This window comes from Sus scrofa, chromosome 17, assembly GCF_000003025.6.
Source record: "Sus scrofa isolate TJ Tabasco breed Duroc chromosome 17, Sscrofa11.1, whole genome shotgun sequence".
NCBI classification, from domain to species: domain Eukaryota; kingdom Metazoa; phylum Chordata; class Mammalia; order Artiodactyla; family Suidae; genus Sus; species Sus scrofa.
Genome location: NC_010459.5, coordinates 36,212,558 through 36,344,051, shown reverse-complemented (window position 1 = coordinate 36,344,051; position 131,494 = coordinate 36,212,558). Strand labels below are relative to the sequence as shown.

Sequence of the window (131,494 nt, the reverse complement as noted above, 5' to 3'; positions counted from 1 at the left end):
AGGATGTCTGTGTGCTATCAGGAATGCCAGGGAGGTGTAGTTAGGATGCCAAGACGCGGGTTTGGGGAGACAAAACAGACATTTCTGGGGACAGCAGACCACCCAGCTCCATGAAGAAAATATTTATGGTTTGAAAAAGCCAGTGGTCCATGTCCTGTCATTTGGAAAAGAGGGTGAAAACCAGAAGAGGTGAAAGGAAATTGGCATGTGTCCCTATGGTGCAGAACTTTAAAGTTTGCAAATTCCATAGGTCATATTCACCACCTCACTTGAGTCTCACAGCCACTCTATGAGGAGTCAGGGCAAGAAGAATTGGGGGCCCTATTTCAGATGAGGGGTGAGAGGCCCAGAGAAGAACAGACGCAAAGTAAGACAGCCACGGAGCTTGCCCTTCTCTGAACACCAGCTATGTCACAGCTACGGGCCTAGGATTTCAGACAGGAAGGTCCAGAGCTTACACACTGGTTGGGGAGTGTCAGGTAAGAAACATAAATAAACCTAAGAATGTCAGGTGTGGATAAATCTGGGAAGGAGATAAAATGGAGACTGGGAAGATATGGCCAGGGGAAGACCCGGATCAGGATCCAGCTTGGCACGTGGGAGGGATAGCCAGTGTGGCCAGAGCACAGGGCATGAAAAACAGAGAAATAACAGGAAGGCCAAGTTTTGTGAGCCCTGGTCAGCCATGATCTGACTCAAATGTTAAAAACAGACCCAAGTAGAGTTCGGAGGTGGGCAGAGATCTGGTGCCAGATCTGGAAGACTGAGGATGGTGGCCTGGACCACCACAGTCAGGGGGAGCAGAGGAGGTGGGGAAAAGTGACTGGATTGGAAATAGACTGTGGAGGCTGAGTCAAGGGGTACTGAGGGCTCCATGGGGTAAAAAGCGTGGCATCAAGGATGACCCGTGGGATTTTATTTTACTTTTTTTTTTTTCAGGCACACCTGTGGCATCTGGAAGTTCCAAGGCCAGGGATCAAATGGAGCCATGTGTGAGCTACACCACAACTGCAGCAATGCTTCATTCCTAACCCACCACCCCAGGATGGGGATCCATGGAACCAGTGCTCCACAGAGACAAGCCAGATCATAACCCACTGCGCCACAGCAGGAACTCTGACCCCTGGGATTCAAACCTGAGCACCTGGGTTTACCTAAAGAGGCAGGATTGCAGAATGTGGATTTGGAGGGAAATACAGAGGGTCTGCCTCAGGGACATGCAAATGTGGGGTCACAGCATGGGCTGTACTGGCACCCGGGTCCCCTCACTCTGTCCAGTGTTCTTCCCCCTGTCTGGGCTTTAAGGTGTGCCCTATATATCTCCCACACCACACCCACTGCCATTCTCAGATGGGTTGGCCCCATGTCCAAGAGGGGACTATTTTTTTTTTAATTTAAGTTTTTTTGCTTTTTAGGCCAGCACCTTCAGCATATGAAAGTTCCCAATCTAGGGGTCAAATCAGAGCTGTAGCTCCCCGCCTAAACCAGAGCCACAGTAATGCCAGATCCTGAGTCTATGATCTATACCACAGCTCATGGCAACTCCAGATCCTTAACCCACCGAGTAAGGCCAGGGATCAAATCTGCATCCTCATGGATAATAGTCGAGTTCATAACCCACTGAGCCACAACAGGAACTCCCCAGGAGGGAGACTTTTTTATCAGATAGATCCTAAGAATGGTAAGCTACTTGTTCTCTCTGATTCTCAGTTTCCTTAACCACAGAGAGAAGATTTCATGGGACTGCTGCTGGAACCATTGAATGAATTTAAATGGACAAATTGAAGCTGATTACCCAGTTAGGCAGTTAAGGTTCTGGCCCCCAAAGAAATATTTTTCAGGAAGATTTTTCTTTTTAATAGTTTGAAAAAACATGTGGGAGTTCCCCAGTGGTGCAGCAGGTTAAATATCTGGCATTGTTGTCGCTGCTGTGGCTAATTCAATCCTTGGCCCCAGAGCTTCTGCATGCTGGGGGTGCAGCCAAAAAGGGAAAAAATATATATATATAGATGTTACTGTAGGCACATAAATTTTGTTTCTAGGTTGATTTCAAATTTTCCTCTGGTTGTATACATGTGCAACAATGTTTACTTGATAATTATTGTAACATCACAATCCTTATGATGGCAATCAATATTAAGGAATCAACAAAAATTTTGTGATTAAAGGACATTTGTTTTGTCATTAAAAAAAAACAAAACACAGATAAGATAATGTTCTTGCTCTTAGGAAATAAACACTAAAGTATTGAGGCTTAAAGGGGCACAGTATCACCAATTTGCCCTTAATGGTTCAGAAACAATAATACGCATATGTATGGGAGGGGGAGACTGTAAAGCCAAAGAGGCAAAAATGTAAACAAATGGAGAATCTGATTTAAAAGACATCATAAGTTCCCTTTGCTAGTCTTACAACTCTTTTATCAACCATAGATCATCTTCAATAAAAAGGTGCCTCCCTCTAAAAAATTAGCATTAAAAAGAAAAAACCAACATATATACATCCTTGATGCCTTCATGCTAATCCGTCCTTATTCAAAAAATTAATTCTCGGAGTTCCCATCCAGTGTTCTTCCCCCTGTCTGGGCTTTAAGGTGTGCCCTATTCATCTCCCACACCACACCCACTCCCACAGCATCCATTCTCAGAGGGGTTGGCCCCATGTCCAAGAGGGGAACTCTTTTTTATTTTTATTTTTTATTTTTTTTGCTTCTTAGGCCCACAGCTTCAGCATATGGAAGTTTCCCATCTAGGGGTGGACTTTCACCTATGTTGTGACGAACTGTGACATCTGTGTTGTATTATACCATCATCTTTTCAGCGCTTAGAGCAGCTACAAGTTTTAAGCACACACGCAAACAGGGCCTGACCTGCAAAAGCGTCTCCATATAGGGTCAGTAATTTTATGAACAAGTGACTTCATCTCTCTGTGCCTCAATTTCTTGAGCTGCAAAATGCAAGTGATAATTGTACCCACAGTAGGGATGGGGGTGAGAATTATCTGAGTTAATTCATGTTGGGCATTTTGAACAGGGCCTGGCACATGGAAACTGCCCCAAAGGGGCTTGTTAAAGAACTACATTGTCATTAATACTGAGTACAGGCTGCACTGAGCTCCTGGCTGTCCTAGCTCGTGGCAGGTGCAGAGACTAGCATGCTTCCTTCCTCCGCAGGGTCACATAACCCCGTCCCTTGGGCTCCTGGCTGCGGAGGCCAGCCCGGTTCATCTCTAGGTCCACATGCCTTGTCTCTTATGATGAATTCCATTTTACAGTTGCAGAGACCGAGGCACTGCAAGGCGAAGAGGTTTGCTGGAGCCCCAGCTGGGTGGTGGCAGCTTGGGACTAGATTCCCAGCTCAGCCCCCCACTCCTCCAGTGCTATGCTAAGGAGTTTGAGCCTCAGTCTTCTTCCCCTTCTAATTGGAATAATAATAATAATAGTAATGCCTACTTCCCGGAGTGACTGCGGGGATTCGAGGAGCCCATGTATGTGAAAGAACTCCATTGTAAAGTATTCAGTCTTAATTGCAGTGTCATTAGAGGCCACGTTCATTTGCAAAGTGGGTTCCTCACCTTTCATTTTCAACAGGAACACCCAGACTCCTTTCTGCCCTAGTGGACCATGGAAAGAATTCTTTTCTGCTTTTTTAAACCTCCAAATGGGCCGTCGAAATAGTTATTTTTAAATACACCTGCCTGGACAAGTACACAGCCTCCAGCCAGGTATTATTCTGTAGTTTTCATTAAATAAGTGTGTTAGGGGAGTTCCCTTTGTGGCTCAGTGGTAACAAATCCAACTTGTAACCTTGAGATTGTGGGTTCCACCCTGGCCTCGCTCAGTGGGTTAAGTTGTCTTGAGCTGTGGTATTGGCCAGACTGGGTGTTGCTGTGGCTGTGGTGTAGCCAGGCACCTGCAGCTCTGATTCAACCCCTAGCCTGGGTCCTTCCATATGCTGCAGGATCGACCCTAAAAAAGCAGAAAAAAAATTTTTTTTAAATGTTACATGTTGTTAGTGTTCTTATCATTGATATGAGGCCCTGTACATAGGAAACTAAGGCCCAGAAGGGAGCAGTAGCTTGCCTAAGGTCACTTAGCAAGTCACTGGCCTGGAGGGCAGGAGGATGGATCTCTTTAGGTCCTGGAACCTTTTGCTCACTGCACAGCCCCACGATTTTCCTTTGCCAGGGGAGGTGAATCTCCTCTAGCTTCTAAGCCAGGGAAACTCTATCGTGATGCTTTGCTCTTGGCGTTTCCCATCTTCTCCTCCTTGCCCTCCTCCAAGAAAGGGAAGTGCCCTGGAGTGGGGATGGGGGTTGGGATGGGAAGTGGGATATACCTTGCCTCCTCCACATCCTGACAGCCCACTCCCTCCATCCCCTGCAAAGCCTGCCTGGAAGTTCTTTCTGCTGCCCTCCCTGAAGAGGACTGGGGCTGGGTTGGGGGGGGATATTTATGGAGTTGATCACAGTAAGGCAGGGGATAAAGCAGAGAACAAAAAAACACTTCTGGGCTTCTCCTCTTGGAGTTTACAATCGAGTGAGTAAGAGAAACAGACATTAATTCAATTTATCTCATGAACAGTTATGAGGTTACAGTTATGTGCTGAGAAGACAAGAGCAGGTTATAATAGGAGGAAGGGTTTTCAGTGACAGGCCCAGAGAAAGTGATGGCCAAGCAGAGATCTGAGGGGACAGGGAGGCGGCCTGTGAGGAGGCTCAGGCGGGAGGGAACTGTGTTTGGGGGAGTTCCCGTCCTAGCGCAGTGGAAACAAATCCAACTAGGAACCATGAGGTTGCAGGTTCGATCCCTGGCCTCGCTCAGTGGGTTAAGGTCTGGCATTGCCATGAGCTGTAGTGTAGGTCGCAGGCACGGCTCGGATCTGGTGTTGCCGTGGCTCTGGTGTAGGTCCGCGGCTACAGCTCCAATTAGACCCCTAGCCTGGGAACCCCTGTATGCCACGAGTGCGGCCCTCAAAAGCGAAAAAAAGAAATGTGTTTGGGACAGAGGTACCATCCCTCACTAAGGTCCTAGGGCACCAGGAGCAGGGTCCACACAAGGAACTGAAAGGAGGCCCACGAGGCTGGAGACTCGGTGGAGAGGAGGCCAGAATCTAGTGAAGAAGGGAGGGGCCGAGTTATGGGGAACTTCAGACTCAGACACTGGAGGATTTTCATCAGGTGAGTTAGTAATGTGCTCACTTAGGAAAGAAGCGTTTTGCATAGTGTCTGGCACAGAAAACAAGAAGGCCTTCTTTTCATTCTGTAACAGTCTCTGGATCTAGACATTTTATCCCCATTTTGCCAGACATCAAATGAACGAATGCTCAAGTTATTTATTGTTATTAGTAGTAGTAACTTGCCTCCCTTGAATTGCCCAAGACCATCAATTCTAAAGATATAAGACGTGATTAAGGAAACACAGCCCTACGGCCCACTGCCCTAAAACACATCCTTCAGAGTGGCCCTTGTGAGAAGAGGCTTCACCCAGAATTGTTTGCAATTTGTTTTTGTGGCATTTGACTTGGGGCCTAGGCCTGAATCACTGACGGCTTTTTTTTTTTCTTCTTAGGTCCACACCTGAGGCATATGGAAGATCCCAGGCTAGGAGTTGAATCAGAGCCACATCTGCGACCTACACAACTCACAGCAACACCAGATCCTTAACCCAGCAGGTGAGGGCAGGGATAGAGCCCACATCCTCATGGATACTAGTCAGGGTCATTAGGGCTGAGCCACAATGGGAACTCCACTGATGGCTTTCTCCTGAGCCTTAAAAACAGATCATCATTGTATGCCTTACACTTTAGAAAGTGCCCCAAGGCCTTCCAAATTTTGCAATGACCATGAAATGAGGTTACATAAACTTTGATTCATTCACACCTGATAGGTTTCTACTGTAAAGAAGCGCTTTGAAAAAGTATCATTTCCGGAAGTTCCCGTCGTGCCTCAGCAGTGACAAATCCGACTGGTATCCATAAGGATGTGTGTTCGATCCCTGGCCTCGCTCAGTAGGTTAAAGATCCAGCGTTGCCATGAGCTATGGTATCGGTCACAGACAAGGCTCGGATCTGGTACTGCTGTGGCTGTGGCGTAGGCCTGGTAGCTGCAGCTCCGATCAACCCCTAGCCTGGGACCCTCCATATGCTGTGGGTACATCCCTAAAAAGGCAAACAAAGAGAAAAAGTCTCACTTCTGCCAGTTGTCATCTGACCTTGGGAGCTCACCTGTCTGAGTTCACTTCCCCCATCTGGGCAGCAGGGGCTGGTGAGGACTGAAAGGGATGATGGCCATCCTTATGTCCATCCTCAGGCCCAGCAGCACAGACTTCAGCCTTGAGTTCTCCCTGAAGAAACATCAGTTGAGCCAGTGGAGGTAATGGGGACAGCACACTGGGGATGCCCAGGAACCATACCTTGTTCACCTTTTGCAAGTTCCAGGCCCTAGTACCCACTCCAGCTCCATTCTGGGGTCTCAGGAGACCTCCGTCCACCTCCACCCACCATCCAGGTCCCAGGGTTGCCACCTGTAGGTCCTGTCTGCTCTTCCCAGGCAGGTGCCTAGGGATCCTCTTGAATTATAATGCATTAGTCCCCCTACCTCACTAACCCTCATGCCTCTGCTTAGAACTCTTACACAGGTTGCTCTCAGAACAAAACACAAAGTCCCAGAGTAGGGTGAAGGCCCTGGTGTGTTCTGTGTGTGTAAAGTTTCCCCCTTTCCTTGGTCAATCCAAGGAAAAACAGCCACACTAGCTCATATGACCCTTTGTCACCCTTTTGAAACTGCTTTATAGAATGCCACAGTATCAATGAACTGTCAATCATCAAGCAGTTTATCCTGTTCAAGGACAATGTGTTTGTTTACAACTTTTCCCCATCGCAATCCTGGCTGCCAGGAATATTCCCCTACCTGCTTCCTCCTAAGTATAGATATTTTCAGTTTTAAGAGTTACTATAAAAGTGTCCAAGATGACCACATAAGAATTCATTGGCGTTCCCACTGTGGCACAACAGGATCGGCATCTTCTTGGGAACACTGGGATTTAGGTTGGATCCCTGGCCCAGCACAGTGTGTTGGGGACCTGGTGTTGCTGCATCTAAGGCAGTGCGACTCAGATCTGACCCCTGGCCTGGGAATCCCGTGTGCCATGGCCAAAACAACAACAACAAAAAAAGAATTTATTAATTACTTTTATAATTTTCCAATATTTTATTATGAAAATGTTTAGGCATTCAGCAAAGTTGGAAGAATTTATGAAGAAAACTTTTTTGTTTGTTTTATTTTTTTGCTTTTTCTAGGGCTGCTCCCATGGCATGTGGAAGTTCCCAGGCTAGGGGTCCAATTGGAGCTACAGCTGCCAGCCTACACCACAGCCATAGCAACATGGGATCTGAGCCGCATCTGCGACCTACACCAAAACCCACAGCAATGCCGGATCCTTAACCCACTGAGTGAGGCCAGGGATCAAAACCACATTCTTATGGATACCAGTGGGATTCATTACCGATTCACCACAATGGGGAACTCCTTCCTTCACTGTTGAATGAGGCAGATGGCAGAGTATGGAATGGGCCCAAAACCTTAGTATTAGTCTTGACCTCTTTCTCTCAAGCTTCCAAACTGGATGGAGCAGCAAATCTGACAGTTCTTTCTTCTAGTCAGATCCAAAACCCGACCCTTGGAGTTCCCACTGTGGCTCAGCAGTTAACAAATCTGACTGGCATTCAAGAGGATGCATGTTCTATCCCTGGCCTTGCTCAGTGGGTTAAGGATCCTGTGTTGCTGTGGCTGTGGTATAGGCTGGCAGCTACAGCTCTGATTCGAGCCCTAGCCTGGGAACCTCCATATAATGTGGGATGTGGTCCTAAAAATCAAATCAAATCAAATCAAAAACAAAACCTGCCCCTTACCACGTTTATACAAGCCACCATCCTCCTCCCCCCAGAAGACCTCACCAGACTCTTTACCGGGCTCCTGGTTTCCAAACTTGCCCCATATTCTCTTCCAAAGTAGCCAGAAGGTTCTTTGCAACACTTGGGTCAGACCATCCCCCATCTCTGTTCAAACCCTCCCATGACTCCCCATCTTAGGCCAAAAGCCAAAATCCTTCCAATGGCCCCCAAGGGCCCCCAAGATCTTGACCCAATAGGACCTTGACTTCTCTTGCTACCATCCTCCCAGATCTCACCACACTGGCCTCTTAGCTTTTCCTTGAACAAACCAAACATACTGTGACTTCAGGGCCTTGGCAATTAACTTTCTCTTGCCTGGAATTCTCCCTTGAGACGGTTGTGTGGCTTATTTCTTCACTTCCTTTGGTCTTTGCTCAAAAGTCACTTTATTAAAGATGGCATCCCTCACCTCCCCATTGAAAGAGCAAACTTCGATCTTCCTCCCCGTCTCCCTTCCACCTCCCATCATCCAAACTGCTATGTATTCACCTCCTCATTATTGTCCGTCTACCTGACTGGAATGCAAGCTCCACGAGGGACTGCTTGTTTATTTTGACCACTGCTATCTTCTGTTCATGGTGTACATAGAACAGGCCCTGCCTCCTAGTAGGTGCTCAGGAAATCCTTGTTGGTGAGTCAGGAACATAGATTTGGGACTTACCTCCAACACAGCTTCTCTAAAGCTTGGATTCCTCCCTTAAATGGAGCTCCCAGTGTTTTCCTCATTGTGAAAAGTGAGATGGTGCATGGACAGGCAGGGTACGGAGTTACTATCTGGATGTTGAAGGTGAAGAGGTCCTGGGGCTTAGGGTCTGGTTTCTGATGCCTATGTGACCTCAGACAGGTCACTCAAGTTCCCTGGCCATGCTATTCTCTGCTTCAGAAGTTTACTGAGGGTTGAACCAGAAGCCTTGTGGAAAGTGCTTAACAGCCCGCCTGATGTACAGTAATCATAACAGCTGTCATTGTTGAGGGGCTGGAGAGGAAGGGTCCTACTTCCTGGGTTTGCTCTGGATCTGGACTCTGTCTCCTCTTTTGTTTTGAGATAAACATAGAGGGGATGGATCCCCCTGGTCCAGACCTGTCCTTATCTCTTCTGGGCAGGCCCTCTCTCCAAGCTTCAGGACATGCACATACCCAGCAGGCCCACAACCCTGCCTGCAGGCTGGGCTTTGGGAAAGGCTGCTGAGTGGTGCTGACCTGGGGTTTAGGAGGAGGAGGCTGGGTGAGGAGCCTAAGACCCAGGGCTTTCTTCCTTGATTGTTTTGTATAGGCAGTCAAGGACTGACAACTCTGCTTAATTTCCATTCAACTCTCAGGTCCACTCACAACTGGCTTCCCCTATCCTTTACCCCACACCACCCCGTCACTGAACCGGCTTGTAACCCCCACCCCCACTCCTTCCTAGCATAGTATCCCTTCCTAGTGTCTTTGAGCAACTCTTCAGTTCTGTGTGTCTTTCCCATCAGACTGGGCACTGCATGGGGCAGGGGGATGGGGGGGGAGTACCCTGTCTTGTTCACTGCTGTGTCCCCAGCACCTAGCACAGGCCCTGGCACATAATAGGTGCTCAATAAGTATCTGCTGCCTGAAGGAATCCATGGATACCTCCAGCTTTCAGATAATAAAAATTGTCTAGAAGAGAAAGTTCTCTGCGCAGACCCCTCCCAGTTAACACCCAGGTTGCGTTCACAACACCCTTAGCCATTTGCATTGCAGTCCTAAATCAGGGCCCAGGCCAGTCATTCACTTTATAATCATCCCGAGAAGAAAAACAAAGCAGACAATAGAGATCCAAGCTCTCATTTTCTCAGGCAAAGTGAATCCCATCTTGAATTTGAAATAAGGGGTAAGATTCCCAAAAGGTGGAGCATTAACACCCCCACCCTCAAAACTAGGAACTGCCAAAGGGCCCTTTAAAAAGCAAATTGCTGGAGGGGACAGTGTAAATGTCCAAGGGAGCTTAGGCCAGGGGTCTGAAACAGGCTTAAACTTTACCCCAGGAATTCCACTCTCAAACTTGGCTCAAGGCAAAATCTTGAGATTTGGAGAAACATTTTTAAACAGACAAGTATGTCACCAAATCCTATACAAAAATCAGGGAATTGGAACTGTCTGTAGATTGTTTACATTAATTTACATGTGTAAGGATAAAAATCTAAAAGAGGAATTGACTCCCCTCCATCAAGCTCACAGACAGTTTGAAAACTAATTAGTAATCTCTCCATTGCCCCCACGGGTTGATAAATTTGCTTCCTACCTGGTCCTGATTTACTATCATTTTTTATTTTTTAAAAATCTTCCTATTTTAAGCATCTCATTTCCTCTGCCCTTTAATAGCCTCAACAGGGGAGTTTTTGTCAGGTTCACTGCTCTGTCCCAGCCCCCAGCACGATGCTGAGTACATAGTAAATGTTCAATAAAGACATGTCACGTGAATGGACAAACATAGCCACAAAACTGACTTCAAATCTTGGGCATTTGGCAACGCTTTCCAAAAGAAGGGTACAGGCCCGGCAATTCCATTCTATGACCCAGCAACCCCATTAATGAGTGTCTCTTGATATTGTTTTGTTTGTTTGTTTATTTATTCATTTGTCTGTTTTTAGGGCCACACCTGAGGCATATATAGGTTCCCAGGCTAGGGGGCGAATTGGAGCTGTAGCTGCTGGCCTGCACCACAGCCACAACAAGGTGGGATCAGAGCCGCGTCTGCAAACTAGCCCACAGCTCATGGCAACACTGGGTCTTTAACCCACTGAAAAAGGCCAGGGATAGCACCTGCATCCTCACGGATGCTAACAGATTTGTTTCCGCTGAGCCACACCAGGAACTCCATGTGTGCAGATACTGTTTGTATATAGTGCAAACAATCAAAACCCTAAATGCCAACGGGGGCCTGGTTCGAAAACTCATCCAGACGATGAAACCCTATGCACCTGTGAAAAGGAAACAGTACGTCTGAAACTGCGGATGTACAGAGAGCTCCAAGATCTACCGCTTAGTAGAAAGGAAAGATGCTGGAGTTCCCACGGTGGCACAATGGGATTGATGGTATTTCTGCAGCTCCAGAACGCAGGTTCAATTCCAGGCCCAGCAGAGTGGGTTAAAGGATCAGGCGATGGTCGCAACAATGGCTGGGATCTGATCCCTCGCCTGTGAACTTCATACGCCAAGGAGCAACCAAAAAAACCAAGAAAAAAAAAAAAGAAAGAAAGAAAGAAAGAAAAAGGCAAGATGCTAAATAGTGTAAACAGTGTATATATGAGTCCAGGGTCAAAAAAGCAAATAAATACCATGGAGGAAGAAGTCTAATAGGTCATTCCAGAGAGATGTCCATCAGCACATTTGGCAGGTTCCAACCTCAGTCCAGCCCCTAACCACCAAGTGACCTCGAGTAGCTCCTTTCAGTCGAAGCCTCTTCTACAAAAAAACAAGGATAAGAGTTAGGACCTCCTGGTGGGGTTACTGAGAGGATTAAGGAAGAAAATGCCTAAAAATGCCAGGCACCTCTCCCAGAGTGAATACTCCGTGAAAAGCAAAGATGTATCAGTGAAAACAGAAAATCATTTCTCGTGTGACCACACGGGGATGAAGGTCTTTTCACTTTTTTTTAAGCTTTTAAAAAAAACCCTTTACATTTTATTCTGTAAATAAATGGAAATTTATGAGTTGCAAGAATAATCCAAAGAATCCCTGTATATCCCTTTTTCTTCTTTCTCTCTATATTCTTTACCCAGAATCAACAATTGTTAACTTTTGCCATATTTGCACCACCCTCTCCTCATTTTTTTCTTGAACCATTTCATCCCTTAAGTACATTCGGCTTGTCTTAAGAACAAAGACATTCTCTTACATAATGAAGTACAATGACCAATTCAGGAAATTAAACATTGATATGATATTATTATCCAAGCTAAAGTGTTTAAATTTCATCAGTTGTCCCAATAATGTCTTTTTTCTTTTAATTGTGGTTTTAAAAAAAACCCAACAGCACATTACATAAAATTTATCACCTTAGGCAATTCTAGGTGAATGGTTCAGTAGTGTTAAGTATTTTCACATTGTTGTGCCAATATCTTTTATAGCAATTGTTTACCTTCATCCAGGATCACACGTTGCACTTATTTTTTAATTTTTTATCTTTGGTCTTTTTTTTAGGGCCAAACCCGCTGTGGATGTTTCCAGTCTAGTGGTCAAATCTGAGCTACAGCTGCCAGCCTACAGGACAGCCACAGCAACACAGGATTGAAGCAGGGTCTGTGGCCTATACCACAGCTCATGGCAACACTGGATCCTTAACCCACTGAATGGGGCCAGGGATCAAACCCACATCTTCATGGGTTCATTACTGCTGAGCCACAGTGTAAACTCACGCATTGCATGTATGTAGTTACCTCTTCTTTTTCACCTTCTTTTAATCTGGAAAAATTCCCAGCCTTCCTTGTTCATGACTTTCATGACATAAGCATTTAGAAGAGTCTAAGTTAACTGTAATTCTGTGGCTTCTGTTATACACTTTTATAATAAAGGAGCTAATTTTGGAGATCCCATCATGGCGCAGTGGAAACCAATCTGACTAGGAACCATGAGGTTGCGGTTCGATCGCTGGCCTTGCTCAGTGGGTTAAGGATCCACTGTTGCCATGAGCTGTGGTGTAGGTCGCAGACGCAGCTTGGATCTGGTTTTGCTGTGGCTCTGGCATAGGCCGGCGGCTACAGCTCAAATTAGACCCCTCGCCTGGGAATCTCCATATGCCACGGGAGCGGTCCTAAAGACAAAAAAAAAACCAAAATAAATAAATAAATAAATAAGGGGGCTAATATTGAAAGTAGAATGAGGCTAATCACAAATAGAAACATGAAAAAAATATCCAGGTGTTCCCATTGTGGCTCAGCAGAAACAAATCTGACTAGTATTTATAAGGAGCAGGTTCGATCCATGGCCTCGCTCAGTGCGTTAAGGATCTAGCTTTTCAATGAGCTGTGGTGTAAGTCGAAGATGCGGCTTGGATCCTGCATTGCTGTAGCTGTGGCATAGGCCGGCAGCTACAGCTCCGATTACACCCCTAGCCTAGGAACTTCCATATGCCGCAGCCAGGGCCCTAAAAAGACCAAAAAAAAAAAAAAAAAAAAAAAAGGGAAAGAAATCCGTAGTATTTCCCCTATAGTTTTTGGTAGAAAGAGGATCTGGAATTTGTCCTTCCTGTTAAAATGCTGGGTCCCTGTGGTGTTGGAGATCTGTATTTCCACTGTATCAATGTCAATATCCTGATTGGGAGATGGCACAAGACAGGACACACAAGACAGGACCTGTGCACAGAGAGAAGCTGGGCAAAGGGGGCAGGGATCGCTCCGAAGGATTTTTTTTATTGTTCTAAGTGAATCTATAATGATCTCAAAATAAAAAGTTTAATTTTTTTTCAACACCCTTGGGCATTTCAGAACCTGATGTGTCAACCATTCTCCTAGGGTGAACCTAGCCCCTCGGAGAAATTCCCAGCGGGAATCCTCCTGCCTGAGAAAGGACTTCTTAATGAACTCCTTTCACTTGCAGGGAGGGGGAGGGGGGCCTCCTTGGCCCTCCACAGGGATATTTTAAAGTGAATGAAGGGAGCAAGGTCCCTCATTAAGGCTGAAATGGGAGCTGCTGGGGGCGGGGGTTCTCAAGAAGGCGGCCTGGCCCCCAGGTCTGCATTTCCTGCTGCAAAGTTATCTCATTAGCAGTAATCACCACACCTCCTTTCTATCGGGAGTGGATTGTGAAGAACTCAGAAAAGATAATTTTTATCTTTGTCTTTGTTCTTTGCCAAGTTCTTAATAAACTTGAAAAATTATAAAGATCTGAAGAGACAACCAATGGGAATTTGTTTTAGGTATTATAGTCTCAACCCATAGAATATTATGCAGCATTTCATGATGTTTTCCTCTAGCATTTATAATTGAAACCAAGAATGCTGTTGTCTGAGATTTTGAGATTTCCCTTAGAGCAGTTGAAATTCCTCTCGGAACTGAGGGACGTGGGTGAGGAGAGCTTGGTCCTCATCAGAGAAATGAACCCTCCACCATGTTCCTGTTCAGGCTCAAATGCTACCTGGCCGTTCTCAGGTTGATCATAGTCTAGTCTCACCCTACCTTGAAAGTTTGTCTTTGCTGTATAGCCAGTCACTTGTGATGGAGCATGACGGAGAATAATGTGAGAAAAAGAATGTATGTATGCATGACTGGGTCACTTTGATGTACAGTAGAAATTAACACTGTAAACCAACTATAATGGAAAAAATAAAAATCATAAAAAAGAAAAAAAAAACGTTTGTCCACCCAGTGCTATTGAACCCTGAAAGTCTGAATATAACCCTTAACCTTTCCAAGAATTTCTCCTAAAGAACAAACCCCATATGGAAAATGAACTGATGGAGTTCCCGTCGTGGCGCGGTGGTTAATGAATCCGACTAGGAACCATAAGGTTGAGGGTTCGATCCCTGGCCTCGCTCAGTGGGTTAAGGATCCGGCGTTGCCGTGAGCTGTGGAGTAGTTGCAGACGCGGCTCAAATCCCACGTTGCTGTGGTTCTGGTGTAGGCCGGCGGCTACGGCTCCAATTGGATCCCTAGCCTGGGAACCTCCATATGCTGCGAGGGCAGCCCAACAAATGGCAAAAAGACAAAAAAAAAAAAAAAAAAAGAAAGAAAGAAAAAGAAAATGAATTGAGTGCCAGAATGTTTACTACCGTGTTCGTTCTATAAGACTGAAAAATTGGAAACTATATATATATATATATTTTTTTTTTTTTAACGGCCACACCCACAGCACATGGAAGTTCCTGGGCCACGGATCGAAACCGAGCCGTAGTTGTGAACTACGCAACAGCTGCAGCAATGTAGGATCTATTAACCCACCGTGCCAAGCAGGGGATTGAACCCACAACTCTGTAGTGACCCCCTTCCTCCCCATTTTGGGAACTCCTGGAATACGATTAATAACAAGCATTTATTGAGCAGTCACCAGGGGCCTGTTGCTGTGCTAAGTGTTTTACAAGCAATTGTCTCATTTAATCTCTTCAAATAGGTTCTATTATTGTCTTCATTTTTACAAATGAAAAAAGAAATGGAAGCACAGCAAGGTGAGTAATTGGCCCAAGACAACAGAATTAGTAAGAGGAGGAGAAATACACATAGAGGACAGCAAAAACACAATGTGATACACACTGAAAGAGAAATAACACGAGTGATAATAGGTAGAAAAGGCAAAGTATTAACATTATACACAATGTATATTTGGATGCTTAAATAAATCACAGTAGCGGCAGGCATTTAAAAATGGCTGAAAGACTTAAATATACGACAGGACACCATCAAACTCCTAGAAGAAAACATAGGCAAAACACTCTCTGACATCAACATCATGAATATTTTCTCAGGTCAGTCTCCCAAAGCAATAGAAATTAGAGCAAAAATAAACCCATGGGACCTCATCAAACTGAAAAGCTTTTGCACAGCAAAGGAAACCAAAAAGAAAACAAAAAGACAACTTACAGAATGGGAGAAAATAGTTTCAAGTGATGCAACCGACAAGGGCTTAATCTCTAGAATATATAAGCAACTTATACAACTCAACAGCAAAAAAAACCAATCAATCAATGGAAAAATGGGCAAAAGACATGAATAGACATTTCTCCAAAGAAGATACACAGATGGCCAGCAAACACATGAAAAAATGCTCAACATCGCTGATTATAAGAGAAATGCAAATCAAAACTACCATGAGATACCACCTCACACCAGTCAGAATGGCCATCATTCATAAATCCACAAATAACAAGTGCTGGAGGGGCTGTGGAGAAAAGGGAACCCTCCTGCACTGCTGGTGGGAATGTAAACTGGTACAGCCACTATGGAGAACAGTTTGGAGATACATTAGAAATCTATACATAGAACTTCCATATGACCCTGCAATCCCACTCTTGGGCATCTATCCGGACAAAGCTCTACTTAAAAGAGACACATGCAGGAGTTCCCGTCGTGGCGCAGTGGTTAACGAATCCGACTAGGAACCATGAGGTTGCGGGTTCGGTCCCTGCCCTTGCTCAGTGGGTTAACGATCCGGCGTCGCCGTGAGCTGTGGTGTAGGTTGCAGACGCGGCTCGGATCCCGCGTTGCTGTGGCTCTGGCGTAGGCCGGTGGCTACAGCTCTGACTCAACCCATAGCCTGGGAACCTCCATGTGCCGCGGGAGCGGCCCAAGAAACAGCAACAACAACAACAAAAAAAAAGACAAAAAATAATAATAATAATAAAAAATAAAGCTTCCGACAAAAGTCTAAAAAAAAAAAAAAAAATTAAAAAAAAAAAAAAAAAAAAAGAGACACATGCACCCGCATGTTCATTGCAGCACTATTCACAATAGCCAGGACATGGAAACAACCCAAATGTCCATCGACAGAGGATTGGATTCGGAAGATGTGGTATATATACACAATGGAATACTACTCAGCCATAAAAAAGGATGACATCATGCCATTTGCAGCAACATGGATGGAACTAGAGAATCTCATCCTGAGTGAAATGAGCCAGAAAGACAAAGACAAATACCATATGATATCACTTATAACTGGAATCTAATATCCAGCACAAATGAACATCTCCTCAGAAGAGAAAATCATGGACTTGGAGAAGAGACTTGTGGTTGCCTGATGGGAGGGGGAGGGAGTGGGAGGGATCGGGAGCTTGGGCTTATCAGACACAACCTAGAATAGATTTACAAGGAGATCCCGCTGAATAGCATTGAGAACTATGTCTAGATACTCATGTTGCAACAGAAGAAATGGTGGGGGAAAAACTGTAATTGTAATGTATACATGTAAGGATAACCTGACCCCCTTGCTGTACAGTGGGAAAATAAAAGAAAAAATAAATAAATAAATAAATAAAAATGGTGATTATTTGTACCTCAAATTTGAATGTGATCCTGAATCACCCGAGGATCTTGTTTAAAGTGCTGAATTAGGTGGAATGTGGTAGGCCTGGGAGTCTGCATATCCAGCAAGCTCCTGGGTAATGTCCATGCTGTTGGTCTAAAGACCACATTTTGGGGTTGCTGGTGAGGCGCGGCGCAGCCAGTTAAGGATCTGGCATTGTCTCTGCAGTGACCGGGGTTCTATCCCAGGCCCAGGAACTTCCACATGGAAAAAAAAAAAAAAAAAGTCACATTTTGAGTACCAAAGATTTAACAGTTTGGCAAAGAGGGAGAGCCCTGAATATGTAAAAACCTAACAAATCATGGAAGCCCCAGTGACCTGGGAGGTGGATAAAGACTGGAAGACAATACAATTACTGCCTTACTGTGGTGGAGGGCTACAATTTGAAATTAATTTCTTTCTATTTTCTCTATTTTCTGTCAGATTCAATTCCACAAATATGTATTAAGTGCCTCAGCACCAGTCACTGTGGGAACAGAAATGATGGAAATCCAGTGGTTTCCTCAAAGTTATTTAAAAAAAAAGTTAAAAATAATTAAAGAATGGAGTTCTCGTCGTGGCGCAGTGGTTAACGAATCCAACCAGGAACCATTAGGTTGCAGGTTCCATCCCTGGCCTCTCTCAGTGGGTTAAGGATCCGGCGTTGCCCTGAGCTGTGCTGTAGGTCGCAGACACGGCTTGGATTCCGAGTTGCTGTGACTCTGGCGTAGGCTGGCAGCTGTAGCTCTGATTAGACCCCCTAGCCTGGGAGCCTCCATATGCCGCAGGTGCGGCCCTAAAAGGACAAAAAGACTAAAAAAAAAAAAAAAAAAAAAAAAAAAAAGTAAAGAAGCAGGCTTAAAATGAGTGCATTTCACTCTATATAAATTATACCTGAACAACTCTGGCTTAACACTTAAAGATATGAATAAATATAAGGACCTGGCAGTGATTTTTTTAATGGGTTAAAATTATTTTAAAATAAAAATTCCTGGACGGTGAGTCAGGGGGTCTGAGTTCAGTCTCTGTCAGAATCCCGAAAGTTTACTCTCTTCCAGGTATCTTGCACTTGGACAGGTGCCGTGTATATGGCCTCAAAGCACTTTGTACTTCTTGGCATCAGTTAAGAATTTCACACACGTGATTTTCGTAAGTATTGTGTCTACCTCCCTAACTAAACTCTGACTTCTCCCAAGTCAGCCACTGCATTTGGTTTTGTCACTGTAGGGTCCCAGCACATCAGGAGATCAGCCCCACAGGTGGCACTCAGTATTATCTGTAGAAGAGTGCACGAGTGAACTTTGCCCATACCTGTCCAGAAGGGATTTTGGGGGAAGACTAGAGAAAAAAGCCTGTGGGTGGGAGGGAAGCCAGCCAATCCTCCCTACACTCCCCCACCCCATGTTTCTAGGCAGCCTTCCTACTACCCTCAAGGCACCTTCCTACACCTCAGGGGGAGGTAAAGACGATCTGGGGCTTGAGGAGTCCAGGTCCTAGGTTCCAGGGAGCATGCCTCGTTTTCTCCAATGGGGAACACGATAGTACTTACCAGCAGGGGTCCTTGGGAAGAGAGCATGGGGGCTAAAGTATTTCAGAGGCTGCAGTGATTATCACTGTCCCAGTAATCTCCCCCACCAACTGACCACCTGCCTTCCCGGCACAATCAATCACAGTGCTTGCGCTTTTCTGCGTCAGAATTCCCTCCACCCCAGAGTTTCTCCAAGTGTGGCCTTTGGGAAGTTGGAAAATGTAGTTTCTCGGGTTCCATCCCCGGCCTTTCTAATCAGACTCGGGGCGGATCCCAGCGATTGGCATTCCAGCAAGCGTTCCGAATGCTGCTGGTGCAACCAAATTTGAGATTTGATTGCTCCGCTTTGACCTAAGCACTCCCAGACACTTGGCCTGGCCGTTTATTTTTCTGTCTCCAGAGCCTGGCACCTAGGAAGCATGCAATAAATATCTGCTGAATGCATAATAACGATGATAATGATAGCAGTTAGCCACAGATGAGCGCCTGCTGGGTGCCAGGTTATCTTCTAAACCTTTAAGAAGAGTTAGCTCATTTAAGGCGCCACCCCCGGGATCATTTTACGGATAGAGAAGCAGGCTGCGGAAGGCCAAGCTCTGTGCCCCTGGGTCTCCCAGCGGGTTTGACCGTTGTGCTGCTCAGGGCTCTCGACAGGGAACAGCGGTAGCGGGTATCTTGGGCGCCCCCACCCCACCTGGGGGTCCGCGCGCGTCCGCGGCTCGGAGAGGGCGCCCTGGGGACCCGCCCGAGCGGAGCGCGGCAGCGGCGGCAGCGGCAGCGGCGGCGGCTGGCGGCCCGTGGCGAAAGTGCGGCTGCGGAAGCGCGGCCAGGCCCGCGGCTCCAAGGAGGAAGTCGGGGGAGGCGTGGGAGCTGCGGAACTTGCGGGGCCCGGCGGACGCCATGGGTCGCCTGCACTGCACGCAGGACCCCGTGCCCGAGGCCGTGGGCGGCGACATGCAGCAGCTGAACCAGCTGGGCGCGCAGGTGGGCCGGCGGGGGCGAGCGGGTGCCGGGGGAGGGGGACGGCGGGTCGCGCCGCGGCCGCCCGCTGCGCCTTAAGGCCACAGGGGGGTGGGGGAGGGGCGAAGGCGAATTGGGATCGGAGGCGAGTCTGGGGGGCCGAGGGAAGCCTAAGGCCAAGCTGAGGCGTCTCGGGGGCATCTTGGGGACCCAGGGATGGGGCTGGGGGATTTCTGGGGGTCCAGGGAACGAGGAGAGTTTGCAGGGTCCCGGAAGAGTGACCGAGGGGAGTCTTGGTGAGGCCTAAGGGAGTTTGGAGAACTGAAGTTACAGACTGAGGGGGTTGGGAGGCGGAGGGAGTTTAGGGGAGCTCTGGTATTTATGGGTCAAGGGAAGGATTGAGATGTTTAGTAGGGAGGCTGGGATGACTTGGGGAGGATCTGCGCATCCTGGGGCGGGGCGCAGAAGGGAACCTGGAGTGGGGGCACTCATCCGGGCAATGGGATGTGGGTGTAGATAATGGCCAGGCCAGAGTGGGACTCTGTGGGCAGGCTCCTCCCCACCCCACCCCCAATTCAGAGAAAGAAACAATGCACGCTGCACAGTGGAGGGTGGGCCCTTGAAGGTAGGGGAGTAGGCTGCAGGTGCCAGCCAGTCAGCCTTGAAGGCTTCCTGCTCCTGTGCGGGTTGGGATTCCCCTTTCATACCACCAAGCAGCCCAGATGAGCAAGTTAAAAATGACACTTCTCACCATCAGTACAAAGGTGCATCTATTGTGCGCACTGGGTTGTAACTTCTCAGGAGGTGGGGCCCCTCTCTTTCATCTCAGCATCTCTACAACTTATTGTTTTCTCATGAAGTAACACTAATTGTGATGCTGGGCATGTTCTGAAGCTGTGGTGTCCCCTAGAAATAAACGGCAAGCCGCAGTTCTGCTTTTACATTTTCTAGTAGCCACATTTAAAAAACTAAAAAGGAACAGGAAATGAATGTAATGTTTTCTTTAATCCACGATGTCAGAATATTATCATTTCAAGATGTAACCCACATAAAAATATCAGTGAGATATTTCACTTTTTGGTACCAAAATTTCTGGTTCTAGTGTGTATTTTACATGTAAGGCGCATCTTAAATTAGAGTAGCCTTTTTGAAATGTTTAATAGCCACATGGGGTTAGCGGCCGCTGTAGTGCACAGCACAGTTTTAAGTGCTTTTATGTGTCTTAAGTCACCGAGTCCTTGCAGCCGCCCTAGGAGTCAGGTACTGTTACCATTAATAAGAAAAAGTGATTCAGGGACATAAACTTTTAATGGTGAGGGAGCCAGGAAGTGATGTAGCCAGAATTCAGGACTGGACACCTGACTTCAGATCCTGGGGTATTAAACACTAGAATAGAGGGATTTTGTTTTTTGTATTTTAATATACATTTTAAAAAAAAGTATAGTTGGTTTACAGTGTTGTGTACAATTTGGAGTAGAGCTTTGTAGATGATCTCCACAACCAGATAGTTTACCTTTTGTTTGTGTATTGGGGTTTTGGCGAAGAATTCCATTTGGAGAATAAAAAGAGATTCTACGGCTGGATTGTATAATCCCTAAATTTAGCTCCAATTTGGTATTCCTGGAAAACTTTAACCTACTTCCTTGACTTACTTTCTTTTTCTTTTTTCTTTCTTTTTTTTCTTTTTTCTTTTTCTTTTTTGGTCTTTTTAGGGCCACATCCAAGGCATATGGAGATTCCCAGGCTAGGGCTCCAATCGAGCTGCAGCTGCTGGCCTACACCACAGCCACAGCAACATGGGATCTGAGCCATGTCTGCAACCTACACCACAGCTCACAACGCCGGATCCTTAACCCACTGAGCGAGGCCAGGGATCAAACCTGCATCCTCATGGATCTTAGACTCATTTCCAGTGAGCCATGACAGGAAATCCCTTGACTTATTTTCTAACCTTGACACACACTCTAAACTTTATACCTTTGTTTTCAGTACAGAAAGCTTTTTCCTGTTGAGCAATTTACCAGAGTCCTTTGGTTCATTTCCTCCCCCCCCCCTTTTCTTAGGTGATCAGACTTCTCTGAATACCCACTCTATTAGCTGAACTTACTTTGAAGTCTGAGGCCTAGGCCGTAAGGAGAAAAAGAGTTGTGTTAATGTTGGCATCATCATTTGTTGCTTATTTGGGGGTATTTATCTGAATGCTTACTCTGCACCAAACAGCCACTAAATCCAGTGAGGTTCATAAAGGCTTGATGAAAGAGGCCTGTTGTACTGGGGAAGTTGCGATCTGCTAGAGTGGGTCAGAAAATGGAGACACTATTTAGTACTAAGTGGATCTACATGTGCTCTCTGATGCCCATAGTCAGTCCTAGGACCTGTAGAACCTTGAGAACAGGGAGAATTAAAAAATAATCATTGTTAGGAGTTCCCTGGTAGCTCTTCAGGTTAAGGATCCACCATCACAGCTGTGGCTCACGTCACTGCTGCGGCTTGGGTTTGATCCGTAGCCTGGTAACTTCCCCATGCCAGAGGCATGGCCACCCCCCTCAAAAAAAATCATTTTTAGAATGGTTGTGAGAGAAGAAACTCAGAAAAATATGAAAAGAAAACAAATGCTCTGTAGTCCTCTCACCCAGCTATAAATGAAAGCAATGCACATAGAAAATTCAGACAGGAGTTCTCATTGTAGTTCAGTGAGCTATGAACCCAGATAGTATCTGTGAGGATGTGGGTTCAATCCCTGGCCTTGCTAAGTGGGTTAAGGATCCTGTGTTGTCGTGAGCTGTGGTGTAGGTTGCAGACGCGGCTCGGATCCTGCGTTGCTGTAGCTCTGGTGTAGGCTGGTGGCTACAGCTCCGATTAGACCCCTAGCCTGGGAGACTCTATATGCCGAGGGAGCGGCCCAAGAAATGGGGGGAAAAAAAATATATATATATAATAAAATACTTATTTCTCTTATCTCCAGAAATCATCATTTTAATAGTTTCTTGTGTATTTTTATAGAAAAAAAAGTCTGCGTCTGCCATCATATATATGGGTATCTTTTATTTTTTATTTATTTTTTTTGTCTTTTTGCTATTTCTTTGGGCCGCTCCCACAGCATATGGAGGTTCCAAGGCTAGGGGTCAAATTGGAGCTGTAGCCTCTGGCCTACGCCAGAGCCACGTCTGCAACCTACACCACAGCTCACGGCAACGCCAGATCCTTAACCCACTGAGCAAGGGCAGGGACCGAACCCGCAACCTCATGGTTCCTAGTCGGATTCGTTAACCACTGCGCCACGACGGGAACTTCTCTTTTAAAAACATTTTTACCCAAAAAGGATTGTCTAATATTCCTTGAAACAGATCTAATTAATATAATCTAGCCAGTCCCTCTTCCTACACACTTAACTTGCCTTTGGTTTTTTGTTGTGTTTGGGTTTACTTTTTGGAACATCTCTGAAGGGTATACTTCTTGTAGTGGAATTAGTAGGTCAAAGGATATGATTATTTAAAGAATTAGTTAGGGGCTGCCAAATTGTGGTCCAGAAAGCTTGCCCCTGCTTATCCTGGCTTGTCTGTTTACTTCTACTTTCACCAACATTATCAGACTTTTTAGTTTTGTAGATAAGTGCAAAAATGGTATCTCCTTGTTTTGCCGACTTGCATTTCTCATCTGGATTGATCTTGAGCATCTTTTCGTATGTTTACATGTAGCTACGATTTTGGTTTCCTGGGCAGTCATGAGCAGGTGAGCATTCCAGGGAGAGACAGCTATGCAGGTAACAGAGGCATAGAGTGGGGAAAGTGTTTGGGGAAGATGTAGTCAACAAATTCTTACCGTGCACTTAGAGTAATTAAGTGCTGTGACCATAAAAAGCTGTAGGAGGAACCTTCTCTGTTAAGACAGGTTTGTGATCCTTATCAAGACTGAGAAGTCTAATCCCCACAGGTCAGGTTCCAAGAGGGATCAGAAGTTAAGAATCTGGGTAGGTCCCTTTCTTGTTGGGAGTGTCAGGATATCTTGGCAGGGCCTCGAAGGATAAGGAGGGATTGGAAAAGTGGAGATAGGGGTGGGGGTTGGCAGCAGCCTACAGACCAGGTGAGCTTGAGGCCCCTCTTGAAGGAGAACTGGAGAGGGAGAGTGCACCACCGAGGCCTGGAAATGGAACACTGTCCCGCCCCATTTTGTAAAAGGCCCTGGGAGGCATAGGAAACACAGCTGGCCGAAGATCTAACAGTTCCAAAAATTTGCAGCAAAAAAAATTTAAATAAATAGAGGAGAACACATTCTCAAACCAGCCTTGACTGTTCTTGTTTTTACTCTTACCAGCAGTTGTGCAAGGCTAATACCCAACATCACAGATTTGCAGAAGGACCCTGGTCAGCATTGGTTTAAGTGTTTCTGTGGAATATCCATGAAGTTTTGAGAAAGCTGATACCTCTATGCCATTGGCTGGTGGGAGTGTAAATCCTTGCAACTTCTTTGCAAGGTGATTTGGCAACATTTTCTCAGAGTTTAAGATGCATTTATCCTAGAGAACAAACTAGTGGTTACCAATAGGAAGAGGGGAAGGGGAGGGGCAAGACGGAGACAGGGGATTAAGAGGTACAAACTGCTGGAGTTCCTGTCATGGCTCTGTGGTAATGAACCCAGCTAGTATCCATGAAGATGCAGGTTCAATCCCTGGCCTTGCTCGGTGGGTTAAAGGATCTGGCATTGCTGTGAGCAGTGGTATAGGTCCCAGATGTGGCTTGGATCCTGCATTGCTGTGACTGTGGCATAGGCCAGCAACTGTAGCTCTGATTTGACCCCTAGCCTGGGGACTTCCATATGCTGTGGGTGCGGCCCTAAAAAGCAAAAAATTACAAAAAAAGATGCAAACTACTATGTGTAAAATAAATAAGCCACAAGAATATGTTCTATAATACAGGGAATATAGCCAATATTTTATAATATCTATAAATAGAATATAACCTTAAAAAATTGTGAATCACTGTTGTACACCTGAAATTTATATAGTATTGTATATCAACTATACCTCATTTTTAAAAATGCATGTATCTTTTGACCTAGGATATAGTTGAAGAATATATCTTATAGACTTACATGTCACAAAGAAATACATGGGAGGATTTTCATCATAGCATTGTTTGTAATAACAGTGCTGCAAAACATACACATATACTCTAATGTTCATTTCTAGGGAGCTAGAATGATGCTAAGTCTTTAACAGTTGAATGTCATGCAGTTGTTAAAAGAACTGGGTAGATTTATATGCTGGCATGATGGGTCTCTAAGACATAACTAAGTGAAAAAAAGGTGAGGTTCAGGGAGCGGGTTCAGTATGGTCTCATTTGTATTTAAAAGAAATTAAATCGGAGTTCCCGTCATGGCTTAGTGGAAATGAATGTGACTAGCATCCATGAGGACACAGGTTCGATCCCTGGCCTTTCTCAGTGAGTTAAGGATCTCGCACCCAAAATCACCCAAAATCTTGCCACACAGAAGTAACTGCTTTTGAAAGCAAGGAAGAGAAAAAGTTCCTATGTTACCATTTGTGAGGGGGAAAATGGGAGAAATTATATATTTGGATTGACTTTTTTTGTGTGTCTTTTTGCCTTTTAGGGCCGCACCTGCGGCATATGGAGGTCCCCAGGCTAGGGATCTAATCAGAATACAGCTGCCAACCTATGCCACAGCCACAGCAATGCCAGATCTGAGCCGCATCTGCTATCTACACCACAGCTCACAGCAACGCCGGATCCTTAACCCTCTGAGCAAGGCCAGGGACTGAACCCATGTCCTCAAGGATGCTAGTCGAATTTGTTAACCGATGAGCCAAAACGGGAACTCCTGAATCGACTTAGGTTTGAATGATAAATATGTCAAAGTATAAACAAAAAGAAAAGTTTGGGGGGCACAGTCTTTAGGGCATTAGCCTGCTGTGGCCCTCCTTTGCCTGGCAAAGCAATACCGCTTTTTTTTTTTTTCCCTTCAGCCCCCCCCCCAAAAAAAAGAAAAATTTAAAAGAAGAAGTAACTACTATGAATGTTCCAGAGATTTTTTTTTTCCTTTTAGGTCTTGTTGGGGAGGAGGTGGGGGGGGTGACCCTTGCAACGTACGTGTGAACATGTGTGCAAACACTCAGTCTCTCAATGTGTGTCTCCCAAGTATCCCAACAAAATATATGAGTTTTTCAGACAATGTAGTTGTACAAATATATCTTTCTTTTTTTGCTTTTTAGGGCTAGACTCGTGGCATATGGAATTTCCCAGGGTAGGTGTCAAATCAGAACTGTAGCTGCCAGCCTACACCACAGCCACATCAAAGCTGGATCTGAGCCATGTCTGTGACCTACACCACAGCTCATGGCAATGCCAGATCCTTAACCCACTGAGGGAGGCCAGGGATCGAACTCACATCCTCATGGATTCTAGTCAGATTCGTTACCGCTGAGCCACAGTGGCAACTCCTAGTTGTACAAATATCTTGACACCCGTAGTGGGTATTGTGACATTTTTTGCTTTTTTTAAAGTTGACTGTTTTGATATACAATTTTATGTTAGTTTCAAGTGTACTGCGTAGTGACTGATGTTTGCTTACCTTGTGAAATAATCTCAACCACCGGTCACCATACAAACTTAGTAACAGTATTATTGTCTGTATTCTCTTCATTGTCTTTTTCTTGGCTGCGCCCACAGCATGTGGAAGTTCCTGGGCCAGGGGTCAAACCGACACCATAGCAGTAGCCCAAGCCACAGCAGTGACAAGGAAGGGTCTTTAATCTGCTGAGTCACAGAGGAACTCCAGCCTTATTCTTCATGCTGTGTATTAGATCCCTGTGGCTAATTTATAACTGGAAGTGTGTACCTTTTAATCACCTTAGCCTTTTTCCTACCCTGACCCCTCTCCTCTCTGGCAGCCACCTGTTTGTTCTCTGTATCTATGAGTCTGTTTTTGGTTTGTTTATTTTGTTTTTCAGATTTCATATGTAAGTGAGATCATACAGTATCTGTCTTTCTCTGACTTACTTCACTTCACATAGATCCATCCATGTTGTTGCCAATGGCAAGGATCGTTCTTTCTAGGGCTGAGTGGTATTCCATTGTATGTTTACAGCACATCTTTTTTATCCATTCATCTATCAGTGGACACTTGGGTTGCTTCTGTATCTTGGCTATTGTAAATAATGTTCCCATGAACATTGGTGAGCTTCAATCTTTTCAAATTATGACTGTGTGTCACTTTGTTTTATTTTATTTTATTTATTTTTGTCTTTTTGCCTTTTCTAGGGCCGCTCCCACAGCATATGGAGGTTCCCAGACTAGGGGTCGAATCAGAGCTGTAGCTGCCAGCCTACACCACAGCCACGGCAACTCAGGATCTGAGCCACGTCTGTGACCCACACCACAGCGTACGGCAACGCCAGATCCTTAACCCACTGAGCAAGGCCAGGGATGGAACCCTCAACCCCATGGTTCCCAGTCAGATTCGTTAACCACTGAGCCACGATGGGAACTTGAATGACTGTGTGTCACTTTAACATGATCAAAACAGGTGTCAACACCTGTGTGTTTCTCTTCTTTCTCAAGGGGCTGTAGTTGGGACGTGGGAACACTGACCCAAGAGTTGAGTCTTACTGATGTTCCGTGTTGTTCTCTTCACAGCAGTTCTCAGCCCTGACAGAAGTGCTCTTCCACTTCCTAACTGAGCCCAAAGAGGTAAAGTATCTTGTGAAAGGGGAGTTCCCGAGTGTGTCTGTGGACCTGAGACATCTAGAAAGTGAAAACTTGGTCTGTGCTGTTCCCTCTCTGCAGGTGGAAAGGTTTCTGGCTCAGCTCTCTGAATTTGCCACCACAAATCAGATCAGTCTTGGCCCCCTCAGAAGCATCGTGAAGAGCTTCCTTCTGGTTCCAAATGGTGAGTAGCCTCTCCCAGCAGCTGAGGTCAGAGACATGACTTGAACACTCCCTCAATCCACCGAATTGGCAGGCGTGCTCTGGGCGCCGAGCCAGAGCGTTCGGTGGTGAACCAGACATGGGCGGGCCTCGCAGTCTAGGGCGGGGAGCCAGCTAGACGGAGGGCGAGCAGGTGAGCAGAATAGAGGTGCCCTCAGGGTGCAGTCGCATCCCTGCTTCCGGCCCCAGGCATCTCTGGTCCCCTACCTGGTAGGCGCAGAAACTGAGAGTAAGGATCTAGAACCTGTTATGGCAATTTGATAGTCTCTTGTACTAATTTTTAAAAAGGGGCTTGTGTTTTTGTTTAATGTGGTAAAATATACATAACATACAATTGATCATTTGAACCATGTGGATCTTATATTTTGTGTTTTTTCATTTCCTCTAAGAGTTAATTTTCATTGTATTTTACAAAAATCTCAGCCTATGATGGATAGAAAAATGTATAAGATAGGTCTTTGGCGGCTGATGGTTTGAGAAGCAGGTTTTGCCTTAGAGCCATCAGGCAACAGTTCCTGGCGGGAGGGAGGTGATCACAGAGGCTGCGCCGTGGGGCTCTCCGCTGGAGCTCTGTTCATAAGAAAGAAAAATTAGAAGCAATCAAATTACCCAGCAACTGGAAATGGGTGTCACAAGCCGTGGTCCATTTTTACAGGGGAGTATTAGGGTGGTCAAGAATTCAGTTTGAGGAGTTCCTATCGTGGCTCAGTGGTATCAAACCCGACTAGCACCCATGAGGACACGGGTTTGATCCCTGGCCTCGTTCAGCAGGTTAACAGGATCTGATGTTGCCATGAACTATGGTATAGGTCGCAGACGTGGCTTGGATCTTGCTTTGGTATGGCGTGGGTTGGCAGCTGCAGCTCTGATTTAACCCCTAACCTGGGAACCTCCATATGCCGCGGGTGTGGCCCTAAACACAGACATACACACAGACACACACCCACCCACCCACCCACACACACACACACACAGATGCTGTTGAGGAAAATGTAGTCATATGGAAAACCTTGCACAATGTTCTGTTTGATACTGTCTGCTACAGTCCTTATGTTAAAAAGTATAAAGAGTTAATTGTGGCTCTGTCTGAGTGGTAAGACTGCAGGTTGTTTTAATTGTTCATTTTTAGCTATGTCTTGTCTAAAAAGTTGGTGGAAATAATTTGGCAATTTAATTAAAAGTTAAATTTATTTAAAGAAGGAGGTGATGGAGTTCCCAGTATGGCTCTGCAGGTTAAGAGCCCTATTGCTATCTGTGAGGACTTGGGTTCGATCTGTGGCCTCGCTCAGTGGGTTAAGATCTGGCGTTTCTGTGAGCTTGGTGTCGACTGCAGATGCGGCTCAGATCCTGCATTGCTGTGGCTGTGGTGTAGGCTGGCAGCTGCAGCTCTGATTCGACCCCTAGCCTGGGAACCTCCGTATGCCCCAGGTGGGGGCCCTAAAACAGCATTCCCAGTTTGCACATTTTACAAATCAGTAATAAGATCTTCCCAAGATCTCAGCCCAGTGATTGCATGAAAAGTTCAAAGCTTGGTTTGTTTGTTCCTGCCGGGCCTCGGACCTCAGACCTTCTGATATATCTTAGTGCACATCCTTCACGTGCCCCGTCTCATGCTCCTAAGGTTCAGGGGTGTGAATCAGAACATCCCCCAGGTTTGCAGCTGTGAAATTTTAGGATCCTTGGTTAGTGTGATTCTTGCAATTTTTGCCCTCATGGCAGGATAAAGGCATGAGAACCACAAGGCTGGAAGGGAGCTTACGGTCTTTTCAACACAGGAATAAATGTGCATCGCAAAGTTAGAACTGCAGAGCTCTGGAGAGTCAAAGGGGAACATCTCTCTTTACTCTCATCCAATTCTTGCCTCTAGAAATAATCACACAGTATAATTTTGGCATATTTTTCTGTGCACTGACAGACATACACATATACATTCATGTAGTTTTGTTTTTCATAAATGGTAATAAACCCTAGAATTACCCTGAATCTTGCATTTTTTCATACCTAGTACATGGAGGATCTCTCCACGTCAGCTTCATTCTTCCGGTGACTGCAGTGTACCTTGGACTGAATGTACCTTCTTGTAGTTAGTCCATTTCCCGTTGCTGGACGTTTTAGTTCTGACTCTTCACTCTTAGAAACAATCCCGCTGTGAATGTCCGTAGCATGTCACGTTCCCGGCATACGTGAGCATGCCTGTGGGCTAGGTGCCCGGAGTGCAGAACCAGGAGTCCGCATTCTCGTTGTCTAGCCTGCACCTGTGGGAATGGGGAAACCCGTGAGCTGTTGTGAACACTGATTTTCAGGAGACCTCGATCTCCATCTGTTCCTGCCCTTCTCATCTCTGCTCCCGCCCCATTCCGTCCTGCCAGACTGTGTTAATCCCTCCCAGGCCTTGTGCTCCAGCCCCTATGCCGCCTCTTTCAGAACAGTCTTCTCAAACCAGTGCAATCCACAGTGACCTCCCCTTCCTCTCAGCAACCAGGATGGGTTCTTTTATCTGCAGCTCTCCTTCTGGATCATAATCATCTTGTTTTCTCTTGTTGGTGCTGTTTTATTTGTGTCTCTCTCATGAACCTAACAGAGAGCTAGTTCCTCGAAGTCAGGGACGGAGTCTGTACCACTTTCCTGAGCCGTGGTTACAAGTAAAGCGATGAAATAGAGCAGGATCTTTTAGTACATGCTGGGTGAGTTGAGCTGGATTTGGGAGCTCTTGTGATCCTCCCAGGGGATGTTGGGTGTGTATTCTTCAAGCAGGATTGATTACTACTGTTTGTAGCCCACTGTTTTCTGTAGATGCAGAGACCACCATCCAGAGAGACAGGCTTTGCAGGCTAACTTGGATTTGAGTGTTGGTCATATCACCTAATGTAGCTATTTGACCTTGGGCAAATCAGCCTTTTGGAGTTGCAGTTTCTCATCTGAAAAATGGAGTAATAAGAGTAAGTTTATGCTGTTGGTTTTGGGAATAAATGAGAACATAAAAGTACTTGATACCGTGCTTGCTAAACTTTAGCATTATTTATCGATAGTTCAGTTAGTTTCAGTCCTACACCTGGATATCAGATCTTCAGATTAAACATTCTTTCACCTAATGGAGAGGATCTGAATTCACCTCTTTTTTTAAAAAATGTTTAAAAATTATAGTTCAGGAGTTCCTGTTGTGGCGCAGGGGAAAACGAACCCAACTAGTATCCATGAGGACAAGGGTTCAATCCCTGTCCTTGCTCAGTGGGTCAGGGATCCAATGTTGCCATGAGCTGTGCTGTAGGTTGCAGACGTGGCTTGGATCTGTCGTTACTGTGGCTGTGGTCTAGGCTGGCAGCTGTAGCTCCAATTTGACCCCTAGCCTGGGAACTTCCATATGCCATGGGTATGGCCCTACAAAGCAAAAAAAGAGAAGAAAAAAAAGTCAGTATAGCAAAGTGACTCAGTTATACATATATAAACATTCTTTTTCTCATATCATCCCCAGCATGTTCTGTCCCAAGAGATTAGATACAATTCTCTGTGCTGTACATCAGGACTCCATTTTTTATCCATTCTAAATGTAATAGTTTGCATCTGCTAGGAGTTCCTGTCGAGTCTCAATGGTAATGAACCTGACTAGTATCCATGAGGACGCGGGTTTGATCCCTGGCCTCGCTCAGTGGCTTAAGGATCTGGTGTTGCTTTGAGCTGTGTTGTAGGTTTCAGACATGGCTCAGATCCAGGGTTGCTATTGCTGTGGTGTAGGCCTGCAGCTGTAGCTCTGATTAGACCCCTAGCCTGGGAACCTTCATATTCCACTGGTGCAGCCCTAAAAAGACCGAAAAAAAGTAGTTTGCATCTACTAACCCCAAACTCCCAGTCCACCCCACTCCCTCCCCCATCCCCCTTGGCAACTGTCTGTTCTGTATGTAAGTTCTCTATGTCTGAGTCTGTTTCTGTTTTGCGGACTGGTTCATTTGTGCCACATTTTAGATTCCACGTATAAGTGATATCATATGGTATTTGTCTTCTTCCTGATTTCCTTCACTTAGTATGAGAATCTCTAGTTGTATCCATGTTGCTGCAAATGGCATTGTTTCATTCTTTTTTATGGCTGAGTAGTATTCCAGCCATATGTGTTGTTTGTACCACATCTTCTTAATCCATTCATCTGTCGATGGACACTTAGGTTGTTTCCATGTCTTGGCTATTGTGAATAGTGCTGCAGTGAGCGTAGGGGTGCATGTATCTTTTTGAATGAAAGTTTTGTCTGGATATGTGCCCAGGAGTGAGATTGCTGGATCGTATGGTAGTTCTATGTTTAGTTTTCTGAGGTACCTTCGTACTGTTTTCCATAGTGGTTGTACCAATTTACATTCCCACCAACAGTGTAGGAGGGTTCCCTTTTCTCCATACCCCCTCCAGCTTTTGTTATTTGTAGAGTTATTGATGATGGCCATTCTGTGAAGTCACCTCTTGACTATTTAATGCCCCAAAGCTCTTTAGGCTTTTCAAGTTCTAGAGTCGGTCTCATGTTTGCTATACTTCTCAGAGGCATTCAACAATTTCTGTTTATTTTCCTCTTCTTTTTCTCATGCAGTCTGACTTTTCCCTTCCTGCAATTTCTCTGCTCAAATTCTCCATTTCTTCTAGAGCATCTCCTAAGCATCTGAGATGGTAGCCTGTAAGTCTCTTGGTCTCTTCCTCATGCCTCAGCCTAACGTGCCATCTTCTTTTCAGTCCCAAATGCTGCCATCCCAGAGAGAGTTCTTGGCCCTTCATGCCTTGTTATGGCAGCAGCATCTCCAGCTCTGTTTCCCACTGCAGATTCCAGTTTGTCCTGGCGTACAGCAAGTATAGCTTGGATCCTTGGATCCTGCTGCTCCTCTCAGCTGTTTACTGTGCATAATGGGTTCAGTAGTCCTGAACTTGGCATCCAGGGCCTTCCCCACTCTAGTCTGAAATGCCAGGCCCTCATTCTCTTATCCTTCCTCCCTCATCCTGGTCCTGCTTATACAGTAAGACCTCATTGTAGAAGTGCAGCTTGTGAGAGCTGAAGGGACCTTGAGAACCCTCCAGATTAGTCTTCCTCAAATAGGTGTTTTCATCCAGAAAAGATTTCAGTGACCATACAGGGTCATAAAATACTGTCGTTCCCCCCCCATCCCCCAGCCTTGGAATCTTGGAGATTCACACACATGTTAACACATCTCAGGCTCTGAAAAATCCTGCAATAAAGCAACCTGCTTAACCAGTATCTGTGAAACAGTTAACCATGGCACTCTTCTTTTTGAGGGGAGAGGGGGATGGGGGAGGGCCAGGTAAAAGCTTTGTAATGTAGTCTGATCTTTGTCTTAGAGATAAGGAAACAGCCCTAGAGAGGGGAAATGACTTGCTTAAGATGTTACACTGGAAAAGCTGGTGCTGGAACCTCCCTTGATTAGCCCAATGCCTGTGGGGTTTTTGATGTTTTTCTTTTACTCTTTCTCTTTTTTTGGCCACCCACAGCATATGGAGTTCCCAGGCCAGGGATCAGATCCAAGCTGCAGTTGCAACCTATACCACAGCTGTGGCAGTGCTGGATCCTTTAACTGTGCCGGGCCAAGGATTAAACCTGTGTCCTGGTGCTGCACAGATGCCGCCAATCCCTTTGTTCCACAATGGGAACTCCATTATGTAATTCTTTTTTTTTCTTTTTATGCTGCACCTGCAATATATGGAAGTTCCTGGGCTATGGGTCAAACTGGAGCTGCTGCTGGGGCCTACACCACAGCCACAACACCACCAGATCCAAGCTGCACATGTGACCTACTCTGCGACTTTCGGCAATGCCAGATCCTTAACCCATTGAGCCATGCCAGGGATCAGTCCTCAGGGAGACTATGCTGGGTCCTTAGACCACTGAGCCACAATGGGAACTCCCATTATTTTAATTCTTAAAAAGAACCTGACTTAGCAACCTTTTTTTGGGTAAGATTTTCATTTTTTTCTGTTACAGTTGATTTACCGTATTCTGTCAGTTTCTGTGATACAGCAAAGTGACCCAGTCATACATACATATATATATATATATCCTTTTTCTCACATTATCCTCCATCATGTTCCATCGCTGGTGACTAGATATAGCTCCCTCTGCTACACTGCAGGATCCCATTGCTTATCCACTCCAAATGCAATAGTTTGCATTTAGCCTTTATCAACCTGTGGCCAGATTGTTTCATCTGTGTCCCACCTACTTCTCATTGCTCGCCAAACTGGATTATTTTAAAACAAATCTCAGACATCATATCATTTCATTCCTAAATTCCTAGTTATGTATCCCTAAAAGATAAAGGACTTTTCCCTCCTTATCAAACCACCATGCAGTTATCATATCTAAAATTAAAATATGCAGTCAGTGTTCAAATGTCCCCATTGTCGCATACATTTTGTTTGTAAGCATTGTTCTCATCAGGATCCAGATAGGGCCCCCACCTTGTATTTGGTTACGAGGTGGCCTGTGTATGCCTGTCACTATGGCTCCCTCATGGCTATGAGACCTTGAGCCAAGTCACTTAACCACTCTGAGAATCCATTTCTTTGGGAATAAAACAGCCAGTACTAGTAGCTCATACATCGTTACGAAAATGGAGAAAGATAGTAAATGTAAAGCACTTGCCTGAATAAGAAGTGGTGGCCACACTGCTGCTATATGGTTATCATTGTCATTATGAATTGTCTCCTAGAAAAGATTACAGAGAACTTCACAGCAGGGCCATAGTTTAAGCCTGGTTTTACTTGAATACTTAACAAGGGATCTGGCCCTACTGGGTACTCAGTAACTGGTTGTTTTTTAAGGAAAAGTGGTAACTCCCCTTTGCTGCTCCTAAAAGAGTCTGGCTGGCTGGGCAGGAAAAGGAATAATGAGCCTTGGACAGTAGTCACAAATGGTATTTAATCAAGTGTTGAACCAAGTTCCCCAGGGTTCCTGACCTCACCTTGCTCTATTACTTTTTTCTAAGGTACTTTTCAATAATGCGCTATATATGGCTTCTCTATTTACTTTATCATTATGGTCTTTTTTTTCTCCCAAAAGAATATGAGCTTTAGGACAGAGACTGTTGTTTGTTTGGTTCATTGATGATTTCCAGCGCCCAGCTCAGTGCTGGCACCTAGTAGGTGCACAGTAAATCCAGGTACGGTGACCATGACCTCTCTTTCCCCGTGAAACGTGCAGAGGAAGATGCAGCTGGTCAGCCTTCAGGATCAGTAATCAATGACTGGGGCTCCGTGTGCTCTCCCTCTGCTTCCTCCTTCAGGGGTCTTCACCAGGGCTTATTTCTGTTCCTTGGGCTTCCCCTCTTACACTGAACAAGCTTACATAGATTCGGCTGCAAGAACAGTGTTTGGTAACTTTCCAACTGCTTCCTGAAACCCTTAGCCTCACATACACTTCAATCTTGCCACCCATGTTGTTTGATGGCAATGGGGTTTGCCTAAGGCAACTGTACCAGTGAAAATTGGAGCTCAGGGGCTTTATAAACCATCCAGATGGTTATCTGGGTTTAAAGGACATTTTCAAATTTCCTCTAGTGACATATTCTGGTGACGTCAGCCCTAGAGTTCACATTGTTTCCTCTCTGACACAGGGTCAAGGCTGCAGGCCTGTCTTCTGCTTAAGATGGAGGAATCACTGAAGGAAAAAGATGAAATATATATATATTTCTTTTTTTAAAAATGGTTTTATTTTAGAAATTTATTTATTTATTATTTTTTTGTCTTTTTGCCATTTCTTGGACCGCTCCTGCGGCATATGGAAGTTCCCAGGCTAGGGGTCTAATTGGAGCTGTAGCCACCGGCCTACGCCAGAGCCACAGCAACGCGGGATCCGAGCTGCGTCTGCAACCCACACCACAGCTCACAGTAATGCCGGATCCTTAACCCACTGAGCAAGGCCAGGGATCGAACCCACAACCTCATGGTTCCTAGTTGGATTCGTTAACCATTGAGCCACAACGGGAACTCCTGAAATATATATATATTTCTAAAGTGTGTTCCTACCTGCCCTAGGTATTGAGGTAACATCAGGATGGAGAGCTTGCCGTCTGGCCTCTGCAGCTTGGTAGCCTTTGCTCTCAGTCACTGTGGAGGCATTGCCTGGTACTGCCTCACCAACACCATCTCAGAATGACCTGGAGTAGAAAGAGCCTGGCCTTTGGGACTCTCTGGCCTGTAAGCCACTTTCTCTGCCATTTGCTGCCTGTTGTGGCCCTGGACAACTCATTTAACCTTTTTTTTTTTTCCTTAAAGGGGGATTTTTTTTTTTTTTTTCCAGACCACAGCATGCAGAAGTTCCCGGGCCAGGGATCGAATCCACACCATAGCAGCCACCCAAGCCACAGCAGTGGCTGTGCCAGATCCTTAACCTGCTGAGTCACAAGAGGATTCCAGCATTTTTTAAATTAAGTTACAGAAAATTACAAGAAAGGAAACAAAAATGCCTTAATTTTACAGCCTTCACATTTAAAAAAAAAAAAAAAACCCTTGGAGTTCCTGTCGTGACTCTGTGGTTAACAAATCCGTCTAGGAACCATGAGGTTGCGAATTCCATCCCTGGCCTAGCTCAGTGGGTTAAGGATCTGGCATTGCCACGAGCTTGGTGTCGGTTGCAGATGCGGCTCGGATCTGGCGTTGCTGTGGTGTAGGCCGACAGCTATAACTCTGATTAGACTCCTAGCCTGGGAACCTCCATATGCCAAGGGCGTGGCACTAAAAAGACCAAAAAAACAAAACCAAACCTACATGAAGCTAGAAATTTTTTTTTTTTTTTTTTTTTTTTTTTGCTTTTTAGGGCGGCACCTGCAGCATATGAAGTTCCCAGGCTGGGGGCTGAATCGCAGCTGTAGCTGCTGGCTTACACGACAGGCACAGCAACTTGGGATCCAAGCCTCCTGTGCAACCTACACCACAGCTTACGGCAACAGCGGATCCTTAACCCACTGAGCAAGGCCAGGGATCGAACCCGCAACCTCATGGTTCCTAGTCGGATTCATTTCTGCTGCACCACAACAGTAACTCCAAGTTGGAAAACTTTTAAATGACACAAAGAAAAAAAAGCCCTACTTGCCCCCCACCCCCCCACACCGCCAAAAGGCCCTACCTTTTCCCCAAAGGTATCCATTGTGAAGTTTTTTTGGTTTTTGTTTTTTTGCTGCAGCATGCAGTGGCTTGATATGGGATCTCAGTTCCCAGACCAAGAATCGAACCCAAGCCTCAGTGGTGAAAGCCTGAATGAATACTAGCCACTAGACCATCAGGGAACTCCCTACTCTAAAGTTTTTTGTGATTGTGTTCAGAAAAACTTTCCTTACATCAGAGTTCCTGCTGTGGCGCAGCAGGCTCGGCGGCATCTTGGGAATGCTGGGATGCAGATTTGATCCCAGGCCAGGCACAATGGATTAAGGATCTGGCATTGCTGCAGCTGTGGTTTAGGTCGTAACTACTGCTCAGATCTGATCCCTGGCCTGGGAACTCCATATGCTGCAGGGTGGCCAAAAGGAAAAAATAAATAAAAATAAAACAACAACAACAAAATCTGTCTACTTAGCTATAAGATAAGGATATAATTAAAGCTATGAAGAAGGATCAGCAGTATACCCTTCTTTATGCAAAAGGGATTACACTGTGCAGACTGTTCTTACCTTTCCTTTACTTCTTTTAATTACGTTTTGCAAATTGGGACATTGAGAGCTACCTTATTCTTTTTAAAGGTTGCACATTCCACTGTATGGATTCTTTCATTCAGCATGTGTTTATTGAGTGTCAACCAATAACAGTTGGGCCAGGCACTTTTTTAGGAGCTTGGCGCACAGCAGTGGGCAAAACAGACCAAATCCTTGTTCTCATCAAACATTCTAGTGGGGAAATTGACAATAAATATGTAACATAAAGTTGGGTAGTTAAAAATGCAATGCAGAAAATACGACAGTACAGGGTACAAGTGAAGCGTGGACGGGGATCCTTTCAGAGGAGGTTAGAGTCAAGCAGATTCCTGAATGAAGTGAGGGAGTGAGCAGCCAAGGATTTGAGGACCCGTGTTCCCAGCAGAGGGACCTGCAAAGGCAAATGCCTGGAGGTAGGAACCTGCCTGGCAGAGATAGAGAGGGAGCGCACATTGGGTTCCAAGAGAGAGAAAGAGCATTGGATTCTAAGAAGGCCAGATTCTGCAGGGCATTCTGAGAGCTCTGGATTTTACCGTGAATGACACAGGAGCCTTTAGAGGGTTTTGAGCAGAGGAGAGCCATGGTCTGACTTAAGTTTTAACAAAATCACCTTGGCGCCCAAGCTGCTGTGTGAATGCATCCATACCAGCACACTGTTCCTGACTTTTCATCTCTCCTGCCCACATTGTTGAAGAGCTTAGTACGTAGACCTCAGTGTGTTTGGGAGGCCTGACTGTAGGGTGACTTCTTAGCAGTGCAGTTGTTGACTATGAATTTGCCATATCCTCTCCCCCCAAAGCTGGGTGGAGAAGTGGTTGCCTGCCTACCTATTTCTTTTTTCTTTTGTCTTTTTAGGGCCGCACCCACAACATACGCAAGTTCCTAGGCTAGGGGGTTGAATTGGAGCAACACCAGATACTTAACCCACTAAGCAAGGCCAGGGATTGAATCCGTATTCTCATGGATAGTAGTTGGGTTCATTACTGCTGAGCCGCAATGGGAACTCCTCTCCCCCAGAGCTGAATCTTTCTGATCTTTAGTTTCCTAGTAAGTTAAAAGTTACATTATGGGAGTTCCTGTTGTGCCTTAGCAGGTTAAGAACCAGACTTTGTGTACATGAGGATCCCTGCCCTCACTCAGTGATTTAAGGATCAGCATAACTGCAAGCTGTGGCATAGGTTGCTGATGCTGCTCATATCAGGCATTGCTGTGGCTGTAGTGTAGGCCTCAGCTGCAGCTCCATTTTGACCCCTAGCCTGGGAACTTACATATGCCGCAAGTACGGCTGTAAAAAAAAAAAAAAAAAAGATTACCATATGGCATAACATTGTAAATAAACTATACTCTAATAAAAAAATTTAAAAATAAGTTATAATGATAATTGCTGCTTCAGAGATTTGGGGATCATCCGACAGAATATTGGAAGTGAACTTCATATAAACTGAGAAGCAGCATGTGGTAGCCAGGAGTTTACTTAATTGGCTGGGAAGTAGCCCCTTCTTTGGAAGGCTTTTATAGCCAAGGTTTCCTGGGGTCTTGCCTTTTTTATTTCCCTGTGGCTTCCTCGCTCAGTCTGATTTTGGAGATAAAAGATTTCCTCCCTTTGTTGACCTGGTTTATTTTTCAGGAGACAGCAGCCTTTAGGCTTGTTTTTCTGGACGGCCCTGGGGGTGGGGGCTCGGGTTTTAGGGCATTACTTCAGGGCTCTCCCTGGATGGTGGTGGATGTCCTCTTATTCTTTGATTAGTCATCTTCTGGAAGACTAAGAAGTTGAAAATTTTAAAGCGTTTCCCAAATTGTTACCCGGTTAAACTTTGAGAAGCCCAGATTGCTGGCAGCACTTTGTTTTCAGGAATCAAGGAGCCTCAAGGAGAACAAAGCGGCCCCCATGGGGCGGGGGATGAGGGGTGGGGGTGTGCCTAGGGCTTCCGAGAGGAGGAGAGGAGGGCTCGACGTCCCCTCTGCTAGTGACTTGGGAAATGTAGAGGCCAGACCGCTTAGTTTGGTTTGGTTTGCTTCCTGAGGGCTGATTTTCTAAGGGCGCTGTCCAGTATGTCAACGAGAACGGCCTGTAAGCTGCACTGACCAGTTCTGTGGCCACTGGGCCCATGTGGCTATTGAGCACTTGAAACAGCTAGTGCAACTGAGGCTCAGAATATTAAATGTTATTTAATTTTCATTTACTGAAAGTTAGAGGAATTCCCACTGTGGCACAGTGGGTTACTGATCCAACTCGTCTCTGTGAAGGCATCAGTTTGGTCCCCAGCCCGGTGCAGTGCGTTTAGGATCCAGTGTTGCCTGCTGCAGTTGTGGGTAGGTCACAGCTCCAGTTTGGATTCCATCCCTCCCATAGGAGCTTTCATATGCTGCGGGGGTTGGGCAGTGGAGGCGGCCAAAAAGAAAACAAAGAAAAGAAAAAAGAAAAATTAGGTAACATGCGTGTTTAGTGATTACAGATCAAGGCTGTTGCCCCTGTGCCCCGCCTGACCTTGAGCTCCCCCGCTTGGCTCCAGGAGTCTGTGGCCTTATTTCCTCAGATGAGGTGCCCCCATCCACAAGTCCATACAGTCTTTTCTTCTGTCTCTGATTCCCTCCATGCTCCCTGGAGGGGCCAGCACTTGGGTGGCACGAAAAGCCGCTGCCTTGCTGTCCCTCGTCTCAGATACTCCCTCCTCCTCCGCTGGCCGGAGATTGTCCAGAGCAAGCGGAGTCTCCATGTGTTCCTCTTGTCATCTCTGTTGTGCCCATTAAATACTTGCTGCCAACTGGTTGATTGATTTGCCCTTTGTGACTGATTTCTCCCGTCTCCCAGGTGCCTTGAAGAAGAGTCTCACGGCTGAGCAGGTCCGGGCTGATTTCCTAACTCTGGGTAGGTCACCACCCAAGGTCGCTCAGAGTGACAGCCCTGCAGCTCTTCATCATGCTCATGTCTCCTTCTGTTCTCTTCTAGGTCTTAGTGAGGAGAAAGCCACTTACTTTTCTGAAAAGGTATCATGATTCCTCTTAATCAAGGTTAAGATCACTTGCTTTTATTTCACGGAAAGAAACAAATGGAAAACGCCAACTAAGGAAAACCCGTCAGTCATTGTGTATCATTTCCTCAACTTTATGTTGTTCATTTGGTTTCATGCAAATGATACAGTGCAGCTCTTAACCCTCACTGTTTAGCGTATCTCTAATTTTTTCTCTCTGATTTGACTGAATATAAATGTCATACAGTGTTTGTTCCAACGTGGATTAAATCTTGGAATGAAAAAAAAATTTATGTTATCTCCTGCCCTCTCTATGCTCCCCCAAACCCCCAGACCTGTGTCTGTAGGCCAAGCCCTTGGTTCTGCCTTCTTCCCACTGTTGGGGTAAAGACTAAACATGCTGTGTTGGGGGCAGAATGAAGAGGGGGGATTTTTCCCATTGTTATGACTTTGGCTTTTTGCTTTTGTTTCAGTGGAAGCAGAATGCCCCCACCCTTGCTCGATGGGCCATAGGTCAGACTCTGATGATTAACCAGCTCATAGATATGGAGTGGAAATTTGGAGGTAACTAGTTAGAGCCAGTCCCAGCTCATTTGGGTGCTGTAGGGTTGGGTTGCAGAGGCTTTCAGATGGCTTCACTGGGGAAAGGTGTCCTCGGTCCCCCAAGAGAGTTGGGGCCAGCAGCTGCTTCTCTATTGCTGTCCACATCCAACAGCTCTTTCTATCCATGGCTCTCTGTTCACTTCCTGAAAAGCATGTTTTGGAGTTCCCGTCGTGGCTCAGTGGAAATGAACCTGACTAGCATCCTTGAGGACGCAGGTTTGATCCCTGGCCTCGATCAGTGGGTTAAGGATCTGTTGTTGCCATGAGCTGTGGTATAGGTCACAGTCGAAGCTCGGATCCCAGGTTGCTGTGGCTGTGGTGTAGGCCGGCAGCTGCAGCTCCAATTTGACCCCTAGCCTGGGAACGTCCATATACCGTGGGTGTGGTGCTAAAAAGACCAAAAAGAACAAAAAACACATTTTGCTGTCCACCTAATGGTCCCTACATGGCTTTTTGCTGTTCAGCCTACAAGATTGGGGTCTTCAGAGTAGGTCCTCAGCCAGTCACTTACTGGTTTTCTCTTTTGTGTCATAGTGACGTCTGGGAGCAGCGAACTGGAGAAAGTGGGAAGTATTTTTTTACAAGTAAGTCTTCTCCTGATCCCTGAAAATTGGAAGATCTTTTGACATGGTTAAAAATTATTAAATCTGCATTGGGTTTCATTAATATCCTATGAAGTAGGGGTTCCACTGAACTGTCTTATGTATCTCAGAGCATTGTGGTCAGCCAGATATGTGGTCACTGATATACTTACTTTCAGGTGAATAGGATCTGGCTATTGTTCTTAAAAGTTTGATTGTTTCTGTGATTGTGGGAATTGTTAGGAGTTTTGGTGGTGGATGATCCAGACTGCTCCTGAGTGACTCTTGAGCTAGATGCCAGATGCTTTGATTTTTACATGAAAGCTTAGGTTTCAAGAATTCCTGGGTGATGGAGTTCCTGGTCGTGGTTCAGTGGTTAATGAATCCAACTAGGAACCATGAGGTTGCGTGTTCGATCCCTGGCCTCACTCAGTGGGTTAAGGATCCGGCGTTGCCATGAGCTGTGGTGTAGGTTGCAGACGCGGCTCAGATCCCTTGTTGCTGTGGCTGTGGTGTAGGCTGGCGGCTACAGCTCCGATTAGACCCCTAGCCTGGGAACCTCCACATGTTGCAGGTGCGGCCCTAGAAAAGACCAAAAAAAAGAAAGAATTCCTGGGTGTTCCCAATGTGGCTCAGCGGTAACAAACCCAGCTAGTATCCATGAGGATGCTGGTTCAATCCCTGGCCCCAGTCAGTGGGTTAAGGATCTGGAGTTGCCGTGAGCTGTGGTGTAGGTCACAGATGCAGCTCGGATCCTGTGTTGCTGTGGCTGTAGCATAAGCTGGTGGCTGTAGCTCTGAGTGAACCCCTAGCTTTGCCCAGTTATCACCATTTTAATTAAAAATTTTTTTAATCTTTTTCCCTTTTTGTATCAGTTAAAGTTGGTGGTTAAGAAAGGAAATCAAACTGAAAATTTATACATAGGTGAGTCCAAATTCCCATTTGAGCCTTTTCACTTTTCCCATGTTCTCTTCAGTCACTGGGCTCGTGAAGCCCCCCACCAATCATTTCTCCAGAAAAGAAGTCATCCCCGAGCGGTGGAGTTGCCATTCTGCTGGCTTTGCTCCCATGAATAATAAGGCTCTGGCAGGTTGGAATGCCTTTTTGCAAAAGGGAAAGATGGGGGGCAGGAATGGCGAGTGTGGAAGAGCAGGAAGCTCTTGCTGCAGGACCAGCTCGATGGTCCCTGTCATCCTTTTGTGCTGGGGAGTCAATGCCATTTTAAATCCCACCCACCCCACCCCCGCCACCCTTTAACATGGAGCTGAGAACTTTCTATGTTCAAGGCTCTTAGGTCTTTATCATGATCAATTACCCGTCAAGAACTGCTTGGATGTACGAAGCCAACACAGACAAAGCAAGTCTCTGGGTGGAAATTCGTTTTCTTGGATGATTCTGTGGAGTTGGAAACATTCACCTGAAGCGTCATTTTCTCTCCCCAGAATTAACCTTGCCTCAGTTCTACAGCTTCCTGCACGAGATGGAGCGAGTCAGAACCAGCATGGAGTGTTTCAGCTGATTTCTGCCCCCCTGCATCTCCGCCCCCCTCCCCACCCCACCCCCCGCCCTGGCGTCGGCTCCTTCAGGCCCACTTGCTTCTTGGGAGCCCAGGTGCAAAGGTTTCTGAAAAACAACAGGATTAAGTACTTACGGATGACCCTGAAGTGTCTTTGTTGAGGGAGCCTCCACCACCCAGGTCACTGTTGAGATATTCAGAGAGGCCATTGCATCTCAGATTCGGGGCAGAAAATAAGTTCCTCCCGTTCAAGGTTCTAGAGTAAACAAGCAGGTCTGTGGCTGGAGGTGGGCACTGATGACCCTCCCCACCAAAGCGCAGCGGCTTGGTTATGGCTGAGGAAGGGGAGGACTCCACAAGCGACATACCGCGGAGCCCCATGGAGTCCGGACACACGTGGTGCTGGTTCACTGCTAGGCATCTTTCATGGACACTGCTTGGTCTGCCCTGAAAAGAACTGAGGCTGACTGCCCTCATTTTAGGTTTTGCCATGTTCTATGTAATGACGGGGGCCTTTTGAGCTATTTCAGCTCGTATGGGCTCAAGCTGACCTCCTCTCTTGGCTCGATGAGGAATAAAAAAGGTTCTGAAGAACAGGTCTGCATCCAGTTGTCTCTGTGCATGGATTAAAGATTCACCTGCCTTGCAGAGAGCCAGTGCTCTTATCTTCAAAAATTCTCTTCCTGGTTTGGGTGATGTCCCCGAGTCTTTCGTGAAATTCGCCGTGGTCCAACGTTGGAATTTGTAAGAGCAGTTCAGGGGAGATTCAAGTTAAAAACGTCATAAAAAGCAGAGCGTATGAATGCTTTGTGTTGAGATGGCTTTCTTCCCAACCTTAGAAATAGGATAATACCTGCCCAAGATGCAGAAAATACAGTGCTCGGTACTCCCTTCTCCCCACCCATGCCCCACTTCCCTAGTTCTCCCCACCCCGAGGAGGCAGCCCCTGTTATTAGTTTATTCCGTGTTGTGCATTTGCAAATGTATAGGCAGAGTTTGACTCTTCTTCCCACACAAATAGCAGCACTGTACACACTGCAGTCTGCACCTTGCTTTTTCCCACTTAACTTGGGAATCCTTCCACATCAGAACAGAGAGCACAGCGTCATTCTCTGTAACCAGTGCGCCGGTTTCTTCAAATGGATGGTTTATTTAATTGCTTTCCTGCTCATGGGGTTTAGGTTATTTCCATTCTTCTGTGAACGAGGCTGCATCTGAATTTCTTGCATGTGTATATCATTTTGCATGTACACATTATTCTTAATATATCTTGGAGGTCTTTCCATGTTGGTATGTAAAGAAGCTGCAGCATGTTCTGTTATATGGATAGGTTATAACCAGCATTTGCAGTTTTTTCTGGCCATACCCGAGGCATCTGGAAGTTCCCTGGGCCAGGGATCGAACCCAAGCCACTGCAGTGACAATGCCGGATCCTTTACCTGCTGCACCACAAGAGAACTGGTGCAGTTTTGATAAATAGTGCCAGTATTAGTGTTCTCCAGAGAACAGAACCAACTGTGCATGTGTGTGTGTAAGTGCTTGTGTGTATGAGAGAAGGTGGGAGGAGAAGACTGATTTATTTTAAAGGGTTGGCTCACAGGATTGTGGAGGCTTGGTAAATCCAAAATCCGTAAGGTAGGCTGGCTGGCTGGAGACTCGAGGAAGAGTTGCAGATCCGGTCCAAAGGCAGTCTGCAGGCAGAGTTCCTTCTTGCTGGGAGGAGGCAGGGGAGTCAGTCTTTGGTCTATTAAGTCCTTCAACTGATTGGATGAGGCTCACCCCCATCATGGAGGGGAATCTGCTTTGCTCTGACTTAAAGTCCACTGATTTATAGGGACGTCATTCCATACAGTACAAAATTAAGTCCACTGATTTAAAGGTTAATTCCATCCAAAAAACTCCTTTACAGAAACACCCAGAATAACGTTTGACCAAATATCTGGGTACAGCAGCCTTGGCCACATTAGCACACAAAACAAACCATCACAGTGCCAAACTGACTTCTTCAGAGATTGTTCCAATTTATATAAGATCACTGTCCACAAGTCCTAAAGAAGAGCGCATCAGTGCTTTTGGACAAAATTTCCAAATGTGTCCATGAGGATTCATGTGCCTGAGACCATGGGAATCATATAGAAAGAATTTACAGGAGTTCCTGTTGTGGCGCAGTGGTTAACGAATCTGACTAGGAACCATGAGGTTGCGGGTTCGATCCCTGCCCTTGCTTAGTGGGTTATTGATCCGGTGTTGCCGTGAGCTGTGGTGTAGGTTGCAGACGCGGCTCGGATCCTGCGTTGCTGTGGCTCTGGCGTAGGCCGGTGGCTACAGCTCTGATTAGACCCCTAGCCTGGGAACTTCCATATGCTGCGGGAGCGGCCTAAGAAAAGGCAAAAAGACAAAAAAAAAAAAAAAAAAAAGAATTTACAGGGAGCTCCTGTTGTGGCATAGGTCACAGCTGCAGCTCAGATTCAGTCCTGGCCCAGGAACTTCCATATGCCACGGATACAGCCAAAAGAAAAAAAAAAAAGAATTCACAGAATGTCAGAACAGGAAGACAGGAAGGTACCTAAAATGCAATCTAGATAAATCCATTCGTGTTACAGATGGGGAAACTGAGACTAGAGACCAAAATTGGTCACTGACTGGCCAGTGGTCTGTGCTGCCCTGTGAAGCATGGAGTCCTGCTTGGTTCAGAAACAGGATCCCGAGAGACCCGACAGGGATTAGGCCAGCCAGCCAGCCAGTGCTGGCCCTGTCAGGTGCCCTGTGAGAGCTGTGCCCAGCACCCCTGGATGGATTCTGACCCAGGAGCTCCTTGCCCTGCCCAGTTCAGGCTCCCCCAGGGCCCCCTCACCACAGTGGCTTCCTGATGATCCCAGCCCAGCCTTCAGCCTCCCAGTGCCTACCACCTGGCCTGTTTCCTGTGTGGTCATTTTCCTGGGCAAGACTCCTGGCAGAGGACTGATGCAAATGCTCCCAGCTCTCCTAGGGTCTCGGGTAAGGTCCAAACTCCCCAGCACACCAGCCCCCCAGTCTGGCCCTGCCTGTGTCACCCTGGGTTCCATCTCCGCTGCCTCCTGGCAGCGTCCTGTCTGCCAGGAGGCCGGCTGCCTCTTCTTCCCTTGGGCCACAGTGCTTCCCCTCACTTGGACATGTAGTGTCCAGGCCCCGAGAAACACTGCTCAGGTCTCCTTCATACCTCAGCTATAGAGCCAGGGCTCCAGGCTCTGCAGTCAGACCTCTCCGCTTCCTCTCCTGGCCCCTCTGCTCTCCACCTGTGTGACCTCAGGCAAGCTCCTAACCTCTCAGAATCTTAGTGTCCCCATTTATTTTTATTTTTTGTCTTTTTAGGGCCACACCCACGGCCTGTGGAGGTTGTCAGGCTAAGGGTCTAATAGGAGCTATAGCCGCCGGCCTACACCACAGCTCACAGCAACACCACGTCTTTAACCCATTGAGCCAGGCCAGGGATCGAACCCGAAACCTCATGGTTCCTAGTCGGATTCGTTTCTGCTGTATCACTACGGGAACTCCAGTGTCCCCATTTATAATGAGGTGTAGTTCTCAGCTCACAAGGTTATTGGATGGATCACATAGCACAGTTGTCTGCTCAACTAACAATGAGCTCTTCATTATCAACTTATTGTAATTGTTTCCAGAATTTGCTTCCCCACTAGTGTGTGAGCTTCTGAATAAGAGCCACAGAGTTCCCATCGTGGCGCAGTGGATAAGAGCCTTGCTTTTCATCTTGGAAATCCAACCCCTGGCATCATCAGTCAGCTCCCTTCTCCCCACACCCCTCCCTAAGAGAGTCAGAGGCCCTGCTGTTTGTTGGGTGAAGACCCTCCAGGCAGGACAGCAGGACTGCTAGCACGCCCACGTGGCTTTAGAGTACGTCTGGGGAAATTGCTTTGATTATTGGTCACTTTCAACATGGATCACAAAAAAGTCTCTAGTGAGAAGTGGCCAGGCCCCGCCAGGCCCCCATCTTCCAGGAGCCCCCTTCCAGGAGCAGTTGAAGGCCACAAACGTTCTTGGAGCACCTCCTGTGGGCCAGAGCTCTGCTGGGCCCGTGGGGCAGGTCGTGAGCTGTGCACACTGACCCTTTCTTTTCAGTGACCTTATCTCTATGCCAGAGGAGATTATATGCGCACTTGCACTTGTTGTAGATCCCATTATGGGCTCCGGGAGCTACTCCAGTCCCTTGGTTGTATTGGAATTTTGTCACAAGTGTAATCTATTGAAACAGGGCCATTGATGAGGGCCACGGACCGCAGGGCAGGGATTCTGCCATAGCACCTGCAGATTTGAGCAGGTTCTTTCTCCCTGGTAGCACTTCATCTCTGTATCATTCCCCTTCTGGTTCCTGTTCTACTTAGAAATCTGTCCGTTCACCTAGTCTTAGGCTGCAGGTTATTCTCATTTTATATTTTATTTACTTTTGGAGTATAGTGTTCATTAAGATGGCAGTGGGCAGGCCAAGAGAAGACCAACCAGAAATACCTGTATTCTTTCCCTCGAGGAAAAAGGACTGTCCTGGTTGGGGCGGGGGAGATGCTTTCTGTTCAGTTCTGACACTGTTGTTTCTTTTAACTCTGGTGATTTTTTTTTTTTCTTTAAGATATGATGACAAGGGAAGTCCCCAAATAGTCCAAGTACTCAGCTGCTCCCAAGTGGGACCAGCTGCCTTATACACAGGCACGTGATAGGATGTAGAAACAGCCCACTCCAAAGGCAGATAACCCAGCAATACATTTTCCTGAGCACATTTTGTCTTTTCTGGACTTTTTTTTTTTTTTTTTTTTTTCACATTTGCCATGTTTCACAAAGATGTTTCAGAATTTCTGTGAAAAGTGTTACAGGGAATACCTGATGGCTAATATCTCATGGGGGGCAGCACTCTTCTTTGTTGTTTTGAGGGGTGTCAAGTTCATTAAGGCATGATTTGCATACAGTAAAATTCACCCCTTTTAAGTGTACGGTCCAGTGAGTTTTGAAAAATGTATGCAGTCCTGTAACCACCACCGCAATCAAGATTTAAAATATTTCCATCACCCCGAAAAGTTCCCTCATGCATCTTTATAGTCAGTCCTCTCCGCTCACCCCCAGTGCTGACCTGATTCCTGTCCCCACACTTTGCCTTTTCCGAGGACGTTGTAGAAATGAAATAATTCTGTATGTAGCCTTATGTGCCTAGCTTCTTCCACCTAGCATGGTGTTTTTCAGCTTCACCTATGTTATTGATGTGTTAGTAGTTTTTTCTTTTTTAGGCCTGGCTACATCCTAGTTTGTTTGTTTTTCTTTCTTGTCTTTTTTTAGGGCTGCACTCAAGGCATATGAAGGTTCCCAGGCTAGGAGTCGAATCGGAGGTGTAGCTGCTGGCCTACGCCACAGCCACAGTGACTCAGGATCTGAGCAGTGCCTGTGACCTACACCATAGCTCACAGCAACACTGGGTCCTTAAACCACTGAGCAAGGCCAGGGATCGAACCTGCTCATGGTTCGTTACTGCTGAGCAACGATGGGAACGCCTGTTTGGTTTTTACCAAGATAAAATCCACATTCCGTAAAGTTCCAATTAGAAGATTTTAACAAGTGTGCCCCCTGTCATGGCATAGCTATTAAGGATTCGGGCGTTGTCACTGGTGTGGCTTGGGTTTGATCCCTGGCCCTGGAACTTCTGCATGCCACAAGCATGGCCCAAAAAAAGGGAGGAAAGGTTTCAACAGAACCTATATAAATGAAGAAGTATTACAAAATCTGAAGTTCTCTTGTGGTGCAGCGGGTTAAGTATCTGGCATTGTCCCTGTAGCAGCGTGAGTTGCTGCTATGGCACAGGTGTCATCCCTGGCCTGGGAACTTCCACATGCCATGGGTCCAGCCAAAAAAAGGATTAAAAAAAGAAATATTACAAAATCAAGCCTCTACTGAAACATCTACATGAGTATTTTATTTCTCATCCAGTGTTAAAGAAGGTGGAATCTTAAAATAATCATCTCTTGATCCGAATGGGGCTCTTTTGAACTGTGGGTGATCGTTCAAATGAAATGAATGAATGAAATGAGTGAAAGTGCTAGTCCAAAATAAACTAAAATTGATATAGCAAGTAATTGAAAACGGTCTAGTATCGGGCAATAAGAGATTAATTATATATATTATGATATGTGTACTTAATGAGAGAACATGCAGCCATTAAAATGGATGTTGAAGCAGATAGTAAAATGATCATTGTTGGAGTTCCCTCTGTGGCCTAATGGGATTGGTGGCTTCTTGGCAACACTGGGACGCAGGTTTAATCCCAGCCCGGCACAGTGGGTTAAGCATCCAGCATTGCCACAGCTTCAGCTTAGGTTTTGACTGTGGCCTGGGTCTGATCCCTGGCCTGGGGACTCCATATGCCTCAAGCCGGCCAAAAATAGGAAAAAAAAAAGATCATTGTCATGATGTGTAGACAAAAAATCAGGTTATGAAATAGTAAATCAAGGTGAACCTGCTCTTGTAAAAAAATTTTGACGTAGACGTAAACTAGTGGATTTCCATGGTGGCTTAGCAGGTTAAGGATCTCTAACCCTTGTCCCATTGTCCCTATTGTGGCACGGATTCAACCCCTAGCACAGGAACTCCCACATGCCACGGACTTGGCCAAAAAAAAAAAAAAAAAAAAAAAAAAAAGAAAAGGGAGTTCCCATTATGGCTTAGCAGGTTAAGAACCTGAGTAATATTCATGAGGATTTGGGTTTGATCCCTGGCTTTGCTCTGTGGGTTAAGGATCCAGCATTGCTGAGAGCTGCGATGTAGGTCACAGGCACTGCTAGGATCTGGCGTTGCTGTGGCTGTGGCATAGGCTGGCAGCTGTAGCTCTAATTTGACCCCTAGCCTGGGAACTTCCATATGCTGCAGGATGGCCCTTAAAAAAAAGATGAAATAACGTAGTAAATGAATATAAAGGAAAACATCAGCAGTTATTGCCAAGCCATGGAGTTACTGTTTTTTAATTTTTTCTTTTGCTTATCTATAGTTTCTAAATTTCTCATTATAAGCATAAATTAGTGTGCTCTATTTATAGAGATAATGCGTGAAAAGTACAGTAAAAGTTTCAAACAGAACTACTAAAAAAGTAGAAACAGCTTCCTTCCCTACCCCCTAGATTGCTAAGAACATCTATTATTTTTGTTAAAAAATTTTTTTCTTTAAACCACAACAACTAAACTTCCGCCACACCAACCACCTGAATTAGTTCTAGATGCCTCGTCCCTCAGGAGGCCATGGTGATTCTTCAAGGCTGAGCTGAGCCCAGACCTGGGCTCTGTCCTCACTCCTCTGGCAGGTGTTCCCGCTTCTCTCCTGTGGCCCCTCTGGGACCAGGTCCTCACCACTGCTTTTCATTTCTGTTCCCCTCGGTCAGACCTTGAACCCTGACAGGAGATTCAGGAAAGCAGAGCTTTAGGGTCAGCTCACTACTTTCAGAGAGAGGAAAGAAAGCTAAAGAGGAAGGGAGGAGGGGTTGGCAGGAATCAGGGAGAAGGAAGGGAGGAAAGGAAGAGAGGGAGGGAGGAAGAGAGAAAGAGAGACACTTTAGTGCATTCCTTCCCAGAGCTTGCATTGCCTCCTTCAATGCTTCCTGCCAATGTGGTCAGAATGAGTTTGAGCTTTGGAGTCAGACTTAGGCTCTGATGTGCCTCTTAGCATCTGTGTACACGGTTGTGCTCACTCGGTAGAATATTTTGGCTTCTCGCTGTGCACCAGCTTCTGGGCTAAGCAGAGTGTGACCTTGAGGGAGGTCTCTGTGGGGCATCAAGCCCAGTGCCTGCTTCCGAGCCTGCAGCCCCACCCCTCCCACCTTCCTTTGGGTTGGTAGTCCTTAGCCGCTGTATTCAGAGAAAAGGGGAAACAGGGAGTTCCCTGGTGGCTCAGCAGGTTAAGGACCTGGTGTCGATACTGCTGTGGCTCAGGTTTGATCCCTAGTCCTGGAACTTCTGCCTGCTGTAAGTGTGGCCAAAGAAAAAGGGGAAACGAAACACATCCATTGGCAGTAGGTAGCTGTCGTCCCCACTGACATTTTCACCCCAGGACTAAATGAGTGGCTGGACTAGTGGTTCTTGAAGGATAGTCCCAGGAACCAGCAGCACAAGCCTCACCTGGGAACTTCCTAGAAATGCAAATTCTCGGGCCTTGCTCTAGACCTACTGGAGTTCCCATCATGGCACAGTGGTTAATGAGTCTGACTAGGAACCATGAGGTTGCAGGTTCTATCCCTGGCCTTGCTCAGTGGGTTAAGGATCCGGTGTTGCCATGAGCTGTGGTGTAGGTTGCAGACGTGGCTTGGATTGCACGTTGCTGTGGCTGTGGTGTAGGCCAGCGGCTACAGCTCCGATTGGACCCCTAGCCTGGGAACCTCCATATGCCATGGGAGTGGCCCTAGAAAAGGCAAGAAGACAAAAAAGAAAAAGATCCAGTGCTCTGCTTAGTAACTACCCTTAGAGGGTGTTGTGATGCATGCTGGCCTTTGAGAGCCACTGAGCTACACCCATCCTCTGCCTTTGAGAGACCCCCAGGTCTGTCTGTCTGCCCTTTTTTTTTTTTTTGGCCACGCCCATGACACTTGGAAGTTCCCTGACCAGGGATCAAACCCGCACCACAGCAGTGACCCAGGCTGCTGCAGTGACCACACCAGATCCTTAATCTGCTGCCCTGCAGGAGAACTTCCCTAACTGTGTCTATAATAAACACTGGGTACAGCTAGCCCTGGGGGCCCCTCCGAGATCCTACTTTTTTTTTTAAGGGCCTCAGATGCTGCAGCATATGGAAGTTCTCAGACTAGGGGTTGAATTGGAGCTGCAGCTGCAACCTACACCACAGCTCGTGGCAACACTGGATCCTTAACCCACTGAGTGAGGCCAGGGATTGAACTCAAGTCCTTATGAATACTAGTCAGGTTCATTACTGCTGAGCCACGACGGGAACTCCAAAGATCCATCTTCTAACAGAGACGCCTCTGGTTTGGGACTTGGAGCCCTGAGGGCAACCCCAAAGTTAGGGCCACTCCCTCAAAACACCCTGGCTTCCTTTCTGCAACATCCTCTGATCAGTCGGCCCTGAATTTAGTGAAGAGTTTCATCTCTTCTCTTGGACTGGGGGCTTCTCTGATTTGTTTGGCCCTCTGCTATAGGAAGCAGAGCAGGTGTCAGACTCTGTGGTGGGCTTGGGTGCAGAGGGCAGGGGAGACAGAGGCTTCCCTTCATACCCTGGGATGTTGAGCTCAGCCCGTGGTTCTGACATGCTCGCTCTGTTCCTGGCAGCCCCGCCTTCAAATATTCCACCCCTTTATCCCTTTGGGGACCCTTAGGCTTGTTGGATCTTTTCCATGGGTTTCTGGTTTGGAAGTGACAGTCCCTGTCTCTGTACAAGGGGTGGCGCTGAGGGGTGGGGGTGGGGACCCAATGAAGTAGGAGCCCTGCGTCTCACCCTCCAGGAACTTGAAGTCAAGAAACTCGAGCCACACACAAGAAATCGTAAATCCTCGTGGACAGACTGGGAGCTGTGGATGAGGAGGAGGACGCAGGGTCACAGCCTTCGGCGAGGAGAGGTGGCCAGGTGCTGCAGGCTGGCCCAGAATCAGGGAGTGGTCGCTTTGCCCTGACAGGCCCAAAGGGAGGCGGGCGGGTGTCTCAGAGCCACGCTTCTCCTTCACGTGGCCTGGTGTTGAGGGAGATGAAGAAGCTGCCTCTGGCCTCTTTGGAGAGCCCCGTTTACCTACTGTTGACTAAATAAAGGCTTAGAGAGGCTTATGGAATAAGGCTGCTTTCACATCAAAGGGCTCTTACAAAACAGCTTGGTGATGAGTTAAGTACAAATGAATCAGAAACAGATGGACTCAATTTCCTAGAAAATACCCCTGGGCTTCAACAAGAAGAGGGAAAGTGCTCAAGCCAAAGGCATCGTGGGTTTTTGCTGATCCTAAAATATGCTCAGTGATTTTGCCTGAAACAGAGCCGAGATGTTGGGACTGTCAGACTCCAAGTCATTAGAAAGTCCTGCTGGAATCCTGCCCGCGCATTGGCTGGTTCCCAGCAGCCCCTCTTCCTCAGTGGCCCAGGAGGAGACCCTGTGGGCCTGGGCCTCCTCTAGAGCCTGGACAGAAGAGCCGGTGTGACTGTCCTCCTGTCTGTCTTAGTGCCCGGCCTGTAACATGAAGGAGTTAATCTCCAAAGGCCTTTTCCGCACGGGAGTTCCATGAGTAAGAATAACAGTGATAATTGCCAACATTTACTGATTCCTTAAGGCCGGGCACTGCTATGTCAAGGGATTTATTTTCATTGGCTTGTTTTACTGCTTTTAGCAGCCCTGAGTTAGCACTAAAATTAGCTCCATTGTACAGATGAGGAAACTGAGGCCCAGAGAGTTAAATAGCTTGCCCAAAGGCCCACAGCTGGTGTGTGGTAGAGTCTGGATTTTAACCAAGCGATAGGGTATCTCTTGGTAATTTCTAGCCTATGATTTCCATTCATGCGGCAACCTTCTAATCCTTGGGTTGGTATTGAGCAGTCTCCTCTCTGACTGCCCTGCCCTTTAGGACGTGGCCAAAGTAACCTCAAAACACAAGCTGCCAGAGTTCCCATTGTGGCTCAGTGGGTTAAGGATCTAATGTTGTCTCTGCGAGGATGTGTGTTCGATCTACGGCCTTGCTCATTGGGTTAAGGATCCAACGTTTCTGCAAGCTTTAGTGTAGGTCTCAGGCACGGCTCGGATCCTGCGTGGCTGTGGCTGTGGCTGTGGTGTAGCTCGGCAGCTGCAGCTGTGATTTAACCCCTGGCCTAGGAACTTCCATATGCCGCAGGTGCAGCCATAAAAAGAAACAAAAAAACAAAACGCAATTTGCCCTTGCTTACCCTCTGCCCTCCCAGACCCTGACGTGCCGCTGTTAAATGCTGGGGACACACAGACGGCTCCTAGGGAGGTAGACAGCGACTCCAGGGCAGCATGACAGATACCCACTGGAGGAGGTGTGCACGACACACCCAGAGAGCCCAATGAGGTGAGGCCCCAGCAGGAGTGAGACACACAAGCCATGTGGGGTTGAGGGCACTGCCATGGGCAATAGCACTCCCTTTGCAGGGAAGCAGTTGAAAGTCTCATGGTACTTGTAGCAAAACTAGAGGTAGTTTAAGATGGAGGAGGCTCCTGGTGGGTGTTGGGGACCAGCAGGAGAGGCAGCCAGAAAGATAAGTCAGGAACCAGATTCTAGCAGGTGAGCCTTAGGAAGTGGTCCTTAAAGGGAGTCATGGACGGGCTTAGGCCAGAGGGTGACAGGGGCATCTGTCCTGCCTCGTGACCTGGCTCCTCACTGTCTCCCAACCCGAGCAGGAGGGAAGGCTTTAGGGGCAGGGGATGTGTCCAGCTCAGCCCACAGCCCAGTGCTCAGTGTTCACTGGAGATCCGCATCTGGGCAGTGGTTCTTAACCCCAGCCGAACTGTAGAAGCACCTGGGGATTGTTTGAAAAACCCCAGCCTGTGATCCAGAAGCTCTGCAGCAGAGGGCCCTGAGGCCAGGGCCCTCCAAAGCTGCTCCAGTAGCTGCAGCGAAGGCCAGGCCTGGAATCGCCGACAGCCCTCACTGTGTGTCAGAATTTCCCTGGGCTCTCGCCTTGCCCCAGCCCAGGCCTGCAAAATCAGCGTGGGGCGGAGTGGGCAGGGTCAGGGCTTCTGTGATTTCCACAGGTCCCCGGTGACTCTAGCGTTCGTATAATGTTGAGAATCCTGGAGCCTATTGCTTGGGTATACTTGCCTTGGGTTCATCTTCTTTTTTTTTTTTTTTTTCCTCTCTTTAGGGCTACATCCACGGCATATGGAAGTTCCCAGGCTAGGGGTTGAATTAGAGCTGTAGCCACCAGCCTACACCACAGCCGCAGCAACATGGGATCCGAGCCTTGTCTGTGACCTACCCCACAGCTCACAGCAACGCCAGATCCTTAACCCACTGACCGAGGCCAGGGATCAAACCCACATCCTCATGGGTTCGTTAACCACTGAGCCAGGGCAGGAACTCCTGCCTTGGCTTCTAAAGTAGGTCTGAGTCCTGGTGGGTCATTGCAGATTAGAGACTGGTCAGAAAGGTGACCCAGCTGAGGCTTGAAATCCTTCTCATGAAGCAATGAGGGTTTGATGACTGCCACTCTTGGGGGCACAGGGAATAGAAATAAGAGCAGTTTCATGGTGTCTTACAGAAGGCTGTCACACAGCACCCGTAGCTCCCTGCTGTCAGGGTGCCCACCTGGCTGGGTGGGGACTTGGGGCCCTGCACACGGGCTCCCAGCTCTCGGCTCCATCCTAACCCTCCAGTGCTCTTCTGAGCTTCTCTGTCATGAGCACCAGTTAGGAATGATGAACAGGGAAAGCGTGTTCTGATCATTTAATTGCTCAACTTAGTGGTGTGGTCAGAGGACAAAGGGACTTGAGTGCCAGCCTGAGGGGTTCTGACTGCACACAATGAGGAATCATGAACCCAATGAGGTATTCACGTTACGGATATTTACTGTGGGTCTGCTTTGTACCGAGCATTGTGCTAGGCCTTGAGGACATCAGGCTGATGAAACCAACCTCACAGGCTTACTCCCGAGGGAGACAGATAGTTGCTGGGGGCAGAAGTACATGATTAACCTGCGGTACAGGGTTGGGATGGGAACAGTTTTCATGCAAGGATCGAGAATGATTTGGGGGTTGTTCTCATGGTGGTCAGGGAAGGTCCCTCAGAGGTGACAAAGAACCTCGTCCTGCAGGAGGACAGGGAGCCTGGTGTGTAGTGACTAGAAGGCAGCAGGAGTGGCATGTGCAAAGGCCCTGAGGCACACTTGGTGTGTTTGAGAAACAAGGCGGCCGGAGTGGTTGCCCCAGAAGGAGAGCAGGAGGAAGTGGGGTGAGGGTGGAGGGTAAAGAATCCAGTTCCTCAGCCGCCTTTTATCTCCCGGTAAGAGTGCATCAGGGTTTAAGTGATGGGAAGTGAGAAGGACATAGGCTTCAAGTTTGAACTCACATGTGACCTGGGCAAGTCACCTCCCCGCTGTGGTCCCCAGTGTTCCTTTGTGGGAGGATGGGTCACATGACCTGTGTCCAGCTGTATCTAGTGAGGTGTCCTGGGAGCCTCCAGCTGCCCACACATAAACTGAAGATAAAGAAGTGCCCACCACTGGCGTGGCGGTGACATTGAAAACCCTTTGGAAGCTGTGTCAGCGATGTTCGTTGGTCATTGAGTGGAGTCATTGTCACTCTTTTTGACTCGGCTGTTGTCCCCGGGGCAGGTGACCTGTAAATACTGATTTACTGAAGCTGAGCTGGCCTTATTTCACAGTGGTCTCCTTCGTCTTTATCCCAGGAGCCAAGTGCAGAGCAGCCAGAGAGGCCCCAGGGGAGGGCTTGGCAGCGCTGCGGTTGCCAGCCGGCTGGGGACAGTGGCTGGGGCGAGGCCGGGCGCTGGGCGCTGGAAAGGTGTCATATTTTATGAATGATTTCCTGACAGGTAGAGAGGCTGACTCAGCTGGCAGCCTCCCGTGGGTTGGTGTGTGGGGCCTGCTTTTCCGGAGCCGAACACTAATCTCCCTGGGGCAGCTGGCTCCGGGAAGGAAGGGCCTCTCGCTGGGCGGGGAGGGCAACTGTGCATCTTTGGCGGTTTTTCTCCCCCAGAGCTTTTCTTAGCTTGTCGGGTCGGTGGGCTGTGGGCTGTGGGGGAGGCAGCAGGACTCCCCCGGTCTCCTCCTCCTCTCTCTTTTCCTTCTCCTCCCCGATCCCCCCCACCCCCGCACCCCCCTCCTCCTCAGAGGCCGCTGTCAGCAGCTTTCAGCTCCACTGCTGCCTCCCACCCGGGTCTGCACTGCCTTCAGCAGACATGCCTGGGAGGGGTGAAGGCTGCTCCCCAGAAGCCCTCTGCCCGGCAGGACCCTGCAGCCAGGAGGCTCTTGTGGGGTGGGGGGACCGAGTGAGGAGGGATTCTGCTCCCTCCATCCGGGCATCCCTCCCAGCTTTCTTTCTGGAGAATTCCATCACTCTCTGTCATCTCCCCCTGGGTCAGAGAAACCATTCCAGAGAGAAGCCCTGTGCTTGTGGCCAACGTGGGAGGATTTTCAAGCCTGTCCCCAAGCCTGGGCAGAAGATATGTGCTTCTGAGCTTGGGGGTATTTGCCATCACAGAGAGAGATGGGGAGCGAGCCTGTGAAGTGTCTGACCACCTACGAGGCATCAGAAGGCCTGCCTGCCAGGGCCCAGGAGGAGCTTTCCGTGAGAGACACCTTATGTTACTGAATTCTTACCAAGAATAAGCAGTTAAGGAGCAATTATTTCCCCCATTTTACAGAGAAGGAAATCAGCTCAGAGAAGGAAATGCATTTGCCCAAAGTCACACAGCAATTAAGTACGGGAGTGAGGGAGTTCTCCTTGTGGCTCAGTGGTACCAAACCTAACTAGTATCCATGAGGACTCGGGTTTGATCCCTGGCCTTGCTCAGTGGGTTAAGGATCTGGCGTTGCCGTGAACTGTGGTGTAGGTCACAGATGCAGCTCGGATCCTGTGTTCTTTGGCTGTGGTATAGGCCAGCAGCTGCAGCTCCGATTTGACCCCTAACCTGGGAACCTCCTTATGCTGTAAGCATGGCCCTAAAAAAAAAAAAAAAAGACAAAAAATGTAGGCTAAGTGAGGCTTCCAACCAGTCTGCCCAGCCCCAGCCCCATTCCTTACACTGCACCGCCGCCTGCATCTCAGAGATAAAGCCTGTGAAGAAGGTGGATTTGGAGGACAAGCCCCTCTTGTTGGTGCCAGAAGAGAAGTATGGGATGAGGGAGTCAGGGACTTGAGTCTAACCTGCTACGTGATGCTGGGTAAACGCTGCCATTTCTCTGCTCCTCTGTTACCCCGTCTGGACCAGGAAAGGTCTAAACTAGATGCTTGTGAGATCCCTGCTCTGTGCCAGCATTTTCCTTCTGAAACCACCTCTCTGAGGCTCCGAGTTTTGAAAGCAGGTGGACGTGGGCTGGCCTGAGAGTCCTGGCCAGCTCTGGCCACCGGAGCACCTGCCTGCGGGTCTTGCGCTCTCCCCGCGAGGCTCACTCAGCTCAGGGAAGGAGAGGTGCCACTGGCCCCTAACTCAGCATGGCCTGGCAAGGTCTAGTGACCTTGGCCTGCCCAGGCCTTGGAGAACCAGCTCAGGGGAGAGGATGCCCAGGGCTCTAACATACACCCTACTTCCTCCCTCTCTCTCTTACACATGCACACCCTGCTTACATTCCACACCCTGCTCTCTCACACACACACCCTGCTTCCTCTCTCTCTCACACATGCACGCCCTGCTTACACACACACACACACACACACACACTCTGCTTCCTCCTTCTCTGTCTCACACATACACACCCTGCTTACACACACTGCACACCGTGCTTTCTCTCTCTCTCACACACCCACACCCACACACACACATCCTGCTTCCTCCCTCTCTCTTTCACACATGCACACCCTGCTTACACAGACACTCACACACCCTGCTTCCTCCCTCTTTGTCTCACACATACGCACCCTGCTTACACACACTCCACACACTGCTCGCTCTCTGTCACACCCCTCCACCCCCCCCACACCCTGCTTCCTCCCTCTCAGGTGTTGATTAGATTGGGACTCCTGCAATTATCAACACTTGCCAATTTGCAGGCTACCAACTGCCAACGGTGGGGGCCAGAGCGGAGGAGGCAGCGTCTGGAAGGCCGAGGAAATCTGGTTGCTGAGCAGCATCTGGGTCATAGTCGCCTCTTCCCAGGCCTGTCCCGGGTCAAATCAGGCTGTGCCCCCCGCCCCCCTCCGTCTCTGTGCCACACCCTGGGAAAAGGCCCCTCCCAGCTAGCCCAGAGCAGGCCGAGTAGCAAGGGTGGCGGGTGATGCTGGAAATCAGATGGAACCAGTTGCCAAGTTTAAACACACTAACGCCCAGGAGCCCCGTCACTGTTACCTTGGAGAAACATCTCCAGAACCAGCATGTGTGAGCCTCCTCCTCCAGACCTACCCTCATGCCTGGGAGCCGGGGGACAAGGTGCTCACCTCTCCATGCCTCAGTTTCCCCACCTCTGAAATGGGAGCAATGTCTCTTCTGGGACTGTGGGCAAAGTACATGGAGCCGAGTGTGTGTTCTTGCCGCCCATCGTGAGCCAGTCAGTAGCAGCCTGCGCTGCTGGGTGGCGGTCATTGTGGCTGGTGTGACAGCTCACCACCCCCAGCCCCACATTGCACAGTGCTGGACGCTGCCCCTGATGGAGACGACTGTTGCCCTGGTCCCCTGACAGTGTTCTCACGGGGCCTCTGCCTGAGCACCTGAATCGTACTTGCTTCTTTACGCACCTCCTAGATGGTGCGGTCTGGGAATTCTGTACTCTGGTTTCTGATCTTCTGTGCAGTTGATAAACTTTCGGGTGCACAGGGAGGCCCAGAGCCACTTCCCCTGACATGTCCCCAGCTTTGCGCCTCCGAGGTGCTTGGTATGTGGTTGCTGGATCCCTGCTCACAGGGTGGGGCTTTCTTCCCCGGCACCAGCCAGCTAAGTAACCTCCTCGAAATCACCGAAGGCGGCCTCATGACCGCTCTATGGGCTGCTGCCCTTGAGGTGTGAACCATACTGGGCTGACAGAGACACAGATCAGAGGTGAAGCCCATGTAAGGAGCTGGGTCCCTAGCTCTTTGGGGGCACACAGTGCTCAGTACCACCAAGCCCCCCCATTTGGGTGACAGCTCTCATCAGCAGTGAGCAGTGAGACAGGCGGTGGGTACAGACGCAGCTGCTGCACCACCGCCTGCTGGTCTGTACGTGGCCTGGGACACTGTCAGTATGGCCCACAGGCTCGAGTCCCTGCTGGTTCTCTGAGCGTGGGGTGGCATCCTGGAGATGCCCAGAGCCAATTCAACAGCATCTCTTATACACCAGACACTGGACCTCGGGGGGTGGCTGAGGCAGCCCCGCCCTGGGAAACCCCAGGGTGAACACAGGACCCACGTGGGGTGATTCAGAACCATTCAAACAGAGGGTTGGATGTCTGGAGTGGGGACAGTTAGGAAGGGAGCAGCCAACTAGCTGCAGGGCTGTGGTGCAAGAGTCACCTGCTTCTGTGCCTCCGTTTCTCCCTCTGTCAGGCCGTGCTGCACAACCCAGCCCCTGCTTCTCCTGCTGTGTCCTGTCTTGCCAGCCTCCCCAGCACTCCCTCTGGAGCTCTGGCTTCCTGTGGCCTCCTAGGCCAGCTCCTCCTCATTAGCCAAGCCTCAGCTTGTGTCATCTCCTCCCAGGACCACCCAGCCTCTCCTCCTCCCATCCCCCCTTGTTCCTTATGACTCTTGCTTCAGGGGCAGCAGTGTATATATGTCCTGCCCCTGGTATTGTCTTTCTCTCCCCAGCCCAGAGCTTCGCACCGAGTCGATGTTTGCTGAATGAATGAATGAAGGTGCCATATCCCATGGGCCCTTGCTCACTGCGCCAAGTGCTGCTCCTGCAGGGTGGGAAAGACTGGAAGGATTTTAAAAGAGGCAGCAAGCAGCAACAACATGACCACAATTGTGTTGTTAAAAAGCCTTCCTGTCACCCTGTGAGGGGTGAGGAGAGGAGGGGGACAGACCAGCGCTGAGCCGTCACTGTCACCGGCTCTTTTCTCTCTCCCTGCTTCCCCTCCAGGCCTCACCTCTTCCAAAATGGAGTTTTTTTTCAGCTCAGAGCCCTGTTCCTGATGAACTGTCATTGTAAAGAGCCTGGAGGACAGGAAAGAGATTCTCTTTAATTCCTTTTTGTCCTTGAAAGACTAGCTTAATGAAAAATTGCACTGGATATAGAGAAACTGAACTGAGAGGGGCCCAGGGATCCTCCAGACAAGGAACGAGGCCCAGAGAGAGGCCCTCCCTGTGCCACTCAGGGTGGGTGCCTGTCAGGAGTGTCCTGGCATCAGGCAGCCTGGCTGGGGAGAGACGGTGCTACAGGGAAGGGCAGGAGGAAGTCCCATCGGACACCTGGAAACTCAGAAGGAGTAGCCCCTCTGAGGAGGCATCCCTACTTCCTGTCACTGGGGTGGGCACCAGACTGATTCCCAGGGTGAGGGTGGACCCCAGTGCCAGTTGGCCTTAGACAAGCCTCTGTCCTCCTCTGAGCTCAGCATCCGGGCCACGCGGTGGGGCATGGGAAGGGGTCTCTAGCAGAGGATGGGGGCGTGGGAAGGGTGCCTGCCTTTATCTGAGCCCTTCAGACCAGACGGGGAGTCCTTGCCTGGACTCTTTGGAGTTGGAGTGGGGAAAGGGGGGCACATGGCCCACCAAGGGGCCCCCAGACCTGCAGGGCAAATGAAGAGGAGGAGGATAAATGGCAGGAATGGTTTAGAGCCATGAAAGTGGCGAAAATGCGGAGAGGGAAGGCAGCAGGGGGGGTTAGAGGGCTGAGCGAACCCGAAGCCTGAGGTCAGGGCCTAGTTCTCTGGCTTGCTTAGGTTACCCTGGGCCCAGGCTCTCTCCTCTCGGCTGCTGTCTGTCTGCAGCCTGGGCTGTGTGCCTCGGTTTCCCCCATTCACAGGAATGAGATTTATAGCACCCGTGTGTCATCAAGCCCACGAAGGATGTTGCACAAGTCAAGTTCCAAGTTCTAAGGAATTGAACTCTGACTGAGGTGCTTGGAGAGATGAAAATAAGCCCAGCAGAACAATGTAAGGATATGTTAGAATTGCCTTTTTAATATATTATATATATATATGCGGTATGGTGAGAAGGAGCAGAGAGAGGATGTAAAACACGTAGATAGTGTCCAAGACAAAAGCTCCGAGGGTGAGATGAAGTAAAACTGGCCAGTCCTTTGAGGCAGGCTGGGTACTATCAGTTGTTTCTGTTCTTTGAATCCAGGCACTCGGGCTAATCTGACAGAGCCCTTGACACAAAGGTGCCCCCTGGTGGTTAGTTCTAAAAAATACTGAAGGTTCTCTCACTTGCTTTTTTCTCATTAAAACAGCAGGAGCTCCCGTTGTGGCTCAGCAGTAACGAACCCAACTCCTATCCATGAGGATACGGGTTTGATCCCTGGCCCTGCTCGGTGGGCTAAGGATCCGTGTTGCCTTGAGCTGTGGTGTAGATCACAGACACGGCTCAGTTCTGGTGTTGCTGTGGCTGTGGTATAGCCTGGCAGCTGCAGCTTCAATTTGACCCCTAGCCTGGGAACTTCCATGTGCCATGGGTGCGGCCCTAAAAAAAACCCCCAAAACAAACAGAAAACCCCCAACAGATTATACTTTTTTCTGAGTACCAGACTAATATATCCAAATGCAATAAATACTCTGTAGGACAAGCTCCCGGAAGCACAAAGGCTGGGCTGGTGGGTGTTAGCAGTTTACATGTAGGCAGGTGACTTCTAAGTCTCTTTCCAAAATAATTTGCACTCCCTTTTTGGTTCAGAGAAACATAAACACCGAGATGAGACTGGGTGGGTCACTTCCCCTGCAGTGTTCTGTCCATAAAATGAAGGGGCTGGACTTAGGAAAAAAAAGAAAAGAAAGGAAGGAAACCAATCTTCTTTGAATAGCATGGCTCCTGCTTTGCGCTCAGAGGTGGGTGTGGTGAGACCCACCTGGGGCTGAGCCGCCAAAGGCTTGATGAGGTCGCACAGCTGGTGGGTCTTCCCAAGCCTGGCTGATCGCCACACCCTTCGCTGCCCACGACCCCACCCTCCTCCCCAGCTTCTTCATCCAGTCCACTGACAAACAGCTCTGCGTAGCCGCCAGGGCCAGGCTCTCTGCACCACGTAGGGGAGGCCGCAGGAGCAAAAGCAGGTCTGTCCCTGCCCACTTGAAGCCTCTCACGACTAAATGCGTGCTTGCGAACAGAACTGAAAGGTCAGGGCAGGAGGCACGGAGAAGGGTGGGGTAGGGCGAGGGGAGCCCGCACTCGCCTGGACACAGCCTCTGTCTTTATTCTGAGGGCTTGGGTGACAGGCATGGGGGTGACTGAGTGAAAGATCAAGCCAAAAGACCAGTGTGTGCTTCGGAAGCTGCCATCTGAATCTCCCTGGTGTCACATGTCCCTTGGAGCCCCCACCTGGGCCTCTGGGCCTGCCATGTGGGGAGCCTGTGGCCGTTGAGCCCAACTCCAGCAGCCGGGTCTGAAGAGCTGGCCACTTCCGCCCTCTGCTGTCCCTGTGGTTGGAGGCAGGGGCCGGGACACCTTGGGCCAGTGTGGAGGGGAGCGGCAGAGGCAGCTGCCCTGCCCAGGAGGGGCTGGCCCAGGAGGGGCCGGGGCCTCCTAACTCCCAGCTGGTCTGTGGTTCTGAGGGCCGGCTCAGCCTCTTCCTGCCATCTGTCCCAGCCCAGGCTCCGTGGGAAGGAAACTTTCCAGGGCTTCTCCCCACCTCCCTCCCCACTTCCTCCCCCCCAGCCCCCCCACTGTGAGATGGGACCAACCAGGCCTCCTGCCAGAGGGGTTAGGGGGCTGGGCAGCTTCTTTTGCGGACACTGCTCAGCCCTCATTCCTGTGGGTGTCCGTTCTTCCCTTCCCAATTCCCTTCCCAACAGCGTGTGCCAGTCCCCTACCCCCTGCCAGTACCAGTTAGATGCGGGGACAGAGAGGGGTGGGTGGGACACCCCTGCGGTCTGGAGCTCAGAGCCCGGAGGGAAGATCTAGAGCCAGCCTGGTGGAGTGAGAGGAGCACATTTCTAGAACCATATGTGCTAAGTGCTGCAGGCTGGAAGGAAGAGGGGGAGGGCAGGGCAGTGGTCAGAGGAGGAAGAGTCCATGGCTTCCTTCCCTGGACTTCCAAGCACAAGGTCTGGTGTGTCGAGAAATGGGGCGGGGCTGGGGGGAAGCAAGGCGCGCGCGCGCACACACACACACACACACACACACACACCCACACACACGTTGTGGTCCATTTCCCCCACAAAACTAAAGCTCTTTAATTTGAAGGACTGTTCTTTATTCTGAGATGATGGCCTTCCTGGTTTTTGGTGTTTTCCTGTCCTTTCTGGAAGACAGTCTGTTGTTTGCATTTTATTGTGGCTAAAGAGAACATGAGTTCTGCTCTCTTAATGGTACGTGTGTGGTACAGTATCATTACCTGGATGCCCAGTGCTGCCCAGCAGGTCCCTCCAACTTACTCCCCTGGCCTAACTGAAACTCTACCCACACTGACTAGCAACTCCCCACTTCCTCCCCCGCACCTCCACCCCAGCCCCTGGCAGCCACTCTTCTACTTTCTGTTTCGATGCGTCTGCTCTGGATACCTCATCTGCTCTACATACCTCACGGACGTGGACTCAGGCAGTGCTTGTCCTTCTGTGACCAGCTCATGTCACGTAGCATAACGGCCTCAAGTTTTCGTCCGCATTGTTAGCATAGGACAGGACTTCCTTCTTTTTCATGGCTGAATAACATTTCATCATCTGTATGGACCACGTTTTCTCTCTCATTCATCCACCAGTGGATGTGTAGGTTGACAGTGCTGCAGTCAACATGGGAATGCAAATATATTTTTGAGATCCTAACTTCAGTTCTTTTGGCTATATACCCAGAAGTGGGATTGCTAGATCATACGGTAATGCTATATTTAATTTATTTTGAGGAACCTCCATACCGTTTTCCCTAACAGCTGCACCATTCTGCATTCCCACCCGCAGTGCACAAGGGTTCTCTTTTTCGTATCCTCCAACACTGAACACTTGTTAACATTGTCTTGTTGATGCCTCCTTGTGGTTTTGATTTGCATTTACCTGATGCTTAGGGATGCTGAGCGCCTTTTCATGTGCTTGTCGGCCATCTGTGTGTCCTCTTTGGAGAAAAGTCTGTTCAACTCCTCTGCCCATTTTTTAATTCAGTTATTTGGGTTTTTGCTATGGAGATGTGGGAGTTCCTTATATAATAACTTCTTATCGTATGTACAGTTTGCAAACATTTCTTCCCATCCTGTAGGTTGCCTTTTTGTCGATTGTTTCTTTTGCTGTGCAGAGGCTTTTGAGTTTGATGTAGACCCACTTGTCTATTTTTGCTTTTGTTGCCTGTGCTTTTGATGTCATATTCAAGAACTCATTTCCAAGACCAATGTTCATGACACTTTTCCCCCTCTGTTATCTTCTAAGAGTCTTATAACTTCAGGTCTTGAATTTAAGTCTCCAATCCATGTTGAGTTGACTTTTGTGTATGGTAGAAGATAAGGGTTCAATTTCATCCTTTTGCATATGGATATCCAGCACCATTTGTTGTTTGGTTCTAAGGGCTTCCTTGGCAGAATAACAAATTTACAGTGCCTTGCAGGTTCCCTATAGTTTCCTTAGAAGTGTTCCTGGGCTGTGTAAGTACCTGACATAGTGTCCTTGAGGATGTGGGTTCATTCCTTGGCCTCACTCAGTGGGTTAAGGATCTGGCGTTGCTGCAAGCTGTGGCATAAGTTGCAGAAGTGGCTGTGGCTGTGGCTATGGTGTAGGCCTCAGCTGCAGCTCAGATTGGACCCCTGGCCCTAAAACTTCCATATGCCTCAGGCGTGGCTATAAAAAAAAAAGAGAGAGAGAGAGTTCCTGGTTTGTGAAATCCTGTGAACCAGACTCTCATAATGTTACTATAGTGATGTTTTATATTTGAAAAACTAGGATATGTGGTCCCGTATACAAATGGCTCTTATGAAAAGAGTGGGTCAGCCAGGAATGTTCCAGAAAATCTGAGCCATAGGGCCCATGTCCTTGGAGGCCTGGCAGTTGATTCCTTGTCCCCAGTTAGACCATGAGCACTTTGGAGTTGTGGGCCCCACAGAGGAGGCGGAGTTAGTGTGTGTTCACGTCCATGCAGCCAGGGGTGCTGACACCAGAGAGATGAAGCCCTTTGCCCACATCACAGAGCAGCTCAGCCAGAGGTGGCCCGGCCCAGGGTTTCCCAGTTCTTGGGCCAGCACCGTTTGAACAGCACGTGGCTCCCTGCCTACACTAAACAAAACCTTCCTCACCCTGCAGTCTAAAGTGGTTGACAAAGAGCTTTTTCCTTCTGAACTGGAAAGCCTTGATTGTGCAGAGATGGGGTTTGTACCCTTTAGTGTCTCCCCCAGCTTGCCAGCAGGGCACCTGACACATGGGCAGAACATGTGAAGTGTCTGAACAAGGGGTGACCAGCTTTTTCAATTGTGAGGCAGCTCTGTGTAGGAGCCAGAAATTAGAAAATTCAAATTCTTTTTCCTGCTCTGGCACAGATTTGCTTTGTTGACACTGGGCCTCAGTCATCACATGTGTTAACAATAACAGGAACAGTAGTTCCCGTTGTGGCTCAGTGGGTTAAGAACCCAACTAGTATCCGTGAGAATGCGGGTTCGATTCCTGACCTCGCTCAGTGGGTTAAGGATCTGGTGTGGACGTGAGCTGTGGTGTATGTCACAGATGTGGGTCGGATCTGGCGTTGTGGTGACTGTGGTGTAGGCCAGCAGCTACAGCTTCAATTCCAGCCCTAACCTGGGAACTTTCATATGCTGCCCTAAAAAGAAAAATGATAATAGTAACATCAACAGCAATAATAGGAAACATGTAATGAGTGGCTCCTATGTGTCAGGCATTGCACTGACCACTTTCATAGGTATAAACCCACTTACTCCTCCCAGTCACCCCGGAGATAGGGCTTATATACAGATGAGGAAACACTAGCCCAGAGGGGTTAAGGATCTTGTCCAAGGTCACACAGTTAGTTAGAGGGACACTGAAGCACAGGCAGGCCAGCCCCAGAGATCACCTCATCACAGATGATACTGAGCATCTAGAAGAGTTTTCTTTTTTGAAGGTGCACGTGAGGCATATGGAGGTTCCCAGGCTAGGGGTCTAATGGGAGCTACAGCCGCCGGCCTACACCACAGCCACAGCAACGCCAGATCTGAGCCTCGTCTGCCACCCACACCACAGCTCATGGCAACGCCGGATCCTTAACCCACTAAGCAAGGCCAGGAATCGAACCCGCAACCTCATGGTTCCTAGTTGGATTCGTTTCCGCTATTCCACGATGGGAACTCCTAGAAGAGTTTTCTTTTCTTGCTCAGAAAGGCGGTGATTATTTGATACAGAGAGTGGCAGCCGTTTCCATTCTGGGCCCTTGGCAAAATGTTTCTGCTTGAGTTCCTGCAGCCTCTGTTAAATTGAAACTGTGCACATCTCTTCCTGGGAGGAAGGTTACTCTTCGGACAGGGCTCCTTGGGAGGAATTTTGGCAGAGGGAGGCAAAAAAAAAAAAAAAAAAAAGCAGATGGAGAGGCCTGCCTCCCTGTCTCTCTGCATCTCCATGGCCTCTTGTTCCCTGCAGCTCCGTCACAGCTGCCCTCAGCAAGGTCTAGGCCACCTTTGGCCCTGACCTATGTGTCTCTCTAGGCAGCTGACCTCACTTGCTCCAAAACATTCCAAGGGGCAGCCAAAGTCGGCCTCTAAAGACAGCAGTGAGGAGCTCCTGCTGTGATGTAATGGGATCGGCAGCGTCTTGGGAGCCCTGGCGGGGTTGGATCCCCACCCCGGCACAGTGGGTTAAGGATCTGGCATTGCCATAGCTGCAGCTTAAGTCGCAACTGTGGCTTAGATCTGACCCTGGCCCTGGAATTCCATATGCCGTGGGGTGGCCAAAAATGAAAATAAAATAAAAGACAGCAATGACTCTCATCATGCCCCTACCTAAAGGTCTCCCACGGCTTCCTGAAGGTCTTGGTATAAGTCCAAGGTGACTCCCGCCACCCTCTGACCTCATTTCACACCTCCTCCCCTTCACTCACCCTCCCATAGCCCTGTGCTGGCCCAGCCAGTGGCCACGAGCCATATGGGGCTGCTGAGCCCTTGGAAAGGGGCCAGTCCAAACTGAGGCAAGCTCGTCTGCATAGAATACATGTTTGCTCCCAAAGCTCCAGTACAAAAAAAGATGTAAAATTGATCATTTTTATCGTGATTCTGGGAGTTCCCATTGTGGCTCGGCAGAAACAACACAACTAGTATCCATGAGGATGCGGGTTCAATCCCTGGCCTTGCTCAGTGGGTTAAGGATCTAGCGTTGCCGTTGTGGCTGTGGTATAGGCCAGTGGCTACAGCTTGTATTCGACCCCTGGCCTGGGAACTTCCATATGCCTTGGGTGCGGCCCTAAAAAAAAAAAAAAAAAAGACGAAAAAATTTTTATATTGTTTCTATGTTGAAATGATAATATATGAGATATAATGGGTTAAAGAAAATATATTATTAAAATGAAATTTGGTTTCTTTTTATGTATTTTTTTTTTAAGGACAACAAAATTTATTCTGAAAGGTAATTGTGTGTTCTTAGTAGCAGATATTAACAGCACGATCTCTAGATCCCTAGGGATAATTCACAGTTCTGAACCAGGCTTTGGAAAAGCATTTCCACTCGTCTGTGCAGAATTTATTCCTATCCCACCATTGGTAATAAGTGCATTGCTGCTGCAGGAACTTTAAATTCTGCTGCTGCAAACATGAAGGCTGTTAGGAAAGGTGTGCTTTCGGGAGTGCTGAGAACTTTGTAAGGCAGCCTTGGGTCCAGCGTCATCATGGTCTTAAAAGAAACCATGGTGGAACCAGCCTGGACAGAGACCCCCATGCCAACCCCCGCTTTTTATTTTTTCAGTGTGGCTACTAGAAAATTGTAAATTGCATGTGTGGCTTGCATTCTGTTCCTAGTGGATAGTGCCGCTCTAGCCCTGCTGGCTTTCATTCAGTTCCTGGTCGGTGCCGAGCTTTTCCCGGCCTCAGGCCGCAGGGCCCTGCACCCTCTTCCCACAGCTCTTCTCCACTGCCTCTCTGCTCCCGCCCGCACCCCAAGAACCCTTTGTGTTTCTTTCTTTCTTTGTATTTTTAGGGCTGCCCCCGAGACATATGGAAGTTCCCAGGCAAGGGATCGAATCAGAGCCGCAGCCACTGTCCTAGGCCACAGCCACAACAATGTGGGATCCGAGCTGTGTCTGCGACCTACACCACAGCTCATGGTAACGCCGGATCCTTCACCCACTGAGCAGGGCCAGGGGTCCAACGTTCATCCTCATGGATACTAGTCGGGTTCGTTACTGCTGAGCCACAACGGCAACTCCCCGTGTTTACCTGTTTTCCCCCCAGTGGTGTGTAGGTTCCCAAGGATGTGCTCCTGGTTCAGCACCTGGCTCCACACTCACCAGAGGGTCAGTCAGAGGCCCGGGACAGAGAAGGATGGGTGCTGGCTGGCATCTCTGCCTAGAGCCTGGCGGAGGGGAGGGTCTTCAGCCAGAGGGCTCCACCTGCTATTGTCCAGGGTTTAGCTGAAGCAGGAGCAGGCAATCAGTGGCTCTGAGCAGAATACACAGGCTACCAGGTGCTTCAGGCTTTTCGTGGGGTCCTGGGAACCTGCTGTGTGGGTAGAACCAGAGGTGCAGAGCCTCCCAGGCTTCATGATAACTCGTTTGGCAGCTCCGGTCAACTGCCACTGGAAATGCCAGGGCAGCCCAGGTGGACTTGGGCTTGGCTTTGCTGGGGTACCCAGGGTCCGTCTCAGCCCTGCTGCTCACCAACGCAACGACCTTGGCAGGTCACTAAGCTCCTCTCCAAATGAACATCGGCTCACTGCCTGGGGCCGGCGAGGCCCAGAGCGATGGGGGACACACAGGCGCTATGGCCATCCCGTGTGATCCGCACTCCCTTTCCGCCCGTAGCCACCTTTGCAGCGCGCCGGCCGTGATGGGGGCAGGAGCAATGCGTGGCCTCAGTTCCTGAGCAAGCCCCCCACCTCCCGCTACGGGAGGCCCGTTCAGGTCACTGCCTCGTTCTCTGTTTTCACCCTGAGGACCCTGACTTTGGCAGGACCCAGAGGAGGCAGAGGTACCACAATTTCTGTGACAAAGGCCTGTGGGTTTTAATTGGCCGCAAGCTCAGAGTGAGCCTGTGACTGACCTGATTGCTAAAATAGCCCAGGAGGAGGGCAGAAGCTTCCAGAACTGAGAGGGGGTGGCTGAAAGGAAGTGAGGGCACCGTTTTTGGAACTGACCCAACTCTTTGGCTGGCTCTGGGGAGCAGGGAACCCCCCCCTTTCTCTGGAAACCTCCTCGAGTCCAGGCCCTGTGGGTGAGAACGGGCTGAGGGAGGAGCCAGCCAGATGCAGGGCTGGTGGCTAAGGGGTGAATACTGTGTTCCGACTCTCCAGTCTTGTCCAAACACTGCTCTTGAATGAATCCAGACAGCTTCTCTAAGACAGGCCAGCGCCCCAGGCCTTCACCTCTCAGGTTAGCAGAAGGCAGAGAGTGTTGGCGTGGGTAGGGCCCAGGAGACCAGGTGGGCCGGGTGCTTCAGTGCCACGTGGGGAAGCTGGGAGCCCACGGAGGCCCACGGTGAGAAGGTGACAGGATCAGCCCTCCTTCTGCCCTCCTGCTGCACTCAGCGGCTCCGAAAGCAATGCACGGAACAAAGAGGATGCCTTCTCGCGTACAGTAGATAATGACTGTTCTGATTCAGAGCCCTGGACCAGATCACCTCCCGGTGTCCCCAGCCAGGAAATTCACAGACTACAGTTGACCCTTCCAGAGGCCCTGGGGTGGGGGCCTGCGCTCCAAAAGAGCAGTGTCCTCTTGCTGGTTCCTCCAAGGGCAGAAATGGCTGGTGACTGACACGACCTTGGGCGGGGGCCAGGGCAGAACCCAGCACCCGCCAGCGGGGTGTGGAGGGAGGCGGCCAGTGGAGGGGGTGAGCTTGGGCAAGAGCAACCCCCCGACTCTGCTTTTCTGTTTTATATCTAATTATAAAAGCAATTCATACTCATTGTAAAATTTGGGAAATACGGAAAAGTAGAAAGGAGAAAATGAAAGTCATCTGTCATCCCAGTGCCCGGAGATAACACCCTTGCTATTTTGCTTTATTTCTCTCCAGTCCAATTTTTCCGTGTGGATTATACACATGAACAGAAGTGTGTATTTTAATTGTGATCCTGCTCTGGAGCGGCCTTCCCTGCCCCCACATTATGTTATATTGTGAACACTTTCTCACAGTGTTCACATTTTCTTTAAAGTTATTTAATGGCTGTATAATATTCTATTAATTATTTAGCCATTCTTTTTTTCCCCTCAGATTCTCTTATTTTGACTCTTTATTTATTTTTTTATTTTTATTTTTTACCAAGGGAATTTGGCAATTTTAAAACTTCCACTTAAAAAGATAAATCCTGGAGTTCCTGCTGTGGCACAATGTGTTAAGAATCCAATTCCAGGAGTTCCTGTCATGGCTCAGCAGAAACAAATCTGACTAGCATCCATGAGGACACAGGTTCGATCCCTGGCCTCGCTCAGTGGGTTAAGGATCGGGCCTTGCCTGTGAGCTGTGGTGTAGGTCGAAGACACGGCTTGGATCCCGCGTTGCTATGGCTGTGGCGTAGGCTGGCAGCTACAGCTCCGATTCGACCCCTAGCCTGGGAACCTCCATGTGCCTCAGATGTGGACCTGAAAAGACAAAAAAAAAAAGAATGCAATTCAGCAGCTCAGGTCGATGCAGAGGTGCTGGTTCGATCCCTAGCCTGGCATGGTGGCTTCAAGAATCTGGCATTGCTGTAGCTGTGGTGTAGGTTGCACCACACCTGGCCCGGGAACTTCCATATGCCTTGGGTATGGCGATTTTGAAAAAGTGTGTCTGTGTTTGTGTGTGTGTAGATCTAGCTTTTCGACTGCCAAGATGGAGCGTTTCTGGGTTATCCTTTCTGCTGTTCACGTTGAGAGGGGGTCCCTGCTTTAACGTTTCCAGGTGATGGCAAAGGTTAAGCAATTGGAAAAAGCAAAAAGATAAAACCTACCACCCTGAGGAGGCTGAGAAAGGAGTTTCCCTCTGTGGTGCCCCTGTTGGAGTGCCATCCACGTCACCATCTCGGACGTGGGAGTGCCCTTCCTCTGGGCAGCATGCTGGGGCACAAGCTGGAGAAAAGGTTTGGGCCTCTGCTTGTGATGAGTTGACACGTGATCTGGGGCGGGTCCCCTGGCGGCTCCCTTTCTCGCTTTCTCTAGGCTGTAACTGGACCTCTTCCATGGAGTGGCTAGAATGGAGCACCATCAAACTGTCTCTGAGCCAGTGTTGCCTCTTTGCAGAGCAAAGGAACATGGACCTGGTGGGGCCTGGTGGCCTCGGGCAAGTGGCTTTTGTCCTGTAAGGGCTGTGGAGCCCCTCCTGGCTCTGAGATTCTCTGGCATGTCCCTGCCCCAGGCGTCTGAGGCTACTTTTTGAATGGCTGCAACTTGTTGGCCTTCCAGTTGTCCAGACTGGACGACTCCAGACCCCTGTGAACAGCTCTGGCCTCCCCAGGGCCCTAATTTAGTCCCTGGCAAGGCACTAATTGGGCTTCCCGGCCCTTCCCGGATCCCTGCTCAGCAGCCCTGAACTGGGACCCAGTATGACTCATGGAGACCCCTGGGTCAACTGCACCCCCAGCCTGTCCTAAGAAATTTCCCTTATGTTCAGGGTTCAGGTGGTCTAGCCCTGAACCCCCACTGGAATAAAGGCTTCAGGAAGGACCGGAGCCTGTGCCCTCAGTGCCTGGCATTGGGCTTGGCAGCATAGGGAGGTTCCCAGGCTAGGGGCTGAATCAGAGCTGTAGCCACTGGCCTACGCCACAGCCACAGCCACGCAGGGTTCAAGCTGCATCTGCGAGCTACCCCACAGCTCATGGCAACACTGGGTCCTTAACCCACTGAGTGAGGCCAGGGGTCGAAACTGCATCCTCATGGATCCTAGTAGGGTTCATTACTGCTGAGCCACAACAGGAACTCCCACCTGCTCCTTTTTTTTTCTTTAAAAAAAATTTTTTTTTTGGTCTTTTTGTCCTTTTAGGGCCGCACCCGGGGCATATGGAGGTTCCCAGACTAGGGGCTAAATCGGAGCTGTAGCCACCGGCCTACACCACAGTCACAGCAACACCAGATCCAAGCCATGTCTGCGACCTACACCACAGCTCATGGCAACACCTGATCCTTAACCCACTGAGCAAGGCCAGGGATTGAACCTGCAACCTCATGGTTCCTAGTTGGATTCATTTCTGCTGCGCCACGACAGAAACTCCTCTTTTAAAAAATTTTTTAAATTATAGTTGATTTACAATGTTCTGTCCATTTCTGCTGCACAGCAAAGTAACCCAGTCATACATACATACATACATACATTCTTTTTCTTGTATTATCTTTTATCCTGTTCCATCACAAGTGACTAGATACAGTTTCCTGTGCTATACAGCAGGATCTCATGACTTATCCACTCAAAATGCAATAGTTTGCATCTACTAACCCCAAACTCCCAGTCCATCCCACTCCCTCCCCCTCCCCCTTGGCAACCACAAGTCTGTTTTCTACGTCCATGATTTTGTTTCTGTTCTGTAGATGGGTTCATTTGTGCCAGATTTTAGATTCCACGTATAAATAGTATCATGTGGTATTTGCCTTTCCCTTTCTAACTTGGCTTAGTATGAGAATCTCTAGTTCCATCCATGTTGCTGTAAATGGCCATTATTTTGTCTTTTTTATGGCTGAGTAGTATCCCATTGTATATATGTACCACATCGTCTTAATCCAGTCATCTGTCAAGGGTTACTTGATTCTTCAGTGCCCAGCAAAGACAATGGCACGTGGAGAGGATCCACGAATATGTAAAGGAACAGAGACCAGACAGATTGATGACTAAGTTATGTCCAAAGAGAATCAGAGCTCAGAATGCAGGCCCTCTCTTCCCCCTCCTCCCCTCAGTGTGGGTCCCTTCCCTCCCACTGAAGGGTCCTGAATGGTCTCTTCCTCTGTTCCTCCTTGTATAAAGCAGGCCTCCTGGCTGAGTGACTTTGGAGAAGTCTTTCAGCCTCTCTGAGCCTCCATTGCCTTCTCTGTAAAATGGGGCTGATTTGAAACATGGTGAGGCTTTGGTAGCCAGCACAGTTGGCGCCCGGCAGGTGGTGGGCACTCAGGGAGAAGTGGCCCCTCCTGTTGGCAGTGGCCTGGCTTGTGTGTGGTGTGAGCTCCCCGATGTGAGCTGGCTGACCGCTGACTGACGGAGGCGCAGGGGATGGTCTTGGGCTGAGGCTGCAGAGGGTTCTGGGTCCCATGAGATCCTGGCAGCTGTTCCTGGCACTGCATCCTTGGCTCTGTCATTGGGTGTTCTTTCTCCTGCTGGGGAGGCACACACTGTGGCTGGGGGCGCTCGTCAAGGAGCAGGGGGCAGCTCCTCTGGAGAGCTGCACTGCCTCCATGGCTCCCACACCAGCTGCCCCGGTGCAGATGGGGGCGGCTGCTGCATAATGGGGGCCCTAAGCCCTCTCGGCCTGTCACTCAACTCTCTGGGCCTCCAGCCTTTAAAATGGAGATACAGTCTGACCGAAGATTTACAGGCCTGTTGAAAGGAGCAAATAAGATGGTGTATATGACAGCCCCTCGACCACCATCACACACACTCTGGAGGTTATAATACAATTATTAGCTTGACTAGGAGCCAGCCTGCGGCGGGGTACCCACTGCCCCCTCAAAGCTGGGAGAGGCCACCTGGCCCTCTATACAGATGCTGTGGGCCGTGGATACCTCACTTCATCTCTCAGCTTCAGCGTCCTCATCTGCAGAACAAGGGCAGCCAGCCTCCCGGGTTTCACTGAGTCACTGAGGCCCTGCACATGAGGAGCCTGCCTCAGACCAGCCTCGGGGATAGTGGCTGCTCCACCTGCCTCCTGGGACCTCATTCTGCTGACTGTGATATGAGGAGGATGACCCCACGCACGGCTTCCGTCATCCAAAGGGCTCAGTAAAACGAACCCTGTAACCCACCTGGCACAAGTGCCAGCCGTGTAGAAAGCGCTCATTTAGAGATTACTCTGGGGGTTTTGCTGGTGGGAGCAAAGCCAGCGAGGATGAGAACTACCCCCACCGCCACCTCTCCAGGACCCTGCCCAGGGCTTCTGCTCCTCGGCCACAAGAGGAGACCGGAACAGGTGGGAGCAGAGTGACCGCCATCAAGCTCGCCAGCCCGGAACTGCATTCCAGCGTCTTTGGGGACAAGGGGGCCAGCAGTGCCGTCGATGCCACCAACAACCTGAAGGGGGCTGAGTCTCCAGGCTAGGTCTTGGGGTCTTGGAGGCCCTAGGGGGCCCATCAGGCAGTGAACCCTGGTTTTCTCCTGTATGGTCCCTGCGCTGTCTCCCAGCCATTCCAACGCCGTCACATCTGCCTTCTGCTCCAACGCCATCACACACTGCCAAGACCTCCAGGGAAACACCTGAGACACAGCAAAAAGCTTTATTATTATTATTATCATTATTTTCTGGCTGTAAAAGTAAATTCTTGTTCGTTGCAGAACAAAATTAGAAAAATATAAATTAAGAGCACCCCAGGAGTTCTCTTGTGGCGCAGCAGGTTAAGGATCCAGCATTGTCACTGCTGCAGCTTGGGTCGCTGCTGTAGTGTGGGTTTGATCCCTGACCCGGAAACTTCCATATGCCAAGGGTGTAGTCAAAATAAATATGTTTTTTGAGTGAGTATACTTTATTCTTAAAATTTTTTCATTGTAAAATATCACACACACAGACCATATAAAATGATTGCTCACTTTGATGTATTATAAAGCAAACACCTTGGAACCAGGGCCTGGGTGAAGAACTGCCAGCTGCCCCAGAAGCCCTCAGCATGCCCCGTCTCAGTCACCCACCCTACCTCCCCCAAAAGTTCCATTATCCCGATTTTTAAGATAATCACTTTCTTGCATGTTATCACCCAAGTGTGCATGCCCACATGCTATAATTTTGTCTTTAAAAAAAAATCTCTTTTAAGTCCCTTTAATCTACAGGTTTATTTTTGTAACTTCAAAAAAAAAAAAATCCCAAATTTGGCAGTGTATCTTGGACTTTATCCACGTTAGTGAATGTGACTCTCATTTTTAATGAGTCCATTGTTCCATCCCAAGGACGAACATAACTGACCTGTTCCCCTACTGATGGACCCTTAGGTTATTCTCATACTTCTGCTGTTATATACAATACTGTGATGGAAATCTTTATGCGTATGTCCTTGTGTGCTTGAATGATTCCTAGAAGGAGTTTCTAGAAGTAAAGTCATGGGTTCAAAGGACAGGTTTTTTTTTGGCTGGGCCTGAGGCATGCAGAAGTTCCTGGGCCAGGGATTGAATCTACGCCATAGCAGTCGTCCAAGGTGCTGCAGGTGACATCGTCAGATCCTTAACCTGCTGTACACAAGGGAATGCCAAGACAGGCTTTTTTTTTTTTTTTTTTTTTTTAAAGGGCCACACCTGTGGCATATGGAAGTTCCTGGGCTAGAGGTCAAATGGGAGCTGCAGCTGCTGGCCACAGCAACTCAGGATCCAAGCCACATCTGTGACCTGTACTGTAGCTTGCAGCAATGCCGGATCTTTAACCCACCGAATGAAGCCAGGGATCAAACCCACATCCTTTTGGATACTAGTTGGATTCTTAACCTGCTGAGCCACAACGGGAACTCCAACAGGCTATTTTTTGATATATGATTCACATGCTATACAATTCACCCATTTAAAGCATACAGTTCAATGTTTTGTAGTTTATTTGGAGTTGTGCAACCATCGCCACAATCAATTTTATTTTATTTTATTTTTTTTTTTTTTTTTTTTTTTTTTTTTTTGTCTTTTTGTCTTTTGTTGTTGTTGCTATTTCTTGGGCCGCTCCCGCGGCATATGGAGGTTCCCAGGCTAGGGGTCGAATCGGAGCTGTAGCCACCGGCCTACGCCAGAGCCACAGCAACGCGGGATCCGAGCCGCGTCTGCAACCTACACCAACGCCGGATCGTTAACCCACTGAGCAAGGGCAGGGACCGAACCCGCAACCTCATGGTTCCTAGTCGGATTCGTTAACCACTGCGCCACGACGGGAACTCCCACAATCAATTTTAGAACATTTTCATCACCCCATAAAGAATCCCACACCTACTTTTCTTAATCCTCTCCTCCTAGACAAGACCTAGACAAGCAGTGCTATAAAAGACAATCTTCTGGAGTTCTCCTTGTGGCTCAGCAGGTTGAGGATCAGACATTGTCTCTGTGAGGATGCGGGTTCAACCCCTGGCCTCAGTCAGTGGGTTAAGGATCCAGCATTGCCCACAAGCTGCGTAGGTCGCAGTTGCAACTCAGACCTGGTGTTGCTGTGGCTGTGGCATAGGACAGAAGCTACAGTTCTGATTAAACCCTTAGCCTGGGGACATCCAAATGCTACAGGTGCAGCTGTAAAAAACAAACAAACAAAAAAAACAGTCTTTTGTCTCTACAATTCGTGTGTGTGTGTGTCTTTTTAGGGCCACACCCCCGGCATATGGAAGTTCCCAGGCTAGGGGTCCAATTGGAGATATAGCTGCTGGCCTACGCCACAGCCACAGCAACACAGGATCTGAGCCGCGTCTACAACCTACACCACAGCTCTCGCAACACCAGATCCTTAACCCACTGAGTGAGGCCAGGGATCGAACCTGCGTCCTCATGGACACTAGTCAGATTCATTTCTGCTGAGCCATGATGGGAACTCCCTTTCTGTCTCTATGGATTTGCCTATTCTGGACATTTTGTACAAATGAAACCATACCGTGTGTGAACTGTGACTGACCTCACTTAGCTTTGTTTGCAAGATTTATCCATGTCATAGCACGTATCAGTTCTTAATCACTTTTTATTGCCGAATCATATTCCGTTGCATGGTTATACCATACTTTATTTATCCATTCATCAGTCTATGCATGTTTGGGTTGTTTCTACTTTTGGCTTTTATGTATAATGCTTCTGTGAGCATTCATGTAAGTTTTTGTGCAAATATATGTTTTCATTTCTCTTGGATATATGTCTCCTAAGTATGGAATTGCTGGGTCATATGGTAATTCTGTTTAACCTTTTGAGAAATTGCCGGACCATTTTAAAAATGGTCTGCATGAGTTCCCATTGTGACTCAGTGGTAACAAATCCGACTGGTATCCATGAGGATTCAGGTTCGATCCCTGGCCTCCCTCAGTGGGTTAAGGATCTGGCATTGTCGTGAGCTGTGGTGTAGGTTGCAGACATGGCTCGGATCCTGCATTGCTATGGCTGTGATGTAGGCCAGAGACTGTAGCTCTGATTTGACCCCTAGCTGGGAACTTCCATATGTCTCTGGTATGGCCCTAAAAAGACAAAAAATAAAATAAATAATATAAAACAATAAAATAAAAATGGTCTGCACCATTTTAAATTCCTAGCAGTGGTACGAGAGTGTCCTGATTTCTCCACATCCTTGTCAACACTTGTTATTATCTGTCTTTTTTATTATAGGAACCCTAGTGGTTGTGAAGTCGTGTCTCAGGGGTTTAACTTGCATTCCCTGATGGCTGGTGATTTTTAGCATCTGTTCATGTGCTTGTGGGCTATTTGTGTATCTTCTTTGGATCAGTGTCTACTCAGATCATTTGACCATTTTTAAGTTAGTTTGTCTTTTATGATTGAGTTGTAAGTGTTCCTTATATAGTCTGGTTACAATTCCTTATCAAATATATGCTTTGCAAATACTTTCTCCCATTCTATGGGTTGTCTTTTTACTTTCTTGATGTCTTTTGCAACACAAACGTTGTTCATTTTGATGATATCCAATTTATATATTTTTTTCTTTTGTTGCTGTTCTTTTGGCCTCATATTTAAGGAACTGTTGCCTAATCCTAGATCAGGAAGATTTTATGCATGTTTTCTTCTAGGAGTTTTATAGTTTTAACTTTAACATTTGGGTCTAAGATTCATTTTGGGTTCATTTTTATGCGTGGTGTGAGGAAGGTGTCCAGCTTCCTTCTTTTGCATGTGGATAACCAGTTGTCTCAGCATCATTTGTTGAACAGACTCTTCTTTCCCCATTGAATTGTCATGGCACTCTTGTTGAAAATCAGTTGACTGTAAATGTGAAGCTTTATTTTTGGGCTCAACAATTCTATTCCATTAATCTCTATGTCTGTTCCTATGCCGGTACCACACAGTTTTGATTGCTATAGCTTGAGAGAAGGTTTTGAAATCAGAAGTGTGGATCCTTGGGAGTTCCCTGGTGGTGTAGGGGTTAGGATTTGGCACCTTCACTGTTGCAATCCAGGTTCAATCCCTGGTCTGGGAATTGAAATCCCACATTAAGCCACTGCACACCTCGGCCAAGATAAAGAGCAAAAATTGTGGGTTCTCCAATGTTGTTCTTCCTTTTTCAGTATTGTTTTGGCTATTTGGTGGGTCGCTTGAATTTCCATATGAATTTTAAAATGAGGTTGTCAATTTCTGCAGAGAAGCAAATTGGAATTTGACGGGGATGGCATTGAATCTGAAGATTAGTTTGGGGAGTCTTGCCACCATAACAAGATTTAGTCTTCTGATCCATGAACATGGGATGTTTTTCCATTTATTTAGGTCATCTTTAATTTCTTTCAATAATATTTGGTAGTTTTTTAGGAATTTTATACTTTTGTTAAATTTAGTTCTTAGCATTTTATTCTCTTTGATACTAATGTAAATGGAATTATTTTCTTAATTTCATTTTAATTAATTAATTTAAAAATGTATGGCCATACCCACAGGATATGGAAGTTCCTGGGCCAGGGGTTTAATCCAAGCCACAGTAAGACCTACACTGCGTCTGTGACAACACTGGCTCCATTAACCCACTGTGCTAGACCGGGGATTGAACCTGTACCTCCACAGCAACCCAAACTATTGTGCCATGGTGGGAACTCCCTTAATTTCATTTTTTTTTGTCCTTTTTTTTCCCTTTTCTAGGGCCGCTTCCTGCAGCATATGGAGGGTCCCAGGCTAGGGGTCTAATTGGAGCTGTAGACCCCAGCCTACACCAGAGCCACAGCAACTCGGGATCTGAGCCATGTCTGCGACCTACACCACAGCTCACGACAACGCCACATCCCTAACCCACTGAGCAAGGCCAGGGATAGAACCTGCAACCTCATGGTTCCTAGTCAGATTCGTTAACCACTGCACCACAACAGGAACTCCAGCAGTTCTTTAATTTCATTTTTAAAGTGTACATTGCATGTGTATAGAGAAGCAATAGACTTTTGTATATTCATTTTGTATCCCACAACGTTGCTAAAATCCTTTATTCTGATTTGTGGGGGTGGATTCTTTAGGATTTTCTATGTACAGGATTATGTCATATGCAAATGGAGATGGTTTTTTCTTCCTTTGTAATCTGGATGCCTTTCTCTTCTTGCCTGAGTACCCTAGCTGGAACCTTCAATAGAACATTGAATAGAATTGGTGAGAGTGGACGTTCTTGTCTTATTCTTGATCTCAGGGGAAAAGCACCGTGTCTTTCACCATTAAATACAACCCTCGCTGTAGGAAGGCTTATTTTAGGATTTTCTGGAAGGTTGGCTGGTTACACCCTCACTACTAATGTGTGTGAGATGGACCCCAGTCCCCTTGCCCCTTGCTAACGCAATAGAGGTGAGGACCCCAAGGCCAGGGAGGGGAAGTGTTGCATGCCTCATGACACAGCTACTCAGCTGCCTACTGTCCAGCTGTCCGCAGGCACTGGGAAGTGAGCCTCCTGGACACTCAGCCTTCTCTCTTGCCTGGAGATCCACCAAGAGCAGCCACTGGTACAGGAGGAGGCCTGGGTTCTGTTCTTGGCTTGGCTACTAAATTTCTGTGTGATATTGTGCAGGTCGCTGCATCTTCCCCTGCCCTGGGCCTCAGTGTTTCCACCTGTGTAGTGGGAGAGGTTGTCCACTCTGAAGTCCTCCTGCTCTGACCACCCACCCTTAAACTCACCGCTGCTTCTGCCACTGCCCAGAGGGACCACCAGAGGGCGCCCTAGACCAGCACTTGGTCCAGCTCTGGTGCAGGGGGCCCTCAGGAAAGTGAGTAGCAGGGAGTGTTTTCCAGGAGCCATTAGCTTTGCTTACAGGGGCTGCCTTATGGCCAGACCTACCCAAGCTATCTCCCCATTCCTCTGGCTGAGCGCTGATCTCTGAAGAGGGAGGATGGAGATAGAGCATCCAAGGCCGGCAATCTTGCACTCATCCCTGTCTGCTTTGGGTTGACTGCATAAGGTCCAGGTGTCCCAGTGTCAGGGCTGACAGCCTCAAAAGGCTTCCACTGTCTCTCAGCCTCTTATAGCTGCTGCATCCTTCCCCCACTGCATTGCTCTGCAGTAGGAAGCCCCTGTCCTGGTGAGTGCCTGGCCACTTGGAAGGGGCACCTCACAGCCCATTTTAGATATGGATGGATTCATGCTTGGGGCCCTGGACAGTGTGGTCTCGGAAACCACAACATCCAGGACCTCCAGATACCTCACATGACAGACCCCAGAACCACAGAAACAGGCACCATAGACCTCAGGGCCCACTTGGCGCTTCCCAGAGCCCAATATCTGACCCTCTTTGTGAAGGATTATCCTGGGAGCACCAGAGGGGCTTTATCAGCTCCCCTCCAGACTCTCTTAATGCTGATTTTGCCCTCGAAGTAGAAGCAGAACCTTTGCTTTGCAAATCAAGCTTCAAGACAAAGCAGCGCCTCCCAGCACATTGGGGGATCGAACCTGTGTCCCAGTGCTCCCAAGATGCCACCCATCCCATTGTGCCACAGTGGGAACCCCCATCTACCTTGTTTTCTTTTCTGCTGCTCTACTTCCCTCAGAAGGTTGTGGGGGTCAGAGAGGGTGTAAGAGCCCCTGTGTGAAGGGTGACATACTCTCCCTGTGTCAGGTGTAATTGTCCTCAGAGCACAGGACTGCACGCGGAGGTCACGTGGAGGAGAGGCTGGCGGCAGGCCACACCCTCCCGAGTGCCCCAGTTTGCAAATAACAATGGCTGACGTTTCCAGGCCTGTTCTGTGCTGAACACCTCACCCCTATCGTCTCTTCATCCTCTCAGTTGACCCTTAGAGTAGGCGTGCGACCAGGCCCAGCTTTGCAGACAGGAGAACTGAGGCATGCAGCCATTAGCTAGCTTGCCTGAGGTCCCGCCCTGGGGCCAGTGGTGGGTCTGGGCCTTGGACGCTGGTGCCCGGCCTCTGGAGCCTGTGTTCTTAGCTACTGAACTTCCCTGTTTAAGCCGATGCGGGGCAGGGGGTGGGCAGCCCTGAGGTCTCTTTGTCCATCTGTAGGAATCTTCATCCAGGTCAGGAGCCCTGAGGCTAGAAAGCAATGCTGTGCCTCTGTCTCTCTCTGCCTCTCGTACATGCCAGGGCATCTGGGGCAAGCCAGGAGCTGGGTACCATCCGGCACGGAAAGTGGGGGATGTTTAAGGCCCCCTGAGTCTGAGAGTCTATGATTCTAAGAATTGTCCTGGGGTCTCATTCCCGACAGCCAGCCTCTGCCTTGGACTCATTTGCTGGACTTTGGGGTCTTGGGAGGTGGGGGTGGAGGGTGGGGGGAGTCCCTGAAGGCTCAGGGTGGTGCCCACCCACCAGCCCAGACGCGGGGCACCAGCAGGCTCCTCCTCCTCAACGCCCGGGCTCTTATCAGGGAAGCAGTTCGGGTTGGTGCGGAGGGGGAAGCCTGAGGCCCGGGGCTCCAGCAAGGTGGGTGGGAGAGATAGGGAAGTGGGGAGGGGGCCTCTGGGTCCTGTTGGGAAGGCCTGAGGCTGGAAGGGACGCCCAGAGCCTGTGGTGTCCTTGCTGGTCGGGCCTCTCGACACGGTTCCGGGGCTGCTGCCGCTCCCATCCTTGCAGGCAAGACGCCTGCACCTTTAATTAGCAGGCGGCAGCCTCTCCCCGATTCATCACAGTCACTGTTTAATTAGCTGCACACAAGGCACCCCTACCCCCCAGCTCTGGGCTGAGCAGCCTGCCTCTCTCACAGAGGCTGCCACCACCTCATGGTGTCCCCTGTCACCACCCCCCATACTTATTCTGCTCCCCAGAATGGGGGATGGGGCGGGCGCGCCTGGCTGAAACCTCAAGGAGATTCTGGGCACTGACGCTTATATTGAGGGCATCCGGCAAACATTATTAGGACCTCAAGGCTGTGCCAGGCTGGCGCTGGGTGGCCACCTCCTGCTGGGGACGACTTTTCCCTTTGGGAGGTGTTGCTCCCCCCTCCCCACATCCCGAAAGGGACAGCCATTTCTTCCTGTTCGTCTCTGTCCCCAGAGCCTAGCAGGCGCTTCTGAAAAGGCCGCATCTTTCAGGATGGAGAGCGTCCATTCTGCAACCAGGCTACGGGCAAAAGGAGGTGGCAAGGGGTTCTCAGCCCTGCTCTGCATCCTCACGGACCCGGGAGTCAGGGCTGCCAAAGTGAGCCCACGGTCTGTGGCTGGGCCAGGCACTCTGTTTCCCTGAAGCAGGGCGGGGCTCGTGGCCCCGGGAGGGACACCGCACACCCTTGTGCAGAGCCAGGGCGGCTGCTGCCTCGGGGCAGCCAGCTGGAGCAGGAGGCTCGGGTTCCATCCCAGCCCTGTGCTCTGGTCCATCCTGTGGCTGCAGGTAAATCAGCCACCCTGGGGCCGAAGAAGGCTGTCAACCCCCACCTCTGGCTCTGAGGTGGACTAAGGGCGTGGAAGGATCAGCGTTTATTCTGGTCCCCGAGGGAAGTGCCAGAGCCTACCGACCCTGGTCCTGACCATCTGGGTGGCCTCCCGCCAGCCACCGAACTGCACTGGCCTCGGTTTCCCCATAAGTAGCAGCCACCTCATGGGTTGTCATGAGGATTCAACGATTGGCAGTGTTCAGGGCGTTCAGAACAGAGGGGGCCCTCAGCAGTCACGGGCGGGCTGCTGCTTTCTGCCATTATTTCTCCTCCTTTTCCTCATCAGTATTTACGGCCAAGTGTGAGGGAGTTGGTGGCGGGTGAGTGAGGCAGCCTCCTTGCTTTCAGTTTTCCTTCCAGTGGGGGAGACAGCTGAAAACAAGTCATAAAGAAAGGAAAAGTGTAACTTCATCTGAATTAAGCCTGCAAGTCAGTTAATGGTACCACAGGGGTGTTCCTTTCTTGGTTTGGACCCAGGTACCAGGTGAGGTAATGGGAGGATATACAGGAATCCTCTGTATTGTCTTTGCAACTTTTCTATGAATCTAAAATTATTCTCTAAAAAGAGTTTTTTTTTTTAATTTTTTAATTTTTTTTTGTCGTTTTGCCATTTCTCGGGCCGCTCCCGCAGCATATGGAGGTTCCCAGGCTAGGGGTCTAGTCGGAGCTGTAGCTGCCAGCCTACGCCAGAGCCACAGCAACGCTGGATCCGAGCCGCGTCTGCAACCTAGACCACAGCTCATGGCAACGCCGGATCGTTAACCCACTGAGCAAGGGCAGGGACCGAACCCGCAAGTTCATGGTTCCTAGTCGGTAACCACTGCGCCATGACGGGAACTCCTATTTTAAAAATACAATTTGAGGGAGTTCCCTTGTGGTGCAGCTGATTAATGATCCAGTGTTGTCACTGCTTTAGCTCTGGTCGCTGCTGTGGGTCAGTCCCTGGCCTGGAACTTCCACCTGCCCCAGTCATGGGCCAAAAAAAAAAAAAAAATACAATTAGGGCTAATGGAAGTACCACGAAGAAAATAAACAGAGGCAAGAGATGGAGGAGGGTGTGGGGCCGTTTTAGACAGGGTAGTTTGGGAGGGCTTCTCGGAGGAGGCCGCAATCGGGAGAAACAGAGTGATGGGAAGAAGCAAGCCCGGGATCAGGGGAGGGCTGGCCAGGAGGAGGGACAGCAGGCACCAGGGCCTGGGGCAGGAAATGGCTTGGGAGACTTGAGGCCACCTGCAGGATAGGTGGGGACCGGGTGGATGGAGATGAGCTCTGAGAAGAGGAGCTGACCACTTCCTGTCCCTTTCAAAGGACGGGGGAAAGAGCGAGACTCTGGGCTGGGATCTGTGTCTGGCCCTTTCCAGGAGTTAGCACCTCATTTTAGTCCTTACCGTCATTGCCCCCCCCACCCCTGGGAGGGGGGAGGTACCATCATTTCACCTACAGGTAAGACCGAGGAAGAACAGAGACTCAGCCCAAGTCCCGAGGTAAAAGCAGTGAAAGTGTAAAAGCGACAGGCTTGTGCTTGGAACCAGAGACCTCATGGCCCTCGAGGCTGTGCTGGGGACTTGCCGGGAAACAAAGTGGCTGCAAGGCGGGCCCCATCCCTGCACAAGGCCTGGGCGCGGCTGTGGCAGGGCGGCCCGCAGGAGAGCGGGCGCTCAAGCAAGGGAGCGTCTTTGTACCACAGTTCTGTAATCAGCTTTGGAAATAGTCACACTACACCTGTGTGATACAAAATCCTGAAGGTACAAAACAACAAGTAGAGACAAGTTAAAGTCCCCCTCTCCCACTTTCCCTCCCCAGAGACGCCCTCGAAGACCTGTTCCTTGTGCATCCTTCTGAAATAGTGTCTTGACCACTAGCAAAAATCCAGCAGGCCCCATAGGGGTGGAGACCTGCAAGAAAGCTCTAGATGCACAGTTGTTGCTTTTAATTCCCATACCAACCCTTGCCATATATATATATGGTATGGGAATTAAAAAATATATAAATATATATGTATGTATGGCAAGGGCTGGTATGGGAATTAAAGTATATATAAATATATATATGTGTATGGCAAGGGTTGGTATGGGAATTAAAAAATATATAAATATACATATATACATATACATCTGTTTAAAATTGGAATGAACTGAGGCACACACAGGTTAAGTCACTCACCCAAGGCCACACAGCTAATACAGGGTTTGAACTCAGGGACTCTCTGACACCATTGTATAGATGAAGAAAGGGAGGCCAGAAAAGTTGAGTAACCAGCCCCAGGGGACCCAGCAAGGAGGTTGAGGATACAGGACTTGAGTCTGGTAGTCTCACTCCAGAGCCACACCCCTGAGCACTGCACTGTCCCCGGAGAAAGGACCTCAACTCCGGAGTCAGCCACACCCGGGAGCGATGCCCGCCACTGCCCTCTGCACGGCCTTGGACAGTTGCTGCCTTCCCTGTAGTCTGGGAAAAGGAACAGAGGAAGGGAAGCCTGCCTTTCAGATGGCTTGAGGATGCGTGAGAGTGGAGGGCGAGGCCTTTGGTGCACTTTTTTTTCTTTCTCTTTTTATTTAATTTTTTTTTTTTTTTTTTTTTTTTTTTTTTTTTGCTTTTTAGGGCCACGCCTGCGACATATGAAAATTCCCAGGCTAGGGATCAAATCGGAGCTGTAGCTGCCAGCCTACACCACAGCCACAGCCACAGCAAAATGGGATCTGAACTGCGTCTGCGACCTACACCACAGCTCACGGCAATGCCGGATCCTTAACCCATGAGCAAGGCCAGGGATCGAACCTGCATCCTCATCAATCCTAGTCAGGTTTGTTAACCACCGAGCCACAAAGGGAACTCCTTTTTTTTCTATTTTTAGATCTGTACCCTCGGCATATGGAAGTTCCCAGGCTAGGGGTCAAATCAGAGCTGCAGCTGCTGCCCTACGCCACAGCCACATCCAACACCAGATCCAAGCCTCGAATGCGACCTACGCCACAGTTTGTGGCAACACTGGATCCTTAAACCACTGAGTGAGGCCAGGGATCAAACCCCCATCCTCATGGATTCTAATCAGGTTCTTAGCCACAACAGAAACTCCTCCGGTGCACTTGTTATGCTGCTCTTCTCACTGTCCAGTGGGTGCTCCCTATGGCAGGCAGGAGGAAAGGTGTGGCCAGGTGGGCATGTCAGGGCCCAGGTGGGGCCTTCCTTCCATGAAGCTGTGCAGGCAAAACAGATGAGCAGCTTTCCCAGGAGCGGGGGCTGGGTGGAGCCCCTGTCCCCCGCATCCATCCTCCCCCAGCCCACAGCCACACTGCTGACCTGGCTTAGTAGTGAGAGGGGCCTGGGGATTGAGGTACAGAACAGTCTGGGAGCATCTGGCAGTGATCTCAGCCAGGTTGCCCAGAACAACACGGGGTGGGGAGGGGGAATGCCGGAACTGAGGAGGCAAAACCAGGCTCGGGTTGGAATCCCAGCTCGCCTGTGCCCCTGGTCATATTACCTCACCGCCTCGAGCCTTGGTTTCCTTGTCTGCAAAACAGGGTTATTATCAGAATTGAGATTTCATCATCATAATGGTAGAGCTGCTTACACAATGCACGGTATGCAGTTGGTGCTCAATAAATGTCACTCTCCTCCACTGACTAGCTGATTAAACTCATTTTCCAAACCCCACAGCCTGGAGACGAGTTTTGGCACTTGTCCTGTGTTCACGCGGCTGTCGGGGATGTACTTTGGTTGCCAAATGTTAGAATTGCTGAAACACTTACAGGGAGGTGGGGGAGACTGTTTGAAAGTGGCACCGTCCCTTACTGATGGGACCCGGCGTCACAGGGCCTCCTCTGCAAGTGCCAGGAGACGACCGACAGATCCTCAGCACCGCCCCCCCACCCCCTGCCGCCTGAGGCTGGGCTGGCTCAGCCCACAACTACTTCTTTTTGGCAACTCCTTTTCTAGAAGGCTCCCAGAAGACACCGCCTACTGTCCTGACAGTGTTCTGGGCGTTCCGTCTGGTCTGGAGCCGGAGGTGGCTGCAGGGGGTGGAAGGGAGCTGGGCCAGTCCTGGGGGCGTCGGTCCAGGCGGGGGTGGGGTGCGGGTATGTGGTGTTCCGGCCTGGTCCTCTCTGCCCCCTGCCCCTGGGCTGAGGGAAACTGGCAGGGGTCTAGTGCTTTCCCGTGGGCGGGTGTGAAAGTGTTGGAAAAACTGGAAGGGGCTTCTCCTGTGCGGGCATAATGAGCTTTAAAAACCCTTCTGTCTTTTCTGTGAGGCAGAAACGACAAGCTAGAAATGACCTTGATCACCAGCGATGTTCTGGGAGGATTTTAAAATGATAATGGGGCACACAAGGGTGTTCCTGGTCAAATATGTTTGGGAAATGCCACCTGAAACATAATCAAATAAAGTTGGGAAACACCGACTTCAACATCCGACGACACGGTTTCTTCTCTGCAAGGTTTCTCAGCGCCTTTCAGGTGCATCGTGAGATTCTGAGAGGCCGCGGCTTTGTCTACACAGCAGCTAGGCCTCTCTGACAACGGTGTCCTTTCAGCTGTCCTGGACCATCTCATGAGCTCAGAGGGCTATGGAAGCCACTTTGGGAAATGCCACCATAGTCAAAACCTCCCCCTCCACCACGCAACTGGAGGAATCTTGGGACATAGGGTCCAAATAAAAGGATTTGGAAGATGCTCTAGCCTTTGTTTTGTTTATTTCTTTATTTACTTATTTATTCACTTATTTATTTATTTGTCTTTTTGGCCACTCCAAGGCATATAGATAGAGTTCCCAGAACCAGGAATCGAATCCAAGCCAGAGCCGTGACCTACACCATAGCTGTAGCAATGCTGAATCCTTAACCCCCTGCGCCAGGCCAGGGATCAAACCCACATCCCTGCAGCTGCAGAGCCACTGTCGATCCCACTGCACTACAGCAGGAACTCCTCTAGCCTTTATTTTAATTTTCAGATGTTTAAATTTTTGTCTTTTTTAGGGCCGCACCTGTGGCGTATGTAAGTTCCTGGGCTAAGGGTCGACTCAGAGCTGCAGCTGCAAATCTGTGCCACAGCCACCGCAACAGTGGATCTGAGCTGCATCCATGACCCACACCGCAGTTTGCGGCAACGCCAGATCCTTAACCTACTGAGCGAGGCCAGGGATTGAACTTGCATCCTTATGTATATTAGTCGGGTTCTTAACCCTCTGAGCCACAACAGAAGCTTCCCTCACCTTTATTTTGAAGCTAAGACTTGGAGTTCTCTTATGGCACAGTGGGCTATGGATCTGGTGTTTTCGCTGTAGTGGCATGGGTTCAATCCCTGGCCAGGGGACTTCCACATGCTGTGGGTGTGGCCAAAAATTTTTTAAAAAGCTAAGACTTTAATCCTTATTTTCCCTGTCTTAACACATTTAATCTTGACAACCACTTTATAAAGTAAGCGCTGTCATCAGCTCCATTTTCCAAAGGGTAAACCAAGGCACAGAGAGACAAGTCCTAGCCCAAGGTTCATATCTAGTAAGTGGTGCTGCTGGGATTTGAACCCAGGTTGCTGAGTGAAGGGCTACTGTCATGGCCACTGCACGGTCCACCTTCGCTCTGGGGTCTCCGGAAGCTGCCCACTCAGCAGCCGTGCACTGAAGCTCCTGTCTGAGGGCGAAGCTTCTTGCAAGTGGCTGGTCTCAGGAGCTCTCAGGGGAGCCTGTGGCTTCTATTTCCCAGATGGCCAGGGTGGCCTTCTTCTAGCTCTGAGTCGGGCCCGGGGATGTGCCGTGGGTGCCCTACTGCCCCCAGCTGCGCCGCCAGCAGCCTGGCCCCACCGGAGGCCACGTTAAGACCATGTTATGCTCTCATTTCATCTCACCCTGTTTAGCACCATCCGTAGAGAGCGCCCCGGAGGGGAACCCAGGCTCAGAGAGGGGAAGTAACTTGCCCAGACACACAACCAGGAGACAGTGAGCCTGGGGTTGGAGCCAGGTCATTGGACTCCAGAGCTAGATGTTCAAGACACGAGTTCCCTTGGTAACAAAACAGTGGGCTCCCATGGCCAGGGCAGCGGAGCCACCGTGGGCCACACCCCATCAGGCCCCACTCTCCTCTGCCCAGCGGCCACGCCTGCAGACCCATTCAGCCCCCACGCTGGACAGATATGATCTCGGGTTCCCTGATAATCTCCCTGGGCCTCCCCTTCCCAGCCGCACATGGCCCAACAGTCAGTAGCCTAAAAACAGGCAGATAGGTCACCAGCACTGAGCGCCTCCGTGAGAAGCAGTTGCCATGGTGGCCGCTTGGCCGCGTGGAGCTTTATCTCCACCTCCTGGAGCAGGGCCCCTGGAGCTTCCTCCTTCTGGGGTGCAGACTTTTCACTCTGAGTGGTTTGTTTCTTCCCCTTTAGCTCACTGGTTCCTGGAGATAGAGTTGTTCATCTGTCTGTCCATCTGCGGACTGGGCACCTCTTGTGGGCTGGGCCCCCGCCAGGCTCACTTCTGCAGGCAGCTTGCTGGCCCTCACCTGCCCCAAGGGTGGCCAGGACCTCAGGTGCTTCCAGATCACCTTGGAAGCAAGGGTGCACGCCTGCGAGTGCAGGATCTGTTGGTAGAACAGGACCTGGGTTCAAATCCTACTGCCAATAATTTAATAATAAAGACACAACCCAATTTTTTTTTCTTGTCTGTGCCCTTGGCACAAAGATGTTTCTGGGCCAGGGACTGAAGCCACAGCACAGCAGCAGCCCAAGCGCTGCAGTGACAACGCCAGATCCTTAACCCGCTGCACCACAAGAGAACGCCACGTCTCATTTTTCTTTCTTTCTTTTTTTTTTTTAGGGCCACACCTGTGGCATATGGAAGTTCCCAGGCTAGGGATCAAATCAAAGCTGCAGCTGCCAGCCTATACCACAGCCACAGCAATGCCAGACCCGAGCTGGATCTGCAACCTGTGCGGCAGCTTTCGGCAGTGCCAGATCCTTAACTCACTGAGTGAGGCCAACATCCTCGTGGATACTAGTCGAGTTCTTAACTCCCTGAGTCACAACGGAAATTCCCACGCCCCCCCCCCCCACTTTTTTTTAATGGGCAAAGGACATAGACTTTCTGCAAGGAAGATAAATGGCCAACAAGCAGATGAAAGACGCTTCATGAACATCACCAGCCATCAGGGACAGGCACGTGCAACCCAAACCACACGAGCGACCTTGTCACACCCGCTACGGTGGCTAGAATCCGAAAGACAGAGAATAACACAGGTTGGTGAGAATGTGGAGACACCATGCCCTTCTCTGCCGTTGGCGGGAATGTTAGCGGTGCAGTCATGTTAGAAAAACGCCTGGCAGTTCCTCCAAAGGTTAAACAGAATTACCCCATGACCCGGCAATCCCACTCCCAGCTCTCTACCCCAGAGAAGTGAAACGGTGTGTCCACACCCAAAACTTACACAAACATCACTAGCATTATTTGTAATAGCCAAAAGGTAGAAAGAGCCTAAGTGCTTTTCGACTGAGGAACTAATAAACATAAGATGGAATATGACTTGACCGTGAAAAGGAATGACATAATGAGACACGCTACAGCGCGGATGAGCCTTGAAGATACACTGAGTGAAAGAAGCCGGTCATGATGACCACATAGTGCGTGGATGCATTTGTGTGAATTGTCTAGAACAGGCAAGTCTAGGGAGGGGGTTGGAGGAAGTCGGGGGGTGGGGGTCCCTGCTGATGGGTAGGGTTTGAGGGGAAGGGATGATGACACTATTAGAACACAGTGGTGATGGTTGCACGACTCTGTGATGATGCTAAGAGCCATTGAGTTGGGCACTAAATGAGTAAACTGTATGCTATTGTGAATTGTATCTCCATAAAGCTGCTGTAAAAAATTGGGAAATACACATAAGCCTAAGAAAAAAGAAAAAAAAAAAGTTAAGGTCCATAATCCTATCACCTAGAGACAACCACTGTTATGTTTTAATGATACTCTCCCAAATTATACTCTGTTGCCCTATGTGCTGCTTTTTCATTTAATAATACATTGTAAACATCTTTCCATGTCAATAAATATACTTCTACAGAAAAACAAATCCTACTTCCACCACTCACTGGCTGTGCGCCGGAGCCCTGGTCTCTCCACCTGCAAGGTGGGGTAACCACAGGACCCCCCACGGAGCAAGCTGTGAGGAAGAAGGCAGGCGACCGGGTACCCCCAGCCCAGGAAGACACTCTGGCAACAGAGGCTTTGTTATGTGATTACGCTCGTGCCAGCCAGGAGTGCTCCAACCAGGGGCAGCTCATTTCTGTATGTTCTGTATGTTTCAAACACACCAAGATTCAAAACATCCATAGTTCAGGGCCAGACCCTGGGAGAGTCCTGGAGGTGGTTGTGACCCTCGATGGAAAAAAAACCCACTCGTCAGAGCACCTACTGTGTGCCTGGCCCTGGCTCAAGGTATCTCCTTTCATCCTTGTGATGGGTGTTATCCACCCCTTATGTCGGAAGGGGAAACCGAGGCCTGGGGAGGTGCAGTCACTTGACCTTTTCAAACAGCTGCAGGTGGAGTGCATTTCCAGGTTAGCCGGTTGAAAGAGGATTCTTGCTTCTTCTTTTAAAGCGATGTCTTTAAAAAAGCTTGAGTTCTATCCAAATGGGGGATTGTGTTCTTATTCCCAAACGAGGAAGTGGCCGCTCCAAGATTTAAATCACGAGGATGTGCTGGTGTGGTGTGAGTCCAGGCTCGGGCTGTGGGGACGCAGTGGGACCTTGAGTATGTGTCTGCTGGAATGGCAGCCTGGCAGGGTGGGAGCCAGGGTGGGCAGGGTTCCACGTCTGGGTAGGGGTTAGGGGCCAGGCCCGGGAGACAGACAGTTGAGGTTGGAATCCCCCATCTGCTGGGGACTTGGGCAGCTTCCTCACAGTGTGAGCTCGCGTCCCCTGTCTCTATTAGGTGGGTGTAAGAATTAACTCAGTTTAGAGTTCTCTTTGTGTCTCAGTGAGTTGAGGACCCACCATTGTCTCTGTCAGGATTTGGGTTCAATCCCTGGCCGTGCTCAGTGGATTAAGGATTGGCATTGCTGTGAGCTGTGGTGTAGGTCACAGACGTGGCCCGGATCCCATGTTGCTGTGGCTGTGGCATAGGCCTCAGCTGCAGCTCCTACTCGACCCCCAGCCTGGGAACCACCATATGCCACAGGTGTGGCCGTAAAAAGCAAAAAAAATGAATTAGATAAGTTAGAGCACCTTGTGTCACTTGGCCGCCTCCTGATGCAGAATAAGCTTTGGCACCACCGGGTGGGTTGGGTGGAGGGTGCGGGGAGCCCAGGAGGAGGGGCCAGGAGAGGGGCCACTGCTCAGCTCAGCCTTTTCACACTGCTCTCCAGGTCCAGCCGAGGGTGGCCAGCCCACATGAAGGGTCAGAGACAGTCACCCACAGTTTCCATGTCCATTTCCCAGGACAGGAGAGGAAGGGGGGACACCTCTACCGAGAAGCCTGCCCCACTCTCCCCAGCCAGGCCCGGTCCCCCTAGTCCTCCCAGGTGCCGCTGCTCTGCACCTCTGGAACATGGACACCAACCGGCCTGCCCCTGTCCCCCTCTCTTCGGTCATCCCAGCACCGTCCAGGCTGGCCCCCCAGTGGGACTCCTGTTCTCTCAGCCTTGTTCCTCCTCGATGGCCCCGGTATCAGCAGTGAGTCTGACTCCCCACTTACTCACTGTGGATCCTGAGAAATCTACTCAGCTTCCCCAGCCTCAGTCTCCTCATCTGCAGAATGGGGAGAACAATTGCCCCTTAAAAGACTGGAGAATTAACTGAGAAAAAACCTGGGAAGAGCCAGAACTGTGCTGGGCCATGGCAAGCGTTTAACATGTTGGCCACAGTTACTCTGATCCCAGCCTTTTAAGGCCGTTGCAAAGTGCAGGGCTTCTGCCCCGGAGACCTCAGCTCCAGATGCTGGGCCTTGGGCCTCGAGAACAACCAGGCGTAATGGCTTTTGGGGTTCTTAGCCTGGCCTCTGCCCCTCCTCCTCCCGCCGGGCCAGCAGACCGGGTCCTCTGCTTGGACACCTCCCTCCCCACCGCTGACACATGGGTGCTGAGGTCTGTTGAACAAGTTACACAGACACCAAGTATGTGAGAAGGTCACGAGGCTCCGCCTTTTGTAGGAAAACACAGACTCATTCAATCATTCGGTCCTTCACTTGTCCTAGGCGCTGGGGATGCGGCAGCAAATGGAAGACAAAACTCCTACCCTAGTGGAGCCAACACTCTAGTGGGAGAGACAGACCCCAGAGAAAAGGAACAGTGACATATGGAGATTGTCACTTGGTGATAGACGCCAAGGAAAAGCGTCAGGGGAGGGGGTGCTATCATGTGAGGTAGCACAACCAGGGAAAGCCCGAGGAGAAGGGGCCATTTGAGCAAAAATTCAAAAGAGTGTTTCTTCAGCCATCCACCCACCCACCCACCCATCCACCCACCCACCCACCCATCCACCCACCCACCCATCCACCCATCCACCCACCCATCCACCCACCCATCCACCCATCCACCCACCCACCCATCCACCCACCCATCCACCCATCCACCCACCCATCCACCCATCCATCCATCCACATTCATTCATTCAGTCATTTAGTCCGTCAGCCAGCATCAGCAAACATTTTTTTGGGCCTGTTTGGTGGCCTTGGAAGGGTGGGGGGAGGTGGGCTCACCCCGTGTGGCTCACAGACAGTTTCTCGCAGCAGTGGGGTCCAGCCCACCCTGTAAGAGCCATCACGGTCTGCCAGGGACTGAGGGCTTCTCAGGACGCAGGACTTTCGGTGCTAAAGTGGAAAGACCTGGGCAAATTGGCATGAGAGGCTGCCCTGTCAGAGGCTGTCCCGGGTGCCAAGAGGCTGAGGCAAAGTCAGCGAAGGCTTCTGCTCCTCTGAGGACGTGGAAGGTGTGACCATGCCCGTGCCTCGGAGGGCAGGGGCTCCAAGGCCCACAGCATGTCTGGGTGCAGGCTGGGGCGGGACAAGGCTGTCTTCAGGGGGTCAATGGGCAAAGGGGCTGGAAGGGAGAGTGGGGTATCAGATGTTCACAGAAGGGCTAAATTGACCATGGGCAGCTGGCCTCCAGACAGGTGGGTGACTGTGTCTGCCTCTTAGAAAGAGCAATGTTCGGAGTTCCTGTCGGGCTCAGTGGTTAACAAATCTGACTAGGAACCATGAGGTTGCTGGTTCGATCCCTGGCCTTGCTCAGTGGGTGAAGGATCTGGGGTTGCCGTGAGCTGTGGTGTAGGTCGCAGACATGGCTTGGTTCCCGAGTTGCTGTGGCTCTGGCGTAGGCTGGTGGCTACAGCTCTGATTGGACCCCTAGCCTGGGAACCTCCATATGCTGTGGGTACAGCCCTAGAAAAGACAAAAAGACAAAAAAAAGAGAGAGAGAGAGTGATGCTTTGCTGTCAAAGCTCCTTGCTGGGGCAGAGGAAGGAGAGGGAAGCCATAGCATGGACTCGTTCCTTCTTTCTTTCATTCCAGTGGGTATTGCACACCTTCCAGTCCCCAGCGCGGGTCAGCAAGACCAGGCGAGGGAGGGAGGATGCAAACCGTGACGGGGGTCTAAGTGAAAGGGATAAGGGTATTTGTTGTAGTGTCTCTTTTTTCTTTTTCTTTTTCTTTTTTTTTTTTTGTCTTTTTAGGGCTGTACCTGTGGCATATGGAAATTCCCAGGCTAGGTATGGAATCAGAACTGCAGCTGCTGGCCTACCCCACAGCCACAGTGATGCCAAATTGGAGCCATGTCTGCAACCCACACCACAGCTCACGGCAATGCCAGATCCTTAACCCACTGAGTGAAGCCAGGGATCGAACCCACGTCCGCATGGATACTAGTCAGGTTCATTACCACTGAGCCACAACAGGAATTCCCATTGTATTGTTTCTTGTAGGCTTAGACTTTTCAAAAGAAAATGTTAGGGGGAGTAAATACAAATGAATCTGGGCCCCAGATGCACCATCTCAGGAGGGTGGGGCTAAGGCAGGGCCTTCCCTACAGCAGCTCAGGGCCCAGTGAGGAATCTGGGTGCTGACGCCCAGCCTTCAGTAGTGTGGGCGATCCTTGTGCCTGAGGTCCTGGGACGGAAGAGCCTGAGGCAGGCTTGGGAGGCTGGGGCTGTTTCACCAGAGGGAGGGGGAAAGGGACAAGCATCAGAGGAACAACAGGGGCAAAAGCACAGAGGCTGATGTGCAGCGGTGTCGGGGAACAGGTGGTTCTGCGCGGCTCAGTGGAGGGTCTTAGTGAGCTGGGAGGTGCGATTCGGAGGCGGCTGGAAAAAGAACTCATGGCCTTATGGAGCTTGGCTCTTCGAATCGGTCTCGGAAAATACAAGTGAGACTGGGCCACTGTTGCAAAATCAGAGAAGACAGGAAATTATTTTTAAAAAGGAAATACAACCCCTAGGTTAGCCCATCACCAGAGATAACCACTGTGAAGCATTCAATACATTTCTTCCTAGTATCTTCCCATGTGTGTACATATTTATATATGCATCCTAACGTAGAATAATAAAATAGTCTGTGTATCTTGCTGGTTTTCACTTTAAATTATATCAGATGGGAGTTCCCGTCATGGCTCTGCAGTTAACGAATCCGACCAGGAACCATGAGGTTGCGGGTTCAATCCCTGGCCTCACTCAGTGGGTTGAGGATCTGGTGTTGCTGTGAGCTGTGGTGTAGGTCGCAGATGCAGCTCGGACCCCACGTTGCTGTGGCTCTGGCATAGGCCGGCAGCTACAGCTCCGGTTAGACCCTTAGCCTGGGAACCTCCATATGCTGCGGGAGTGGCCCTAGAAGAGGCAAAAAGACAAAAAATTAAAAAAATTATATCAGATGCCCTTTGCTGTGCCATTAACTCTTTTCTAAAAACCTGACTTCTAAGCCATTTGGATGACTCCATTCAGTAGTGGCGATTCCTCAGGGCTGAGCACTGAGGCGGTTTTCCTTGTTTGCTATAACAAAGAACGCCGTGATAACAACCTCCATCCATACATAATTGTGTGTCCACATTGCTGATTACTTTGTGGTTTTTTTTTCCTGATTAATTCCTACACATGAGGTTCTTGGAAGCCCTGCAGGGCTCGGAGCTGGCTGGGTAACCAGGAGAGGGAGTGGGTTTCCCAGGGGCACGCGTCCTCACCTGAGGACAGCTTAGGGCCCGGCGGAAGGAACACCTTGCACTTTCTGGACGCCTCACACCCTCTCCTACCTCCAGGCCACTCTGTCCCGGCTGAAACAGCCTCCTCCCCAACCCTGTCTTCTCGCTTCCCTGTCTTGCTAACTCTTCCTCATCCCTCCAGCCGCTGGGATAACCTTCTCCAGGAAGCTCTTGCAGAACCCGGGCTGTGAGGCCCCACACCCACCCCCTCCACGGCCATGCCTGGGCTGCCTCCATCACAGCTCCCATCTCACTGGGTTACGTGTGCCGTTTCTCTGTCTGGTTTTCTTTGTCCCCTGAGGATGAGGCCCAGGCTGGCTTCATCTTTGAATTTCCAGCACTAAGGGTTGAGCTGGCTCCTTTTAGTTTCAGTAAATGTTTGTTGAGCAAAGGAATGAGGAGTCAGATAAATGAATGAACAAGTGAAACAAAGTCCTCCGGGGAAGGCTAAAGCTCAGACACAGGGCCCCGGACAAGCATCCAGTCCAGGGGGACAGAGGGAGGGGCAGAGCAGAGCCACCGAGCCCTGAGCCAGGAGCTGGAAGGCAAGACTGTTGTGAAAGGAGGCTGGGCCCAGGGGCCCAGGCAGGGCAGTGAGGAAGGGGGCTAGCTGTGGGGGGGGGGGCAATCTGAGGAGTCAGAGGCAGAAAGCAACAATGAGTAATAGGGGCAAGAACATTCTGGAAGAGGGAAAAGTTTCGTGAGCTCTGGAGCCCACTGGGTTCAAATCTTGACACTGCTGCTTGTGAGCTGTGTGACTTCAAGCCAGTGACTTAACTTCTCTGTGCCTCAAATTTTCTTTTTTCTTTTTTTCTTTTTTTTGTCTTTTTAGGGTTATACCCTTGGCATAGCAGCATATGGAGTTTCCCAGGCCAGGGGTTGAATTGAAGCTGCAACCACAGGCCTGCACCACAGCCACAGCAACACTGGATCTGAGCTGCATCTGCGACCTATACCATAGCTCTAAGCAACACCGGATCCTTAACCCACTGAGTGAGGCCAGGGATCAAACCTCCCTCTTCAGGGATGCTAGTCAAATTCATTTCCCCTGAGTCACAATGGAAACTCCAAATTTTCCATTTATAAAATGAGGATAATAGGAGTTCCCCATGCAGCTCAGTAGGTTAAGTACCTGACAAGTATCCATGAGGATGCAGGTTCCATCTCCGGGCTACTCAGTGGGTTAAGGATCCAGCATTGCCATGAGCTGTGGTGTAGGTCGCAGATGCGGCTCAGATGCGGTGTTGCTGTGGCTCTGGTGCAGGTGGGTAGCTGCAGCTCCAATTGGACCCCTAGCCTAGGAACCTCCATGTGCTGTAGATGCAGCCCTAAAAAGAAAAAATTGAAAAGCAAAATGAGGATAATAAATGTAGTACTTCATGCACCCATTTGCTTTTTGTTTGTTTGTTTCACTTAACAAACACTGCTGTTCTGGGCCCAGGACTGGATGCTGACGGAGAGCTGACCACAGTGGTCACACATGTAGCCAGCCCTGCAGCTGGGATTGAACCTGGGTTTGCCAGTCATGGGTTTAGTGCATGTGCCCTGCAGTCTACCCCTCGTGGCTGTTGTGAGGACCGGATGAGGTGCTGGCATGGAGGAGAACTTACTAGGCAGGAGCTGCTATCGTGGTCCTCCTGTGGTGTCGTCATCGTAGTGGACTTTAGTTGCAGTGTCAGGCCTGCGCTGACTGCCCACAAGCCTATGGAAGAGGTCCCTGTCTCTCCCAGCCTCAGTTTCCCTTAGGGCGGCCAACCATCTTGGTTTGCCTGGCAGTGAGGTTTTTCCCAATGCGCGGGACTCGTGGCACGAAAATTAGGACACTCCTGGGGCAGACAGGGATGGGTGGTCACCCTCGTTTCCTCGTCTGTCGCGTGGGGAACCGCCTGCCTCCCAAGGCTGTTGTGCAAATCAGAAGCGAGCACACAGGGAAGGCGCCAAACCATGGGGCCAGACTTCTAGGTCTAGTCACATGAATATTAAAGAATTCTCTGCGCCATGGAAATCCAGGCATGAAAAGGAACGAGCCGGCTTGCATGTGCTCTATGAAAAAGCTCAGATACATATTTTTGGTAAGAAAGGCAAGGTACGCGGGCTTTGTGCACTGTGTTTGTGCTGGTGTGGGGGGGTGGGGGGAGTCTGAATAGACACACCTGCTTCCGTGCCCCTGGATGGATTCTCCAGGGAGGAAACCAGGGGGCTGGGAGAAAAGGTAGGGGAAAGACTCACTTGTCACTAGATATCCTTTTGCATTGTTGGAGTTATTTTAACCCTTTGATTCCATTATCTGGCCCAAAAAACTCCCCAGCTCGGTATGTTAAAAAACCAAAAACAAGTTGTGGCTCAGCAGGTTAAGGATCCAACATTGTCTCTGTGAGGAGGCGGGTTTGATCCCTGGCCCCGCTCAGTGACTTCAGGCACAAGCTGTGGTGTACATAGGTCGCAGATGCAGCCGGGATCCGGCGTTGTTGTGGCGCTGGTGAAGGCTGGCAGCTGCAGCTCTGATGGGACCCCTAGCCTGGGAACGTCCATGTGCTGCACGTGTGGCCCTGAAAAAGGCAAAAAAAAAAAAAAAAAGACAAACCCACCCTGAACAAAATTGAAAGGCCCAAGTCACAGAGTGGGGAAAGTGTCTAGTTGGGTCACCACGAAGTACCCCTCAACTGGCGTTCTCGCCACCCCCACCCAGGACCTCATCAACCACTTGACTGGGCATTTAGGGGGCACAGGTGGATGGCCACCTCTTCTGATGCAGGGTTCACCAGGTTCAGGTGTGAGCACGGTCTGGGAAGACCCCTTCGGGCTCTACATGGCATCCCACAGGCAGGTTTGGGGGCTTCTGCGGTCCCTCGTCCACTTCTCTTCCTGCGTGTCTGATGTCACCCCCTGTCAGGTCTGAGGGCGGCCTATCCTCTCGGGGCAGAGGGGGGCCCACCCTGCAGAGTAAATGGTTCACGTTTCACCACCTCCAGACCAGGGGGTACATGTGCTGCTGCCGCTGCTGAAGCCAATTCTCTGCCTCTGGCCTTGGGGAGAAGGAGCCACTGCCGGTTTAGGAAGAGCTGCAGGTGCAGCCCGAGAGGACCCAGCAGGCCTGACCCCACGGACCTGCCTCCAGCTCCCAGCCATGTGGCCAGGCTCTTTCTAAATTTTCAGCGTCACACACACACTTCAGGAAAACAGTCTCATTGTAATAACCTCAAGCATTAATAAAGTGTAGCCAATAAAAGCCCAAGCAATTTCCCCGCATTTCCTGAGTCCCATTTCCTTCACATATTATTGTCAGTTGATGGGCATCCTTTTGAAAGTTTTACTTTCATGTGTTTATGTCTATACCTCTGTCTAATTATAGCGACACCTTTACTATATGCAGGCCTAGTCCTACATCTGTGTCTGTATCCATATCATCTCTAACTATGTATTTAGGTGTGTACACAGTGTTCAAGCGGCTTCTAGCAGAGGTGGTAACATTCTGTACATTCTGCAAGATGCCTTGTTTTTCACTGAACATGTGATGGACCTTGTTTCTGTCAGTACCTGTACAGGCGCCACCTTCTTTTTAACAGCTGCACACCCAGTTCCATCATGTGAGCTGGCCCATCACTTCTTTGTCCACCAGTCCCCTGCTGATGGACGCTGAAGATGCTTCCATTGTCTTGCTTCCACAGACAGCCCTGGACTCATCCTGCCCTCAGGTGGTTTCTTTTTTTCTTTTTCTTTCTTTTTTCAGCAGCACCCACAGCATATGGAAGTTCCCAGGCTAGGGGTCCCATCAGAGCTGCAGCTGCCGGCCTACACCACAGCCACAGCAACACCAGATCCAAGCCACATCTGCGACCTGCAGCTCAAGGCAACACCCAATCCTTGACCCGCTGAGCGAGGCCAGGGATTGAACCCACATCCTCAAGGACATTACGTCAGGTTCTTAACCCACTGAGTCACAGCAGGAACTCCTCGAGTGGTGTCTCAGGGATGGGTATCTGGCTGAGCCCTGCACCACTCCCACCCAAGGGCGCAGACCCCCCTGTGTCGGTGCTCGTCACCAGCACTGAGCTGTCCAGTGGGTCACATTTTTGCATCAGGCCACCTCTCCTGGCGCAATCCTTCCCCTTCGAACCTCCAGTCACTCTGTTAGTTTGGCTTTGAACCCTGGGCCACAGAGAACATTCCAGCTATCTTGGCTTGCCCCCCTGGTGAGTAGCCTGCTGCCTGGGGTGATTTCAAGGAGAAGGGGCAACCCCACATCCCTAAATTTCTCCTGCTTCAAAAGGCCACCCCACCTGAAATTCCTCCATGAAGGGGGGCGGTTTGGTGAAGGTCCTGCCTCCTTTGGGAGCACTTTGACCCACAGGCAGCGTGGGGCAGAGAAGGGCCAGCGTGGGAGGTAGAAAGCACGGGGCTCAAAAGAAACAGAATCAAAAAAAAAAAAAGGGAGTTCCTGTCGTGGCGCAGTGGTTAACGAATCCGACTAGGAACCATGAGGTTGCGGGTTCGGTCCCTGCCCTTGCTCAGTGGGTTAACGATCCGGCGTTGCCATGAGCTGTGGTGTAGGTTGCAGACGCGGCTCGGATCCTGCGTTGCTCTGGCTCTGGCGTAGGCTGGCGGCTACACCTCCGATTAGACCCCTAGCCTGGGAACCTCCATTTGCCGCAGGAGCGACCCAAGAAATAGCAAAAAGACCCCAAAAAATAAAAAAAGAAACAGAATCATCCCGAGGGTCTATTCCTTGCAAAGTGCTTCCTGTGTACCCGACACCACACCCAGACTGAGGCATGCACCCTGTGGTGGGGGAGACCTGGAGGGTGGAGGAGTTAGGATTTGAACCCAGGCCTCTACAGCCCCAGAACCCAGGCTCTGTACCCACAAGCCCACAAGGAGCTAAGATATGTGTAGGAGACAGTGTTAAATCCCTGGAGAGCCTGAGATTAATGAGGAATGGAGCGGGGGGAGAGAGAGAAAGAGAGGGAGAGAGAGAGTGTGTGTGTCTGTGTGTCTATGTATCTGTCTGTGTGGGTGTTGGTAAGGAAGGGGCATCTAGAGACACAGGTGGGATTTGGAGATAGAGGGAAGGGCTTTCTAGGAGGGTGGAAGAGCCTGAACAAAAGCCTGAAGTAGGAGTAAACCCAGCGGGCTGATGATAGAAAAGCCTGGTCTGGATCGTGTTGCCACACGCACAGCTGGAAGCTGTGGGAGACCAGGTCTGCCCTGTGGGCTGTGGGCTGTGGATGCCAGGCGGGGATTGGCCTGCAACTAATTACCACTCTCGTTATCATTTGCAGCCAGTGACATCTCCAGTACTGATAGAGCGGCCGGCGCTCTGGCCTTCCATATATATGAGCTTAACTCTTCCAACAACTCCAGGGGATGGATGCTATGTGCCCATTTTACAGACTAGGAAACTCTCTAGGCCAGAAGCCCCATGAGGGTGGGATCTAGGCCACCGACTCATCTCTATATGCCCATACCCAGCACTGGGTCTGGGCTATGGAAGGAACGGATGGGAGGAAAGAAGGAAGGAAGTTGAACAGATAAATGGAGGGATAATGGATGGATGGATGGATGGATGGATATCTTAGCCTCCAATTCTTAGTCTCTAAGGTGGTGATAATACTAGTGCCTCCCTCACAGAGCCACCCTGAGGATGAAGGGAGAAAAGCCAGGGCAGAGGGATAAGAATAACAATAACAATCATGGCACGCGTGTCTTGCAGCCTCATCCCGTGCTGGGTGCTCTGTCAAGGGCCTTACTTTCATTTTCCCATATACGGCCCAGGACGCGTACTGTCATTGTCACTTGCACTATTGAGATTCCTACAGATGGCTGGGGCTAGCTGAGGCTTGTCCCTCCTCATCCCTCTTGATCCAAGTTGCTTTAACCCAGGAAACCTGCGAGTCCCCAGGGCTGATGTTAGCTGCAGAACCCTCTCTCCTGAAGCTGCATCTGGAGTTCTTCCTCTCCCATTCCAAAAGAAAAGCCCGTGTGTTGCGTGGACAGCTGGACCCAGTAGGACTCTGGGGATAATGGGACTCACCCCCGCCCAAGTCTGGGCTACTCCAAGGTCTGGAAAACTGCAAGTTCTTCGGGTCTGGGCCCGACCAGAGCCTTAGATTTCCCATCTGTAAGATGGAAGTAGTCACGGTCAGGTTGGATCATTCCTAAGGGCATTTCTGTTTATCTTGGGCCCCAGCCTCTCTGGCTTCTAGTCTCAGAAAACGTGCTGCTAGAGGGAGTGGGGCCTGGCTCCTGGCTCCTGCTGGCCTCGGTCTCGGGAGGCGGCCGAGGGGACCCTTGGACCAGGGAATTAACTGAGTTCAAGTTCTACTCCTGACACTTTCTGGCTGCAGCCCTGAGTGATGTGTGTAAAGTTCCTGCCCCTTAGCAGGTACTTGACCTCGCGACCCCCCTCCCTCTTTCCCTGCCTGGGCAAGTCAGCTCACTTCTCCAGGCCACCTTGAGCCTCGAGCCTCCAGCCTGAGCCTCCATGTCTTCACATCAACAATGCGACAGCAACTCCCAGCAGCCAAGAGCCCGGGCTGTTTGAAGCTGGTGTAAGAGGTCAGATGGGAAAGAACTTTACAGATGGAAAACCTTAGCCCGTTGGGGAGATTTATTGCCATGACTGTAAGTGTGAGGCCCAGGAACCAGACAGTCCCTACCCATGCAAGAGGCTCTGCTGGAGCCCAGCCCTGTCCCTCCGTCAGTGATGGAGGAGGAGATGGCCTTCCCCCCGGGGGCCCTGACCTCGGAGGGTGCAGTGGGGCTGGGCTCACTTTCAATCAGTGTTTCGCTTTTTATTTTATTCTATTTATTTATTTATTTTTGCTTTTTAAGGCCGCACCCACGGCGTATGGACATTTCCAGGCTAGGGGTTGAATTGAAGCTGCAACTGCGGGCCTACCCCACAGCCACAGCAATGCTAGATCCGAGCCGTGTCTGCAACCAACACCACAGCTCACGGCAATGCTGGATCCTTAACCCACTGAGCAAGGCCAGGGATTGAACTCTCGTCCTAATGGATACTGGTTGGATTTGCTACTGCTGAGCCACAATAGGAACTCATCCCCTTTTATTTTTGCACGTTCATCCCATGCAGAGGGCCCTGGTCAGCACCTAGATGACCGAGGTCTCAGAGGGGACACAGGCACCCAGACCCCCTGAGGAAACCAGGAGAGGCAGGTACCACCTGCTCTGTCCTTCCTCTGCCCTCTAAGCCTCTCTCCCAGGGGGGCCTTGCCTCTCCCACAGCCGCTGGCCCTGCCAGCTTCCCCACCTCCCCCCTGCCCTCTCCATTTCCACCTTGCCCCCCAGGGATCTTTGGAAATCAAGGATCCTGGCAGGTGTCTCCTGCTGGGTGCCCTCCAGATGCCCTTCACCATGCCTCGGCCTGTGCAGAGCCCCAAGGGGCGGCAGGGGCCAAAGGAGAGGAAAAATTGTCCCCGTGCCCTGAGCAGGCTGACCCCTGGCCTGCAGGAATGGCCTCCCACTGCTCCTGGCCCCATGTCCTGCCTGGATGCACCCTGCACCCCACCCAACGTCCCAGGCCCGCTTGCCCGCCCCCTCTCCCCTCTGCCTGGACCCCAGCCCTTCCCTCAGTCCAGTTGTCTCCTCACCTTCGTGAGGTCTCACCAGGACCCCCTTGCCTTTCTCGAAGCCCACGGAGTGAGCGTCTTGTGCCATAGCCGTGCATCTCTCTGAGGGGCCATGAGCTCCGGAAGGCAGAGCCCAGCATGGTGCCCGGCACCAGCAAAGGCTCCTGAGAGGCCGTCGGACACCCAGACAAATGCACATCGCTTGCCGCGCTCTGCGTGGCCACCCCGGGCATTTGGGAGTCTGTGTGACCTCGAGCTCAGTCAGCCTGAGCTATATTTAGACACCAGGGCCAGGCGAGCTTCTGGGGCTGAGGTGGTGGTGGGGCCCACGGCAGGGTCCCCAGGGGACCTCCTCGTAGAGGGGCATGGTCCCCGTTGACCGGCCAGGGCCCAGACCAGTCACTGTTGGCACCCACTCCCCAAACAGGCCGAAGAAAGATTCTGGGGGAACAAAGGAGCCTCTGGCTGGTTTTGTGGGTGGCGTGTATGTTTATATCTGGGAAAAAAAGAAGTTCCGGGCTGGTCGGTCGGCTCCAGGAGTGGGCCGGGGGCGGGGGGCCAGGGTGGAGTTGGGGTCTCCTGGCCAGCCCCGGGCTGGCCCCGGCCGGAGCCGGCCTGCACGGCTCTCCTCTGCTCCGCACCTCGGGCAGGCGCCGTGCCAGGCCAGGGTGCGGCCACCCGGCGGCGAGGAGGGGCTGCCCTGGCCCCGGCTGCTCTACCCTGCTCTCCAGGGCGGGCAGGAGGCAGGATGGATGTTCGCAATAATTACCCAGCTGCAGCCTCCCCAGAGCTGCCGCCATAGCAACGGTGCCGGGCGCCCCAGCCGAGCGGCCAAGTGGCAGGAGGGGGTGCGGGCGCTCTGGGCAGGTCGGGGAGGGGGTGGCACGAGCCCTGGGCGCAGCCCCACTGGCTCCCTTTGTCATCTCCCTCGCCCGCCCGCCCCCTCCCCAGAGGCCAGGGGCGGGGGCTTTGTCTGGGCACCGAGAGGCTGGTGCGGCCCAGGGGAGTCTCAGGCAGAGGCCCCGTCCCCGCTGCTGGGGGCCCGTGGGGCAAGGGGAAGCAGGTGCTGGAGGGCTGGGGGTGCTCGGGGTCCCTGTGGTTCAGGGCTCAACTTGGGACTGATGCTGCCACCTGGGTGCCCATGGCACACCCCAGGACCCCCACAGTGGGATCGCTGGGCATGCCTCAGAGGGGTGTTTGTGACCCTTCTCACCTGCCCGGGGTCTGGGGGAGCCAGCCCAGAGCAGCCTTGGGCAAGACAGGCTTTGTGGGGTGTTGTCTGTGGGAGAGGCCCTGGGCCTGGGGCTGTGCTTTGGGACTCAGCAAACCCTGCCCTCATGGCACCTATTCCCCTCCACTCCGTAGTAGAGGCCCCATCAGCCTCCCTCCTGTGAACATTCAATCTGATAAAGGGAACTGTGTGCATTTCCATTTTAAAGATGGGGAAACTGAGGCCAGAGAGGTTGTGTGACCTAAGGTCACACAACTAAAAATGTGGAGCCTCAACCCTGTTCAGTCTTATCACTGCCCTGCCATTGCTATGGTCGTCGTGGCTGTTCCTTGTCCCCTGGTCATCTGGTAGTGTTGCCCAGACATCAGGAAGAGTGCGGGCTCTATGGCCTGGGTGAGGGGTGCCCATCCACCTCTCCCGGCCTCAGTTTTCTTCTCTGCAAAATGGGGATATAATTGAACCACTCCTTACAGGGTGTTGTTCAGATAATATTTTTTCTTTTTTGGCCACGCCCAAGGCACGTGGAATTTCCCAGGCCAGGGATTGACCTTGCATCACGACAGTGACCTGGGCCACTGCAGTGACAGGGTCGGATCCTTAATCTGCTGGACCACAAGAGAGCTCCAGGGGCTGTTGTTCAGATTAAAGAAAACAGTGAGTGGAAAGTACAGGGCCTGCACGTGGGCAGGGCTGGCTGCTGTTATTGTTGGAATTATGATTATTTTATTATCGTGGTTACAACTTGAGGAGGCGGACCTAGATGCTCACCAAGGCGCTTTTGGCTCCAGCCCCCCCAGGCTCTCCACGCAGCTGGCTGAAGGTGAGCCCTCTCTGGCAGGTGCCTGTCGGGACAGCAAGCTGGGAGGCAGGGAGTTCGCAGCCTGGCGAGGAGGCATGTCAGTCACCTAATCCCATGAGCGTGTCTGGGGTGTGGGCTGTGAGGGTGAGGAAGGAGATGAATCCCGGCTGAGATGGAGCCTTGTGGGGGCGGGGTGAGACCCCATTTACACAAAGTGATGTGGGCGGGCCTCTCCAGGGGCCCGGCTGGCTGGAGAAGATGAGGGGAAGGACGTTCCAGGATGTGGCCTTGCTTGAGAAACCAAAGGGAGCCAGGGTTCTGGAGCCCAGAGAGTCCAGGAGACGGAAGTCACCCAGGGCTTCGGGGGCCATGGAGGAGAGTGTGGAGATGTGATTCTAAAAGCTGTAGAGAGGAGTTCCTGTCGTGGCTCAGTGGTTAATGAATCCGACTAGGAACCATGAGGTTGCGGGTTCTATCCCTGGCCTTGCTCAGTGGGCTAAGGATCCGACGTTGCTGTGGTGTAGGTCACAGATCCGTGAGCTGTGGTGTAGGTCACAGATGTGGCTCGGATCTGGCATTGCTGTGGCTGTGGCTGTGGCCGGTGGCTACAGCTCCAATTAGACCCCTAGCCTGGGAACCTCCATATGCCTTGGGAGCAGCCCTGGAAAAGGCAAAAATAAAATAAATAAAATAAAATAAAAGCTGTAGAGGGAGTTCCCGTCATGGCTCACTGGTTAAAAACCCAACTAGTATCCATGAGGACGCGGGTTCGATCCCTGACCTCGCTCAGTGGGTTAAGGGTTCGGCGTGGCCGTGAGCTGTGGTGTAGGTCGAAGACACAGCTTGGATCCCGCGTTGCTATGGCTTTGGTGCAGGCCGGCAGCTGTAGCTCTGATTCGACCTCTAGCCTGCAAACTTCCATATGCTGTGGGGGTGAGGCCTTAAAAACGCATACATACATACATACCTACATACATACATACATAAAACACAACCTGTGGAGAAGTTCTCTGGTGTGGCCCAGTGGATTAAGGATCTGGCATTGTCACTGCAGAGGCTTGGTCACTGTTGTGGTGTGAGTTTGATCCCTGGCCTGGGAACTTCCCAGCCAAAAAAAAAAACAACTGTGGAAAGTTAGCGAGTGGCCTTAGGAAGAAAAGGAGGCCAAAATGTATTTGTTGGATGAATGAGTGAATGAAGGAATGGAAGTTTTATTTTGCCCTGGCCAACCACAGAGCCCCTTTCCTCCTTTCTCAATCAAACCCCCTCCCCCATGACCTCAGCCCTCCCCTGCTGGTTCAGTTCAGTCATTTGCCAGCTGGTGCCCTGGGAGCCCGGAGTCATATGGTGGAGGATCAGGCAGTAAATAGAAAAATTCCAGATCAGCTATTTGGCCAATACAGAGGAGTATTCTAAGGAAGGATTGCCGACACCGGGCAGGGCACTGCCTGAGAGGGTCATCGAAGGATCAATAGGAGTTCACTAGGCTGTCAAGGCAGAGGACACAGCACTTGCATAGGCTCAGAGACAGGAAACAGCATCGTATGGTGGGGGGTTTTTGTTGTTGTTGTTTCTTGGGGCCAGTGATAACTAAGGATAGCCACCTTTATTGAGCTCCGACTGTGTGCCCCACACAGTGCTACAGGCGTGTGCTCATTGGAATCTCACAGTTTAAACCCTGCTCCCTTTGCAGGAAAGGCTTATTTTAATCTCGTGAATGAAGACCTGTGCCCAAGGTCACACAGTAACCACAGATCTCATGCTTTTAAACAAGGGGCGGAGCTGGATAGATAGTTTGAGTTGGGCCACGAGAGTTCCTAAAGGCCAAGCCAAGGACCCGATCCTGGGGCTGCTGGAGAGTCTCGGTAGGGTTTTGAGTGGGAGAGGGGGAGCGTCAGAACTGTGTTTGGACTGTAGGTGGAGTGACCTTGACTAGCTGTGAGGCTGCTGCCACAGCCCAGGTGAGGGATGAGGAGCACTGGATTCTGAGGGAGTACCTGGGGAAGGAGGGGAGGGGATGCCTTTGAGGGGGGCCGAAGGACAGATGTGGGGGGCGGGCAGCAGAGAGAGGCCAGTGGTGTGGAGGCATGGATCATGATTAGAGTTCAAGGCTGCTGAGTCCAAAAGGAAGCTGATGCTCTTTCTCCCCTCCAGCTGGTTATTTTTTCACTGATATGTTAAAGACTTGTCATTTTCTCCTTCATGAGATTACAGGCTTTTTTTTTTTTTTTAAGGTAGCTGGGACAAGGCAGTTCTTAACCCCAGAGGATGCTGGCTGATGGTAGATTTCAGGCATGGTGGCACCTCTGTCAGTTTTCTCCAGAATCTCCAAAGTGCCTAAGAAGCCAGGGACAGAAGGCATCTCTCTGGGTGGCAGTATGTGTGCATGTGGGAGCTGGCACTTGTGAGGGGGTCCTGGGCTGGGGTCAGGCTGCCTTGGGTCCACTCCAGAGGTTGCTGGGACTGCAGAAATTGGAGAAGCTTCTGGAAGCCTGGCAGGGACACTCCTGGCCTCCCTTTTCTGGCTTCCCAAGGCTAGGCATGTGAACTGAGGCCCCCAGGCTGCCTGCCTGCTGCTCTGGGAATACTGTAGCTGGCGGCCCAGGCAGGCAGAGGCTCGAGCTGCAGAGCAGCAGGTGCCGTGTCACCTGAGCCCGGGCATGACTGCTTCTCCTGGGGAGAGGGAGCCGTATTCCCACACAGCCTGCCGGCTGGCCCACCTCCTCACTCCTGTGGAGGAACCGTGGCCTTCCCTGAACCTGGGATGAAGGTGCAGCCTTGTCAACCCCTGACCTCCACCCCCTAAACCCTCCTAGGCCTCTGCCGCCAGCAGGAATTGGGATTTGCTGGAAAGTGATGGTGTGGGCTCCAACAATCCCAGGTTTAAATCCTGGCTCTGCTTCTGGCCTCCGCTTTCCCTGCGCCTCAGTTTACCCACCTGTCAAGGGGTGGGGCGTCAAGGACAGAATGAGATACCGGGTGTGGAGGCCCGGCTGCCCCTGCACAGGGTGGCCAGGAAGTGTGAGCACCCGTCTCCCCTCCCCCTCCTGTCGGTGCAACTGCGAGAGGAGATGGGCCAGAAAACCCAAACCAAACCAAATTGCTGGAAGCCTGATGAATCTGTGAATGATTGCTTGTAAGAGGCCCCGCTTGAGCCGGATGTGCTGTCAGCTTGGCGTCCAGATGGGCACCCCAGAGCGGGGCACGCCTGGCCAGCCGTGGAGCACAGATGGCGAAAGCACGGGAGGCCAGACCCAGGTCTCCAGAGCCAGAGCCGGGACTGTGGTGGGACAGGCAATGGCGGTGGTGGGGCCTCCGTCGGCCTCCAGACCCTCCCTGCCTCGTGGTGGCCTCAGCTGCCCGGGTCAGTCGCTGCTGGTGGTGGCGGCACCACTGATCTTGGCACTAAGTGCTACCAGCCTTCGAGAATGCTTCTCCGTCCGTGACCTTGTTCCCCCACCACAGGGCAGACAGCTGAGGCCTGGGGACTGACACCAGCCTCTGTCGCACGGCCAAGTCCTCTTCAGCACACCCCAGGATCTTCAAAGGGTGGGACGGTCCCTTCTGGCCTCAGAACGCTGGGATTTTCCGCCTGGCTGCCTCTCACCCGACGCTGTCGCTCAAACACCCTGGGCACTTACTGTTCCCTCTGCCTGCGATGCTCTTCCCCCAGACCCCCTCGGGGCAAACTCCTGCACTTCCCTGAAGCCCCTGCTCTGATGCCCCCTCCTCAAAGGAGCCTTAGCCGACTGTCTTTTTTTTTTTTTTTTTTTTGTCTTTTTAGGGCCACACCTGAGGCAATATGGAGGTTCCCAGTCCCAGGCTAGGGATCAAATCAGAGCTGTAGCCTACACCACAGCTCATGACAATGCTGGATCCTTAACCCACTTGGCAAGGCCAGGGATCGAACCTGCATCCTCATGGATGCTAGTCAGATTCATTTCCGCTGAGCCATGACAGGAATTCCTGCCCTGACCATCTAAAGGCGCTTCCCCTTGCACTTGTTATCCCTCTACTTTGCCTTAGTTTTCTTCCTGGGGCATATATACACATATTTCAGGCCATATCTGATTGCCTGCCCCCCCTCCATGCCCTGCCCCTTGAGGATGGGAGCTCCACAGGGGAGGGGGCTTTGTCTTGTTCGTGGCTGAATCCTGGGGCCTGGCACCCGACACCACCGCTGAATGAATGAACAAGCGAATGAGGTAGTGAATGAATTCATCGCCCAGCGAACATTTAGGAGCACTTACAGGTGAGCTCTCGCTATTCGTCCAGGGCCTGGGAATCAAATTCCTCACACCTGGGCCTTGAGAAGGCCATCCCCACAGATGACCCAAGGACCAAGAACGGAGAATGGAAGGGGGCGGTGAGGAACCCAACAGACCTGGGTTCCCCTCTAGCCCATCCTCCATCCCCTAGCTGTGTGCTTTGGAGCTCAGCCCTTGCCCTCTCTGGGCCCCGCTGTCCTCATCTGAAAGCGGAGCTAAAGAGACCGAGCCAAGGGCCCAGCAGCCTCCCCGTCTCCCTCCCAGCTGCCACCCGGTGCAGCTAGAAGCCATTATCCACACCATAGCCAGAGGGGCCTTTTCTTTTTTTTTTTCTTTCTTCTTTTTCTTTTGTTTCCAAAAATGTATTTATTTATTTATTTTTGAATAGGTAACAAATTCACACAACTCAAAATTCAAAAGGTGCAAGAAAAAATAAAGAAGAAACTATCCCTCCCAGCTGGTCCCAGCCTGGCAGAACTCCTCCCCAGAGGCAAGCGCTGTTTCCTCCTATTTGCGTCTATCTTGCCGGAGATAATTCTATGCATATACAAGCTGATGCATACCTTTATCTCCTTTTTTTTAAAAAAGCAGACGGTAGCATACTATGCGCGCACGTGGTTCTGCCCCTGCTTTCTTCACTTGACAGTCTCATCTGAAGAATTTTCAGGGGGGCTTTTTTTTGGTTTGTTTTTTGTTTTTTGTTTTTAGGGCCACACCTGCCATATATGGAGGTTCTCAGCTCAGGCTGGGGGTTGAATCAAAGCTGCAGCTGCTGATCTACACCACAGCCACAGCAACACCAGATCCGAGCTGCATCTGCCACCTACACCACAGCTCACGGCAACGCTAGATCCTTAACCCACTGAGTGAGGCCAGGGATTGAACCCACAGTCTCATGGATGCTAGTTGGGTTTTGTAACCTGACACAGTGGGAGCTCCTGGAGGGGGAGCTTTTTAAAACATATGCTATAACCGGTCCTTGCCCTGCAAACCACCCCTCTGGTGGCTTCCCAGAATTCTCAGGATAAAACCCAAACGTCCCCACGGTCCTCTGTGATCTGGCCCCAGCTGGCATCTCTCACCTCACCTCCCACCTCTCTCCGGACAGCTGCCTTCACTCCAGCTGGGATGATCTGCTCCTCCAGTACAGCGGGCACAGTCCCACCCCAGGGCCTTTGCACTTGCTGTTTCCTCTGCTCTGTTCTTCCAGAAATCATCTCAGCTCCCTATTTCAGGTCTCTATTCAACTATCACTTGCCCAGAGAGGGCCTCCCTGATTCTCCTAAGCACCCACCCCCTCACCCAGCCTGTCCCTTTATTCTTCTTTGTTTTTCTCAATAGTATTGATTCCCATTTGCAATGGGATGTCGCAAACATTTGTTTCTCGCCTGACGCTTCCACCAGACAGAGCTCCACAGAAGCAAGCACTGGGTCTGTCTTGGTCACCCTCTATCCCAACACCTGAATTTGAACAAGTACTCCATAGATATGTATTGTCAAGCAAATAAACAGATTCCCAGTGTACAGATGAACAAGCTGGAGCACAGAGGAGGGGAATCCTTGCCCAAAGTCAGCGTGGAGTCATTGCAAGTCAAACCCAAACCTGGGTTTTCATTGGAGCCTGGCCCTCCATTTCCTAGCTGTGTGATCTGGGCTGTGCTCTTCCCCTCTCTGTGCCCCAGTTTTCACCTCCCATCCCGGGGACGAAGAGGAGGATGGGATGGGCGTCCACAGTGCTTTCCCCGGAACAGAGCGTCACTCATGCACCACAGTGGGTCACTGTGTCTCTGCCCTTGGCCTTCCACCAGAAGCCCCACCTCCCCGGCTGGCCCCTTATGGCCATCTAATGGGATGAGAAGCTTCCCTGCCATTAACAGTATTTTTAAACAACAATCCCCAAGAAATATTTTTTAGATCCGTGTCGTGCTGGGGAACAGCTCTGAGTTATTAACTATCCGGCAGCCCTGCTATATATCTTGACAGAGTTTATTCCGACACATACAATTTTCCTCCCGGTAATTCATGAAAAGTGTATTCTCTTCTTCAGGAAATCACACTCCCTTCTCTGGCGCACCACCTCCCCCGACCCCAGCTGGAATGTTTTCAGGCTAAATTCACCAAACTTTTGTCTCGAAGAGCATCTGCCTGCTTGCCTGATATTGGAGGACATTTCCTGGGGAGACACTGCAACCGTGTTTGCCCCAAATGCCCAGCCTGGGGCCTTTGAAGAATTCAATAAAACCCTGTCAATTAGGATGAATTAATCATCAGAAGGTATTTGCTCCTATCCCCCAGCCGCGTCCCTGCTCCCTGAGCCCCACACTCTGACACCTGATGGGGAGAGCACATCTTTGCTTCACCTCCACGTGGTCATGGGTTCGAGCCCCAGTAGAATTCTGTTTCCTAGGATCCAGTTACTCTGGCCTCCCTCTGCGTGGCCCACCCTGTCCCAGGCTTTGGCTGTCGAGGGCGCAGATGGAGTTAAATGAACCCAGATGTAGAATCAGAGGCCCTAGGTTCTAGTGTTGCTGTTGTCATAGACTTAGCTGAGTGATCTTGGGTAAGTCACCAAACCTCTCTGATCCACTTCTCTTTTCTTTTCTTTCTTTCTTTTTTTTTTTCTTTTTTTTCTTTTTTTCTGTCTCTGCCATTTCTTGGGCCGCTCCCAGAGCACGTGAAGGTTCCCAGGCTAGGGGTTGAATCAGAGCTGCAGCTGCCAGCCTACGCCACAGCCATAGCAACATGGAATCCGAGCCACATCTGTGACTTACACCACAGTTCACGGCAATGCCAGATCCTTAACCCACTGAGCAAGGCCAGGGATTGAACACTCAACCTCACGGTTCCTAGTTGGAATCATTAACCACTGAGCCATGACGGGAACTCCTGATCCAGTGTTCTCATCCATAAAACAGGGAGTGATGATCCAAATTCAGGCATCCACTCATCAAACATATAGATAGAGTGCCTTGGGTGATCCAAGCCTGTGCCCATCCTTGGAATTTGTGGCAAGTGAGGAGTCAGACCAGCTAAACACACAAAGGGACTAAAGAAATGTCACATGCTGGTAAGATCTATGGAGAAAATAAAGCTGGAAGGGGAAGTGGGGGTGGGAGCTCTTTTCAGCAGAAGGTCTGGGACAGAGGTGGGATGGGGGCTCCAGGAGAGACCTGGTAGGACACTGGTGTTTGTTCCCCTGCCCCCACCAGGGAAGATTTTACCCCTGGAGACAGGCATTTGGCGGTGTCCAGTGTGTTTTGTGTGTCACGGCTGGGGGTAGGGTGCTGCTGGCACCTAGTGGGCAGAGCCCAGGGCTGCTGCCACTGTCCTACAGGGCAGAGGACAGCCCCGGCCAGAAAATCATCAGGCCCTCCATATCATTAGTGCTGGTGGAGAGGATTTGCTGGAGGGCCTGTGGGCTGTCACAAGGCCTTTGGCTTTTCTTTCTTCTTTTTTGTCTTTTTAGGGCCGAACCTGCAGCATATGGAGGTTCCCAGGCTAGGGGTCAAATCAGAGCTGCAGCTGCCAGTAGACACCAGAGCCACAGCAAAGCCAGATCCGAGCTGCGTCTGTGACCGACACCACAGCTCACGGCAACGCCGGATCCTTAACCCACTGAGCGAGGCCAGGGATTGAATTCCCATGCACATCTATACTAGCCGGCTTCTTAACCTGCCGAGCCACAGTGGCAACTCCGAGGCCTTTGGCTTTTGTCCCAAGTGATCCAGAAGAGCCACAGGAGAGGAAGAGAGAGAGAGCAGAGGGAGGACATAGCTGCCTGGGTGGAAAATGGGCTGCTCCAGGGGAAGGAAGGGCAGGCCTCCCCTCAGACGCCTGTCCCCGCAAGGACGGCTTGGCCACTTCCTGAACTGGGTATTTACTATGTGAGCGAACGGAGCTAATGCTCCCTTCGAAAGGCTCTTCCCGCCTCACTGGGGACAAGCTCCAGGGTTCCCAGCCCCCCTCTGCCTTTCCTGGCGCTACTGTCTCCTGTGTCCTTTGGACATGCGTGCTGGACTCCCGTTGGGTCGTTGCAATGCTCTTCCCTCTTCCTGGGCGCCCACAACCTACCCCCCACCCCACCTTCATGACTCTTCCCAAAAGTCACTTCCTTAACGAGGCTTCCAGCCCCCAACCACCCAGTCTAAACAGCTGTCACCCTCTTCTCTACCTTCTGGCTCCTTACTCTGCGTCTGTCCGTCTATCCAGCACCATCCCATCCATCCTGCCACCTGTTCATTTGTTCGGTTCATTCATTTAACAAATACTCAGCGAGTCTCAACAAGGAGCCAGACCCTGTCCTGGGTGCTGGTGACCAAGTAGGGGATGAGACAGGTGGGACTGTGGCCTGTGCGGGTTCATGTTGCTAGGAGAACAGATACTGTGAGTCTCACAAGCATGAGTTTTTGGGCTGTGTGGGGCTTCCTTGAGGACGTGGCCACTGAACTGAGATCTGAAGGGAAGTGGAGGCAAGTGGGTCTGATAGGGACGGAGCAGGCCCAGGTGGTTGTGGAAGTCGCAACAGGGGATCACAGACAAAGAGGGAAACCTGGGAGATGCTGGGAGACCACTGCAGGTTCAAGAAAGACAGCAGAGCAAGGCAGGCTTGCTTAACCAGTGGAGGTGTGAGAAGTGCCTCAGGTCATGGGGGGATGGGTTGAAGCCTGCATTCGGATTCCCACCAAGGGCAAGAGTTTGAAGACTGCCCTTCAGCTGATTTGAATACACACCTTAGCGGATACTAAGGAGGAGCTACGACCCCCAGAAAGGAAGAGGCAGGCCTTTCAAACCCCCACTCCCTTTGGATGATAAAGCTGTGGCCCACCGGATCCTCTTCAGGCAGAGCTTCCTTGCCTGCCTGCTTGCATCTCTTAAATCCATTTCTTGCCTCTCACTTTGTCTCTTGCTGAATTCCTCCTGGGTGGAGCATCAAGAACCTGAGCCTTGGTGAATCCAGATGCAGGGTGAGTAACTCGAATTTAAAACCGTGGCTTTTATTTATTTATTTATTTTAAATCAAATTTTTTTATTACTCAAATGAATTTATCACATCTGTAGTTGTATAATGATCATAACAATCTGATTTCACAGGATTTCCATCCCACAGCCCAAGCCAATGGTAGTTCTATTTTGAGTTTTCTGAGGACTCTCCATACTGCTTTCCACAGTGGTTGCACCAATTTATAATCCCACCAACAGTGTACTAGGGTTCCTTTTTCTCCACTCCCTCTCCAGCACTTATTGTTTGTAGACTTTTTGATGATGGCCATTCTGGCTGGTGTAGGTGGTACCTCATAATGGTTTTGATTTGCATTTGTCTAATAATGAGTGATGCTGAACATCTTTTCATGTGTTTTTTGGCCATCTGTATGTCTTCTTTGGAGAACTGTCGTTTAGGTCTTCTGCCCATTTTTTGATGGGGTTGTTTGTTTTTTTTTGGTATGGAGCTGCAGAAGGTGTTTATAACTTTTGGAGATTAATCCCTTGTCAGTTGATTCACTTGCAAAGATTTTCTCCCATTCTGTGGGTTGTCTTTTTGTGTTGTTTAGGGTTTCCTTTGCTGTGCAGAAACTTTTTTTTTTTTTTTGCCATTTCTCGGGCCGCTCCCGTGGCTTATGGGAGGTTCCCAGGCTAGGGGTCTCATCGGAGCTGTAGCCGCCGGCCTACGCCAGAGCCACAGCAACGCCGGATCCAAGCCTCGTCTGCGACCTACACCACAGCTCATGGCAACGCCGGATCCTTAACCCACTGAGCAAGGACAGGGATTGAACCCACAACCTCATGGTTCCTAGTTGGATTCGTTAACCATGTGCCACGACAGGAACTCCCAGAAACTTTTCAGTTTGATGAGGTCCCATTTGTTTATTTTTGTTTTTACTGTCAATACTCTTAAGAGGTGGGTCTGAGAAGATGCTGCTGTCGTTTCTGTCAGAGAGTGTTTGGCCTGTGTTTTCCTCTAAGAGTTTCATAGTGTCTGGTCTTATATCTAGGTCGTTAATCCATTTTGAGTTTATTTTTGTGTATGGTGTTAGGGAGTGTTCTAATTTCATTCTTTTCCATGTGGCTGTCCAGTGTAACAGTTAAACTGGACAACCGTGGCTTTAAGTCCCAATCTGGCTTTACGGTGGGTTCAAGTCTTGGCAGGTGGGTTCAAGTCCCAGTCTGGGTTTTGGCTGGATTCAAGTCCCAGCACATGGGTTCAAGTCCCAGCACATGGGTTCAAGTCCCAATCTGGGTTCTGGCCAGGTTCAGGTCCGGGGTGTGTGCATTTGTTATGGGACTGTGGCATGTCAGGGAGAAAGAATGTTCCCAGCATATGGGGTGGGTGGGTCTTCAAACTCTTGCCCTTGGTGGGAATCCGAATGCAGGCTTCAACCCATCCCCCCATGACCTGAGGCACTTCTCACACCTCCACTGGTTAAGCAAGCCTGCCTTGCTCTGCTGTCTTTCTTGAACCTGCAGTGGTCTCCCAGCATCTCCCAGGTTTCCCTCTTTGTCTGTGATCCCCTGTTGCGACTTCCACAACCACCTGGGCCTGCTCCGTCCCTATCAGACCCACTTGCCTCCACTTCCCTTCAGATCTCAGTTCAGTGGCCACGTCCTCAAGACAGTCCCCCCCTCCACCGCCCCCAAAGCTCGTGCCTGTGAGACTCACACTATGTCAGAAGACCAGTAAGGAGTGCGGAGAGATCGGGCTGCGGTGGGGTGCATGAAAGGGACAGGAGGTGAGGTCCAGCGGTAACCAGGGGCACGGTGATATGAGGCCCGTGGGCCAGGGTAAGGAGGGCAGCAGTAGCACCAGAGTGAGGGAGGCAGCGGGAAGCCCAGTGAGAAGGCTGTGGTCATCCAGGCTTAAGAGGGCCAGAAGGTAGCAGCAGAGATGGAGAGGGAGTCAGAGGTAAAATATGGTGGAGAAGACTTGAGGCTAAGAGCAGGGAGGGGTCAAGTTCTCGTTCACCCACTGAGTCACCCCCAACCCAAGCTGAGCCAGGGTCCCCTCACTGGGCACTGAGCAGTCCACTGGCCCAGAGGTTCCTCTCTCCCTCCCTCCCTCCAGAGATCCAGCCTCCCAGCCAATCTCCCATCATCCAGCCATCTTTCTGTGTTTCTCAGCATCTACTGCGTATCAGGCTGAGTGTTGAGACCCAGGGACAAGAAGGCCCGGGATCCAGCCAGCTGTCCCTGGGAATCCAGAAGTCTGGTTTCAGTTAGAAGATCTTGGCAAGGCAGAAAAGGGCCAGAGAGGTCACAGAGGCTAGATACCATTGCTCCAGAGACCCTGAGGTCTGGAGGTGCTCAGGTCCCCATGCAAGGTTGCATGGCCAGGAAGCAGGAGGATCGGGGTTGGTACCAGGGTCCCCCTCGTGCCTCCACTGCAGCACTTTTCACAGGTCTCCTGGAAGAACTGGCTGGGACCTGTCCATCCCCAAGGATGCCCTGCAGCTGGGAGGGGGGCAGCCTTCCGTGGCCCATAGGTCCCTCCTTGCAGACCTCCTTGTCCCTCCGCCACCACCCACCCCAATGGCTACAGGAGGGGCCTGGCTGGGAAAATGCTTCTGGTGCTGCCCAGAGCGCCGCCCCCCATGCTGATTCATGGCTCAAAGGAGCTGCCTCTTAAACAGGAGCTGGTCTCTGGCCTGTGCCTGTCTCTTTAAGGCAGGCTTGGCCCTCCCTACCCAGCCTGCGTTCCCTGAGGAACAGGAACTGGGCAGGCCTGGTGTCTCCCGACAGAGAACTAGTGACTTCAACCAGCTCAGGCAGCCTGGGGCGGGGCCCACAGGTCCCTGGGCGGGGCAAGGAGGACATCCCCCATACAAGAGGGGGCCTCTCTTTTCCAGGATCACACCTCCAGGAAGGGAGGGACAAGGACTGGACAGGTCCGGATCCCAGGCCAGGCAGGCAGACTCCAGACCCTGGATCGGTGGCACCTGAGCGAGGGTCACCAATGGTCTAGGTCTGGGTCTGAGGGAAGCAAACCAGGATAAGTTGGTGGCTCTACTGCAAGCACTCCAAGACCAAAGGCACCCCCATCTTGACAGCTCCCACATTTCTGGGTCCCAGGGTTTGCCCCCTCCCCTGCTCCAGAACTCTGTGGCCTTGGGCAGGACCCCTGATCTCTGTGAACTTCTGTACCCTGGGGGGGGGCCTGCCCTGCCCTCCTCAGGCCAGTGGGAGTGTCCAGACTCTGGATCGGCCAATAGGGGAGCAGACCATTGCTTCACCCAGCCCAGGGCCTGGCCCACAAGATGGGCTCAGTGATTGTTGAATGAATGAATGCAAGCGCGAATGAGTGGAAAGATAAAAAACGTGGGTCTGTGCCTCCTGCATGCCCAGAGCTGGTGAAACAGAAGACCTAGATGGGTCTCTGACACCAAGCCCGTCGTCGTCAGGGAGAATGGGTCAGAAGAGGAGTCGGTGCCCAGAGTGGCCCCATGACGAGCTTCCGTTTGGACAGCCTGCCCCTCAGGGGAACTTGAGATGATCACCTTACTGCCATGCCTCAATATGCCCCATCTGAATACAGCCTTGGAAACGGCCCCTTTCCCAGGGTTGTTGAAAGAAGTAAATAAGCTGATGCCTGCGGAGCTCGGCACCTGCACAGGGCCGGTTATTGTCACTGTGACTCTTACGTGGGGAGAGCAGGTGAGGGGAGAGGAGAGAAGTGGCCGGGAGGAGGGGGCAATTTGAGGACAGCCTTGGGGAAGGTCTCCTGCCCCCATTGCAGAGGGAGCTCTCAGGTCTCTGGGGTCTGCCTGTGAGGCTGCACAGAGCCTTCCGGAAGCTGAGAGAGGAGGGGGGCGTGTGGGGAGTGACTCTCCCTGGCACAAGCCCCTCCACCCTGCCCACAGCTCAGCAGGGCAGGGGTTGGATCCGAGGACCAGGGGTGACTGGCCACAGTGCTGAGCCGCTGCAGCCCTTCCGCAGGTTAGAATCCAGGGCTGCTTGAGTGAGGTTCACCAGCGGCCTGATGAACCAGAGTAGGGCAACCATTTCTTGCCCCAGCGCCTCCTCTGTCTGCCCCGGTCCCACATAGAGATCCGTCAGCTCTGCCTCCGTCCGCGGATAAGGACTCAGAGGCTCAGGGGGCCAGTGGGGCCCCTGCATTGTCCAGTGAGTGGGTAGAGCAGAGAGGCCGGGCCTGAGACAGCAAGTCTCCACTTGCCACCTCCTGAGCTCCGTGGGACCCTCACAGGCAGGGACAAATGACAGGGTTTCTCCTGGTGCAGGGATGGGGGGGACCACACCAAGGCATTGGGGCACTCTCAGAGCCCATCCCTGTGCTGGCCAGTCTGCTGCCCGCAGGCTCCATTGCCCAAAGCCACCAATGTCTGCTGTGCGCCAGGCTTCCCCAGAGCCCGGTGGCCAGGACCCTTCATCGTGCAAAGGTCAGGGTGGCGCTGGCTGACTCCCCTCCACCTGGCCCAGGAGCTGAAGCCTAGGGATAGGGCCCAGAGGTAACTGACCAGGCGAGAGGCCTGTGGCCTCCTGCACAGGGCGGGCAAGGGTCCTGAGCCACTTCTGGGCACCCGCTCCTTTGCTCAGCAGCATTTGCCATAATTATCCAGCCATCCCCTTCAAGTGTACGGCAACCATAGCAACAGACAGATGTTCTGTCCCAGCCACGGTCCACAGCGAGCCAGGATCCAAGCACAAAATTTAACCCCTTCCAGCTCGGGCAGGCCAGGGTAAGACTGGACAGTGGGCCCAGAGGGGCAGGCCAGGCGCCCAACCTTTCTGGACTAGGTGACTGCTGAGGGCCCATTTATCTCTGACACTCATTCTGCCCTGTTTGCTCCCTTCTCCTCTTTCTACCCGTTTCTTCCCTCTCCCCGGAACTAAAAGATAGTGTTGAGGGGTGAGGTCCTATCTGAAAGGCAGGGGTGGGACTGGCTGAGCCCTCAGTGCCAGTTATGATGCAGGCAGAAGGGCCCTGCATCATAGAGTCCAATGAGCTGAGCTGGGCCCTTGCCTTGGTCCCCTTCTGGTTTGCTGTGTGACTTTGGGCAAGTGACTCACCTTCTCTGAACCTCAACGGCTGCCTCTGTGCAGTGGGGCGGGGGGGGGGGGATTTGACCTCCACGCCTCATCATTTATTGATCACCTATTGTGCGCCAGCCCCTGGGCTTGACCCTAAGGAGGCTCCAGGGAACAGGCTATGTGGGGAGCTCACACCCCATTGTGAGGCAGGGACACCGACCATAAACAACACGAGAAGGACTGTCGTTGTTTAGTGCCGGAACCTGAAAATGCCCTCTGATGGAGGGTGAGAGGGGGTTGGGGCTGATCTGCTTTAGACAGGGGGTCCAGGAAGGCCTCTGAGGAGGGGATATTTGAGCTCTGGCCTGAGGCAGAGCAGGAACCCGCCTTGCAGCTCTGGGGGTGGAGAATCCCCAGCAGAAGGACAGGCAAGGGCAAAAGCTTGGCCCGCCATAGCCTGGGAGCAGCAAGGAAGCCCAGGGGCCTGTAGGGCCTGAGCGCAGGGGCAGGGAGGGAGGGGAAGGCAGCTGCATGCAGGCCCACCTGTTCTGGGAAGGCTCTGAGCAGGGGCCACCTGGTCTGACTCCTGCCTGGTCTGCAAGCACTTGGCTGTGATGTCTCTGGCCCCAGACAGTCAGCTTCGACTCCAGCAAAAGGAGCCTCCCCTGAGCGGCGATAGCCATGGCTCAGCTGGGGGTGGGGGCCAGGGGACAGCAGCTGCTCCCCAGAGGGCCCCTTGCTCACTCGCTCACTCACTCACTCACTGGGCTTTGTCCCTGAGGCTGCTGGGCTGAGCCAATACCTGGAGGCTCCCGAACAGGCAGGGCCCCACCTGGATTAGCTATTAATGAGCAGAGCATGGGGGAGCCCCAGAGAGCCCCAGGGAGGGGCGCCGCAGGGGAGGGGAGCCCAAGTCTCTGGCCCCACATCCCACCAACAGGCCCACCCCTGCACTGTGCTTGCTTTATGACCTTGAACAAGTCACCCAGCGTCCCCGAGCCTCAGTAGACCCTCGTGGGAAAGAGCTTAGGAAGACGTTCTCCCCCAGCTCTCCTCCAGTTCACGCAACTCCGGCCTCTCGTGCCGTCCTGTCACACCTGAGCTTCCTCAGGCTCAGTCTTCACGGCGTTGAGTCTTCCTGCTCCATGCCACCTCCTCGGAGAGGCCTCCTGGGCCACCCCAGTCAGAATAGAGCCCGGGCCTCTGCTTTCTGTGTTCACGGGCCTTCCAGCCTGCATTCCTATACGCAACACACGGCGCCTCTGTGCCTGCCACTGTCCTAGGTGCTGGGGACAAGCAGAGGACAGAACAAACACCTCCTGCCTGCCTTTCCCAGAGGGCACATCCTAGTGCGTAAGACAAGCTAGGACAGAGCAAGCAGGAGGGGCTGGGGAATTGGGGGGGACTATGGTGTCAGGGGGCTCTCAAAGACAGTCACCTTGGAGCAGGAGGCCCTGAAGAAGCAGAGGCAGCTTGTGGCCTTGTGGGAAAGGGCAGAGGCCCTGAGGAGGCCTTTTTGCTTCTCTCTCTAGAATGTGCCTTCACCTTCAGGGGGTGGGAACAAGCCTGTCTTCTTCTTTTATCTTTTTAGGGCTGTACCCATGGCAGATGGAGGTTCCCAGGCTAGGGGTCACATCAGAGCTAAAGCTGCCAGCCTATGCCACAGCCACAGCAACACCAGATCTGAGGTGCATCTGCGACCTACACCACTTCTCATGGCAACACTGGTTCCTTAACCCTCTGAGCAAGGCCAGGGATTGAACCTGCAACCTCATGGATACTAGTTGGGTTCATAACCTGCTGAACCACAATAGGAACTCCTTTTTTGGGGGGGCCGTACCTGCGGCATAGGCAAGTTCCCAGGCCAGGGATCGAACCAGAGCCACTGCAGAGACATCACCGAGTATTTATGATGTGAGCCACAGGGGACGTCCAAGGCATGTCTTCTTTCTGCTCCATTCTTGGCACCCAGCACATAGTAGGTGCTTAATAAAGGCCAGCTCCACTGTCACCGGCGGTGGTTGGAGGGTTATGGACCCACAGAGCCACCCCCCTCCCCCAGGGCTTGCACCTCAAGGCCCTCAGGAAGCACACCCACCATCACGGTTCCTGCTGGCCACTGTGTGAGGGAGCAGGCTGGGGGGCCCTCCACGGAGGAGCCTCCCGAGGGCACAGGGAGGTGACAAGAGCCATCAGGGGAGGTGGAGGCCATGACTGGACTGGCCCTCGGGGCACTCCCCTGCCAGGTAGGGAATCAGAACATTATCCTGAGGGACAAGAGCCACCACTGGAGGCCTTGGGGGAGTGGATGACACATTTCCATGCAAGCTTTGGCTTTTTTTCTTCTTTGGCCACATCCATGGCATATGGAATTTCCCAGGCTAGGGATCGAATTTGAGCTGCAGCCACCAGCCTACACCACAGCTGTGGCAACGCCAGATCTTTTAACCCATTGCACCAGGCTGGGGATTGAACGGGCGCCACCACAGAGACAAGCCGGGTCCACAGCGGGAACTCCGTATATCCAAGCTTTTACCAGACCTTCCTGAGACCATTGCGGAGAATGGAGTGGATTTCAGGGGGGGCAGGGGATGGATAGCAAAGGCCCTGGGAGAGCAGGATGCCTCCTGTAGCCCCCCACATGGCTGGGGTGGGAGGGGCCCGCACTCATCAAGGGCAGAGTCCAGGGCCAGTCACACCCTGCGTCCACACAGCGCCACCCCACCAGGCCCTGATCTAGGGGGGAGGTGGTGGGAACAGACCACAGGGCAGAAATCCTCCCTTCCCCACCCCCACCCCTGGAGAGACCAACTGTATACATGCTAAGTAAGCAAACTGTATGGTATGTGAGGTCCTTGTAAGTGCTACGGGGAAAGAAAGAAATGGGGAGGGGGGCGAGGAGGAGGGGCAGCGGCAGGTCGAGACTGCGGATAGGGCACCAGGGAAGGCCTCCCGGGAGGGGTCTTCTGCACACATGCTGCTGGGAACATTCCAGGAAGCCAGCACCCTGAGGCAGGAGCTGGAGTGGGGTGAACCTGGGGTGGGGGGGAGGGGGGTCATAGGATGGGGAGCATGCAGGGCTTCGGAGGTCTTTATAAGGACTGAAGCTTCTCTGCATGAGGGGCCACTGCAGGGTACAGCACAGGAGGCTGCGTCCGACTCTGCGGAATAGGGTCCCTCTGGCTGCCGTGTGCAGAACAGGCTCCATACAGGCAGCGGGGGCCGTAGCCAGGGATGCCGGAGGCAGCTGTGCTGAAAATCCGGGAGAGAGAGAGGATGGAGAGGATGGAGACTGGTCCAGGGGAGGCTGAGGGGATGCCGAGGAGTGCTGGGAACTGAGATGGATTTAGAAGTTAGAGCAGCAGCCCTTGCTGATGCATCTCATGTGGGATGTGAGAGAGAGATGCAGAGAGAGAGTCAGCGAGAGGAAGGGCGGGATGGCAGGGAGTGTTTGGCCTGGGCCGTGGGAAGAGTGGAGCCGCCCTTCACTGAGATGAGGACGGTCGAGGGTGGAACAGGTCCATGTGCAAATATTGGGAGATCAGATGGGAACAAGGTAAAGTGGGGAGGCGGAGGTGCAGCGGAGGAGGTGGATGCAGGGCTTGGAGCTCAGGGGAGAGTCAGGGTTGGCAGCATCAGTGTGGGGAGCCCGCAGAAAAACCATCTTTAAAGTCAGCCGAGGAGGAAGGCAGATGGAAACAGAGGACCAGGGTCTGAGCCCGGGGGCCTCAACCTTGCGAGGTGAGGGGAGAAGCAGAGAAGGGGCAGCCAGCCCGGAGTCAGAAGAAACCAGCACATTCTGACAGCCAACCAGGAAGGCTCTGAAGAGGCAGGGAGGGTTACTGCATCCATGCTGCTGTGGGGCAGGCGAGCCGAGGGCTGGAGATGGCACTGGTTTTGCTCCGTGGAGGCCCTTGGTGTTCTGGGAGGGGGGTGAAAATCTGGGGCGAAGTGGGGACAGCAAGGATAGACACACTTTCAAGGAGGTCCCATGCAGGGCAGGAGAGAAGCAGGGCCCCAAGGGGGGGGGGGATGTGGACTCAGAGACACATCAGCCCTTTGTAAGGTGTTCAGGTGGATCCGGAGGAGAGGGGAGGCTGAGGAGCTGTAGAGGAGGGGAGAGTTGCTGGAGCCATGTCTCAGGGAGGACAGAGGGAAGGGGCCACTGAATGAATCTTTTCAATGACTCTGGGCGGTGAGCCATGTTGTTTCCACTTCCCAGACATGGAACCTGCAGCCCAGAGAGGTTGGTTCTCCGGCCCCAGGTCACACAGCCTGGCAATGAAGACAAATCTCTGCCACTTTGCCTTCCCTTTCACGGGCCTGGGCTGTTATCCTGGTTGGCAGAGAAGACCCAGAGAGCAGAGAGGTTTAGCTCTTTGGCTCAGTTCTGGTGTCCAAGTTAGGAGGTTGATTTGATGGGATGGCCGGGGGCGGGGGAGGGCACATAGGTCAGAAGTGACTCCTGTTCTCAGTCTGGTTCCCTGGGGGCTCCGGGAGCCACATCCTAGGCTGGGCACTGGGAGAGGAGCAGCTCTTCTGATGTTGAGCTCCGTCTGGGATGTGCATGAGTTTTCCTCCCTGTAAAATGGGGCTGACCATGGAGTTGACCCCCCTGAGTTCTGAGGCCCAAACGAGTTGAGATAGTAAAGCCCTAGGAACAGGGCACAGTGCCCGGAAAAGGCCGTGAAAGTCTCATTATTCTGAGTCTGCCTGGTTGGATGTACAGTGGGGCTTCTTCCAAATGTGCACCTGTAGCTGGCCCGTGGCTGAGCCTGGCAGGATGAGAGGGCTGATGGGAAACTCAGGACTAAACGGACCCCCTTGGGGGTCCTTCCTGGAGGAGCATCGCCTCTGAGTTTAGTCTCTGGGTGTAAAGGCCCAGCCTTCAAAGGAACCCAAGAGCCCTTTAGAGGCTCCAAAGGTGGAGCCTCTAGGGGATGAGCCTGGGAAAGAGGCTTCCCTTCTCGAAGCCCGAGGTCTTCTGTAGCCTGCATGTCCTGATCCTCACTTTGTGGAGACGTGGTGATTGAAAGATGTGCCGAGTGAGTCCCGGGACTGAGAGTTAGGGGGGCTGGATAACCTACCTGCTCTGCCCTCCTTTGCTCTGTCACCTTGGACAAGTAGCCTGACCTCTCTGCACTTTCTGAAACCCGGATGTCGTGAGGGCCCCTGCAGACCTTTGACTTCATTGCTCTTTAGAGCGCTCTGATTTCACTAGGTGGCAGGTCCCCCCCTCTACCTGGGAGATTTTTCAGCTTCCAAGACCTGCTTCTCACCAGAGCAGGGCAGGGCCTGGAGCAAATAGAATGCAGGGCCACCTAGGTCTGAAGGGGCCTACCCTGGGGCAGCCCTGTCCCAGGCACATTCTGAGGTGCCCGGGGTGGCATCTTGGGTGGCCTGTGTTTCACTGAGTTGGGACAGAGAAACTGGCTTCCATTTTCCAATTGTCTCCAATACATGTCTCAGAGGAAACACAGGTCGCTCTTGCCATGACGCCAAGTCACCCTGGAAGCTGGCTAACAGGACGCAGACCTCAGCCTCTGCCTTTCAGTTCGCCTGCTCAGCGCCAATGTCTGGCATCTCCCATGTCTCAGGCCCCGTCCTGGGCACTGGAGATGCAGAGAGGATGCAGGGAGGTCCTGGCCTCCTCTGGTGGGAAGGACACACCCAGCAGGAACAAAGAGAAGTTGCGAGAGGTTGGCACCCCAGGGAGGAGGGGGTCATTCTGACCTACGGACCTGGGAGGCTTCCCAGGGGAGGCGGCGCCAGAGATGGATCTAGAACACCAGTAGTAACTGTTATCGCCTTTTGAGCAACAGCCTCAGGCTTCAGGGTGTGGGCTCATCACACCTTCCCCATCCCCGGTGAGGCAGGTCCTTCCCGTAGTTCCATTTTCCAGATGAGAAGACTGAGGGTCCGAGAACTAGAGCGACAGGTCCAGGGTCACATGGCTGGTGGAGAGGGGCCTGAGCCCCTTCCCAAGATCTAGGCTCCCCAGGCCAAAGAGGCAGGGGAGACCCCCCCCCCGCCGTCCCCCGCCGGTCAGACAGTCTCAACCCAGGAGGCCCAGGTCTTCCTCTGGCCCAGTGTCCCCAGCACCCAGTTTCACTTCCCAAAACACAGACCTATTTTGGATCCTGCTGACTTCCTTTCTCAGCCATGGCCGTTCGGGCTCTGAGGACTGGGCAACCGTAGAATGGACCCGGTGCCCCGGGCCTTTCCCAATGCCCCTCTTACACCACCGCGCCGGAGCCTTCTCCCGGCCCGGCTGCCCTGGCCCATCGGGGAGGGTGCTGACCGCAGGGGGCTGGCGGGCTGCTGCCCTGCCGCCTCCTCTCCCAGGAGCCAGCTCAGTGGCGGTCCTGCTCCCAGCCCCCGCTCAGCCTGAGCTGGGCAGGGTGCGAGGCTCGGGCCAGGTCCAGGTCCCAGCCCCACTGTGTCACAGGCTTGTGCACCCCAGCAAACTCTTTCCCTCCCGGGACCTCAGTTTCCTTGTCTGTGACAGGAGACAAAGGCGGCCTCCCACCCAGAGTTGTTAGAACCACGTGAGGGTGAACCCCGTGTTTAAGAGCAATGCACCAGACGCCATGCACCATGTTTGGCATCTGTGAGCCAAAGATGCTTGCCTGTGGGACGCTGAGGTGCTACTGTGTGGTGGTGGGGCAAGGAAGCCAGGGAGAAACAATATAAGTAGGTCAATTAAATAGTACATTAGAAAACAGGAGTTCCCGTCATGGCCAGTGGGTTGTAAGTCTGACTAGCATCCATGAGGAGGCAGGTTCGATCCTTGGCCTTACTCAGTGGGTTAAGGATCTGGCATTGCCATGAGCTGTGGTGTAGGTTGCAGATGCAGTTTGGATCCCAGGTTGCTGTGGCTGTGGTGTAGCCTGGCATCTGCAGCTCTGATTCGACCCCTAGCTTGGGAACTTCCATAACCTGGGAACCTGAAAAGAAACAGCAACAACAACAGTATATTGTAAAATGATGCAACGTATAGAGAAAATGAAGCTGACAAAAGGCGTCTGTGTGACGGGAGGAGGGGTTTGCCATTTTAAGTAGCGTGGTCACAGGAGGCCTCCTGGGAAGGTGACATCTGATAACTTGAAGGAGCTGATGCCCTGCAGACATCTGGGAAGGACATTGCAGGCAGAGGGCACAGCACGTGCAAATGCCTTGAGGTAAGAACACAAATGGCGAGGATGAGAGTCGCTCCCGCGGAGACTGGGGGCGAGAGACTGGGGACCGAGGGCCAGACCGGGATGGGGAGGTCAGAGCTCGAGAGCTCGAGGGCTCAAGGGCCAAGGTCAGGGCTTTCCTCTGAGAGAGGTGGGAAGCCCTGGGCAGCCGAGGAGGCGATCTGACTTGTGTCGGAGCCAGACAGATATGGGTGCCTGATGGAAGGGAGCCGGCGGGGCCGGGGGAGGCTGGCGCAACCATCCTGCTAGTGAGCAGGGGCAGCAGCACGGGGGTGAGAAGGGGTCCGTTTCTGGTTATATTTTGAAGGTGGAGCCAAAAAGAGATGGATTGGGTGTGAGGGTGAGAGAAAGGAGGGGCAGGGGTGACGCCAAGGGTTTTGGCCTGAGCAGCGGGAAGAGAGGAGTTTGTGTGTTTACAGAGGGAAGGCCGTGGAGGGTGGACCTGGCGGTGGAAATCAGGAGCTCGGGCTTGGACACGCGCTGCTGGGCTGCCCCCGGCCCTCGGCAAGGCCGAGTCAGCAGGTGAGCAAGCAGGTCTGGGGGGCAGGGGAGAGGGGCAGGCAGCGTTGTGTCGGTCCCAGCTCCTGGGTCTCCTGTTCCCATCCCGCCTTCCTGCAGGCCACTCGGTCCCCGGCCGCCAGATGGGTCTCTTAAGCACCGAAGCCAGGTGGTGGCCAGACCTTTCCAATCCAATGATTTCCCACTGCTCTGGCCTAGAGTCCAAACTCCTTGCCCGGCCTGGCCCCAGCCCACCTTCACCAGCCTCGTCTCTCCTCAGCCTGCCTGGCCTCGGTTCTTCCTCTGTACCAGCCTCAGGGCCTTTGTACTCTCCCTGTTGGGTTCTGGTCTATTCCTCACCTGCTGGGTGGCTATGGATGTGGCTTATCCTTTTGCTGGGCGTCAGTTTCTCCATCTGTTAAAGGGAGACCTCGGAGTTCGCACTGTGGTGCAGTGGGTTAAGGATCCGACTGCGGTGGCTCAGGTCGCTGTGGAGGCATGAGTTCTATCCCCAGCCTGGCGCAGGGGGTTAAGGATCCGGTGTGGCTGAAGCTGTGGCATTAAGTCACAGCTGCAGCTCAGATTCAATCCCTGGCCCAGGAACTTTCATATGATGCGAGTGCAACCAAAAAAAAAAAAAAGGAAAAGGGGAAACTTGGGCCCCTTGAATCCTAAAGATGGTTCTTCCTTATGCTTCCACGTTCCGGGGCTTTGGGAATCATAGAGAAGCTGCCCTTCTTTGCTCTGGTCGTGCCTGAGGAGACTTTGGGAAGATGCTTCGTGTTCCCACCCCTTTGAGCTTACCTACCTATGGCAGGTGGTGATGGCTGGAGGCGGGGAGACCCCGGGCTCAGGTCCTTGGAGGAGAGGAGAGATGTGGACAGAACCGTGTGGCTGAGGGCACATCCCTTCCCCGCTCTGAGCCTCGGTTTCCTCACTTGGAGTACAGGGCTCCAGATTGTCGAGAGGCCTGGCAGCAGTGGACACTGCTCATCCCACAGGCACTCACAGCGCCTGCCCGGGGCTGGCCTGGGACCTCAATGGTGGGGACAAGAGACTTAGCCCTGCCCTCGCGGAGCTTGCCCAGTGGGCACTCAGCAAATGGCATGATTACCAAGCAGGGCACACCCAGGATCCCCCACCCCCACCCCAGGGAAGACAGCGGCTCTAGCTGCAGCTTCCACCAGCACCCACTGAGGTCTCCTCAGCCTGGAAGGCCCAGCCAGGACCTCCCCCCAGGACTCTACTTCCCCGGCCAACCCATCTTTCTTCATTCTTTGATCCTTGGATCCCTGGGCATGAGCCCCACTTCTGCCGATCACATACTGTGGGGCTTGGACAGGTGACATGCCTGGACCTTGCTTTTCACATCCATAAAATGAGATGATGACAGAGCCTACTCCCCGGGGTGGTTTTGAGGACTCAATGGTTGTAAAGTACCAGAGCAGACGGCTCAAAAAATGGTCACTTGTTGATTGGAGCCTTTCTCCTGAGGACCTGAGGGTGAGAAGCTGGGGGCTGGTACTTCTTAGCTGGTACTTTTTGGCACCCAGAGAGACTGAGTCACTTGCTCCTGCTTCTGGCCAGGTCAGCTCTCCTGTTTACACGTATTAGAAGTTGTCCCAGGAGTTCCTGTCGTGGCACAGTGGTTAACGAATCCGACTAGGAACCATGAGGTTGTGGGGTTCAATCCCTGGCCTTGCTCAATGGGTTAAGGATCTGGCGTTGCCCATGAGCTGTGGTGTAGGTCGCAGACACGGCTCGGATCCTGAGTTGCTGTGGCTCTGGTGTAGGCCCATAGCTGTAGCTCCGATTAGATGCCTAGTTTGGGAACCTCCATATGCTGCAGGTGCAGCCCTAAAAAAACAAAAGACAAAAAAAAAAAAAAAAAAAAAAAAAAAGTCCCAGACTACTTCCCTCTCTCAGGACTTTGTTCTATTTACATGTTCACCCAGATTTCCCCCATTTTACAGTCGAGGGAACTGAGACACAGAGAAGTAAAGTGATCAAAACAAGGTCACATAGTTGGTGAGTGGCAGAGCAAGCATTTGAAGCCAGGCAGCCTGGTTCTACACAGACACCTAAACCCTTAGGGTGCTTCTCACAGGCACTGTCCACTCCTGGAGGTTGCTGTGTGGTGTCAGTGGTTATCTGAAGCCACACGGTCATCCCTCAGCAGTCAAACCCAGGGGTCCTCTTCCTTAGCTGAGGAGGAGAAAGATCGCTGAGTTCAAGAACCAGATTCCCTCGAGTTTCCCCTTGTGGTTCAGGGGGTTAAGAACTCTACTTGTATCCATGAGGATGTGGGTTTGATCCCTGGCCTCGCTCAGTGGGTTAAGGATCCGGCGTTGCTGTGAGCTGCAGTGTAGGTCACAGATGCGACTCAATTCCTGCCTTGCTGTGGCTGTGGCGTAGGCTGGCAGCTGCAGCTCCGATTGGACCCGTAGCCTGGGAACCTCCATATGCTGCGGGTGTGGCTCTAAAAAGACAAAAATAAATTAAAAAAAAAAAAAAAAAAAAGGACCACAGAGTTCCATCCACACTTGCTGCTGCCTGGCCAGGAAAGCCTTGGGCCAATCCCTTCCCCTTTTGTGCCTCAGTTTCCACCTCTGTCAAACAGAGACTAGAAAGCCCTTCCCGCTTTACCTCTGGGATCCTACTCCAGCCCTTTCATGTATCTGTTATGTGGTCCTCCTCTAGCCAGTCTGCCTTTGGGGCTGTTTCCTGGTCTGAAGAACGGAGGATGCTTCATATCTGCCTTTCCTGAGGTCTCAGGACATGTGAAGCTGCAAGAGCCTCATAGGAAAGCCCAGGTGTGGGTGTGAGGGGCTCCCAGCGCAACCCCCGCCCATCTTCTGCAGGGAGGGCCTGTCAGCAGCTCAGTTGTGACCAAGACGAGGGAGGTCATCCATCCGCTCGTTCAAGAGCTACTTCTGGAGCATCTGTTCTGTGCTGGCTACTGGGACACAGTGGGGACCAAGACGCAGCCAGTCCCAGGCCTCATGGGATTCAGTCTGGGGAAGGACAGAGGTCAATAAGGAAACCACATAGACTGAGGTGCACAGGTGGTTAAGTGTTACAAAGGGGGTGCAGGCGGGTACCCCATGAGAGGGCGCCGTGGAGGAGGCTGTTCAGGAGGGAGGGGTTTCAGGCTGTGAGGATCTTGCTGAGGGGCCATAAGGATGAGTTGGAGGTCATTCGGTGAACTTGTGGCAAGAGGGGAAGGATTTGGGAAGAAGCCTTGAGGTGGGAAAGAGTGACATGTCCAGGGTCACAGAGCTTGTGGGAGAGGCCATTCCCAAGGCCCTGGTAAATTCAAGGAAGGGAAGGAAGGTCAGCGTATCTGAAACCTCCAGGGCTGCTGGGTGGGGAGGACGGGGGAGCAGGGGTCAGAGTTCCCTGGGGCAGTCATGGGTTTCACAGTTTCAGGGGAGAGGGGTCTTGAACACCATCCAAGACCTCATGGTACAGATGGGGAAACCGAGACAGTTGGGTAAGGGACATAGCCAAGGTCAAGGCAACTTAGAATTCGGGCTTCCTGACATTTCCCTGGGGCTCTTTCTGCATCTGAAGAGTGGCCCAGGAGAAGTGGGAGAAAAGCAAATGTTAACTTAGCACCTATTATGTGACCCAGGG

The 131,494-nt window shown here is 50.8% G+C and overlaps 1 protein-coding gene and 1 long non-coding RNA gene across 15 annotated transcripts; one reads left to right on the top strand and one right to left on the bottom strand.

Moving 5' to 3' along the window:
* Positions 10,699-18,541, bottom strand: LOC102161730. Of its 2 annotated transcripts, XR_001302095.2 has the most exons (4): positions 18,454-18,541; positions 16,897-17,122; positions 11,249-11,375; positions 10,699-11,115 (listed from the first exon to the last, which is right to left on the bottom strand). It is a non-coding gene; the product is annotated as an uncharacterized LOC102161730 (long non-coding RNA). The 2 variants fall into 2 exon arrangements; XR_001302094.2 differs by having other exon boundaries at positions 10,699-11,375.
* On the top strand, positions 18,573-87,809 carry COMMD7 (COMM domain containing 7). Of its 13 annotated transcripts, XM_021077444.1 has the most exons (10): positions 19,300-19,416; positions 25,622-25,653; positions 27,045-27,098; positions 27,195-27,297; positions 39,816-39,872; positions 39,954-39,991; positions 40,449-40,539; positions 41,113-41,162; positions 42,035-42,083; positions 42,602-43,271. In XM_021077444.1, exons 2-10 carry the CDS (start codon positions 25,639-25,641, stop codon positions 42,676-42,678), a joined length of 534 nt encoding a protein of 177 aa, XP_020933103.1. In that variant the 5' UTR covers positions 19,300-19,416; positions 25,622-25,638; the 3' UTR covers positions 42,679-43,271. The 13 variants fall into 13 exon arrangements, with proteins under 13 accessions (XP_020933098.1, XP_020933099.1, XP_020933104.1 ...); XM_021077439.1 differs by lacking the exon at positions 25,622-25,653 and having other exon boundaries at positions 18,573-19,416; positions 42,602-43,278; XM_021077440.1 differs by lacking the exon at positions 25,622-25,653 and having other exon boundaries at positions 18,573-19,416; positions 27,048-27,098.

Bases quoted from the DNA above. Each gene is read 5' to 3' on its own strand.
- COMMD7 (XM_021077432.1), top strand. From the start codon at position 19,333: ATGGGTCGCCTGCACTGCACGCAGGACCCCGTGCCCGAGGCCGTGGGC. The intron at 19,417-27,044 runs GTGGGCCGGCGG...TTCTCTTCACAG, and splicing joins TGAACCAGCTGGGCGCGCAG to CAGTTCTCAGCCCTGACAGA. The intron at 39,992-40,448 runs GTATCATGATTC...CTTTTGTTTCAG, and splicing joins CCACTTACTTTTCTGAAAAG to TGGAAGCAGAATGCCCCCAC.